The sequence below is a fragment of the Trachurus japonicus genome, chromosome 3 (genome assembly GCF_045865225.1).
Source record: "Trachurus japonicus isolate A0001 chromosome 3, Traja_1.0".
Taxonomy (NCBI): Eukaryota; Metazoa; Chordata; class Actinopteri; order Carangiformes; family Carangidae; genus Trachurus; species Trachurus japonicus.
This window is the reverse complement of record NC_140909.1, coordinates 8,521,202-8,665,380: the sequence shown is the minus strand read 5'-3', so window position 1 is coordinate 8,665,380 and position 144,179 is coordinate 8,521,202. Positions and strand designations below refer to the sequence as shown.

Sequence of the window (144,179 nt, the reverse complement as noted above, 5' to 3'; positions counted from 1 at the left end):
TCCTCCCGGCTGTGTAGGTGGATAAATCAGCCCGTCATCACAGGTGCACGTGTCAGGCGGCCAAGTGTTGTGATTTACTTAACGAGGATCCCGACCGACCTGCCGTTACAGATGGTTATGGAAATTGAGAACATAATTAATCTGCGTGGCTCCCTCACCTTTGTTTAGTTGGCTTTTAATTTTTCTAATTGATTTTAAGTAGCTTTTGCAACTCAGCAGCAGCCGAGCGTTAGCCGAAATTAGTTTGGTCAATTCCTCTGGTCTGGGCCGATCGATTATACAACAAGGTTATATTCCACAGACTGTACTGATCAATTGATCATGATGGTTTTCCAATTGTCAGAGGCCACAGTTTGTAAGATCCTCCTTTATTACCTTAGAGACTGATGGTGTGACCTTTGCTGGCCTTGAAGAAACCATCAGGAATAAAGATTTTTACACCATAGATAGACACACACTCACACACAGAGAGAGCAAGGATTATTTAATAGGCCTAAATAAAAGTTTTATCATTTTCATAGCTCAGAAAATCTTGTTTTAAAAAGAATGAGACTGTAAATTGACATCGATAGCCGTTTTTATCGAGATCCTCTGAGAGACAGAACGAATTTGATGTGGCTGAGGGATGATGAGTGAATGATGGGCCGTGATACTGACAGTGTAATTGGTCCCAGGCGCGCCATTAAAGCAGCATACATTGAAGAATATCCCTGACACCTCATTAAAAGAGAACTGCAATATTTGTGTTTCATATTCAAAAAAAAAAAAAGTCAAATTAAATTCTCCTGAGCTTTTTTTTTATTTTATTGTATATTATATTTGATAAATGGCACTTCAGGGGACAAGCTCATCATAGAAAAATAAAAAAAATAACCTGCAGGATTTCTGTTCGGCGCTTGATGATGAGGCCCCGCCTCTTCTTTGATTGGAGTCTGAGTGGTTCAGATGAAGGGCAGGAGGTGAATTGATCTGAGCGGTGTCCTGTTCATATGCAGCATGCTGGTCATTCGATGGAAGCGGCATGGAGAGTCCGTCAGGAGAGACGCATGAGACTGAATGACATTACTCCTGAGAAGGGGGGGAGGGGAGAGATGGAGGGAAAGAGGGAAAGAGGGAGAACAGATCTGTTGCTCAGCCGTGTGTTGACCTTCAGGAAACCTTCAACACACAATAATAACCTGACTGTCGAGTAAATGCAATTTTAATGTCTTCTTATTGTCTTATTTTTAATGCTTTTAATTAACCCACGACTCAGAGAAGCACTTTGAATTGCCTTGTTTTCACTGTCTTTTAAATGCAATTTTAACCTCATCTCAGTGACTAATCCTTTAATGTACATCTGTGTATTTAAAATAAATGCCTCAGATAAGCACTTTGAATTTACCGTGTGGTCGTAATGGCGCTTTAGAAATAAACTCGTCTCGCCTCCTTATGCTCCATCAATGCTGTGTGCGTGTGCAGTGCTTTCCTCTCATCTCTGGTTCACTCAGGCACTTATCGTTTTCAATTAGCCGTGACCCTGAGACAGTGAGATACGCAACATCCTCAGACCTCAAACAACAACCCTGTCTCCCAACAAGTGATTTATGCACTCAAACACTAAGCTGGAAAAGAAAAGTTTTGAAAAATGAATATGTTTTTATCAATATGATGAAGAAATGTGAGAAGTAACATTATTAAATAAGGATTATATTGAAAGCTTTTTGTTTACATAAAGCAGAAGTAAGCGATCCGGTCGTTTTGGCTAATGCTGCGTTCCAGGCAGGCTTTTGAAACCGCAAATTACAGCTTCAAGTCACGACTTACGACTTTGTAGCGTTCCAGGCAACCCACTCGTGTTTTTCCGACCTGTTTTACCTGTGAAAGTCACTATAACAGCCACTCGTAACTTCCGACCCGTGAACTCGTACCAGATCGAACTGGTACGACTTCACAGGTCGGAAAAACACGAGTTACGGGCTGCCCTGAACGCACCATAACGTCTTGTCAGCCGATGAAGTTAGCAGCCCCCGCCCTCGTCATGGATCTATTGGTCTTCGTCCCTACGTCACACAGCCCTTCATGCCGTTCTCTCTCCTCATTGGATAAAAATTGTAGGATACGAGAAAAGTTTTCTCCTCGGCTCAGAGCAGAGCAGAGTGACTGACAGACCCGTGTTTCGGTCCAAACACTCTATGTAAGTGATTGCTGTGGGAAGATATAACTATTTAAGACTTATATTAACACAAAATATCGCTTACTTCTGCTTTAACTCTTAAATGACTTTAACATAAACACAATAGGGTGTGTGTCTCAAGTATGTTAGTTACTGTCAGCCATAGTCTGATCCTAACCTAAACCCTGACCCCTTCGTCATTCTCTTTCAAGACCTACACATACTGAAATTCAAAGAAAACATAAATGCAATTAAAATTTGGGTTGTAGTAGTAAGTTGTAACATCCTTCATTGTTCTTACAACTAACCCAGACCCTTGTAGCCATGAACCTTACAGCTAAAAACTAAAACATTAGCACCGACAACCTGCATGAAAGATATTTACATAGACACAAAATAAATGTGATTTAAAGGGACTATGAGGAGTTTCGGAAAGGGAAGTGTTTTCACACTACATTTCCCACGAGCCTCTGCGCACACGGTGAAATTCTTGGACCGGCACAAGACGGACAAAAGCGAAAACATTTGCCAAGAATGTTTTCATTAATCAAGAATGAAAGAAGGAGGTTCGAAGACATACAGATACCGTCGTAGTCCCGACCATAAACGCTGCCAACTAGCGATCCGGCGGCGTTATTCCCATCATGACCCGCCGGGCAGCGTCCGGGAAACCGAAACCAGGAAATGCTGGGCGAGTCGACCACTAAATAATAATATCAAAATAACTATAAAGACAAAACGATATATTAATCGAAAATGGACCCATTAACAAGTGTGGGTAACATTTATCTACATTAATATGAGACTCTTATAACCAAAAGCAAACTCCTCGGGGTCTCTAGTTTGATGAGTTTAAGTACAAAGCAGGCACATCACAAGCAGGCAAATCACACAAATAAATGAATAATCAAAACAAATTAAAAAACACTTTCATGCCTCAAAATTTGTTTTTTCCTTCTAAAATTGTCTGTGTCTGCCACAGAGTGCTACTTCCTCACATATGGAAATAAGACTAAACTGAGCATATACAGAGTGAATCAGATGATTCATAACTTGTTCCTGATCTGAGAAATTGGAAGTGTTACAACTGACCCGTGTTACAACCATCACCGGTCTCCCCTACACACACAGATCTCAGATCAGGCATTAGACAAGTGCAAAACAGCAAACTCTGGAGATGCAAAAAGCTAATCAAGCTGATTATTGATAAGAATGTGCACGAGTAGGAGCAGCAACACGTAGCCAACTAGACAGAATGAAGGATTTTTAAATTTGCACAACTTAAGCTAATGATAATTAGAAACCTGTAAAGACACAAAGTCATGGGGTGTCCTATAGCTCACTCAGTGGAGGGCCCTTTGCTGCTGCATGTCTTTCCCTCTCTCTCTCCCCATTTCCTGTCTCTCTCCAGCTGTCATATCAAAATAAAGGCATAAAAAAGCCCAAGAATATAGGCTACTTAAAAAAAGAAAAGAAAAACACAGACTGCACACTCTTCCAGCTCAGTGACTTCATCCACATGCTGCTGTAGATACATGTTTCAGTAAAAACAAAGCAGCAGCAGTTTCTCATCTCATGCTCTGTCGACAGCAGACAACCCATGTAACACTGCATGATGTCGTTTTCAAGCACATTGACTCTGACTTTCAGACAGAGCCAGTTGTTTCTCTGTGTGTGTGTCAAGGCTAAACTAACTGTCTATATGAGCCTGTAGCTTTGAGTTCACTGAACAGACATGTGACACGTATCGATCTTCTTATCCTGGTTTCAGCAAAAATGTGAATAAACATCTCTTAAAATGTCAAACTGCTCTTTTTACAGTAATGAATGAATCTAAGTTTTTTTCAGACTGGCTAAACATTATCTAACAACATGTTTCAATTGTTTTCCCACAACTAAAACTCAATTTGTGCTTTTTTTTTTTAAGACACGTTGTTAACAAAGGGAAAGAAACAGCCTGGAAAAAAGCATGAGAAAGTGCATTTTGCTGCTCACTTGCTTTAAATCAGAAGCGATCCGGTCGTTTTGTCAGCCGATGGAGTTAGCAGTCCCCGCCCTCGTCCCTACGTCACCACATTCACGCGCATCCCTTGGCTGCACACACAGAGAGGACCGCCCCTTTATGCCGTTCTCTCTCCTCATTGGATAAAGGTTGTAGGATACAAGGAAAGTTTTCTCCTCAGCTCAGAGCAGAGCAGAGTGACTGACAGACCCGTGTTTCGGACCAAACACTCTATATAAGTGATTGCTGTCGGAAGATATAACTATTTAAGACTTATATTAACACAAATATTCCGCTTACTTCTGCTTTAAGTTTCATAGCATTTATGTTTTGTTTTGTTTATTAATTCAGGACACAAACTGTGACAAACATTGTTCCCGAACATCAACCTGGCAGCTTCTCCTTTCCCTGCGAGCAAAACAAATAATTAGAGTATAAAGAGAATTTCTAAGAGACTATGTGGTGAATGATCTTATTTGTCACCTTGATGCAGGTGTTCGAGGAACAATGAAGATGAGAGGCGACAGTGAAGCTCATAAAAAAAACACACACACGCAGAGTCATATTCAAATCAATGCTCATCTACACTGTGGAGAATTAGTGACTAATTGAGGCCTTGTATGTCTGCTCATACATACTGAGCAGCGACAGACCAGGATGTGTCTCCAGCTGCTGAATCTGCTCTGACATTTAAGTGTCTCTATTCAGAGCCAGACTGAAAAAAAAAGAAAAAAACCAGAAGAGGAAAAAGAAGAAGAAGAAGAAGACACCCTCGTTCAGTGTTATTGCCAAGTGCTTGACAGGCATTATCTCTCCAGAAACTACACGAGGCATCTCAGCTATTGAAATGCAAATTGAAAGAAGAAAAAAAGAAAGAGAAAAACACTACACGGGCGGCAAACATCAGCATATTTCTCATATTAAAGCAGGGGAGGCTGCAGGACTGTGTGATGCTGCTGGTATCCAACTGTGCTCAGCCCTGAGGAACAGTGATGTGATCTGAATTAGTGGACAACAAACCCGCCCCGACGGTGCATATAACACATGAGACCACTGACATGCAACAGTGCAGTGAAGCCGCAGTCTCTTTTCTTTCCTCCTCCTAATTGCATATAATGTCAAGGTGAGTGAGGGATGGAGAAACAAGAAGCAGCAGAAGTAAAAACAAAACAAAAAACATGGTGGTGAGGTTAAAGAAAAAACCTAAAACACAATCCTGCTGAGATGAATCTATCTTTTCTACACCTGCAAAAAAATACTCATTATGCTAAATGGAAACACAACAATTATCGCCGCATTTTGCCGTTTGCATTACTCGCAAACGACTTTAATCAGTCAACATTTTTTTTGGTGGAAAAAACACAACCGCTTCAGGCATTTCCGTGTGACGCAGGACTTGCTGCTCTTTGTTGCAGAAGCACACACACACATACGCATACACACACACACACAATTATGTGCACAGAGAATTAACAAGTGGAATCGGCCGGTGAAGCTTTGAATTCCCATTTTCCTTCCTTTCCATCTCCATATGAACAGTGCTGCCAATATTATGCACGATGAATTATTCAAGATATGTGTGTGTATGTAAATGATAGGAGATAGTTATGATAATTGAATAAAGGTGGAGGACCTCCAGTGTGATTGTAACTGATGTGAGGGAAGGGACAATTGCTTTTCCTCACACAACTCAACATATTCATACGCTCATTATTGAAATTCACTCCCCTCCTGCCTTTTTTTTTGAATGCACATATCACTCCCCCCCCTTGAAACACAAGCAAACACACATACCCAGACATCCTGTATGCTTAATTGCATTTGTGCATAAATGTTTGTATATACCATCATTCAATTACTCACACTAGCTGACTTTGGCTCAGCAGAGGAGCTGAGAAGGTTTTTCCTGAGTGAGGAGATGAAATTGTGCAAGTGGGTGTCTTGTTACTGTGACACTCATGTTGACCTCAGTGTCCCCCCCCACAGCGAGAGACGCAGGAGGGAACTGTCTCCCAGTGCAGCGATGACTGAAGACAAGTGAAGACAAAATAAATGTATATAAGATATGTGTAAATTACAGAACTACACTGCAAAAACTCAACATCTTTCCAAATGTCTCATTTCTAGTCAAAACTAATCTCTTTCCACTTAAAATAACACTCATCAACTAAAAATTAACTTGTTTTTAGATAATTTTCACTTGTTTCAAGCAAATTTTTTACTTGAAATGAGCAGAAAAATCTGCCAGTGAAAGCAAGGTTTTTGTGCTTGTAATAAGGAAGAAAAACTTGCTCCACTATCAGATTTTTCTACTTATTTCAAGTGAAAATACTGTATGCTTGAAAGAAGTAAAAAGTGTCTAAAAACAAGCTACATGTAATGAGTCGTATTTTAAGTATAATGAGATTTGTTTTGACTAGAAATTACAATTTTGACTAAAAATAAGACAAATATTCTTGGTAAGATATTTGAGTTTTTGCAGTGTACTCTAGGATCTTCACCTTTATGAGCGATTTTATGCTTTTTAACCACTATGAATACTATGAATGTGCATGATGTTTCCAGTGGAACAGCTTCCTCTTTTACTTGTTTGAAGAAGCTATAAATAAAAAATACATTCATTTTTTTCCCATAGAAAATGTTGCGTGACTCACACATGTATGACTTCGATCAGTGACAAATTGTCCTGGTTGAATATTCAGTGAGAGCAGGAGTGAAAAACGGTTTAAAAACAGACAAACCATTGAGGTTAACATCCAAATATCCAGTAAATGATCTAGAAATTAGCTCATGTGAGTCAATAATGTCAGAGAAAAGCTAAATATGATGATGTTGAGTTCTTCGAAAGTCTGTAACTCAAGTCAGTCGACTTCAAGTTTAAGTCTCAGTCGACTGCACCAATTTGCTCCAGCTCTGATTGATTTCTTTTCCATGGAAACAGTGGCCATGGCTCAGGGGTATTGTGTTGTTGTTTATTGGGTAAATGTGTGTAAACTGGTGCTGGAAACATCTTGTATATTTCAGTTTGAGCAGCCATAAAAAAAAACAAAAAACATGGAGTATTGAGTTTCAATGTAAACATCATAAAGCTTCAATAAAAAGCTGGAACAAGCTGTACAGAACCTAAACATTATGATAGTGTGTCAAATGGTGCAGAATAACACGATTTTAACAACCTGAGGGGAGGGAAACAGGTGGAGAGCGTTCAATAAACATTAAGAAATCTAACACATTTTACACAATAAAACGACATAAGACAGATTTGACGGATGTGTCGCAGCCGACACACGTCAAGACAAAAGAGTTAATGACACAGAAAAGCAGCCGACAGTATACGGAGAAGGTGTTGGTGGGGAAGAAGTTGCGCCGATGATTGGTGAGATAAAATGTGTTGGTGTATGTGAGATCTGGTGAGTGCTTATATGGGACAAATACTGAATGTAAATGAGTGTGTGTGAGGAGGAAGTGACGCCGTGAAATGTCCGAGCAGAGAAAAAAGAGAAAAAGGGAAAAAGAAAGAGCAAAAAATATATATATCATTCAGTGCTTTTTTTTCTTTGTTTCTATGAACTCCCTCTTAATGTTTATTTATGATATGTTCACCGCTTCATGTTGTTCTATGTGCTGTGTGTTTTCTCTCATCCTGGCTCTCCATGGGTTCATCTCAGCGTCTTATCTTAAAAATAATTGGTAACCCTTTAATTTACAGGCTATAATGTCAAGAAATAGCCAAGAAATAACAATTAATTGCATGATAATGTCAAGAAACAGCCAATTTCATAGTAATGTCCATAAAGGCAAAATATTACACATGCTTTAAATGTTTTATATTGTGTTATTTCTATGCTATTTCTAGACATTATGACGCAATTAATTGTTATTTCTTGGCTATTTCTTGACATTATCACATAATTAATGGCCTGTAAATTAAAGGGTTAATGTTCTTACTCTTGCTTTTATAGCCTATTTGCTTTTTATATTGGCAGTTACATTGACTGACTCTATTTATTTCATTGTCTATTCATGTTGCCTACTAATAGGGTCTTTTTTGTTACGTGTTTCAATGAAGTAACTCCTAATAAACCGTGTGCGGGACTTTCCTCTATGTTTTCTTTGTTTCTATTGTATAAAACACACGTGATGAATCCACAGGAAAACACACAGAAAATGTTAAATCTTCTCACGATGCCACTCCACCACGAGAAGTGTCGGCTGAAACCAATGTTACCCTCTTTGTTCCAAATCACATTAACACCAAATCGATAACAACGCAGGGTCATTCCCGGTGTCGCTCTGAAGAAGTGTCTGCAGGTTACAGGTAGAGGAGGAGGAGGAGAGGCTGGGGGAGGGGTGGAGGATGCAGAGTCAAGCAGCTTCTCAGGGGAGTGTTGACAAATCCCCCAGATATTGATTGGATGTAGGAGCTTCTGGACACATTCGTCCGAACTGATCACCTCAAAGCCTGAGTGAAACGCAGCAAAGTGCCGGCGGAAGAGGAAACTGGAGGGATATTAAATGTCATGACAAAGACGTATGTACTGGGAAGAGAAAGCGTGTGTCTCTCCAACGGCCTTATTGCTACCGCGGGTTTATACTGTACACAGCAACGCACTGCACACTGGATGACTGATTGCACTGTGAGGGTTTATGGTTATGGCAATTGGATCGTGTGTGTGTGTGTGTGTGTGTGTATGTATGTGTGTGTGTGTGTGCTGTCCGTCTCTTCAGTGAGATACAGGTCTGTTTGTATTGACATAGTAAAAAAAAACAGCACCCTCGTCAGCAAGACTCAGCAAGACGGTCAATCACCACCCTGATGACCTGGATGCTCCGGTCCTCCCAGGTTCAATACACTCTACACTATACACACACAAGCACACACACTAGGTATGTGTCTAGACTCTGTGGAGAGATGATCCTATTGCACTGCACCAAACTGCCAAATCAAGATGAGATAATGTGTGTGAAGTTTATAAAGACTCGTACTGGTTGTTGTGGCCTCTGCTCAATATAAAATAAAGACATTTTCTTGAATGTTTGTGTTAAGAACAGGTTTAATCAGCAAACTTGGCGTGCTCAACTCAAGGTATGAACAGGTGAATCGGGTGCCAGTCCAAAAAAATTCAAAGTCAAAAAAAGGGTTGTGACAGCACTCACTTTAAGTTGAACACTTTTTAATTCATAAAAACTGCTCGGCAGCGAGAAACGGACGCGTTTCGGCAATCAGCCGTCCTCAGCGTTACCAGGTCAGTGGGTGTGTCCACTATTTAACTCAAAGCCAGCTGATTCCAATTTCCATTCACATACATACACAAAACATTTATAAGCTACATACTGTAATTAAAACAGTCAAAAAATGTCAGAAAATATTATAGAAAATATTACACAGAACAATGAGGAACATTATCATGTAAATAACATTAACGAAATTACAATCAAGCACTACATTCATGAAAATCGACAAGTTGTAAATGTGACAACAACACTTGTCCCTACTGTTTGATCCCAATGGACCTATATCCTCGACAGTAAAATAAAGAACACACATGGGTCTATATGATAACCCCGTAGATAAAGGTCAGTGACAAACAAATGTGGTACGACCACTGCCCGAGAAGAAAAGGTTTAAACCCCTACACACTCCATTACTCCAAGTGTAAAACTAGTTTGTCATGTCTTGGCTCCTTTAAAGCAGCTATAATTGATGTTTTTTTCCTGATGAAATGTCGCCTTTAAAACAACAATGTGAAAATAATTCTGCAGCTTCTTCCAAGTTTTGACACTTATTTGTAAGTACATGTGTTTTTTAAGTATTTCATACACCTTGAAAAAAAGAAAAAGTGTATTTTAAAGGGTAGATGTGCAGATTTGGGTGGACTCCTGCTGCATTGACTGTGTTTGACCATTGGGTGGCACTGCTTTTCTTTCCTCTGCATTCAGGGAATTTTGGTGTTTCCACATTTTCTGTGCTGTGCTGTGCTCCCTCTCCCTGTGTGTGAATGTGTATATGTATGTGTACGTGTGTGTGTGTGTGTGTGTGTGTGTGTGTGTGTGTGTGTGTTTCGTCATCCATACATTACCAAGCATGCAGACCAATAGCGTGGTGCCTATAGGCTGAGACAACAAAGGAAAAGCCATCGTAAAGATCCTCTGTAATGGCTGCAACGATCGGACAAAGGCCAGTCAGGTGCAATGATTCATAATCAGATGGAGCCTGAAGAAAGAAAAAAAAAAAAAAAAACGAAAATAGACCAAAATGCTTTAAAAAAAAAATAAAAAAAATGCATGAAAAATGCTTGCAAAGCATTGAGCCTATAAATCAATAATAATATGTGTTATTCTTGTACTTGCTGCCCTCTTAATATCATTATGTGCTGTGATTCAGTTAGTGTTACACTCTTTATACTAATAGATCCCTCTGGTGAGCTCGCAGGTATTTTATGGTCACCTATCGATCGTGCAATTAGCGGCGCAGCGGGGTCCACCCACTTCATGTCCAGTCGAGAGTAATGGTTATTGAGTGAACTGTCAATGGTAAAGAAGGACATTGACCACATTGAGGAACATGGCAGTGGTGGTGGTGGTGGTGGTGGTGGTGATGGTGAACGAGGGAGGAGGAGGGGGGAGTTTGGGGGGGAGTAGAGTAGCCGCAGCCTTCTTGACCTTCACCTTGCCTCCACACCAGCCGTTTTATGATAAAGACGGATCAGCAGCTACGGTGACCTCCACCTGTGACCACCACCACCACCACCACCGCCGCCACCGCATCCCTCTGCCTCAACCTGACCCTTTATCGCATGGAGCTCGGAAATGGGACTCCTGCATGTGTTTCAGCGCAGAAGTAGTAGGTCCGTCCATTAGGCCGACAATCCTTCATCCTGAGGGTGATGATGCAATTTGAGAGCAATGCAATCATTTCACATGATCTAATCTTGGAGTACAACCACGGGATTAAAGTGGACCCTCAGGCCAGTTCTCATTTTTATACGTTCCTGTTGTCGATAAAAACGAGCTCGGTAGCTTCATATTGGTGTGTTTCTGCTCCGAAAGCTTCGATCAAACACCTCTTGTACATGAAGGAGCTGAACCTTGACCAAGGAGGATTAAAAGAAGCGTGAGTTCTCAGACTGTTCCTTGTCTCTAATGTAGATATTTGATAAATAAACACAGGATTGTGTTAAATGTTAATGGAGAATATGTCTACTGTTTCCTTAACTGCCTCAAATCTACCGACCAAATTAAACTGTGACATAAATTTAAAGCAAAATCTATATTTAACAAATCTAATAAATGTGTCTGTGTTTAAAACTGGGGTAAAATATCTGTATGTTGCATTCAGGTTTCACAGGATTTAGTAAAGCAGATGAACCGGTGGAAACGAACTCTCCAGGGACTCTTGAGAGGCGGGCAGGGCAGGACCGTAATGGAGGTCAGATTTGACAGGATTATAGTGACCGCAGATGTTTCGGGGGGAAGAGGAAAATGAGAGCAGGGGACACAACGGACCACATATTAAGCCAAAGGGGAGAGGCAATAAGTAACCACCGGCTCTTATGGTTATTAATTTAATCTCACTACTGTGCATGAACCAAACCTTCAAGAACAAACACACAAAAAAACAAAAAAACTTGCAGAAGGCAGTACAATAATGACATATTATATGGAGCATTTAATGGTGATACTTAGGAATTACATTTTAATGTTCGAGTAATAAACTAATTTCAAGGTTCAGAGGTTTACATATTAGTTTTCTGGACATGGACTTTTAAACTTTCCCATAAGTGATGAATAAACTTCTCTTCTCGCGATTTTAACAACTTAAACTCCTAAAACTAATCATCTTACTGAGTATAAGTTGCATCAAATGAAAGTTAAGTAATCACACGTACCTCTATTTGGCTTTTTTCAGCCTTTTATGGGTCTGTGTTTTGTTTTTCCTGGTCTTAATTGTAGCTCTAAATAAGAAGAGGGAGGGATCAATAGTTAATAATACGCAGGGTTTATATCGCTCCCCGTCTCTCTGAGTCTTGGCACCTTTGGCCACAATAAAAACAAAGCTAAACGACATGTCAAATCCATCTCCACCAACATAACCAGCCCCATCCAGGCACTTCCTTTCCCCAACTGCCCAGGGGACAGCTGGGCAAACACTGACCCATATCTGCCTCGTTCCCCACGACCCTTTAAGCCGACCTCACCCCCACCAGCCACCCATTTAGGACCCCACACTCCCTCCCCTCCCTCCCTCCCCTCCCTCCCTTGGCTCCCTCCCTTGGCCCCTCGGTTCAAGCGGCCCACCTCACCAGCCAGGCAACGGGACCTGATGCCCACCCAGGGCTGCGGTCCCTCGGCGGGGGCGACGTGTGAGACTCAGGAATTCAAAACACTTAAGAGCTCGAGCAAATACAGGAGGTCGATCCACACAAGCAGCGGGGTCAGCGTCTTTACAGAGGAGCAGCTCACCAAGACACCGCTGCCAGCTAGCTTTCTTTCTTTCTTTCTTTCTTTCTTTCTTTCTTTCTTTCTTTCTTTCTTTCTTTCTTTCTTTCTTTCTTTCTTTCTTTCTTTCTTATGCAGGTTTCATCTCTCTCAATGTATAATGACTTACTGATCTATCTATCTATCTATCTATCTATCTATCTATCTATCTATCTATCTATCTATCTATCTATCTATCTATCTATCTATCTATCTATCTATCTATCTATCTATCTATCTATCTATCTATCTATCTATCTATCGATCTATCTATCGATCTATCTATATTAGTAGTAGTAATAGCAGTATTTAACAATCCCTCCTGTGGTTTTCACTATATAAATTCCTTGTAGGTGTCATGACAACTTTCTTTTTTCTTTCTTTCTTTCTTTCTTATGCAGGTGGCATCTCTCTCAATATATAATGACTTCTCTATCTATCTATCTATCTATCTATCTATCTATATATCTATCTATATATCTATCTATCTAGTAGTAGTAATAGCAGTATTTAACAACATACACAAATTCCTTGTAGGTGTCATGACAACTCTTTCTTTCTTTCTTTTTCTTTTTTCTTTCTTTCCTTCTTTCTTGGCTGTTACTGGCACGGTGAGCGATGGGTGAGGCTAAACTGAACCATGGTTTCTCTGTCTCTCTGTTCTCCTTTTCCATCCCTTTCTCTCATTCTCAGTTTCAAACATACACACGCACACACACACACGCACACACACACACACACACACACACACACACACACACACACACACACACTAACCCACGTCTGATTTATTCCCCCATGAGTGCACTCCTTAGCCCCGACAAGGCTCTGGGAGCCGGGCTTACATAATCTGCAGAGTACAATTTTATGTACATAATAAATTAAACTCTCATCCTTACAAAAAAAAGCTGTTTGAGCATTTTGTAAAGTACTTCTTGTACATACATGTACTGTAAGTAATGTAAGTACCGATAGCAAATCAGCTAAATGTGGCTGAAAAACAACTTTCAGCCGGCTGCATGGGTGCAAACCAGACGTAGGATTAAACCTCACAGTGCTCTGGATGTATTTGTGTCAACTTTGCTGAATGTAAATGTTATTATAATGGCCTGAATTCCTCACACAATCACCATGTTCAATTTTAACATTCAAGGCTTGTCACCTAGCTAATGGTAATAGCAGGTAATATTTTCAGGTCACGTATTTCCATAACGGTTTCTCAGGGAGTTTCCTGGAAAGAACTGTGTAACGGTTCTCATTATGGAGAGCAGGTAGAAAATGTTCTGAGAGGCTAAACACAGCAGTCCCCACTCATTTAATGGTTATTGAATGTGGTAAGTAGATTGTAAAAGTGGATGTTGATTTTCAGAAGAGTTCAAATAGAACTGGAAACATTTTAAAGACAGAGACCCATTTAAAATTGAATTGTAGTTATACTGTATAGAGAGAAAACCACAAAGTTTAATGAAAGGGCCTTACAATCTATATAGAGCTGGGAATGTAGATTTTTATATGAACTGCGTGTGCCGTGTCCCTACCAATATTAAGGGCATAATATTCTTCATTATGACACCATAGACTCATAAAACAAAGTGGTACAGATGATTACTGTAAATGCACTTATGCTGCAATCAAGCTAACTCGCAACTAGAGAAAATAAGCTCTGAGCTGTGAAAAATGAATTGAAAGGCGTCAAACTCGGAAATTACAGGTTGGAAATCATCTCAGAGCTCCAATTTTCCAACTTGATGTCAGTGGTGGTCCTCATCGTTAATGGTAAGAATGGAAAAGTTATTTATTTGTTGATATTTTCATGCATCTTCATCTGCTTCCAAAATAAGCATATGCCACTGCATACATTTTGCCACAATATGCCAAACTTCTTTAGGACATCCATGGTTTTTTTCCTCTAGTTAACGCTATTATGTCGGAAGTCTTGGTTACTTCCGAGGTTGAATTGAACGTAGCATTACTGTAACATCACGGAGAGTTGTTGCAGTTTGACAATAGCTCAGTTAAGAAACAGAAGTTACACTAAAATCAAAACAAAAAACTTAGCCGAAGGTGATCAATTTAGAGCAGTGATTGCGAAAGTGTGGACTGTGCTCCCCCTGGTGGGCCGTGAAGGTACTACAGGTGGGGCTGCAAGCGGTAATCCTATAGTGTTCAAGTTTTGTACAGTTTGAAATGACTCACAAATGTGTAGAATCACTTAATCATATTACAGTAAACAGTAATTAGTATCAGTTACATAATGTAAATAACGTGCATTTTTATTAACCAGGCAAACAGCCAGGATAAGAGCTTAACAGTTCCCGATTTACATTTAATTTCTTACTCTTGTCACATTAAAATCTGTTATGTGTCTGCCTATATGAATAAATTATCATAGACATTTATGAACCTGTAAGTGTCAGCATGTGTCGCAGCACATATAAAGTCTGCAGGTATTATGTTGGGATGGATGATTTTCAATGTGGGCTTCTGCATGCTTGAGTCTGGGGACAGCAGCTGAAACTAATTGATTTGGATGAAATTTGGTTAACTCGGCTATTTCATCATACGTTATCGGGTTGTCAATTGATTTCACCTACATCTATTGATATATTCCTCATGAACACTTCATGGTCGCTTCCACATTAGTTTCAATTGGGCTCTTTGTTTGAAACGCTGCCAGCTGCTATAGCCACAGCTGATCTGAGCCCAGATCTGTTGCACTTTGAAAAAAAAAACACAGCTCTTCATCTTGGCAGGCCCTCTTACCGGTACAAAAAAAAGAAAGATTTACTACATGTGTCGTCCTCGGCTCACCTACTATAATGCCCCCATCTTGCCAGTGTGAGCCGGGAGGGAGACTCCTGCTCCCAGCATAGCAACCGCTAGAGTCGCTCCGGTCCCCTGTGTGTGGCCACGCCCTGGGGTCTAATTAATACAACACACTGTGCATCCATATGGCTCAGTGTGATTAAACAGATAGAGAGAGACGAGGGGAGATAAAGGAGGAGAGAGAGAGGGATGAGGAGGGGGGGGGGTGCAGGGCAGGCTAGGGTCTATCCTCCATTTTTCCTTCATTGATGGATAAGAAGAGGAACACAGTGCTGCATTCACTGCCTCTCCATCCACTGCAACAACTGTACTACTGCGTTCAGGTCAAGGAAACCGAAGGGCCGACCTTGGCACAAAGCAGCGTGATTAGACCCTGAAAAATCAATACATAAAACCGTTTGAGTCAAAGAGACAATGAATACCATCTTCTTCTTCTTCTTCTTGTTCTTCTCTTTTTTTTTCTTTCATGTAATTCGCTATGAAACAACGCTTCCTCAAGGCAAGACATAAGAGCTGGAACAAAGCCATGTTTGCAGGCCATAATCCCACAGTAGCTTTCTTCCTGAGTATGGATTAGAGACAGGTGAGAGCTGCTGATATTAATGGAGGGGGACAAGCCTGAGGCAACAGGCAGGAAGAGGAAAAACCACAGAAGGAGAAAAAAACATGGAGGAAGATACAGTAATCACTGGTGATGTTCCACACAAATTATTGTAATTGTGTTGAAAATGAGTCCGTTTTATGTAGGAAGGCTGGAGGACTTGTGCCGTCCTTGGCTGTTCTAATAACAGCAGAAAACTACAACTTCAGAACAAAACTAAAACTACATGATCAGGTTTAGGTAGGCTACTAAAAGTACTTGGTTATATTTATGCACTAAAATTAGTTCATTTAGTTCACCCAAAATTCAAATTGCACTCATTATATTACTCACCCTCATGTGGACTAAGGGCTGGGAGAAGTTTCAGAGTCCTCCGTGGCTTCTCTGAGTTACAGGGGGTCTCGGCGTAGCAGTGCATGTCCATATAACGGTTGCAAATGGATACCAACTGTCTTCGTAACAAAACGACACACCAAAAAACATCCAAATACCTCCATGCTGCTCGTATGTAATGTCCGTCTTGTATTGAAGCCCCGAAATGCGAAATTGTTCTGAAAAAAATTAAATAAGTCTATATTTCAAGCTTGTTTGCAGCGGAAGCTCCTCTTCCTGGTCCGTCCAAATCGCGCATTACATACGAGGAGCATGGAGGTATTTGGATGTTTTTTGGTGTGTCTTTTTGTTACGAAGACAGTTGGTATCCATTTGCAACCGTTATATGGACATGCACTGCTAGGCCGAGACCCCCTGTAACTCAGAGAAGCCACGGAGGACTCTGAAACTTCTCCCAGCCCTTAGTCGACATGAGGGTGAGTAGATAATGAGTGCAATTTGAATTTTGGGTGAACTATCCTTTTAAAGTAGCTCGTACTTTGTTAGGTTTAGAAAGATCATGATTTCAGAGTGAACCCTCATGTTTCATGTGATAATCAAACTTTCCTGTTCTCTGGTCACCAGATCTTGCATAACTGTGCGTCTTAATATGCTGCTGAGCAAACGACCTATGGACTCGTTTTTCTCCGATATATGCTAATGAGCTCTAAACACAAACAACATTGGTGTCTTAGAGTAGGCTAGTACTGTAGCCTACATAGTGTGAGCAGTTTTCATAGAAAATGTCCTCCATAAGTAAACAGCTGTTCACTAACTGTTGACTGTGAAACCACTGTGGCCTTATTGAGCCTGTTTTCACATATTCCTTAAAAGTGCAACTCAGCAGATTGTCTGTGGGGGAATAAATAGTGATGATGAGGTTAAACTTACATAATGTGTGAACACCACAAACTAAGTTCAAGCTCCTATCTCTCTCCCCCCCTCCCTCTCTCTCCCCCCCTCCCTCTCCAGCTAAATTATCTCAGTATCTGCATGGTTGGATACAACAAGAGGTGAGAAAATGAGAAAAATATTTATTTTCCTATATGCACTTAAAAGCATCACATACACACACCATCTTTTCCACATCCGTGCACCTATACTGTCGCTTGGTGCCCCCTCCCTACACCCCCTCCTCCTCTCCCTCCATCATCCTTCGATTTTCTCTCGTTCCTCAGTTGCAGCCACCCCACATCTCCATCCCTCGCTCCCTTTGTCCCACCCTCCCTCCTTTCTTTGTCCTGCTCCACACACCACTGCCATCGTGTGCACAGGGGATCTCTGCCACTCCCCCTCCCCCATGTTCTCTCCTCCGCCCGCCCCCCCTGTTCCTTTCTTGAGGGCGCTTGGGTGCGTTGCACGTGTTAACCAGTGAGTAGTCTCTCATACACCGTGTGTGTGTGTCTATGTGTGTGTGTATGATAAATGAAGAGAAACTTGAGGGACAGGCGGGCGGTTGTGTCATAGATGATGACTGCATATCTCCACATGTGAAGCCCTACACTCACTGCCACTGAAAGGCCACCCAATTTATCTCTCAGATACATATAAATGTGTTATAAGGGCAGCGATACCTTCAGCCTGCGTGGTCGGCTCCTGCAGAGCGATTCCCCCGGCACACATTGCAATCACATCAGCCCTCCTTTTTCTCTGAAACAGTCACTCCATTAATGCTTTCAGTGCCACGTCTCCTGTGGCCTCGGCATGTTAATGCCCACGTTCTCCATCAGTCACCCTCCACCACATGACACTCCATCTTTAACTGCTGCCACAGGCAACAGCACCGGGAACAGAGAGGTGGCAGAAATGATATTGTCTTTTTTCTTTCCAACAGCTCAGGCCTTCACACAAAAACAGAGTTCAGCTCAGTTATCAGCGATGGGAGGGAGGGTTTTCTTTGATTTTGTATTCTTCAGGGAGGTCGAACTCGAGCGACAGGACTTCATTTTACTTTAATTGACTATAAACTTCTGAACAAAAAGATGTCACACTCATCCACTCATCCTGAAAGATCCCACTCACAACACAGTCTCCAGTAAAGATGTCAAATTAGCCAGGTAATTAAAGCAGGTCTCGTCTCTCTTAAATGTCTTTAATTGCATTTTGTGTAGAGAATGTTCTTCGCTCCTTGATGTAAATTTCATGAACAAATTTTCAACCTTTAATCATCTAACGAAGTCGGCGCCTCTGGTCATAACCACTTCCCCAGTCAGGACTTTATTCCCCCTGACAAGAAATATTACCATTAAATATTTGACTGCTGTAGATTGAATATTTCAGTTATACAAGAGTTTTATAATGTTATAAAATGAAAACACTTCTTCACTAATTCACTGCTTTTTATCCAAGACTTACTTGTCACGGTGTCAGGTCTCCATTAACGGTGCTGGTTTCCTGTTCGAGGACCCTTCATCATGTGGATTAAAGCAGCAAACCTGCAATTAGCAGACTGCACTCTCTACCTGCTGCGACTCTCCAGGTCAAATACTTGAAATAGAAACAACATTTTTTTTAAATCAAAGATTGACAAGTTTTGCTTGGAGGTGTGATATCAAGAGAAATACCTGCAGTTTCCATCAGCAACTGTGAAACGATTCAGTGTTGTTTCATCTCATCTTCCACCACGAGATTTCACTGTTGTGGCTCAACAGGCAGCAAATGCACCACATGAACACATCCGCCTGGATATAATGAAGACATGTGAGTAATAGAACATCAAATTAAGTTATATAGTCTAAAATATACATGTAACAGTGCACAAATGACAAAAAAACCACCATTATAGCTGTAGATATTATTAAAACTTACTCATTTTCAGAGGGAGAAATCACAGAAAGGACAAAAAAAAAAATCTAATCTCCTCCTGCTGCTTGTTTTCTGTATCTCTATCAGCAGCAGATATGTTGAAAAGAAGATAATTAACCCTTTTTATAACGTGACCGTGCAACACCAACAGTTTGATTAGTTTCAGTCACAAAAACAACTTGTTTAGAGTAAGAAAGACATGGTTAAGGTTACAAAATGACTGTAGTCTTGGTTAAAATTAGCAGAGCAGGCTGTTGGTTTTAAAAAAAGAGCGGCGGTCTCTCGTCTTAAAGTCGGTGTTTTCATGCACCAGCTTTTGTTCTCTGCTTTACATTCAGCTCACACACGTGCATTGTTTCCTTTGAATATCTTATGTGTTGGTAGCAACTGACTCCTGCACAGAGAAAAGCAGACTATTAATAACAACGATAACTACACTGTTTAGAAAAGGCAAGTAGTACAGACTGCACGTACATGAATGGCACAACCATAAACCAGATACTGTGAAATGGGTTTTACATGAAATTCTTATGGATTTGAATACCAAACAGGCTTTGATCATAATATTTCTATCCTTTACCTTCAATTTGAATAAAACTTTAACTTGATATGAATATTTTTTTAATGTGATACCAGGCAGAGACAGACATACTGTGCATAACTAAGAATAATCAGCGAGAGAGAGAGAGAGAGGATGGGGATCACATTTAAAACAGAGAGAGGGGCTGACAAGACGGTTTTGATTATTTGCGACGTGAAAGGAGGGATGTCACCTGGGAAGAGTGTTACGGCTGGGAAATCTGGAAACAGTAAAAATAGAAGAGGGAAAAAACAGGAAAAAAAACAGGGGAACATCAGAGGCTAGGCTCGTATGAAAGTAGGCTGGTGTGACCTCTGGCCTCCCTCTCTCTCGGCTGCTCCCTTTGAGCCACTAAAAGGCGTGCGGTGTGAGAAGCCAGAAGACAGCTGTACCCCCCCATCCTCCCCCCTATCCCCCTCCTCCTCCTCCTCTGGGCTCTCTCTGGGAAAAACTGAGGTCCCCTTTCTCAACTCACTTTAAATGCTGTGGGGTCAGGAGGAGCCGGGGCCCAGTTGAGGTGGTCCAGCCGCGGGTTGGGTTTCACTGTTTTACACGGCCAGTCTGGACTGTTGTGTGTGTATAAGTGTGTGTGTATGTGTGTGTGCTGTCTGCGGAGAACTACTCTTAAAGAAGAAACTCGCAGTTATAGTAATAATAACACTCTCAAACCTCCACATTACACACATACACAGTTCTCATCCCACGCAAAGACACATATTTACACATCAGTGTGTGTGTGTGTGTGTGTGTAGGCCTACATGTATGTACACACGCCATCTGACTGAGTAAGGAGACGGAGAAACTGTGAAGTCTGTCAGAATAAGGTTAGAGAGATAAATAGTCCTCAAACAAATTTAACTATTTCATTTAATAGTCACAAAAATAAACATCTAAAATCATGTATATACACACACACATATACTGTATATTAAAAACACACTCTGAGGATATATATATATCTTCAGACTGTGTTTATAATGTATGTTTTTAATATACATACAGCCTGAGGAACCCTGTTTTTTTCGTCATCACGCCTACCCAAAACCAAGAAGACACGCACTTTGCTACACAACTGCTTCAAGACATTTAGAGTAGTAGAGTAGTAGTTTTAGCAGCCAAACCTTTAAACGGTAACAAAGTCCTGCACTTGCACTGACGTGTGTGAGTCAGTTCTGTGAATTAAGAAAATGCTGCACTGAGAAAGAAGTCAAACACTGAGATCTGAGAGCGCAGCCACATCTACAGAGGAGTCACAGGAAACAGGAAAGTGTTGAAAACAGGACAAAAGTCAATTCAGATTATATAAAACACCTAACAAGGGGGTGAAACTGAAAGAAATGCTGACACAAGCAACAAAACTGTGAAGGAAAAATGCAAAACTCGAAGCCCAAGAGGTCAAAGCTGAACCAGGAAATGAGTGAGAGATCAGTGTTTACATGAAAAGGCAGGGTGACACTTTAACCAGGATGCAGGTCCAGGTGTTTTGACATCGTCAGGGATGAGGTGTTCATGGGAAAATGGAAATTTCAACACGTGGATTTACAGTAACTACAGAACAAACTCTGTGAAGATCTGATTGACTGTGTGATTTAAGACAAAGATCCAGGGGAGTTCATTTAAAACCTGCATCACGCTCCATTTGTCTCCTTTACTGTATAGAGTTGTTTTTATCAATAGAAGGAGGATGAGCAAAACTACAAAAATAAACTTGAACTTGATGCCTCCCCCTAAAAAGAGAGAAAGGAAGAGAAAGATAGTGGGAGAGAGAGAGAGAGAGAGAGAAAACCGGATAGAGACGGAAAAACAGGAGGTCGATCCATATCGGAGTCTTTGTCTTGAAGTTCAATCATGCATTGGGATTCACAGTGATTAGAAGTCCGGCACCAACCTCCATCGACCAGCAGCAGCTCTGGGCCTCGTGCTCGATACTCTTTGTCTGGCCCCAAGTTAATGTGCCGAACAGTGGAAGAGGAAGGTACAGTGAGGAGAGGGAGGATGAGACGCCTGCACCTCATTGATCCGCTGCTGCATCTCAGTGGAGCACAGGAAACAAGCAAGTAAACACACATGTGAGCTGAACTCTGTGCTTCTTTATCAAGCCAGTCACACACACACACACACACACACGCACACGTACACACACCTTTGTGCATCCCACCCTTGTTAGGACGTTGCATTGACTTCCAGTCCATGTGGACGGTCTAACCCAAATCCTTAACCAGGACATCAGAAATGACATTTTGCCTCATTAGGATCTGACAAAGGGTCGGTGTTTGTGAGATCCCAAGAGGTACACACACACACACACACGCACACACACACACACAGAAATAAAGACAGTGTCTCAGTTCATTATTACTAGAGCTAGTTTATTATCACTGTTATTGTTTTTTTTTCTTCAATGTTGCACAATGAACCCTAAAACAATACAAACCACTAAAAATGGTCTATTTTGCCTTTTTTTTTTTTTTTTACACATATACATACACACATACAGTACATATACAGTATATGTGGATATGTATACAGATTTTTTTTTTATATAATTGCAACACCTTGGTCTTCTTGAGAGAGCGTAGAAACATAATAACCTTGTGGAAACATACAGCAGTGATCCCTGACAACGCTTATAGGATTTAAATCATCTCATATCGACCTGAATTTAACTGTGGGAGAAACAGAGAGAGGCAGTGACCTCAGCTGACAGACCCATAACGAGACGCACACACACGCACATATTCAACACACACACACGCACACACACACACAGATGGACAGATGTGTGATCATGGACTGACTTCACAGACTTGTGCTCCCTTCACTCCTTCTATAAATGAAACGATCTGACGCAGGTAACGCTACAAATGAGGCTTCGTTACCTGGACAATGCATATGGTTTTTGGTTTCAAGTTGACAACAGCACGTTTTGAAAACCCTGCAGTGGTTTTTGAAAAATAAAATAAAAATAAAACTGCATAGATTAAATAGAATAGTTTTTTTTTTTCCTTTTCTTTTTTTTTCTCACATGTTTTAATAAACCGTAGTCGTAGTAGGAGAAGCAATTCCACTGACAATGTGGTGGAAATGAAGCAGATGAATGAATATTCCCTTTGTTAAGAGTCTGGTGGCGTTTTCTCTGCTGAGCTTTAAGACGACGTTTCACTTAGAAACAAAAGAGAGAGAAGGTGAAAATCACTTAGGGAGAAGGTTTTGCATACAGTTTTTTCTTCTTCTACAGATTCATTCAATTTGTGCTTGAGGTTATGCCCTGTGTGGATAAAAGGACACGCTATTCTTCCAATATTATATGATCTTAAAATGGATTTGCAGCATCAATCTGCAGGAGGGGGAACAGAGGAGTGACGGTGACTGACTTCTGACTTCAATGCCTTTGTTTGTTTGTATTTCAATGTCTCGGCCATAAGCGACACGAGTCTCACATGAACATAAAACCAAGGATAGAGGTTTCTTTCATCTCTTTAACGATGCTGTGGCTCAGATGGGGGAAAAGGATGACATCATCCGTCTTGTTTGGTAACTTGTCCTGATGAGTTTCCAGTCAGCTTTCATCACTGGAGATGGTCGACAGCCAATAAAACTGGGTGAGAGCAGCCGGTCAATTATTCTCACACCCATTTATCTAATGTGTCAATAATATACTTTATATTTCAGATAAATATTAAGCTTTTGTACAGAAGCGTATTGCATTCACTTGAATAAAAAAAAAAATCAGGTTTTTCTGAGTAATTAATTTTTTGGTCTGTTTTTTGAGTAATTTTTTCTGTTTTTCATCTATTCCTCATTTTATGGTCTACTCCTTCCCTGCTACATTGAGCAACAGGCTTACAATAGAAGAATAAAGTCTAAAACATAAGAGTATCATACCCTGTGTGTAACTAATCACATGCCTTATTCGACCCGGTACGGTATAGAAAGTTGAAGACGGGGCATAATGTGCGGAGCAAGAGTCACCATAGATGGGAGTCTTGCAGGTTGGATGTTCTCGCGAGATTTCGAAGTATCTCACAGAAAAAAATTAGCACGAAAACCAGAAAAAATTACGCAAAAAAAAACAGGAAAAAGATTACCTCGAAAAACAGACCAAAAAATAAATTACTCAGAAAAACCGGATTTTTTTTTTTTATTCAAGTGAATGCAATACGCTTCCGTACTTTTGTGTCTTGATGGAAGATTTCTTTTTGGCAACGCAGCCATGTTTTCACCGAGAGGCTCGACCTGACTTTCATGTTTTGATGCTTATTTCAGGGGACGGCTGTGGAGGAAGAGGAGAAGAAGCTCTTTCCTCTATTTCAGCGGCCAAATAAAAGATGACTGAACGACTTGCGATCGTGTTGACAACATCAATACAGAACAGACATTCTCCTCAAGCAAAGATGGGTTTCGTGAGGGGGGGCGGGGGGGTAAAAGATGAAGACGACTTGTCACTTTAAAGGTAACGGAGGGCTGACAGGGACCTCACCTCGAGTCACTCACGTGGACATGACTGGTGGCAACAGGATGAGGATGAGGCGATCGTCAGGCATCAACGAGGGGCAAGACAGATTTTTTAAGATTTGTCAACGGAAAAGGTCACTCAACCTATTTTCATCAATAACACACCATCAAAACAGATTGACCGACAATGTGAGAAACGGACCATCAATAGCACCATCATATCGAGATCACAACATTATTCTGCCATTATTCGGCTAAATATCACAGTGTTACCATCACAAGTCCAATAATGATCAACTAACACTTTTCATTTCAGCTAAAATAACACGTTAGCTTTTCGTTTCTCATGCAGATCTATCGTAGGGTTTTCTCTGCCCACTACCTTTAAATACATTGGATTCAATCTGCGTCCTTGACAGAGGTATATAAAATATAATACTGATCTCAAACATTAAAGTACAATTACATTAAATCACCATTTGACAAGAGTATAAATTACTTAGAAAATCTTTAAACTCAGCATTATTTGACATGTACAGTCATCAGGGTCTCAGAGCAGAACCACAATGGAGATAAATGCATCGGAAATTTGATCAATTCACAATCATATCGGATGGTCATTTGGTGCCACAATGATCAATACCACATAATGTTAAAGGATATTTCAAGAGGAGGCCAGTGTCATCAGTCTTTGGACTTTTAAGGAAACCAGAGTCCTGAACGTCTCAGGTTTCCTAAACATCCTCCGTTGTTACAGCATCGTACTTTTTTTTTGTCCAGGACAGACATCGTACAGTGTGTTAATGCATACTGAGTTACTAAGATAGCTAAAACTGCACGGACAGATGTGCAGTTTTAAAGTTTAGACACTGGCACATCCCTACAGTAGCGTTGAACTGGAATAGGTCTGAGTGAAATGAAAATTGGAACAAATCTCACAATTATCATCATTTATGTAACATCTCAAGCAGAAAATGACATTTTTTACCTGAGAGATGACATAATATAGTGTTCTGATTAAGTTTCTGTCTATAAATAGTTTCAGATTTTACTGAACTGTAGTAATTCACACTGCAAACAGTAATAATCCAGTACCCAAAGTGTGATAATGAGAAGCTAGGTTGATCACTTCTGTTGTAATCCACTGAGGCCTCACATTATTCTGAGAAATCCTCCTGTTTCCAGGAGACGAGCGACGAGCGACGTTGTTAAATACTCATTATCCTGCCGGCACTCACGGCAAATCTGTCTGAACGGGGCGGAAAAAAAAGTGGGTTTTTAAGGATGAAAATCATGTGCAGTCCCTGTTGATACACATAAAAGACGAGGATCAGAGAGTCCCTGAGCACACACACTCTCCCTGTCCGAAGGTCAGTGTTTTAAAGAGGGAGCGAAAAAAAAAACTGAGAGTTTGGTGACATAGCACTTCCCAAGGCTGCAATACATTTGACGGAGCAGCCTTTTTTCTTTTTTTTTCTTTTTAATTATTATTATTATTCACTGTGTATCGGCGAAGGAGTCATCTCATCGTCAGTGAGAACAGCTTTCAGGGTTTTTTAGGGTAAAATAACACAAGTTCTTCTAATATCAAACAGCAAAATACGACAACCTGACCTATATGAAACGTCTAACCACGTAAACATGATCGCCACTGCATCACACACTCCAAGTGACTCAGGTTCAGCAGCATGGCACTAAAAAAACCTGTTGTCACATCCACAGGTGGGTGAGATGTGGACTATTTTCCTGCAGGAGATTAACCCTAAATTACACCGAGGGACAGAGGGAGGGAGGAAGGAAGGAAGGAAGTAAAGAAGAATAAAAGCACACCACTTGTTTCCCCAGGGGAGTTACTCTCACCACAGAAGTAAAAAACACTGATTAAGGCTGCAGCAGCCCCGGAAAGAGAGAGAGAGAGAGAACAAATCATACTGGTAATTAATAAATATACAAGCAGGAGACATTTAGGTCGGGCATTTGTTCTGCTATTTTGATAAGTACCATTATTGTTTTCCCAACACTTGTAACATCGTGGTATTAACACCAAAGTGTACAATTAAACACAAGAAATGGGCTCAAGGAGGAAAAAAAAAAAAAAAAAACTGCAGACAATTCAGAAAACAAAACAAAACAAAACAACAACAGCAAAAAACTTTCAAAGGCATAAAATTACAGTAAGATGATGACTAACATGGAAACTGTGTGGTTTGCATAACACATTAAAATGGCAGGTGTTTCTCTGCAGTGGGGGCACGAACAACTCTCAGAAGGAATGATCAGAAGATGGCGTGATACCGAATATTATTGAAATGCACATTTTAGAAAACCTTTGTCCAACTGAAGTCGTGCTGCATTCAAGCAATAGCTGCAGAATGGGAAAAATCTAAATCACCTCCACCTCCCAGAGACAAATTACTATGTAAATCTTATTTAATCTTGATTTCTTTTTAAAATTTAGGACATTTTTGTTTGTCTTTTAGCCGAAAATGGACGATATCATGACTGTGTGAGAAATCTCATCCGCACAATTAATTACAACTAAGCTGCTGCTGCCGTCACTGGTGTTTCCCATTCAGCTGCTGCTCATGAATGCAGCTTAATTAAGATAATGAGTTTATAAGAGCCAGGGGGACAAAATCAATACAACAAATCATGTGGGACTGTTTTTGTTTTTGTGTTGGGAGTTGTTGCAGTTGTTGTAAGTGCCGCCCACTTTACTAAGTTCATATTATTCACAGACAAACTTTCCACAGAAGATACAGTAATTATAAAGTCAAACACCAGTGAGAAAAAATAAATTTAAAGGCTTCTGATATGAAAAAAACAAAAACAAAATAAAACCATAAAACAAATCTGATGATAACCATTCACACCCACTAGAAGCTAAGCATGAAAAATGAACCATTTTAATAGTTAGTGCACAAGATAAAGGTCCTAAAATCTTCTCCCTCCATTTGTACCTATATGTGTGTGTGTGTTTGTGTACATGTGTGTGCCTCTACGTCATTGTTCGTACTCTGTGTGTTTTCTCCATTAAGACCTGAGAGAAAGGCCAAGAACTGGGTTGAGGTAGGGTAAATATATCACAATGCCATCAGGCAGTGTGTGTGACGGCGCCGAGCAGAGAGCTGCAGAGAGGAAGCCCTGCATGCCGTCGTTTTAGACAAACGCAAACGACCCTCTAATCTCCCCCGGCCATGCAGCTCTCTGCCGGCGGCCGTCTTCATCGTCATCCAGAGCTATTACAAACATGTTGTTGTTCCTGAAGTGCTTGAACTTATATAGTCAGTGTTGACAGGAGGGAGAGAGCTGAGCAGCAATTGTGGTTTTGGAAAACAGAGAGAGATAGAGAGAGAGAAAACGATCAACAAGCTTGATCAGCAACTGTCATGTCTCCTGGGCACCAGACGTGTGAAAAGGCTACTGACTTTTGTTTTGTTTGTTTTTTTTTTAAGAAAGAAGGCAGATAATGTGACATGAAAACAGAAAATCACTAAGAGCACCGCAGCAACAAATACTCAGACAAAAAGGCTTAGAGATACACTGCTGTCAATCCAGATTAAAGAAGGAAAGGAGGGTCAATATTTTGGGAATAAGCTCATTTGTGTTTGTTTCCTATAGGATCAATAGCCACCACTGTCACTTCTGTCATTATTGAAAGAACAGTTGAACATTTTTTGGGGGGTAAAACACACAGTTCTGCTCACATACCACTCACATCTCTGTTTGTTTAATACAGTGTTCAAATGGGGTCGCCTGAAATGTTTAGTAATTGATAAAAGGGTTAGGTAGGGTTGATGAAAATATTTTTTTAACTAATTATTCTTTTTAAAATTATTATTAAAAACACCACACACAATCTTAAACAACTGCATCAATACTTTCACTTTCTTGAATATAAAGAGTTCAAATTAAATGCAGCATATACAAATATCTGAGCTGGCGCATCTTGATAGACAGCCACGATCACGTGACTGCACTTCATCGCGGGTTTGCCAGAAATTTGTGATGTCAAAATGGAGTCACGAGCCAAAAAAGGTTGGGAACCACTGGTTTAATATCTGTGAGTGTCTGTTGGTAAGTCACTGCTCCAGGAAATAGTCAGTGACAAACCTCTGTAAGAAAAAAAAAAGCTCAGTGCTGCTTTTATACTTCAGTTTTTTGTTTGGACACAATAAACACAATATAACGTGTTAATAATAAGTGAACTCCAGAGGTGCCAGCAGCTGGATTTGTTAGCTTCTCCTGTTTTTAACACTTTACACTAATCTAAGCTTTAACTAACAAACTAACTAACTAACTAACGGCTGCAGCTTCGAGTTCACCGTGGGAAAGAGAATTAAAGAAATTATTCCTCAAAATGTCAAACTGCTCCTTGAACTACGAAGCTGCAGCCGAGAGCCAATTAGCGTAGCTTAGCATGAAGACACGCTGCCTGTGTCTCTGAGCACATTTGAAGCTTTGTAATTAACAGGCTACACCTCGTACACGCTCAGCTGTAGGTAAAACTAAGGGGGCATTAAGGTTCATAATTAACAAAGAGACATTAGAGCGGTGTCAGCTAACCGCCTACATGAAAAATGTCAAACTGTTCCTTGAACTCATCACAGAAACAACAGTGGAATAATATTTTGGGATATTTTGGAACTTGTGCTCGTCTTTTTTCTTCTTTTTTTTTAACATACATGATAATATGTATGAAAACATTCATTCAGTCAATAAAATATCTGCACACGCGCTCACACACACACACTCAGCTAATTTCAAACACATACAGTGTCTCTGTATTATATTAATTACGTCCAATTGAACATTTTTTTTACGTGTCACATCTCAGTCAGTAAAGATCTTTAACAGCGCAGTGTATCTCTAACGAACGGTCTTTTCATTCAACTGAAGGAACTACGTAAAAAAAAAGGGAAAAAAAAAAGATATTATGATCTTTTAAAAAAATATGGAACAACATAATTCATACATATTAAAAATACTAAAATACTGTAGTTCATACAACAGTGTTATCAGTCTGTCAACTTGCATGAGGTACTGACATTGAATCTACAGACACCACGTCCATCAACAGAAGGAGGTGAGGGGTTTCACAGGGAGGGAGGGGGGGTGGGGGGGATTTTCATTATGCAATAAACAGACAAACAACAACAACAATAACAGCGACAACATCAACATTGTTATCTTGAGGTAGAACATTAACTTCAGCATTTGGAAGTGCTTCATGTTGGATACTCCGTTTTTAAATTTTTTTTACGTGTGTTTTTTTTTTGTATTTTTTTCCGTTTTGTTTTGTTTTTTTCCTTTCGCTTCGACGAGCAGGAGACGAGAGAAGATTCTTGACATCTGAGGTAGTGCGGCACCTGATCTTGTAACTTTAAAACCAATCAGTTCCTCCGCGTGTAAAGTAATTGTGAGCACAGGGGCGGTCGGGTCGGGTCGGGTCGGGAGGGGGGCTTGGGGTTGGGGGTTGGGTTGGGTTGGGGGGGAAGGTTAAAGTCCCTAAAAAGCTTCCCCGCAACACATTCATTCCGGCTGAGGTAGGTTTTTGTTGAATCGTAAGGTTCACACAGCCAAGTCTAGTGCCTGTATGAAGGCTGAGAACTCACACCAAAAATAAAAAAAGATTTAAAAAAAAAAAAAAAAAAAAGTTGATATCACTGAAACAAAGTCCTGAGACAGAATTTATATCGAATCATCCCTGGAAGAAGGCCGAGGTCTTCTGTTGAGCAAAGAGGAGGTGTTGGGATCATTGGTGGGTTGAGAGCAGGCAGCAGAAGTCTTTGACATCCACAGAAAAGTAGAGATAAGACCAATAACTTATAACCACTTTGACATATAGATGATAAAAGATATATGCATTTATATATATATAGAATATATAAACTTAAAAATAAAGTCATCGTTGTATAGCGAGGACATTCTGGGGCCTCTGTGCTGTGCTGCCCAACACCAGAAAAATAATAAATGACGAGGGCTGTCAGCTTTGTTTGTTTGAAATTTACAGATTTGAGATGAGAAATAATTAAATATCCAAATTAATTAAAGTTTTAGTCAGTTTGAATGTTACAGTATCAGCAGCAGAACAAACTGCTGCCCTTTAGTAAACGTGGAGGACATCGATCGATATTTCAGGATCCTCACTAGGGGCTTGTAAAAAAGGCCAATTTATGTTCACATTACTGTGAAGGAAAAGGTTTTATGTTTTATTTATTTATTTATTTATATATATATATATTTTAAAGTGACAGCCCTCTAAACGACAAAACTGTAAAATAAAGAACGTTTAACTGGCCTGGCTAGAAATACAGCCATCCATCAGCAGAGAGCTCTCCAGACCCCAGGCCAAGAGCACAGTCCTGATCCTCCAGAACCTCTTAACTTACCGATAAAAGAAATCATCTTTGCACAAAAAGGAAAAAAAAAAAAAAACTACTTTGAAAGGAAACACTTGTCAACCTGAGTGAGAGAAGAGTCTAAGTGGACGCTGTGTGGACAGCGCCGTGTGATAAGCCTTCATACATGATTAGCCTTGGTCGTGGTGACCTGCTGCTGCTGCTGCTGCTGCAGGAGGCTGCTGGAACCGAGTCTCTGATTCCCGCTCCACCGCAAACTCGTCCAGCGGTATCGTCGACAGCTGGGTGTCGTTCAGCGCGAAGGAGTCGGACTGGAAACAGACAAAAACAAACAACGGCAATGAAACAGAGAGTGACTTTAATGAACTGTAGCCTCATCCTCACATCAGGCCACCAGGATCCTTCACTTCTTTCCTCAGGCAAAGAAAGAGTTCAATGTATTTTAATGCTTTGTTTATGTTTCCTTGTGTATTTTTAAAGCAACACTGTAGCTGAGATGACCACTTTACTGTCTGTAAATGTCTTTCTCTCTGTTTATTTTCTTATATTGCTTTAATTTCCTTTCTACTGTTTTGCCTACTCATTTGAATAACAGTTGATAAACTAAATTAAAGAGGAACTATGCAAGTCCAGTCGCTTTCCTGCTGTTTTGCTAACCCTCCTCTCGGCCATGTGCATTTGTTTTCAATGAAGCCGACGAGAAATCAATCCATGGAGCGGTGGATGACGTTATTTATCATAAACTATGTTACAACGTACTGTATATTTGTGTAGTCTTATCTGTCATAAACAAGAGATTACGGGTTTGTGTAGCGGTGCTGCAGGGACGAGAGCTGGGACACCGGGTCGGAGGCTCTGATCTTACAAGGTTGTTTTTCAGCCAAGAGACACTAGGTAGAAGGCAGAGAGCCTCCATTCTCCCTGTAACAAGTTACAAATCAGCTATTTAACCATCACAATTACTCCAAAGCTGCTTAATTAAGGTAAAAATGTAGCATAGTTAAGGTAAAAATCCTGCATAATTCCTCTTTAATATTGAGCTTCAGGGCAAGTTCTTCTGTATTCATCACATTTTCAACAGTGTCTGGATTAAAATGGATTTCCCCTTCTGTCTTGACCCCGGTCCTCTCGTCTCATCTCCTCTCCTTTAACCACCAGGACTCACCATGCACGTATCCTGTGTTTTGGGCTGAGTGAAAAGTCTCTCGAGCTCGTTGCTGTCGACCATTTTATTCCCCGCTGCGCTGCCATTGACCTCCATCTCTCTCCTGGCGGCCCCGTTCAGCCCCGCGGCCCCCTGCGAAGAAGATGAGGATTCGAGCACTGCACTGTGCCCTGCCTGGGGGGTGGCCTGAACCGTCTTACAGATCATTAACCTGGGGATTACACCAGAACACACACACACACACACACACACACACTGTCAGCTGCCTGCACACTTTATGGAGCGACACTGAACTGTTATTGTTAAGTTGTTTCCATCGGTTCCACTTGTTGCTGAAAAGCGATAAGTGCGTTGTGTTTGCACTGACCTGCCGCGGTAGCTGAAGACGAGGAAGAGCACGCAGAAGATGATGCAGGTGACTCCGATGTGAATGCCGATGATGATGCCCGTGGTGGATGTTTTGCTCTGCTCGTCTTTGACACAGTCACACGGGGTGTCGAGTACTAAGAGAAGACACAGCAGCAGCAGAAACAGATCAGGGTCAAAAGCTGCGTTTGCAGAGTTTGAATAAACCTGAGTGGTTGGATGGTGGATGGTGAAGTGGGCTGTAAGTGTGAGGCGTGACCACTCAGCTATAAATATAAGATGACACTTATGACTCAGAGAGAGACACACGTTCAACTTTGATGCACTGACTGGACTGATGTGATGGCGTGTAAGAATTACCAGACTTCGCCACGGCCTCTCGAAGTGAAACGAATCGCACGGTGGCGTTGCCGTCTCCGTGTTTGTTGTACGCAAGAAGCTTTATTTCATAAACCAGTGCAGGATCTGTGGAGGGAAAAAAAAATACAGACAGAGATTTTTTAGATAATGAACAAAGCACAGATGTTCAAAAGAAAAAAATAGAAGATAGTAAAAAAAAAATTATTATGCACTGTGGGAGATGAGATATTAACTCCGGGAGGGAAATTATTTTCCTTATTGAAATTAAGTGTCAGAAGCCGCTGGTTTCCTGATGTAGGAGTTTTTTTAATCGTTTATTAATATTCAGCTCACGTCTAAGGAGGGATTGTGAAATGCTTGTACATGAGCCCAGATTACAGTATAAAACATGGTTCCTTTAATGAGATTGCAACGGTGATTAACGTAAAAAAAAAAGGAGGTTTTATCTGTTTTTTTCTGAAACCGTGAAGCGAAAAACACAATGTTGTTGTACTGAAACTAGGGCAACGAGCCCCAGATATAACAGACCTGCACTTGAATATACGAACCAGCTGCAGCTACGTCATGCGTCAAGATGAAAGTGACAATATGTCGGCGTCACAAGGTCCCAGATTACAGAGTATAAAATTAGATTACAGCGGTGAGAGGGAGGTAAAAGACGGTTTCATTCTCACCCAGCTGAGCGATGTTGTACTGGGTGACGTTGCGAGGGAAGGTGATGGGACCCGTGAAGAGCGGCGTGTGGGCTCGTCTGTAAAACAGCCTGAAGCCCTGATGCTGGCCCAGCTTAGAGGACGGCTCCCACGTCGCCTGCACAACGCTGCTGTTCACCACCTTGGTGTAGAGGGAGGGAGGCGCAGGCACTGCAACACAACACAACACAACACAGGCTGTCAATCAAAGTGGCACAACAACATGACAGCAGTGGCACTTAACAGCTTTTTTTTTAAACAGCCTACGATGTTTCACAACCATAACGCCTGATATAAAGGAGCCCCACCGGTAAATGTGCATGATTTCAAAATAAAATACTACTGATATCTTCTATCAGGTGCATCTCAATAAATTAGAATATCATAGGAAAGTTTATTCATGTCATTAAGTCAATTCAAAAAGATGATATAAATCCACTACAAACAGAATGAAACATGTCATGTCTTTATTCATTTAATTTCTTTTAATTGCAATGATTATGGCTGACATTTAATGAAGACCTAAAATTCAGTATCTCAAACTGTTTGAATGTTACAAAAGAAGGCAAAAAAGATAACTCGCAACACTGTCTTCTCCCGAAATAGAAAATATATGTATTCAAGGGCTACATATTAAAAGAGACAATGTTTCGAGCGACTGGCTCTTCGTCAGGCCAATGATTAGTATAGTCAGATAAGTTCTATATTGGTATAGTATATATTACAAAAGACAAATTAAAAAACAAATATGGAAATATTGGCCATCTTGGTCCATCTATATGCACTCAATACTTGGTTGGGGTTTGTTTACTTGAACTACTGGAAATGGACTTTTACATGATATTGTAATGTAATTGTGTTTGTGTTGGTCAGGGATGTGGTTTGTGAGTGAGTGAGTGAGTGAGTGAGTGCTCACCCTCCCCGTGGGTGCTCTCTGTGACATTCTGCGATGGTTTGCTGGCCCCGTGGGAGGTGTAGGCCTTCACGTAGAAGGTGTAACTGGTGGAGGGCTCCAGGTCCCTGATGATCTGCTGCAGCGTCACCTTACTGACGGCCTCCTCGTACTCCATCTCCACCGGGTCTGGAGCAGGAGGACGGAGGAGGAAGAAGAGGAGGAGGAGGAGGAGAAAGAGAAAGAGGAGGTCAGGGTTGAACAGAGACAGAAATGGAAAAAAAAAAACGAACGGCAGAAAAACAGGAAAAGAAAACAGGGATGGGGGAGGCGCGGGCATTAAAGTGACGGCAAATAAGATCAAGAGAGGAAACAATAGATACAATCTGTTTGTGTCATCCTTTTATGGTTATTGCCCATTTGAGTGGTGTTATCGGAGCAGCTCTGTTAGGTAATAGCTAATCCAGTTTGGCCCTGGGAGCCTGAATGATGACGGTTGGCTGAATTGCAGGGGTGGAGTGAGGACAGCCGGGGTAAAAGAGGGACTTCCAGAGGATGTTAAAGCATTTTATTGCTCTAAATCCAGAGACATTCAGCCATAACCACTTTCTACCTTCAGCCCTTCATCAACTGGGCCATGCAATCTTGGATGGGTAATTACAGCAGATCCTATTGGTTGGCCCCCGGGGCCCTTAATTATCCGTCCGATGGAACCAGTGTGGAGAACAGCAGCTGTCGTTATGAGACTCTCACCACACATGGACTCACACGTTCACACCCGTACACTTACCCAAAGTGTAAAAGAACACACACACACACACACATACACACACACACACATGAGAGTGAAGCAGGACTCACACATGTATATCTGCAGTTTGGCAGTGACAGTCGTCAGGAAACGTGATGCTGACGCCACTTGTCATCTGCATGTATGAATCCCCCCCGCTCAGCTCTTTTTGTCAAACGGGCCCCTCGCTGACACATTTCAGTGTCGTCCACCCTCATCACCTCAGTATCACGGCTTATTCACACTTTAAAAACACAGGATTTAAACATTTATCTGCAGCTACTGTATAACTACTTCTACTACTCTCTGTAGAAGCTTCTCTTTAGCTTTCCTCATTTCACCCAACGTGAAGTTTGACTAATTAATGAGATTACAACGGTGATTAACTTTAAAAAAGGAGGGGTTTATCTGTCTTTTTATGAAACCTAAAGCAAAAAAATGCAATGTTGTTGTACTAAAACCAGGGCAACGAGTCCTAGATATAACAGACCTGCACTTGGATTAATGAACCAGCTGCAGCTCCTTCATGTGTCAAGATGAAAGTGCGAACATGTCGGCGTCACAAGGTCCCAGATTACAGAGTAAAATTAGATTACAACGGTGATTAACCTAAAAATAAATAAATAAAGGGAGGAACAGACGGATCCAGTCTCACCAAGCTGAGTTTGACTTTAATCTAATGTGACAAAGCTTTTTTATTATTACTATTTATTCCCAAACCTGGTGTTATTGCGATTTACTTTCATGTCATCTTTATTATCATGTGTTTTTGTCTGGATGGTCAGTGCAGCCTCACCTGAGGTCTTGCGGATGTGCAGCACGTAGCTGATGATGTCCTCGGTGTTGAGCTCGGGCTCGGTCCAGGACACCTGGATGGTGGAGGGGGACAGCGCCTCGGCCTGCAGGTGGGTGGGCACGCCGGGCAGCCCGTCGGCCTGGAGCACCGTGAGGCGAGCACTGGCCTGCGTGGAGCCGGCGCTGTTCTCCGCAATGCACTGGTAGATGGCCTCGTCGTCCTGGCTGATGTCGTAGATGGTCAATGTGCTGTGAGAGAGGGAACAGGAAGGAGAGAAAAAGAACAAGAAATGCAAAAGTTTAGATTTGATTGAGTGTGAGAAACTTTAAAAACAAAGAAGTTTTCAATCTACACTTGGATCTAAATCACAGAAGACAAACACATTGGAGAATATTAAATATGGAGCAGGAATATTTAAATTCTCTCTGCTGCCGTCTAAACCTGTTTGATCTTTCTTTAGTATGAGTGTTAAAGAGTCGCTGCTGCAGTTTATATCAAATAGTCTCCAGACTCATGAGAATTTGGCAACAAATGAAAGGACAAACAAACAAAAAAATCAACTCTTATCAGACTCCTCCAGAAATGTGACTGGAGATTAGTTGAAATATTAAAAGTGGACTGTTGAGAAAACAAAATGTGCAAAGTGCAGGATTAGTTTATTCTGATGATGGAGTTTTGTTAAAATCAGGAAAAAACAACATTGTGCTTCTTGTTGCAGGAGTCACGAGTCTCCGCTGATGGAGCATCAGGTTTAATTGACGCTCTAAAAGCATCAACATCTTTTTTTCCCCTCTCATTTCCATACTGACTTTATGTGTGAAACCTTCAGATACAGTGAAGCAAAACAAAACAAACAAACTGTGTTTTTGTACAATAACTATTATGAAACCCAGATATAACAGATCTGCCCTTGAATAAATGAACCAGTAGCTACTTCAAGTGACAATATGTCGGCATCACAGGGCACTGAGTTCAACTGTGTGTGTGACAAAGGCACACGAACGAACTCCTCACTCACTCCTATCTCACTAACTCCTCCTCCTCCTCCTCCTCCTCCAGCAGCAGCAGCTCTGTCGCATCGTGTGGAGGATCCTCACTCATGCAAAGCACACACTTTCAAAACGGATTCATCTTCTACTCGAACTCCCGTTGGACGAGATAAATCTGTTTCAGTGTTTCAAAAATGTAATTTGCCTGTATCAGTAAAACATTTCATCTATGCACACACACATATATACGTGTCGTACCCACATACCTGTATGTGCACACACACACACAACCTCCCACACATGGTAAATCATTTTTCCCGGTGCCTTCACTCTATATTCTCTCTGTTCCAATCATCGCTCCTCTCTATCGTACCTCCGCCACTCTGCTCTTTGTCCCCATCCTTTCTATCTCGGCTTCTTCGTCTTCCCTCCCACCTGGCCTGTCTCCTGCTATAGAAGAAATATAAGGGTGCGTGCACGCGCGTGTGTGTGTGTGTGCACGTTGAGTAGGTGTTATTAGATGAGAATACATAATCCACTGTTCTGCGTTTGTCCTACGGCAAAAAGGAAAAATAAAACATTTAACATACTATGGAAATGAGGCCCTGTGGCGCTAAACAATTCTTCATGCCATTTTCATACCAAGGCCATTTCTGCTGTATTTAAGGTGTAATGTGCGCTGAGGAAAACTGACAGCCCACAAAACAACAAACACCTTCGGGAATAAAGTAGAGCTTCAGTTGTACTTTGGTCCATTTTCTCTCCGTTTAAAAGCGGCGCAGCCTTCGGTCGTGGCATTTTGAGAGATTAGAGGCGTTTTTTCTTTTTCCCACATAAAGGGAAAGAAGCCGTTGAAACAGTAGGGGCGAATGCCACAGGGGTTCAACATATCCCACAGCACCACGCTAATCTGTCATTTGCAGTTTGTATGAACCTGTTGAGCAGATTGTCATCTGTCTTTGATGGACAGGTCGGTTCTGCAGTGTATTAAATCAGGATTTATTAAGAAATGCCAGGACGGTCCCGTGAGGAAAAGCATGCAATTTATTGAAAGAACAACATGTCAACCTTTTGTGCGGCGCATACGGTTTGTCATTGGACGCCTTCTGGACCCGTGAAATGGGACATGAGGAGGAGAGTGGCATTTCAGCTGACGACGGAGCGGCCGACCTCGGAGCGGCCTGGGCGAGGTTTGTAAGGACGGATTTGTAAGGACAGGGGGAGCGCTCTTCTGGGTCAGCGGGCGCCGTGGAGGAGTAAATCATTTCATTTCCTTTTCAAAATTGATGTGCTGGGATACAATTACTGTATGTCTCTAAAACTGGGTCAGAGGAGGCGGAGAGGTGGAAGAGTCATTATTCTGTCCACGGCGACCAGGTGGATTCAATCTGGATAATTATCAGGTCAAAGAGGCCCCTCTCTGTGTTTCACCCTCTCTGAGTCAATCTCACCTCTGACCCCCGAGGTGGCAGCAGTCGCCAGCGCTCAGCTCGCTACTCAACCATCAAGTTTCTGACAGCCTTTCATATCGGCGATGGATGGGGTGTTTGCGGACAGACAGCCTGACCAGACGCAGCACCGGGGGCCACGAGGGGAGGAGGAGGAGGGGAGGGGGGTTAGGGGGGGCATGATGCCACTCCGGGCTTGGACGGGCCTGCAGGGAGAGCTGGGGGGAAATTCCACAAGACGCTGCTTGTTCCTGGAGGCACAGCAGCTTCCAACAACCACATGTAGGCACATTCACACACATACACATGCATGAGCACACACACACACACACACACAACATGTACAGTACATAAAACCAAGCTGCATACACATGAACCAGCGCTGCCGACGTGCAGCTTATGAAATTCCACACCTGCTGTCAAAACTTCCTCTCCAACTTTATGATGAAAGCATATTAGTGGCTTCCACTTTTTAGAGAGTGAAAGTGCTTAATGTGCCAAATGTATTTTTGTATCTTCTCATCAATTAGTGAAGTATTTATGTGCTGTATTTTGCCAAAGATTTTGAGACAACTTTTTAGTGACTAAATTTAAAGCCGCAGTCTGTCACGATGATACGTGTCGTTTAGGAAACAGAGGAGCAGAGTGTCAAGAGTTTGAAGTGGGCGTTAACTCCTCTGTGCTCGACTGCTGCAGCTGGAAATGCGAACCACATTCCTCCCTGTACCTGGACATTTCTCAGGAAAAGACCTGAGATGTTGAGACGAGTCAAGTTGAAGCTGAATTTGCACAGGGAAATCCTCTGAAATGTTTTTCTTATCCAATGAAAAAATTTAAGTGCGATCATAACAACCTTCTTATTTCTATACAGGTCAAAGATGAATAAGCAAAAATCTCAGGCAGGAAGATTACAAAATGACAAGCTGTCTGAGGAACCTCCCTTTTAGTCTTTTTTTAAAGACTTTTTTCGATTAGAAAGCTCGGCCTAGATCGATGTGCATTAATATGCAACAGCAGACGAGAGCAGAGATTCATGCAACGTGTGAGGGAACAAGAACAGTATCAAGTCTGAAAGAGAGAGGAAGTCTCTGCAGGGAGGTAGACGGGGGCTGAGTTTTGGACTGTTTGCTTGTCTAACACGAGCTCCAAAGCCGAGCTGTCCTGCGCTGACAGGTTGACACCATCATTTACTCATCAGTTCAAGGTCATTTCACAGATTGATGGATAAGGCCGTGGGCCAGGGGAGTGGCTGACAGTGGGGCCTTGGGTCTGTTGTTCAGCTGCTGAGGCTGTGTTTACTCTCCGTTGTCTCTGGGCAGCCACCCACACCCCCCCATCAAAAGCCAGCACGGCTCATTCTGGATCCAGGAAAAAAAAAAGAGGAGAAAGGGGGGAAAAAAAACAAAAAAAAACACGGGGACAAAAGCGAGAACAGGAGGAAGAGGTGGGGAAGGAGGGGGTGAGGAGAAAGAGGAGGAGGAGGGGGAGGAGCGAGGAGCTGTCTGTGGCCTGAGAGGAGGGACGGGCCCAGGGATATGACTGATTACAGGCGGGGTCAGAGTTCAAGGCCAATGCCCAGGCCCCAGCTCTGTGTAGTGGGGGCAGGAAAGGGGGATGTGGGGCACAAGAGAGGGGCCGCAAACAAGAAAGGCAGGTCCTGGTGAAAGACAGCGGAGAGAAAAAAAGAAGAAAAGAAAAGAAAGGAAAGGAAAGGAAAGGAAAGGAAAAAAGAGCCTTTGAAAGGATTCAGCTACAAAATGTCCAGGTTTGTGTGGTGGTTGCCTGTTCCCTCAGATGTCGGCCATTAATTATCACACACAGAGAAACACACAGACACGCAGAAAACATGTTTGTCTTCTTAACTATGTAAACTGAACTCTTTTCATACGGATGTAAACTGAGTTTTCCGAATTAAAGAGGAACTATGCAAGTCTGGTTGCTGTTTTTTGCGCTGTTTTGCTAACCCTCCTCCCGGCCATGTGCATTTTGTTTTTAACGAAGCCGGTGAAAAAAGCAATCAACAGAGGCAGAGCTGTGGACAACGTTTTTATATAATATATATACGATGTTACGACGTGTTTATTTGTGTAGTTTTAACTGTCATAAATAAAAGATTGCAGGTTATAGAGTGAGTTTGTGTCGCGGTGCTGCAGAAACATCGATGTTGCAAGGTTGGTTTTCAGCCACGAGACGCCAGTAACAAGTCACAAGTCATGTATTTAACCATCACAACGACTCCGAAGCTTTTTAATTACGGTAAAATTGTAGCATAGCCACAGGAAAAATCCTGCATACGGTTAGTTCCTCTTTAATCAGGGAGAGTAAACTATATTTTTGACATTATCGCCGACACCGTCTGAAACAAAGCGGGGTCGACTTTCAACCTCGTGCTGATTACGCCGTGTGATGTGTGATCACAGCTTGTGTGTCTTGGATGATTACACCTCCCAGCTTTAGAGACGTAAGACTGAAGTGAGTCCTTATACATAATTAGGAGCGGCTCTCACAGAGGCTTCAAATAGCCACGATAGCATGTTTTTACAGGAGCCTGGTCAGCAGAGGCTCCTGTAATGAATGGGATAACAATAAGTCTTGCAACGTGAGTGATGTATGTGTATGTGTGTGTGTGTGTGTGTGTGTGTGTGTGTGTGTGTGTATCAGGATCTGTTGAGATGTGACAGAGAGAGAGCAAACACACGGCTTCACCCTCCAGCAGCAGAGTGTGTGTGTGTGTGCGTGTGTGTTTACAGAAGCAGCCAATCAGCTCCTCTCTCTGACATCACTGCATCTCATACAGCTTTGTCTTCCCCGCATGTGTGTGTGTGTGTGTGTGTGTGTGTGTGTGTGTGGATGTGGAGTTAAGGGGGCAACACGTTTGTGGATTTTCATGTTTGATTATGCGTGTGCACAAAATGAATGATGGCGCGCACCACGGGGCTATTTGTGCACATACGGGCTCACTTGCTTTTTGATTAATGTGTGTGCATGCGTGTGTGTGAATGAAATGTACAATCGATTCCCCTTCCTTCCCTTGTCCGATTTGCTCTTGAAGGTCAGCGTCATGAGAGATGGCTGAGCGGGGAAACCTCTGCCTGTGTGCATTTCACACAAACAACACAAATATAACCGTACAACACACACAATTAAAATCTCTCTGCTGGGCTTAGGTATCCATGTGTTATAGATAGATAGATAGATAGATAGATAGATAGATAGATAGATAGATAGATAGATAGATAGATAATCAGCAGTTTCTTTGTTTTGTTTTTTAATAATGTGTGAATGCTAGTGCTTGTGTGCTTTGAGAAATAAACGAATCTCGTTGTATGGTCACATGCAATGACAATAAAGTATTCTGTTCTATTCTATACACAATATATATAATGTACGTATATTGTTTTTGTGTGCTTTTCTGACTTGCTCTTCTATGAAATTGCATTGCACTACTATAATATATGAATTGGCTCCATCTCAGTGGGAGAGCTTGTTGCCATCTCATCACAGTGCCCGTATTCTGTCTCAATCTGCAGCTTCCCCTCTGTGCAGGCAGGAAGCGGACAGTCGGACAAAAGCGTCAACATAATAATAAATCAACAGAGTAAAGAAAAGATTTTATTGAAGGAATCTGGAAAAAACAAGTGTTCACTGTTACCTCTGTCTGCAACACCTACTAAAACAAAACTAATGTTTTTCTCACTGAATACAGGATTACATGATTCAGAGAGCTTTCCTAACCCTCGAGTCATTTACATACTGAACAGCAGCCATGAGCTGAATTTAGCCTTCTCTGATTGGTTAGAGAGGTTGAAGCAAAAACTTTTGAAGGGAATATCAGTCATATACTGTATTTCAGTCTCTTTTTTTTTTTACTATATAACTCTCTACACAGGACACCTGGTCTTTGGTAGGTCCACATTTTTCTGAAGTAGAAAAACAAAACAAGAGGAGCAGAAACGATTCGTCCAGAGATAGTTAATGGCCAGTTTTATGATAGAAAACTCAACATATATTGGATCAAAATAGTTGCTGTTTGCACTGTTTACACTGCATACAACCACATTGTGCTGCAGACAGAGTTAACACAGCGTATACGACTGCTTCACATTCACTAATCTGTGATATTACACTAAACACTGTGATAATGAATCAGACTGTAATGTCTTTTATCTCCTCGCTGGCTGCTGCTGCTGCTGCTGCTGCTGCTGCTGCTGCTGCTGCTGCTGCACGGCTCAGCGGCGGCGGCTGCGATTCTTAGGATGCACATTGAGCTGGTTCCCTCTCTAAATGGCTGACTGCATTTCCTGGTCAACTAGCTGAGTTTATGAGCTAATTAGCTAATGGTAGATCTCAAGCTGAAGCCTGCCTCCTTAACCAATCACAGAGCGGGGTTTGTGATGCATGAGATCCATATTATAGCAGGTCATACACTAATGGTGGCAAGTGGAAACGCTGCGATGCCCTGACTACCCACTCTATCTTTCTTTCCTTCTCTCTCTCTGTCTCTCTCTCCTCAGTCCTTCTTCCCGCCGACTCATCATTTCTCTTTTGACCACCCTGCCATTTTTCTCCTTTTTCTTTCCCACTGTCTGCCCTCTCATTTGTTTCCTCCCTCTCTTCTTTCCTCCTTTGTTAGTCCCTCGCTCCATCTCTCCGTCTAATATAGACTGGTAGTGGCAAGTGGGAGTGGAGCCGTGCATGTGAGCGATGGAGGTGTCTACTCCCTTCACTCACTGCAACAAGAGTGCAAGTATTGATTTTTTTGGCTGCATATTTAATATATTCACTTCATATATTTCTCTTTTATGAATAGTAACACCATGCAGAGATGGTTGCCTGCCAGGGTCAGCTCGTAAAAGTTTCCATGTGTACAGAAAAATTACTCACATTACACATTTGCAGGATGAATAGAGAATGGGAGTTTTACAATCAACAAGCTGAACTATATATATTATATTTTATCCTCCACAAGCCGTGCATTGAAACTGCAGCAGAGCACAAAAGACCTGACCATGATGTGATATTAGTCATTACTCTGGACATAATGAAGTATTGTTGAGATTTTATACACAGCCATTCATCACCTTTTCAATGAACGCGTGTCAGAAACATAAGAAAAAGGTTGTAAAGTCAGAACAGAAGCAGGTTTTTACATGTGATGTGTTGCTGAAAAGCTGTTTCTGCAGAGCCACATACTGTACAGCTCTGAACCTCTCCAGCAACATGCAGCCTTTACATGTGTGTGAGGTGCTGAGGCTGAAACTATCTGAGCTGATTCCATACAGTCTCTCTCCTCCTCCTCCTCCTCCTCCTCCTCCTCCTCGTGACATTCCTGGGGACCGCCATGGGAAAGCATCCAGCGCTCAGTCAAAATGCAGCTCACACACATACACACATGAACACACAAAAGCACAAATAAAGCTGAAGCTCATGTCTTGGCACTGACAGGCATGAATTTTCAGCAGCTGCAGCTTGAGCAGGAATGGAAAAACGCACAGAAAAAAAAAAAAAAATTGAACATTTGATGATGCCAACGATCAGGTCAAAGAAGAAGAAGTGATTAATACTGACGAGCTGTTTCAGACCTCGTGACGCTACGGCGAATGTGGCGTTAATGACAGAGTGAATTATGATACGTTCTGCATAACCCAGACGGAAATTCAATAATAAAACCACTTTCTGATAAGTCTGGTTTATGGTTATGGTTATTTTTTTATGGTTTATATAACATATGCCACTTAAATGTTACATTACATCCATAAATTGAGCTTTAAATGTTACTATGTCTTATGGTAAAATCTTAAAATTTTTATTGTGAGTTATAAAGTGCACATTTGTGTTAATTTCACTCATATTATAACGGTTAAGTTACACAGTATCTGATGGTAAAGCTGCAGCTGTGTACATCTGCATCACCAGGGGAACGAGACAGATGAGGGTTGTTTATGTTCATGAGTGTGTGACTGAAAATCTGTAAATATTATCTATATATTGATGCTTTCAGAATGAGTATCTATGTGCATCAATTCATCAGTGTCAATCGTGTCTTGTTTATATAACTTGTTTTTTTAAGCAATAGAGGAATAATTTTACTGATTCTGGTTTGTTTCCACCAGATCCCAAAGTAATTACAAAGCAATAAAAAAAGTAATTGATCGGAGTTTGTTCACAAGGCAACAACCACACAACAGTCTGTTGTTCATCTATCACCATTAACATGGCAGGAAATCTGTTGTTGTTTTCAGTGTTATTAAATAGATTCAACTTCATTCATAATTAAACTTGCTTTATAGATAATAACAATAAGAGCTTGGGTTTATTTGATAATTAAGCAGCAATAAACGTTGGTAATCTCTTATTTTGTGGTTTTCACAGTTGATCAGAGGATCAACCTGATGGATTTCTTCAACAGCTGAGGCTGTTCCACAACCTGGCAACCCCCCAAAAGCTGTTTTATCAACATGTTATGGATGAGTGATGATTCAATAACTTCAAAAATACAAGACGATGCTCAGCAGAGAGAAAAAGCAAATCTCTCTTTTTGCCAAACAACACAACATGTCTGACAGTGTTGACAAAAACTTGACCATATTATATATTCCTCACTTTCACTTTAAAAAGACCCTTAAACAGTGGTTGAAAACAACTTTGTCGTTTCTACTTTGTGTATGGTCTTTTAACTAACTAACTTAATATTTTGTAAGATTTCTACATGTTTTATCTAATTGTGTAATGTCTGTATGTTTTTTCTATGATACCTGCCTTAGGACAACGGATGAAATTTAGCAACTGTGCTAACTCCGGCATATTTATATTGATGCTTTTCACTGATATGTTGATTAATGTGCATTGTCCTAATCAAATAAATAAATAAATAAATAAACTATGTGGACTCTTTTGCGTGTATTATTTATTTTCAGTTGTTGTTTTTATTCGTTACCTGTTGTTGTTCCTGAGTTTGACGTGCCCCCCGGGCTCCAGGATCTGTCCGTTCTTCAGCCAGGTGAGCTGAGGCTCGGGCTCGCCCTGCGCCTGGCAGGTGAACATGGCGGTGGTGCCAAAGGGGCGAGCGACGGACTGCGGAGGTTGAACAAACTCTGCCGGAGCTAAAAGAAAGAAAGAAAGAAAGGAAACAGACGAAAAAGAGTCAGACGACCTTGTTCCCTCGATTCAAAAAGACGGTGGCAGAGAAATGAGCAGCAGAGTCACAAAACAGTAAAGTAAACAACCACAAAGTGACGTTGATCAAAGATAGAAAGAAAAAAGCAATCGAGGGAGGAAAAATATGAGAGCCAATAGGGTATCCAGGTCATTCTGCTATTTATTTTACAGATACAAAATAAACACTGTTGTTAATCTATAATTCAGGGTCAATTAGTCGTATTGTAGGAGACATCTGATTAATGCAGATTCTCGGAGCAAGAGAGAGAAGAAATGTAAGAGAGGAGTGGTAGATAATGTGAGTCCTGCTAAACAACAACAACAACACATTTATATGATAATAAAGTGATGCAGTTCATAGCTTCATCATATCTCATCTCATCACCGTGGTGCAGGTTTGAAACTGTGGTCAATTAGTGGTAATAACTTATTCATTGGTTCTTGCAGTGTAATTACAGTCACATCCGCCGGAGTTTGATTTCTGGGTTGGTGCTTTTATTTGAGCTGACAGAGCTGAGAGGTATTGTATCATCTCCTCCTCTGCATTCATTATTGTCCCCGTAGTTATCAGTGATTTGATAACCTGAATTATTTATGCACATATTAACTCAAAAAAAAAAAATTGTTATGGTAATTATAATATCTCAGAGTCATCACTGGAGGCTGAAACCTGCAGCTCATCACAGAGCCTGTACCGTCCTGTTTCATTTTTTACTCATTATTACCTGGTGCGACTGAGCAACTGGAGTCAAACGGGTAAATTACACCTTTTACCACACAAGCTGGTCAGAAAACAACAACAACATCCAATCATCCTCTTGAGTGGAGAAAATCAGCAATGTGGTGATTCATTCATAAATAGCAACTCTTGTTCATTAAGGCCTAAAATAAAACTTGAGAGTTTCTTTGTATCATGTCTTTATGTATAATAAAAAACAACAGATGCATGTAAACGTGGCTCTAGATGGAAAGCTTTTATGTATCATGTATTTATATATAATAAATCACAACAGACGCTTGCCTGTGTAATGTACAGTAGATGTGTCATTAATTTGAACATAAAAACCAAAACACATGGACATGGAGGGAGATTTTGAAGCCAGTGGTGGTGGAGCAGGGAAATGAGGGTCAACAAGTAGTCGATCAAAAATCGATTCTGCAAAGTGAGTTTAAAGTAAACATGTTTTTAGCATTAGCTTCAGGCTAGCTGGACAGACCAGTATCCGTCAATGCATGTCACACTCTGATTGAGTTGCAGCAACAGCAGCAGCACCACCACCACTATTTTTGATTGACAACTGAAGATTTATTTCTCTCAGGTCTGTCAGCTTCCATCACAGTGTAAAAGAGCCTCAAGTCCCTGTCTCAGTATTTCCTTTCTTCCCTGTCATGGAGAAAAACATGAAGCAGACAATTTCTGGCCCATTTTTTTACACAATGGAGAGCGGGGGGAAAAAAACAAAGAGGGAAGAAAGAAATTCTATTTTGAAACGTTAAAAATGAACTGACAATATCAAAACAATGTGGGAAAGTTTGGATGTTACGTCACAGACGTCTATGTATTGTGTTACACACAAAGGGGGGGATCTGACTACGCACAGACGTAACTCAGAGGCGAAAAATCTTGTGTTGGTCAGTTCACTCGCTTTGACTCTTTGCATAATGTTACTTTCATAGAAAAGTACATACAGTAATTAAAATTATTTGTAATTTTAAAGGGATCGTTCAGCATTTTGGCAAATTGGCCCATTGTCATAATCCCTATAGTCATAGCAGTAGGTTCGTTACCTTTATTCGTCGGTGCAAGCTGTTTTTAGAACGGCAGAGCCGCAGCTGCTCAGAGCTACGCTACGGAGGCTAATGGGATTTCTTGGTTTCCCTCATCAGACTCATCAAATACACAATCCAACAACTCCAAAACGCTCTGGTGGACAAGTTGTGACCTGCACATTCACCACGCTATGAGATAATAACACAACGTTACCAGACAGAGTTGTTTTAGAGGCAAATGCAGAGACTGCTTGCAGATAAACTGAAACTGAGATGTGGCTTATGGAAAATGACTCCAAAATTTACTTTGGTTCACTTCTCCCATTGGAGTTAATAGACTCGCTTGCGTCTTTGCATGAGTGAGCATTTACATTTATTTTTGCATTGTGCGACTGACTCTAAATAAATGTCATTGTCCTTGCTGATCGTGTCATTAATAATAGTTTTGCAGCTCTGTGGTTCAGAAGAATACTAAATTTGACTACGCAGTCTAGACTTTTCTTCTTATTCTTCTCTTTTGTTGTCCTCCTAAAAGACAAAATGTTGTTTGTCTGACCATTTCTCCACGTAAGCATTTCCATCCTGAAGCTGTGGGACCCTTAGGCAGCTGAAAGGAGGCTGCTGACAGCTCGTGACGGCCCCTTTCATTTATCTCTCGCTCTTCCTCGGCTTTATTCCCTCTTTCTCCCAGCGTGTTCTTTGAGCGTCGTCTCAAAGGTGAAGGTCGCAGGGAGCTCTGGAAGGTATTGATTTGTACCCGTAAGGGTGTGTGGGTTAGATCATCAGCACCATCCATCCATCTTACTCTTGTTTTTTTTTCACCCTTCTGTTCGCCTCACACTCTTTGACTCCTCCTCCTCTGCTCTTTGTTTCTCGTGTCTCTCTTGTCTTTACCCCAAAGGAGGGAGATGAACCTAATTGATTTTACAACATGAGAGTGTTTGCGTGTCGCATGATGGATTCATAAGCGCTCTTGTCGGCAATAATTTGGATTTCATTCAGAGTTCCTGTCCACTTGACTTTCCTGACTTGAAAGCAATTGACACACACTCTCATATTCACAGAGGTGTCGACTGGTTTATTTACACAAGACTAACAGACCAGCGCTTCAAGGACAAGAGGTAAAATTAACTTTTTCTCTTTTTTCTGCTGATAATAAAACTAACCTGTGGAAATTAACAGTACACCTTTAGTTTCCACCGATCGATTAAAGAAAAAATAACAAAACACCGACATTGACACATAATTAACATCCATGGCTTTTGTTCCTGCTACAGGGTAGAGCCTTGTCTCGGAGTTGACAGGCAGATAAAATGAAATATTGATCAGGATCGATACTGCAATGGGGCTGAAGCAAAGTGTGGTCCCATCTGATCAATATGTGAATGAAGCAAATGCTGGATGTTTCCAGCTTGGTGACAATTAATGCACACGGCCACACACACACACACACACACACACATGCACACCTGGCAACATCATCCTCCTGCTGGTCTGAACCATCCATCTCCCTGAGCTACAGGAGACCACACCAGCCTGGATGTTGCAGCCCATTAACTATGCATTTCATTTACACAAAAGGACCGCACGTTAGCGTGTTTACTTCCTGTTGTTTTTACCAAACCTATCGAAATATTCTTCACTGTATATTAGAGATTCACTGGTGTTTTTTTAGGTTGTTAGTCTCACGTCACGCAAGAGTCAAGTTGATGTTGATATGTAATCTGAAGCTCCCGTTTTGTTTTATCAACTCAGAGACACAACGTTTTCGTAGCAGTAAGAGTAATATGGCTGGTGTTTATTCGGACGATAAAGATATAATGACGCGTCAACTTGACTCTCACGCGAGACTTTGCTAAGTTTACAAACATGTCGGCTTTCTTGAAGTAAAGAAACCTCTCTGTGAATGCTACACTACGGGGGCTAATGGGATTTCTTGGTTTCCCCTCATCAAACTCATCAAATACACAATCCAACAACTCCAAAACGCTCTGGTGGACAAGTTGTGACCTGCACATTCACCACACTATGAGATAATAACAGAATGGTACAAGACAGAGTTGTTTTAGAGGTAAATTCATGCAAAACCGCTGATGCGCGTTCCCGTCGGGGACAGTTTTTCGGCAAGCAGTCTCTGCATTTACCTCGAAAACAACTCGTCTGGTAGCGTTGTGTTATTATCTCATAGCGTGGTGAATCTGCAGGTCACAACTTGTCCACCAGAGCGTTTTGGAGTTGTTGGATTGTGTATTTGATGAGTTTGATGGGGGAAACAAAGAAATCCCATGAGCATCCGTAGTGTAGCTCTGAGCAGCTCGTGGCTCTGCTCCACCGTTCTAAAAATAGCTTGCACTGACAATTAAAGGTAACAAACCTACTGCTATGACTATAGGGATTATGGCAATGGGCCAATTTGCCAAAATGTTTAACAATCCCTATAAACCAAAAACATTAGGAAGCTTTATCCTCAGGTTGAATTTCCCAGGAATTGTCTTTTAAATGCTACTTTGCTTTGTTTTGACAGTGAACGTCTCACAACAGTGAAACAAGTGGTTGGTTGCAGGGAGGACATGTTGTTTATTGTCACCGTGCCACCGGGCCGTCAACATCTAACACAGAGTTTGTCAGGTTCGTTCTTAGGTGTTGTGCTTATATAGAAATAAAAAGAACTTTAAAGGGCTTAACGACCGCACCAAATTATGCAAATGTGCTTCAAAAAGACTGTTGGCTCGTTACGTTTTATTGATGATATTTTATTTGCATATTCTCGTCCTGTGAGACAAAACTCAAATGTGTTGTAAAGATCAAAACCTGCAATTTATCGCCTATTTTGGTGGCAGAAAGAGGGATTTTTTTGTTTGTTTGTTTGTGTGTGAGTCATCAGGGACGACTCATAACGAACGCACCAAAGAGGCAGATAAAAATACCCTACTGTGGAAAATGAATTTTCAAGCTATTGGGAAACATTTAAGACATTTAATTATCTGTGGGCATGAAAAAAGAGGAGATGTTGAGGTGAGGATGTTGTTCGCAGTGATTTACACAAAAGACAATGTGGCGTAGGAAACACTTGTTCCACAGACGTGAGGAAAACTGTTCACGCATCTCATCCTCCGATCGATCTCTGGGATGCGTTTATAGAAAAGCTCGGATTTGTGTTTCAAAACAGGAAGCGGTAACCATGATTTAAAGCTCTCCACGCCGTCTCCTCGCCGACTCTTTTGAGCCCAGTTTCTGATAACAAGTGTCTCTGCGGACAAACTGTGTCTCCAAACTAACGGCCTCTGTGTCTTTGTTCATCCTGTCTCTAAAGAGCAATATTCCCTCCATGTCTTCACTCAGACTTGTCAGACTTTGCTGCTTCTTAATGTCATGTTGCTGATTTGTTTTGGTCCATGATGGTATTGGTCCATATTTAAAGCTTGAAGGATAATGGAATTTAATTTGATCATTAATATTTAAACCTCCACCTTACTTATTCCCCCCTTTTTATTTACTTATGTAGAATCGTATTATTATTTCATTGTGTATTTAAGTTCCTTTCTTTCTTTAGTAATTTATTTGTGTTGTTGTTTTGTTATGATGTCTTGGTTGTAGTTTGATGTAAATGTAAATGTACTTTATTTATACAGCCCTTTACAACAATCCTTTTCGGTGTACCAAAGTGCTTTACAGCAGGAAATAAAAATGAAGAATAAATAAAAACAAATAAAAACAGTGAAAGCAATACAAATTCAGCAAAATCAAATAAGTTAAAATAAGGTAAAATTAGATATAAGTGTCATCACGCTACTGGGTATTAAAATAAATAGGTTTTTAGCCTAGATTTGAAGACATGGTTCTGCATGGTTTGGGGCGTTTTGAGTCCCAGTGGTTAATATGTATGTGTTATTAAAATGTCTGGAAATAAAATATTAAATAAAGAAATTGTTGGGAAAAACAAACCTCCACCTGATTGTCATTGTTGAGGATTTTCACTGTGACTCTGTGATTGGTTAGTTAGACTAGTTGTTGGTTACCTCTCCTTATTTGTGTGGAGATAACTGACTATAATATTAAAGACGGATGCAGCCTACATGATATATCACACATACAGTACGTAGATTTATTAAAGAGCGGTTTTCAGATTGAGCTCTTCCTCTGCAGCTGAAACAAAAATGTGTGAGAGTCAGGCTAAGACCCGCCGCTCGACCACCTGTCACTCAAAGCAGCTGTACCTTCAATTATCCAGAATTTAAAGCCTTAATAAAGCTGAAACGAGTGAGTTAGATAAAAATGACTCCCCATCCAGTCGTCATGAAGGAAGAAATTAACCATAAAAGACAATACCCTTTTCTTTTCTTACCCATTTAATCACTTCACATGAATTTCTTGCTATAAATTTAGATATTGTAATTTGGGGACTGGAAACGTGCATTTTTTGGCACTTCCACACTTCAGCTGCTGCTTGGTATCAACCTGATTCTCAGCAAAAAACAAACATCTTCACTGCTGCTCGTCAGGTATGAAAATCAATCCACGACGGTGCAGCGGCGTATTTTGGTTCACATTTGGATTAAAATCATGCGAAACCTTCTGACAAGATTTGCAGCATCAGAATAATTTCCCGTCCTCCCACACGGAGTAAACAAGATATTCAGATGCAGAGACACTGGTGCGACTATACAGGCAGAGCCGCCCGCCCACAGCTGGTTTCCTGCGTTCCAGCAAACGTAAAACTCAAAGCGTCGGCTGGTGGGACGTTGGTGAAGTTATCGCACTGTGCACTGAAGTCCACCCACAGAACTGACAAGCTTTACCTTATCACCTGACCACAGCTGTATATAATGTGCTGTGAGTTGAGTTCTTCCTCCACCAACTCCTACCCGATCTTTGGAATAAAAAAAGAAAAAAAAGGCTTTTTCATCCAGAACTCACCTTGGACCACCAGTCGTCCCTGAGCCGTCCTACGAACGCGAGTCCCTGGTTTGTTCGCAGCGCACACATAGACCCCTGAGTGCTGCACACCAACATCTGAGATCATCAGATTCCCCGTGCCGAGTACCTGGATTCCCTCCACGCCGATGGGACGGCCATCTAACCATCGGAAAAAAAAGAGAAAGACAAAGAGAAAGAGATGTTGAGAGGGATAAAGGGAGATTATTTCTATAATAAAACCACAAAATGTGACCAACTGTGCACATGCAGAGCATGTGTTCATGTAAGACGGGGTGAACGAGGGTGCGTGCACTACTGTAAAGATCAAAGTGGGGCTTAAATTGCCAGCAAGAAAGACTAATTAAATATATTGCACATTTACAGCTGACAGAGGCAGGCAGCGCTATTTCTGGCTCTCTCGGGGGTCAAGGATGCAGCCTGAGCCTTCACAGCGAAGTGCGTGCGTGTGTGTGAGAACTGTAATGTCTTGTGATGAAGCTGCCAGAACAACAGGCACATAGGTATAGGGAAGAGAGGGAGGTCACTGGGTTCGTGATTGTTTGCTGTGCCAAGCGCCACACACACACGGGCTGTAATTAGTTGTCTTTACACAACAGCTTGTGATGTTGTTAACAGAAAGAATTATATCGTTTTTCTCCAAGGTTTTACAGTGAATTGATGTTTTTACAGTACGTAGAGCTGCTCTAATGGACGGTCAGTTATTAAAGGTGTTTCACATTTGACACTTTGAACCTTTTCTGGCCTTTCTCTGATGACGAAGCCTTGGAAAGCTCGACGTTCACTTTTAAACAGTTGCACAGGAGATGTTCCTGCTGCCGCTGAGGGATGAGGAAGTCTAACTGCAACTTCTAATCTCCTATCAAGTTACACAATCCATGGCTGCCTCCACTCTGCTCTGGCTGTACTTACATGATAAGCTCACACTTTCTCTCCTTGCTCCCTATCTGGAGCCTCAACCCCTCCGACAATGACTTCAGTCTGTCTCTGATATTAGCTGTGGGGCCGAGGGGGCATTTTAATCCCATCTCTGACTTCCATCTGCAGCCTGCCAGCCTGCACCGTCCAGGTTTGATGTGTTAAAAGGGCCGGGCGGGGGGGCGGGGAAATGGGCACCATGCTGGACACATGCAGAGGCTGCAGCTCCAGCCAGAGATACAAACCATATGGTCACTAGTCAGCAGGGTATTTTTAGGTGGGCTCCGTGCAAATGGGCTCTTTGCACTCAAATATTTCTATGAATAGCAATGAATGAATAAGTCATAACTGAGAAATGTAAAAAAAAAAAAAAAAAAAAAAAAATCGACATAACAGTAAAATGGACAATAAAATCTGATGGATACATTAAAACAAGAATAAAATGGTGCTATAAAATCAGTGTAATAAGAATTTTAAAGGGACAGTTCAACATTTTTGGCAAATTGGTCCATTGCCATAATCCCTATAGTCATAGCAGTAGGTTCGTTACCTTTAATTGCTGGTGCAAGCTATTTTTAGAACGGCGGAGCAGAGCCATGAGCTGCTCAGAGCTACGCTACGGAGGCTCATGGGATTTCTTGGTTTCCCTCATCAAACTCATCAAATACACAATCCAACGACTCCAAAACGCTCTGGTGGACAAGTTGTGACCTGCACATTCACCACGCTATGAGATAATAACACAACGTTACCAGACAGAGTTGTTTTAGAGGCAAATACAGAGACTGCTTGCAAAAACTGTCCCTGAAGGCAACGCGCATCAGTGGTTTTGCATGAATTTACCGTCTCGTAACGTTCTGTTATTACTGTATCTCATAGCGTGGTCAATGTCCGGGTCACAACTTGTCCACCAGAGCGTTTTGGAGTTGTTGGATTGTGTATTTGATGAGTCTGATGAGGGAAACCAAGAAATCCCATCAGTCTAAAAATAGCTTGCACCGACAAATAAAGGTAACGAACCTACTGCTATGACTATAGGGATCATGGCAGTGGGCCAATTTGCCAAAATGTTGAACTATCCCTTTAAGATTCCCCTCAGTCACTGCACTTGGAAAAAAAAAAAGATTATTATCTTTAAAGACCCTAATGCCTCTCACAGCTTTCTGGAGCAAAATCCACAAAGCAGCCATTAGATCCATCACAATTAATCAGGAGAATCTCACAGTCAGTTAAAACTTCACTTGAGGCCTGTGCACTGGAGCCTGACTGAATCCCTGCAGCTTCATTTAGACACGACGTAATCTCATGGTGATGGAGAGGACAGTATTTGTAATTCATCATGACAAATTATTGAGAAAAAAAAACAAATCACTCACTAACAAAATGCTTACCAAAGTGGTTTCTGCTGCGCGTCTGTCATTATGATGTCGTCGTCTTATTGCTCTTTCTGCATTTTCTCCATTATCACAAACACACTCAGTGGACTGAGAAGTGACAGTCCACTGAGCTTCTGTCTAAACAAAAGCTGCCCTGTTCTTTTCTTTCTTTACTTTTCACTACTATATTTCTTTCTCTCTCTGTTGCCGCCCCCCCTTCTCTGTCAGTTTCTCTCCGTCAGGCACTAATTAACTTAGTGTCAGAAAAGAAAGAGAACACGCTCGCAAGCTGCGGAGCCGTGCAATGAATAGCAGCAAACAAACTCTTGCATTAAGGAGTGACTGATGTGAAACTATCAGATTCATTATGCAGCTTATCCCAGCCTCCCCTGCTGTAATCTAATACATACAAATCCCATCGTGTTAGCATTTCATTCTAGCGATATTGTGTAAGGCAATACCCTCAATCTGATTACGCCTCCAAACTGTTTGGGAGGGAGGGAAGGGAAGGGAAGGGAGGGGGCAATTTACATTTGGGAACAGCAAATCAGATTGGATAATAGGTAAAGAAAACAGATAGCAGATTGAAAAATTGGTCACGACAGACTTTGAGTGATAGTCAAGAAAAAACGCACATGACGGGGAAGGGAGAAACTAATCGCATCTGCCTCAGCACCTCGCAGCAATTACTCTCCAGGCTCTGCAGCGCTCGGGAGGGAGGTTCAACTTCATGAGGAGATGAAGCATGCATTTATCAACACAGAGTCGAACATAATGTTTAGCCCTCAGGCCTAATGTTGAATCCCATTGCCGTGTTATGTGTACACACACACACAAACACACGTAACAGACGCTCTGCTGTATCATGTGTATTCTGTGCACACATACGTTACACAACAATGCGGCCCAGATCAAAGATGTGATGCAACGGATCGAGGAAGGACACAGAGCACGTAAACGGCCCTATGAGGAACTCTCTGCTGGTCTCCTTGAAACATGCAGGAAATGAAAAAAGGAAGAAAAGAAAACAAACGGACGTAGTACAAGCGACTCCTGGACATTTTCTCACCTAGTCTGCTCCAGGACACGATGGGCCGAGGGTATCCGGTCGCAACGCACTCCAAGATGGCCGTCTGGTGAACGGTGAGCGTGAGGTTTTCCGGACCGACCAGGATCATGGGCTCTTTGTAAACAGATGACTGGGAGCCTGGAGAAGAAAAAGAGACAGAGAGAGAGAGAGAAAGAAAGAGGGGAGCATAAGATGGGAATGAGCGTGATGGATGGCATCCTTTAATTGGATTTCCCTCGAGTGCATTAGCTCAATATGCGGTATCTCTTAGATCAGGCACAGGAACAAAAAGGTTTGGAAATACGCTGGGCAGATAAACAGAGGAGGAGGCAGCGGTCGTACTCCAGCTGTGATGGAGGGAACAAAAGATCTGCACATGACTCAGATTTATAAATTAATTTACACCCAGTGAAGGTGTGCATGCTTGTAAAAGAAAAAAAAAAACATGGTGTGAAAACCGTTTAAATATTACAAACCTGACACAGTGAGGAGCGCTTCGGTGCTGTGTTTCACTCCCGCGCTGTTGTGGGCCACACAGCAGAACTTCCCGCTGTCCTCCTCTCGCACCCCTGTGATCTGCAGGACACCTGTGGGCAGCAGCGTGTACCTACAGATAGACGGATAAAAACAAGACGTCAGATACGAGGTAAGACACAAACCTGGTAAACGATGTATAAACAGGATTCCCAAGTCTTTTCTTGAAATCATTATCCAGGACATTTTCAGCTGCTACAGTACGAGACACTACACTCATACATCCTCCGTCCCATTCATGCTTTGGAGAAGTGCTCTTTTCGATAGTTGTACCTTATTTTGCACATAATTGTTTCTATGTTTATTTCTTCTCTCACCCTTAAAAGTCTGATTTAAAGGGATAGTTCAACATTTAGGCAAATTCACCTATTGCCATAATCCATGTAGTCATAGCAGTAGGTTCATTACCTTTAATTATCAGTGCATGTTGTTTTGAAATTGAGGGCAGAGACGCGAGCCGCTTAGTGAAGACAACGGAGGTGAACGGTACTTTCGCTTTTCCCTCATCAAACTCATGAAATACACAATCCAACAACTCCAAAACGCTCTGGTGGACAAGTTGTGACCTGCACATTCACCACGCTAAGATAATCAAGTATTATTACGAGACAGAGTTGTTTTCGAGGCAAATGCAGCCGGAACTACATTCCCGACACGGCTGCTGGGCGGAGTGATATCAAAAGTAGTTCTGAGTATTTGCTTCATGTGTCCTAATAACATAATTATTAGGGCTGTCAAACGATACATTTTTCTAATCGCGATTAATCGCATTTTTTCCATAGTTAACTCGCGATTAATCTCTATTAAAAATATTATATATGGCGCTTTGGACTTTCAACCCTCCAAAGTGTTATAATCTCTAGACAAACAACTTTTAGACCAGACCTAGTAGGCCTACCTAATCATAACACATGATGCATGAAACTCACACAGAATTGAAACGAATTGCATCCAGTGGAAATTGCCCTTTACTTTGCTACGCCTCTGCCTGGCCATGTGCATTTGTTGACAACAAAGCCGTCAAAAAATCAATGGATGGAGCTGTGGATATATGTTAGACTGTGTATATTTGTGTAGCAACCAACTTGAAGGTGCCTTACCGCCACCTACTGGACTGGAGGTCCCACACTCCAGTCCTCCAGTCCAGCAGACAGAGGACAAAATGGGCCGCGATTAACCGCGATTAAAAAATTTAATCGCGTTAATTTTTTAAATTAATCTAATCGCGATTAACGCGTTAACTCTGACAGCCCTAATAATTATATGTTATTTTTTCATAGCATGGTGAATGTGCAGGTCACAACTTGTCCACCAGAGCGTTTTGGAGTTGTTGGATTGTGTATTTGATGGATCTGCTATGACTATATGGATTATGGCAATAGGCAAATTTTCCCAAACGTTGAACTATCCCTTTAAAGATGTGCAGTCTACGGCTTTAACTTATCTATGAAATAATATCTAGTCTCTAGTTTTCTCGCTAAAAAAGTCAAATGGAGCTCTGGTAACTGAGCTTTTCCAGGACATTTGACTTGTTTTTCCTCTGATCTTCCAGGTGTTTTCCATGACTGAAAAATTAGTCAACCATTTTCCAGGTTTTCCAGGACGTGTGGGAACCCCGATGAAGCGCTGTCATGCCTCATGATGAGAGATCAGCCCGGTCACAAACCTCTCGTCCTTGGTGTCCACTGGACGGCTGTCTTTCTCCCAGCTGATGACGGGCTCTGGCAGGCCGTGGATCTGGCACTGGAACCGGGCCACGCTGGACTCCTCCACGTGCACCGACTCCGGCTGGACGTGGAAATCTGCCATGGCTGTTGGCGAGAGGCAGAGAGAGACAGAGAGAGACAGAGAGAGACAGAGAGAGAGGAAGAGAGGAGGGTGTTACTGTAGCTGCAGAGCCTGGTTTGTGTCTTACAGGGAAAGAACAACTTCTGTGATGTTTACATTTCTGGAAACATCATCTAAACATTAACGTCAGCAGGTGTAACGAGGTAAAACGGCTCCACAGAAACAACGCTGCCGTGTGCTGCGATGTGCCGAGTTGTGAACATACAGTAGTATACTCATTAACTCATATTGTGTAGAAATCTCAAGACAACAGATAATGATCCACAGGGTGTGAATACTGACTGACGACTGCATAAAGTGCACTTAAAGTACTGTAATAACAATAACAATAATATCAATCAAATCACAACGAGACGACAGAAGTGGCTTCAATGAGCTGCACACACACAACCCACACTGATTGTTAACTGTTGTGCTTTTTTTTTTTCTTACTGCTGCGAACAGAGTGTGAATTATACAATGACAATTGGAGGGGTCAACATTTTCTCTAAGGTGTAAAGGGAACTTAATATAGCGCAGGCGCGTGCTTGAGTTAACAGAAGTCTTACAGCATCCTTACAGTATCTTGCTTGTTCAATGAAATGCCTACAGTCTGTAGATGATGATAAACCACATTTTACAGTTTGTGCAGCATATAATGTACCACACAAACAACTTTTGCAGTCACCAACAAAATATTCTAGATCTAAACTCCCAGCAAGTCAGACCCACACACACAAACACCCTAGCAAACCTCAATTTTTGCTCAAACACAGATCCACACAATGCTGAACCAGAACCAAACACACTACCTATAGCAAAAACGATGGCAGGTGTGTTACCATACATGCTCTAATTTAGACAGATTCACATCCTGTACTGGTCCCAATATTGGAATAAATGGACAAGACAGGACTCTATAAGCTCAAAAGACAGAGCTAGGGTGACTCTTATCTCTACCATTCATTAAGAAATGAGAAACATATTTATTTATTTTTTTTATGTGCAGCTACAATAGTGGGTGTCTGAAATTTTACCACAAGCATCTTCCTGGCATGACTATGGAAATGAATACAGTATATTGTAGTATTTATGATTACTAATAAGAAAGATAAATGTTTCAGCCCCCCCTATATCTGTTATTTGTACCTCTTTTAGGGGGGTTGAAGTCGTAATTGGTCATAAAACCTCCCTGTAATTCGCACTACGGCTGCGAAGTTTCCAGAGACGTCAGTGACTTTTTCTCTCTTTCACTACATTTAATTGAGCAACAGGCTTTAATGTCAAGTGCAGCAGCAGCAGCAGCAGCAGCAGCAGTCGACAGCGGCGGACACCGTGACACAGGGACCAAACCTCCGGGGAGATGAAGGTCGTAACATTTTAAGAGTTTAGTCACTTTGGTCACAAGAGACGACGGGGAAGTTTAGAGTAAATTTCAAAACTGTATCGTCCACATTTATACTACAAACAAACAAACAACCAACCAACCGGTGTGACCCAGTCGTAGCTTCACTTTCAATGGGAATATCTGATTAAAGCATTGTTTATTCAGTAACACCCCGACAAATGCCACCATGGGTCATCTAGCTGTGCCACGCAAACAGTTCAAAGGGTGTATTCCTGTTCAGAGAGGACACACACACACAAACACACAAACACACACACACAAACACATAGCTGAAGCCGCAGTCATCAGTTGCTGAAGGTGATCTCGTCGTCGTCATATGTATGTAAAGTACAGGGCAGGCATATAGATTTTTCTTGCCATATGTTAACATTTAGTATGTAGGTCAGGCGCATTTAAAAAAAATTCATGTCAACAACGACAAGGACGACAGAGACACACACACACACACACACACACACACATAAACACACACACATTGGCATATAGCAAAAAAAAGCCAGTATCAATATCCCCAACAGAGAGCCTCATTCAGCTGCACCTCACATATCCACTCCCCGCAGAACAAAGGCGGCGTCGAAGGTGGAGCCAGCGACAAACTCAATTAGAGAGAGGCCCTCTGCTTCCGCGGTTCTCCCACCTTCTTCAACACAAGTGCGCTCATTTAAATGTCAACCGTAATTAACTTGGACGAAGGGGACTTATCTGAACACAGTTAGCATAACAAGAGGGACGGACTCTTTATTATTTCATCCCCTCTTCTCCTGCTCTTCTTCCAACCTGTAGCCTGCATGAATTCATCTCTTTACAGGATGAGTGAGTAGTTACTTAGTCCTCTGCCTGGTTATTGTCTGTTTGTCCTTCCACTCATGTCTTCTTCTTCCTTCTTTGTGTGTTTTACGTGTATCATTGGTCCTGAGATACATCTTTACCTGTATTTTACACAGTGGATAATGTGTTTTTTTTAAACTTATTTATCGACTTCTCCTCTGTTCCTGTTGTGAATCATCCACTTTGACGCGTCGTTCATGGTTATTTCATACTAGTGCAAAGAGACGTTTCAATATCTGCACTGAAATGAGAGACTAAACTGCAAACATTGTGTTTTAATGGACCAGAGATTGAGAGTGAAGAGTGAGCGAGATACTTCATATAGAGTGGCGGTACTTTAGAGCGGTCGCTGCGGCTGCATCACTTGGTCCGACGCTGTGATTATTCCATTTCAAGGTTTAATGAGAAATGTGTCATTCTCCGACACGACTTGACCTTAGATCTCTGAATGGATGTATGGAGCTCTGATGAAAATTTAAACATGCTAATTTAGTATTCCTCCAGTAGCGGCTTCACCCTCCATGAGCGACGAGCACGTTCACCGTTCTTCATTGTTTTGTCTCGAGTGCAGAAAATCTGACTGTTACTCAGCCTGACAGATTTTTTCTTCTTGTTCTTCTTGGGCTTTTTTTTTTTTTATTTCCCCATTTTGCGTCTCTTACAGCAGGGCCACACTTAAACAGCTGCGCATGTTACTGAGGTAATTCGGCTTAAGTGCCTGTGTCAAGGGCCCTGCTGCAATTTTTTCCACCTGGGACTCACAACCCTTCAGCCATAAAATGTTTCAGGTCAACTTCAGCGTAGACGCCACAGAGGCCATCGGTAATATTTTATCCCCGAGCCACTGTAATAGCTGATATACAGCTTTTTACATGCCCTTATCATAATACTTGTTTCCTTTTACCAGTGCACTGCAAAGATTTAAAACATTCCTCGCTTTTATTCAATTCACCAAAGTAGTAAAACACTGGAACTTGTTAGAAACTTGCCAGAAATATCAAATTATTATATCTGATGACAGAGTATTGGTCCGTAACAACTCTTTTTATGGGCTCACAGTTTTTCTTTTCCTGGACAGTGTTGACAAAAGCAATCAGCAGCAGTTTCTGCTGTAGCTCAGAGCTGCAACAGGGCAGAGGCTGTGCAGAGTGCAGCAGCCCTGACCGAATGTCCCGGAGGCTCCGCCGCTGCCACCACTGCTGCTGCTGCTGCTGCTGCTGCTGATGCAGATACAGAGAGAGGTTTAGGTGAAGTGGAACAGCTTGAAATCCTTCCCAACACACCGGAGCTCAGAGTCAGAGTGACTAATGTGACCTAAAGAAGCTCAGGGTGTCGGAGTCGAGTCTCAAATTCACAAAGAAACACACATGTAGGTGCAACGTGTGAGGAATAAAAGAACGAGAGGGACGGTGCCTGTAGGAGATTTTTTTTTTTTTTTTTTTTGTGCATCTCTGCCAAGTAGCCATGGTGTCCACTGATCTGTTTTGTGTGTGTGTGTGTGTGTGTGTCCGCCGACACCACCCCTCTAACGGGCCCCACCCTTGGCCCTCATGCATAAAACATGAGTTTCTCTGAGAAGAGGCCCACACCCCTGCACGACTATCGACATACTCGCTCAATCAGACACAATTGGAGAAAAATAAATTATAATAATCCCAGCAAGGTTACATATCACACATGCAGATACAAACATGGGAGATGGAAGGGGAAAAAACAAAACAATGTACCCATTTGTGCTGCTGGATGTAAAAGAAAGCAGCATCTGCACAGCGCCGGTGCCTTCTATTGTTGGAGAGGTTGCAGAGTCAATCTGAAGTGATAGAGTTCAGCTGCAGCATATACATATAAACAAAGTGGAAGAGCTGCTTCGACAAAAAACACACGACTGTATCGATCGACCAGCACACACACACACACAAACACATGGACGCACACACACAGACAGATGAGGCTCTGAGACGCTCTCACTCATCCTAGCTCCCAGCTGCAGCAGACCTGTTACTCCATTGTTTTTCACTCATGCTTTGCAAGGTGTTGACAGACACTTGCACATGATTAAAGACTGTCCACTAGCAGCAGGACGCTGCCGGCTTAAATGGAGCAGGCCTAATTACTGCAATAAGGGAAAGAAAGGGTTGGGGTGCATGCTAAAAAGGAAATCCATACACAAGTGCACAGGGAGGAGACGGCTCCTCGCAAACATATGTGTGACGGTTCCTCCGTGACAACCACAAAAGAAGAATGAGCGAGGGACTAATATGAATGAAGGTCATAGACAGGAAATGTGAAGCGTGGTGATTTAGACGGGGTAGCCGCGCTGTAAATCAGCTCTTGTCAAAACTCTTGCTTGTCTAATAATAATAGCCAACAAGTGAGTGGCACTGCCCCCGCTGCTGCTGCTGCTGCTGCTGCTGCTGCTGCTGCTGCTGCTGCTGCTGCTGCTGCTGCTGCTGCTGCTGCTGCTGCTGCTGCGGCTGCTGCTGCTGCTGCGGCTGCTGCTGCTGCTGCTGCGGCTGCTGCTGCTGCTGCTGCTGCGGCTGCTGCTGCTGCGTTCCCACTTCCCTCACTCACAATCTGCAACTCAACACTTCCACACGGAGTCAGAATCAGACGGAGATTAAATTATTATTATATGCAAAAGGTCGTCTTAAAGGTCAGAATCTCACATCCTTCCCTCTCCTTCCTGGAGTCTCACAAAGACACACACAAAGGATGAAATATGAATGCAAGTGCACATGTACTAATACTGATTATTGGATTTGAGGGCTCATGACAAGCTCAAAGGGCAGTCAATATTGATGAATTTCCTCTTTCTTAAACTCAACACTGCTGCTGCTGCTGCTGCTGCTGCGACTGCTCGACAGAAAATTTAAGCCAGTGTTTTTTTTTCTTTTCTTCTCTTTCATGTAGGAAACTGTAAGAAATGTAAATTAAATGGCGAGTTTATCTCAATGACCCCCTCGCTGAATTATTTTTTTGCCTAATGGCTCCGGAGTAATGATCCATTTCTTTATTGCTCAGTTAAACACGGACACACACACAAACTCAACAGAGAATAATTAACAAGGTGATTAAAATCCCCAAACTGTGCCGTTTTATGCGACGGCTCCCACTGCAGCGACCGAATCAGTCAATCTGATGAGACATTAGCATGTTTTTTTTTTCTTTTTTTAAAAAATTCGTACAGTCCTGTGGTCATGTGAACATTTTTTTTTTTTCTTCTCCTCCCCCCCCCCTCTGTGTTGGGGAAGATTCATTGATATGACAGAGGTAATGATGCCCACACAGGGACAAACCTGCAGCTACGGTGTGTAAAGCTTCAGTGAACCCCCCACCACCCAATGTTATAATGTCATCACCCTCCCTTACCTCCAGGCCCTGCCCCCCCCCCCCCCCCAAACTCTCCACCCTACACTTGTCTCCTCATTGCCCCCTCCTCTCCTCCTCCTCTCCTCCTCCCTCCTCCTCCTCCCTCCTGCCTCCTTGAGTCCCTCTCAAGCCAGTGACATCATTAAGCACATGTTGCTCAAGTGCGGGTGGGTGATGACGGCTGCCCCCCCCCCCTCGTTGCCCAACCCCCACCGTGGTAAACCAGTAAAATAGAGATGAGGCACATAAATAATGGAGATGGTGTACAGTGCTATTCCAGCGTGGAGAGCCCACACTTCAACAGCCTTTAAATAGGCATCCCTGAAATAGCAGGCACAGTGCTGGGACCCTAGAGATGGCATTTTAATGCAGATGTGATATTTTATTGGCTGCCTGCCCCACCAGCCCCCCCTCCCCCTCCCCAATCCCTCCACATACCCCACACCTCCCTCCCTCTCCCTCTTCCTCTCCCTCTCCCTCTTCCAGCGCCCGAGCCTGGGCACTCCTGTGATCAATCTGCTGGTCTGTGGTGCGTGATGCTTATCAGCTACGAAATGAAGGGCTGCTGCTGCTGCACGCGCTAAACTCCGTCTTCCTTTCGACACGCATTCGTTTGGCACATCAACACCTTTGTGTGTCACAACCTGCAACCAGCAAACAGCATCAGCTGTAGCCAGACATCTGCCGCTCGGCCTCGGTTAATTAAAATCTATCCAACCTGTTATGTGATTCATGCAGCAACAGAGACCTCAGACCCGTGTTTTCATGGTGATTGTCTGGCAGGTGAGCTGCAGATATCCTGTCTTATCTTGTACCGTTCTCTTGGATCTGTCACATGATCAGTTTTGCTTCTTTGCCAACAGATGCACGTGGTGGTCCAGTCAGTGTAAACAATGCCTTCACACGTCATGGGCAATGACTGTTTATTCTAATGCAAATATGAAAGGAATTATTATTATTATACCGTTTGTTGGTGCAAGCTTGAATAAAACTGAATAGACATGATACAGAAGCTATGAGTGTAAAGCCATTCAGTGGCTCTGTGTGATGCAAACTCCAGCCGAGGGTCGAGGGAAACCATTGTTGGTGTCGGACCAATGATTGTGCCATGGTCAGATGAACATTGAATTATAAAACATTGATTGTCTGGCAGGTGAGCTGCAGATATCCCGTCTTTTCTTGTACTTTTCTCTTGGATCATTCTGTCACATTATCAGTTTTGCTTCTTTGCTAACAGATACATGTGTTGGCCCAGTGTAAACAATGCCTTTACAAGTCATGGACAATGAGAGTTGGGTGTGTTTATCTACCAAACTACACTAAAATTAAACTGATTGCTGTTGAGATATTTCACAAACAAGCACCAAAATCACAGGGATTCATCCTCAGAGAACATTAATTCATCTTAATCCATTAAATACCTGTTGAGACGTTACAGTCTGGACCAACCACTGCAGCTATAGCGAAACTAAACCATCACCTCTGCTGTGTTGTTTCTCCAAATGCATCAAGAAGAGATGGACCACATGACAGGAGTCTCAGTCAGAGGTCAGAATAACTTAAACTACATCCTGTCCAGTTCAATTACCAACCCATTTTTTTTATGTTAATGATCGTACTGCCTTTCTTTCACCTGTCTCTGTGATTTGATTTGACTTTTGCATTAATGAATTTCCCCTTTTTGCATTACAAAAGCATTTTGACCAGAATTGAATTACCTCCTCTGCTCGAGCTCCAGCCTTGTTTGCATTAGGCTTTCCGCTGGTGTGATTGTCCTTAAGTCTGTTGGTGCTGATCAATACTGTGGTGTTCGTGTGTGCACTAAGTTAAACATAGTAAGATTGATGGCTGCTATTAAGGCTCCACAGTAGCTATAGGAGGTGGAGGGCGCAGCAAACGCCACAACAGTTAGCAGTGACAAAAGTGCTTAACTTTTCTTCTTCGATTAACCAGAGGAATTAACCGAAGACACGCTGAGTGACCACAAACACAGAATCCCTTGTACGTTATAATGTAATCCGACATTACAGTTCTATAATTAGTTCTACCTTTGTAACGATGCAAGGACGAGTGAACAAACTCAAACTGCTGATGATGACGGTGCAAGTATGTGACCGTTGAGCCCTGAGTGTTTGTAAAACCTTGACCTTGTGCTAATTTGTGGGGATGTAATTTAAAAGGTGGGGGAGGACATCTTTTTCTGGAACATTTTTTACTGTATTGCTTGAAATCCTCTTCACAGCTCGATTGCAACTGGTTAATTAAATGCTTTTTCACAAAAATGAAAAATGTCAAGTCACCTGTGGAACGGACAATCCTGTAAAAACACCATCCAATCATTTTGAACTCCACGAACGAATTCATTGGATCTTCATGCGTCTATCAAACTGCCATCTACCCCTCCCTCCCTCCTCCCTCTGCACGTATACCCCTCTTTGTGCACTAATCCCACGCCCATGCTCAGAGTCTTCAATGATTTACGATATGGAAAAAGACGACGCCGGAGCCAGAGGTTATGCTCGCTCACTAAATTCGACGAGACATTTGCAGCAACGTTGCGTTAACGTTCCTGTGCTATGGAGGCGTAGAGTGAGGAAAGGAGCTTGGACTTTTGAATTGTGTATTTTTTTTTTTTTTTAAACGCAGCCTGCTTGAACTGTTTTTCCAGGATCTGCTACTCTACCTTTAACATGACACTGTCCAGGCTTAGACCTGAGATGATTCATCAATAAAGAAGTCGGTCGACTGAGCAAAAATGACTAAAACGCACTTGTTCCAGCTTTAAAATGCTGATAATCATCTAAAAACTCTTTTTTTCCCCCGAGATTCACAGCAGAGAAAATAACTTATGGATTAAATGACTATGAAACTAATCATTAGTCACAGCCTTAGTACAATCAAATCATCATGAGGGTTTTTGAATATGTTCCTCCTCCAAACAGTACTGTAAATGTAGTAAAAGTGTTTTTTTTCTGTCTTGTTTCATCACATTACAACAATAAACTCTCACAACACCTCATCATGTTATTCCTGCTGATGGAGATAAACACTATAATCCTGCCAGTCAAAGAAGAATCACAACAGAGTGTGAAGTACAAATGAGCGGTAAAGTGATATAACTAAGAGAATAAAAAGACAGTATGATGGGAGAGGCACATTTACTGTCTGGTACGTAGTTTTTTTCTTTTCCTCCGCCCCCTCTAACCTCTGCACCCCAGGGACAAAGCCTGGTGCCTCTGTCACACCTCCACCTCCATACCACACCCCATCGTCCGGCCTCTGCTCCTCCTACTCCACAACCCCCCCGAGCCCCCACCCTAAGCCCCCCGAGCCCCCTGCAGCCCCCTGCTCTCCTGGCCTGCCTCAAATCTCGGCACTAAGCCTCCAACACTCACTTCAACACGCAGACCCTAATTAAAGAGAGACCCATTAAAGGACAACAGATGCTGAAAATTAAGGGATTATTTAAATGATTCCCAGTCATGGCTGGGGTGAGATTAGGGACAAGCGAGAGAGAAAAGAGAGAGTGAGAAAGCGGGAAGGGGGGGGGGGTGTGCAGGACAAGAGAGAAAAAGGGCGGTTAAAATAACGAACCAGTGCCATGAAAAGTGGCATCTGATTTAAAATCGACCGCTGGCGTGTCGGATTTGTTGTAACTGTTTCCGTTTGTGTGTGTGTGTTTTTTCTTAATTAAAAAAAATTAACAAGTGTTTAAAAAAATTTTGTTTGTGCAATGCGAAGCCTCAGCAGCAACAAAGGAGGGATTTGATGCGCGAGAACAAAACAAAAAAAGAGCCGGAGCCTTTTTGTATCATTTAAGGACTAACTGGGCGTAAAACTGCATACTCATTAAACAACTTCAAACAATCTCTCATGATAATCAGAGAGACGGCTCAAACGGCCTCAAAGACTTCACTCAGACTTTACTCTCACTGATGTGTGTGTGTATGTGTGTGTGTGTGTGTGTGTGTTTTCCACGCCGGCGTCCATCAAATAATCTGGTTTCACTCCACAACACCGATGTCTTTCTCCTCGACATGCAAGTGAAGTAGTGAACCCACGCTGTTTTATTTTCTGTGTTTGTTGGTTTTGTTTTGTTGTGTTTTTTTTCCACGTCCCATCTCAGCTACATCTAACGTCTCATGGGTTTCATCCTGTGCAGCCTCGCGGACACACCCACAGGCCACCTCGACACTGACACACACACACACACACACACACACATGCATGCTCTCCATCCTCATCATCTCAGACCTGCCAGGCTGCTGGAGGGAGAGGTCAGAGGACAGGTATGAGTGAGTCAGTTTGTTTATATCGTCTTGATATTCAGCGTCGGCCACCGCCTGAAAGTAACTTATTACGGTTTAAGAAAACAATATCTATCTCTCTCTCTCTCTCTATGTCTTCTTGAATCAATATGCAGCAGCAGCCTACAGTTTTCTATTTCTGTTTCCTGGTCCTGGACACCTGGGAAGAAACTCTTGCTTCTGCTCGAGGTTTAAAAAAAGAAAAAAAAGAGAAAAGGAAAAATAAAGAAAGAAAGGCATGAACAAGAGAGAAAGCGAGAGACAAAGAGGTACTCTCCTATAACTGGAGCCTCCACTCTAAAGAATTAAATCTCCTCTTAACTTGCCCCCTCCTTTGTTTGTCCCTCTGCCAAATTACCACCTTATTAAGGACAGTGCATGTTGAGCTATACTAACTACGACTCTGCCTTCTATAAAAGCTGAATAATAACACTGGAGCTTTTGTAATTTAACTTCTGTACTTGGTCTTTTGTCTGCTGCCTGAGACTCATGGGAGCTGTAGTTGTTGGACACTTACAAAAACTATAAGTGTCTTATCTGAGCTTAAGCGCTTCTGTCCTGTGCTGTAGGAGAAATAATTTAGCTCAGAAACCTGTCAGAAAAAAAGCTGTTCGGCTCTTCACAGAAAGCGGTGAAAGAAATCTCTAATGACAAAAAAGTAGAAGAGAAGAGAAGCGAACTTAAAGTGGGTCAGGATTTGGTCTCTCTAAAGGCGGCTGATTTCCCACCTTTTTCTCCTTTAACGTCTTAACGTAGGTGAGAGTAATGAAATTCTTTTCCTCCTGAGCATTGCACAGAGCTATAAGCTTTCCTCGAGGCTCCGTGCTTAAATTTATTTAGTCAAAGACGAGGAAATTCGCCTAATTTGCTCTCACGTGAACCCTTAACACATTCACACAGCATCACCAGGACCAGACAAGACCAGACAGGCGGACGAGAGGGGTAATTTACATCACCTCCAAGATCACCGCTCTTTCTCTTCTCAAAAACCGTCGTTCTCTTTGCATTTATTGTCAAGAGTAATGCACCTCTTCTTCCTTCTTCTTCACACCTGATTGCAGCTGAGAAGAGGCCGTTGCCTTCACAATGCCATTCTCCACTTTGCCCAGGGGCCACATATCTAATTAATATCACCAATACCTCTGCATGCAACTGCCTACTAGGAGAATTAAAATGAGATGCCTGTGCCATCATCCTGCCAGAATATACGAGCTCATATCCACACGGTGAATTATGTGCTGTCTTCTCATTCAGCTCATTCACTGCCTTCACTGTACAGAGCGAGAAGAGAGAGAGAGAAAAAAAACCTACACCTGCTTTGTCCTTGTCTTGTTTTGTGTCTCGGCGTCGGACAGTGTGAAATATTTTCAAACGTTCAGAGAGACATCTGCGGTAAAATAACATTTATATTCAAATGGAAATGCCATTAAATTCCTCTTTGGCTTGTCCACGCCTCCTGTTTTGTGAAGTCAGAAATAAGCGAGGGCCCTGCAAGACAGCAGCGGCTCTGAATAACAACCTGGACGGACATTTGGCATCACAATTCTCCTCAGTCTAACGCTCATTACTTCCCCCTCATTAGAGGACAACTGTTGAGCTGGGAGGCCACTTTGAGGAGGAGGCCGGGATACATCTCTCTCTCTCTCTCTGGAGAAGTCTCTCCTTTGTGCTGCTGCGTCTTGATCACACATCGCTGCCGTAAAGTCCGGGAGAATTTCAGAGATTAATATACCGTACAAAATGTGTGTGCATGTGTGAGAGTGTAGCATGCAGTGTAAAGTGTGTATTTGACAGTGACTTTGAGGAAGACTGGGGAAGGGGGGGCGGGCTGGTCTGAACCTGGGCTCAGACGGATGACCCCACATCTGGCACTCCCACGGGACATGTGAAAGGCGCAGGGCGGGACCGGCCCATTCGCTCCACTGCGTCTCACAGCACCCTGAAAAACTGGGCTCCCCCCAAATGGCTGCGTAAATCTCCCCCGTTCGTCACTCCATCACACACACACACACACACACATAGAGAGAGAGAGAGAGAGAGAGAGAGAGAAGCCCCCTGGTTGTAGCAAGTGGGAGGTCCACTCTGCCTCAGCTGTGTGGTTCCCATTGGGCATTCATCTGTGTCTCAGTGTCCCTGCTGATTTCCAAATCCTCACATCACGGCCTCCAAAAAAATGCAATCCTGTCAAAAATTCACATAAACAAATCCATCACTCCAGGAGAGTGACAACTGCGTGTATGAAACCTCAAGCTGTCCGTTTAATGCAAATCTCAAGACGAGGGGCTTTTGCTGTACAGCTCTGTTTTTATTTATTTTTTTCTCAAAATGATTGATGGAACAAAACTGGAATTGATTTCCCTTCGGTCTTGCAATAAAATATGGACTTTGAGTGAGATTTGTGGCAGCTGCAGAAAAGGAAGAACACATATTGTTTTTTACACGAGTATCAAAATAAGAGCAGAGTCTCGTATAACTTTGGAAAGCATCAATTTTTGTAGCATCGGCCTGATATACACTTAATAGAGAAGCTGGGTATGACAAAGCAAGTAAATACATGTGTTATATATGTGTCTATGTGCTAATATCATATCGAATTAATTCAAATATTACATGCATTTTACCCCCACTGGATTATCCAAAATAACTCGTCTGCCAGCGTCTTCACACTGAGCCACATATGGAGCTTATTTCCAAACGTACACATGCACGTCGTCCCTAAATCTTCATCTTGGCAGCGTTTGTGGTGTCGGTGAACGTAGACAGCAATCTCACAGTGAATGGCACACATGTCTGCTCATCCATATTACGCAGGCCAAACCTCATTTCAGACCCGCTTTCTCCTCTGCCTCTCGTCTTTCTTCACCCCTCCTCCTCCTCCTCCTCCTCCTCCTCACCTCCTTTCCTCCTCTGTCTTTCTTTTACATTCACAGCCAACAGTCTTTAATAAGAATGGACAGGCAATTACAGTGTTTAAAATGAAAACCTTTCCAGTAATTTGAAAGAACTGGCTATAGGATTAATAAGAATGAGTAATATTCCTCACTGTGCTGCTGTACCTGCCGCCGTATTTACCTGAGCAGAGATAAGTGGTTATCTGCGAACGTGCAGAAATAGACAAACAAGAATCCATATGTTTCAAATATACAGCGAAGGAGAAAGACTGTGGTCATAAAGCAGCGTGGAGGGCACAGAGGGTTACACATTAAAAAGCTTAAGTTAGAGTCTGTGTGTGTGTGTCTGTGTGTGTGTGTCTGTGTGTGTGTGTGTGTGTGTGTGTGCGTGTGTGTGTGTGCAGGGTGCTGCAGGAATCAGGCTCATTCATTTCTCAGAAATTATCCTCGTTACTTGGATACGAGCCCTGGGACACGATGTCACTTTTACTTTCCGCTTAAAACACGTGGGCACACGGTTATTCATGCGTGATGGCTTAGATACGGCAAAGGTGGACAGACATGCATGCACATAGTGACATGCACAAGAATGACTGTCTCTCTCTCTCTCTCTCTCTCTCTCTCATGCACACACACACGCACGCACACACACACACACACACACACACACACCCTCCCCTGCTCCATCAGCTCAACTGACAGCAGTAATGAGTTTCTTCTCTGCGTAAACCAACTGGCACCCACTCAAGGGAATTTCTCAGGCTGAATTGCGGCCATTAATCACAATCCTGGGCAACACAGTGCCATCACGTGTGTGGCAAACAGAGATGCGTTGATGGGGGGGCGGGGGTGAGGGGTGGGGGGGGCAACGGGTCTACAACATAGCACAGGAGGAGCTATAGCAATTATATGAAAGACTCTGGGAATTCGATAAAAATCGGTCAATCACCTCGTCTCCGTCTTATTGAGCTCAAATCTGGACTTTGGCCCCCCGCCAAACGCTGAGCAACTAAACAGAAGATGGAGATATGAAGAAGTAAAAAAAAAAAAGGCCAGATGTTCTGCTGCTCTGTAAACATGGGCTGAGTTCCTCCTGTAACATCAATCATTACCAACAAGATGAAGATGAGGAGGGGAGATACTTGGCCTCAGCCCACCACTGCGTTTAGGATGTGTTTAGGAAACTATAGTGGCAGAATTCACAGACTCACAGACGTGTAAACAGACAAACTTAATAATAATAATAATAATAATAATAACACAGTGAGAGGGTGCAGTGAGTCGTTCCCACAGGGCAGCAGCAGCTCTGGTGACAGCCGCCCTCCTCCCATTTAGCATTTAGCAGCAACGACAAAGAGAGCAGCAGCAGCAGCTAATGTAATGTATGGGAAATTTGCCTCTGCTTGGTTTTGTGACGTCGAGACATTGTCACCGCCACATGCTCTCGACCAGACCGGAGGGGGAAACTCAAAAAAAAAAGAAAAATCTGCCTCCCATTCTTTTCTTTTCTTTTCTTTACACTCGTCTCGTCTCCCTCCCTCCTTTTCAGGCTGCCAGCTGACTGCAGTCGCCAAGGATATTGCTGCCCCCACCACCACCACCACCACCAGCACCATCACCACTCTCCCTCCCTCCTTCCCTCCCTCCAAACTGGCTAATCCTGATGAATTCATGCTAATATGGAGTCACTAACCCCCCCCAGCTCCCTTTTGTATGCACATGTGCGATTCCTGCGCCACGCCCACCCCACCACCGCCACCGCCGTTCACCGAGTCTCGTTCACACCGATTCATGAGGAAAAAAAAACATAACCACAGAGGAGGAAGAGGAGCAGAGACAAGAGAGAAAGAGAGAGAGAGAGAGAGAGAGAGGAGAGGCAGGAGCAGGCCCTGTCATAACCACTTAGTGTTACAAGACAGTGGGTGAGAAATGAAAGCCCTTTGTCTCTGCCTCTACCTATAGCGTGTGTGCAAACAAAGACTGTGCAGATAAGTGTGTTGGTAGCGACACTATATCTATTCTATCAGATAATGAAATTCCCATTTTCTGGATGTGAGTAAACAAAGAGCTGCTCCGGATTTACATAAATTGAAAGAAACAGCTTTTCCGTGGAAAAAAAATGAAAATGTGAAGGGTTGGGCTCACGGACAATAGAATAAAATATAGAATTTACCTTAATAATAATAATAAATAAATGAAGTTCCTGTCAATTATTCAGGATTATCCATTAATACCACGCTGTGCTTTAGAGTATAGCTCAAAGCATGTGTTTTTGTTTACTTCATCAGATATATTTCTGTTTCTTCTATTGGTCATTTGCATGAACCACTTCAGGGCTGCACAATGTTGATTAAATCCAGTGATTATTTTCTTTGTTAATCTTTTAGTTTATAAAAAAAAAAAATTCAAATTGCTTGATTTGTTGGACTGTTTTGCTGAAGAAAGCAGCAAATCTTCACACTGGAAGCAGGAACTGTGCAGTTTAATGGAAAAACGACTACGGTAATCAATTAATTATCAAAGCAGTTCTCCATTAATTTTCTGTGAAATTACTATTTAATTAATGACCCCCCATATCCTATGCGCTTGATTCTAACATTTAAAAGAGCTAAGAATGACACATCACTGTGTTTTCCCTGTAAATTATTGTTTTTTTTAACCTCTACACGCTGTAATGTGTTGTTTTCTAACCGAGCATCAACACCTGGGATGTTTTCTGAGCAGCCACTCACTCACTCACTCACTCACACATCAGTGTGTTTGTACTCTGCTATTAGATATGATGTAAAACAATGTCCTCAAATCACAGAGGTTGACAAAGAACACACAGGCAGCCGGTGGTGCTGGCTGTCTTGACTGGCATGCTCTCATCTTGTCTATTCCCTGCAGTGGATGGGAGGAGCACTACAATAAGCTGTCAGACATAAGCACATATCACAGGCTCTCCCAGCCGGCTAACCCTCTAAAACTGTCTTCCCACTCACAAATAATTCCTATGCTGGCAAATGAAGAGGGGCCACCAGCATCATGTTTCATCTTTTCACACCGAGGCGCTGGAATAGTCCACCTTACGACTTACTAACGCATGACACGAAATCACTTCTATAAAGAGGGGGGAAAGAAGCTGAGATACATTCATAAAATGTTATTTAAGACTCCAGTTGAAGGGATGACACAAATGCTTTATATGATTATAAAATAAACACATCTCGGCATCGTGAGCAGCTACTGAGAAAAGGCCAATTGAAACATCGCACATGATGGCACCTAAAATTGCTAACACATCACTTGAGTGAGGGAATTGAATTTAATTCAACTCTGCTCAGTCACATGTCTACAGTGGCATGAAAAGGTTTGGGCACCTCTGGTCAGAATTTATGTTCATGTGAACAGTAAAGCAAGTGGAAGATAAATGATCTCCAAAAGGCATAAAGTTAAACATGAAATACTAATCTGCAATATTTTAAGCGATTTTAGTGTATTATTTTTTGTTTTCCACATGTTCAGAGTGAAAAAGGGAAACAAAGCAGCAGCCTGCAGAAGAATGGGAAATCCAGGAGACTTGAGCTCTCAGATAACTTTCACCAAGGTATCAGACAAGATATTTACTATTTACACACTGTGATTGTTTCCAAAGGGGTGGCTCCTAACTATGCAGGTTGACCAAACCTTTGCTGCGGGCCCTTTTCCTTTTTGTCATTTTTAAAATGTATAATATGGAATGTGGGACCCTAGTGGCCAAAAATGGACACACTGCTATAAAAACTGCTGTAAATTCATCATACATCAATATTCTTTTCTGCTTTTTTGCATACATCTCATAAGCCACTTCAGCTCTGCTCAAAACTACCAAACATTCAATAATTTTCAGAATTTTAACCCTTTTAATGCCAGTTTTAAGTCTTCAAAATCGCCTGTAAGAGTAACTGAAAAGAGATTTCAATAATTTGTCAAAAAATAAACTTTCTTGCAGAAACCCATACCTTTAGCTGTAACACAGCTACAATGATCAGCAAATCAAAAAAGAAAAATGCAAAAAAATGTCCAAAAAAAGGACCCAGGGACCCCTGAGGGTTAGAATGTACTTTACTTTATGCATTTTGGAGATCATTTCAACTTGCTTAGCTGTTCACATTAGCAGAAATTTTGACCAGGGGTGTCCAAACTTTTGCATGATGCCACTGTATATGTTGAAGGAAGTGTAGTTGCATTAGCTGCAGCAGGTCCAGGTATGTACAGTCACTGACCACGAGCCTGCATGAGCCTGCGCCGGCACCACATGTCCATGTCGGCGCATTTATTTGATGTTAGGGGGGGGACGAGGTAATGTGCGTGTTACAGTGATGAATTACGAGGCTGGGGGTCAGGGGGACCGGGTTTTCCGGCGTGTTGTAACGTAGCGGCAGAGAGACGTGCTTCTTCAAGCTAAGCCGGCCCGCCACTGTTGCTTTGCATCCTGCTGCCTATCAAAAGCTGCCCTTGAAACAAAGCTGCCGGGGTCAGGGGGTCGCGGCGCAGCACAGGAATGGAATGTTCCTTCCTGGTTCAAGGTCCAGCCTCCAGAGCCGGAGGGGCCCAGAGATCATTTGAGACCACCGGCACATGCTCCATCTATTTCACTCACCCCCCCTCCCCTCTGCCTCCCCAACAACTCTCCCCTGCTTTCATCTGCCCCCTTCCTGCTTTAGTGACGGCAGCACGTTTTTTTTTTTTTTTGCTCTCTGCTGCAACTGCAGGGGAATGAATGCTGCTGAGTCACCTACACCTCTGCATGAAGATTAAATTAACTCTGCTGTCAAAGAAAACTCTCAACATGTGCTGCGAATAAAGTGATTAAAGGTAGAGCTATATGTCACATTTTGTGTTGCTTTCAAAACCAGCGCTCATGGAAATTCAGGCTACTATTTCTACTGTGTCAGTAAAGTTGAAGTTTTGACTTATTGCTTGTTTGACTTGAAATATCGGATAATTGTGGGAAGAAAGAAAAACAAGCCCAAAAACATGTCTACAAATGTCTTGTTTTGACAGTCAAGGGCACAGACTCTAAAGATAATCATTTTACCAGGGCATATGCTGAAGAGCTGCTTCATTTCACTGCAGATTGCTAAACAAGTTGTTTCTTTTCTAACTGTAATACACTGGTTATAGGCTAACGATAAGCTGCTCTCAGTGACAGATCTTCACTGAGAGTGAACTGCAAATAAAGTGATTAAAGGTAGAGCTATACGTATGTCACATCGTGGTGCTTTCAAAACCAGCGCTCAAGTGTCAGTAAAGCGTTTTTTCTTGATTCAGTGGCTGTTTGAATTGTGAAATAACAGATAATTGTTCCCATTAGTCTAAAAACATGTCTATAAATGTCTTGTTGTAACAGCCAAAAGGTAATCAGTTTACCATGGCATAAGAAAGAGGGGGTGCAGCTGAAGAGCTGCTTCATTTCACTGCAGATTGCTAAACAACATCTAGTTGTTTCTTTTCTAACTGTAAAACACTGGTTATATGCTAACAGTAAACCACTCTCAGTGACATATTTTCACAGAGTGAACTGCAAATAAAGTGATTAAAGGTAGAGCTATGTCACATCGTGGTTTTTCTGGATCCATTGCCTGTTTGACTTGTGAAATATCGGATAATTGTTCACATTAGTCTAAAAACATGTCTATAAATGTCTTGTTTTTACAGCCAAAGGCACAAAATCTAAAGATAATCAGTTTACCGAGGCATAAGAAAGAGGGGGTGGAGCTGAGAAGCTGTTTCATTTCTCTGCAAATTGCTAAACAACATCTAGTTATACGCTGACGATAAACCGTTCTCAGTGACAGATCTTCACCTGTTAATTTATAATTTACAGGACTGAACGTGATAATATTTGCTATAATAAATGTTAATAAAAGCCACATAAACTGCAGAGTTTGCATTATCATATTCCCAATGGTGATACATGGCAGCAAAACTACAGACATTGCAAACAGGTTGTCAGGCGGAAACTGGGCACCCCAGAAATCTTTCATCCTATGCCAGCTACAACCTCCTCTAATTGGTTCCTGTGGAATTCATTTTATCCCCGGTGACCAACTCCACACACACTCTGCAGCCTGACAGCCTTTTAACCTCAAACACTTCTGGAGCTCCGTCCCTATACATGACAAATATGGAGGAAAAGAGAGTAAATATCCGAACAAGTTCATGTTTCTACAGTAAATCTCTCTTTTAAGAGTAACAGTTCAATCATTTCCTCCCACAATATCCTGTGGTATCGTATACTCGCCCGCCTTCATTATTTTCCTGCACACACAAACACCAGTTAGGATCCACCTGCAGGGAAAAATAAGACTCGACCTCCACTTTGTTGTGTGCAGTCACTGTATTAATGGCTTTAATGCATTATCTAATCATTATAAAGCCCAAGTCCAAAATCAATCAGTCATCCAACTCCTGCATTGTGATAAATGTCTGAAAACCAAAAGCAGCAGTAACAAAGGTAAAGACCCGACTTTTCACTCTATGTTAAGCCTTTTGTGGGAAAACAAAACAAAAAAAATGTGACAGAGACAAATACGTGTCCTTTGCGAGTGAGTGAAAATGCGCTTATTTGGCTCTTGTTTGTCGAGGTTGCTGCGTTGCTTGTTTGGGGAAAGGGCAAGGTCGGAGCCGTGGTGCCGCGGCAGGTTTGGGCCACCTTATTTCACAGCCAAAGCCAAGGTCACTGCCACTGCCCCAGGGCCATCAGACAGGGGGATGGGTCCCCACTGGGGAATGAGCAGGAGGCTGAGCGTTGGAGGAGGGGGAAAAGTAATGGGAGGAGAATAAAAAAAAGAAGGGGAGGGGTATTCTGCCCTAGTGCACACAAAAAGGTCACCGTTTCCCAGATAAACGCCCCCCCCTCCCTCTCTCTCTCTCTCCATCGTCCAGCCCCTCATGACCTCTAACCCCTGTATTTCTAAGTCAGAGCTGGAACAGAGGGAGAAGAAGGGGAGGGAGGAAGGGGAAACACACCCACCCGGAGTCAGCGGTGACAAAAGGGGGCCTCCGCTCGCCGAGTCGGTCAGGAGAACAAACGCTCAGGCCACCGTCACAAAGCAGAGCCACCAGAGGCTGCACATCTCCACAGCCTCTGCCTGTTTCCCAGCCACTCCACTGGCCCTGCATTTCACCGACTAACAATAGGTGCTGCTCGGCCGCGAGAGGTACCCCAACGCACACAAACACAAACACACAAACGCACACACACACATGGGTTATAGAGAGGGGAGAGAGGTGGCTGAGGCCCAGAGGAGAGAGAGAGCTGCTGCCTTCCCATCACTGACTGGCCTTTGTCTCCCACTCCTCTGCTTATTGGCCACCACAGAAAGATTTCCTGATCCCTGCTTAAACAAAGTGGAAAACCGGACTGGGGGGCCCTGTGTGTTTATGTGTGTCTGCGTCTGTGTGTGTGTGTGTGTGAACTCACAACAGAGGGGCGATAATCTTAGATAACACTTTTATGTTCAATATTATCCTTACTACTTATATCTAACATCTAAATATCCACCACAGGCTCCACCTCCTGTTTGTGTTTGAACATTTTCACACATGCGAATCAAAATGTCTGCCCAAAGGGAGAAGACAGGAAGAGGGAGTTTTGGTGTTTTTATAGGTGGATGGTGCAGACCCTGTAAAGGCTTTTAACTGCACAATCTGACCATAAAGGCTCTGTTAAGTGTAGCGAAGCGTGGTGACGGGGCAGTAGCGAGACCTACCCACGCCCCTGGTGAAGCCTGGAATAGCAGGAACACCAACGTACACACACTAAGCACACAAACCCACATATTTGTCATGGTTTGTCCTCAGGAGAACCCGCTATTGATACAAATCTGATCCCTTGTTTCCAAACCTTGATCTGAAAGAAATATTTGTTTTGATACTTCGTGTGTGGACCAAACAAAGGGACCAGCAGAGGTGAATATGATGAAAAGACACACATGCAGCCGTGAAAAAAACACAGTCAGAGATTCGGCGGTGTAGACAAAACCCTTGGAGAGCAGATCATGCTGGATTTGTCAAGATCAAAACAGGTCAATGCCAGATTGTTGTGTATAGATTGCAAAGCCAGACTCTGGCATTTGGAGGACTGGTCCGCCTCGTCCAACCTTTGGTCCAGCCTCTGCTCTCTGCTTTCACCTTTCACCTCTATTACTTAGGAATTCCCCCCGTGAGCCTTAAAAGCAGGCAGAAGGAATTTCAGGCCCCTTTTTCATTTGTTTGTTTGAGAGTAGCTGGGGTGGCCCAGAGACATCCGCACACCAACACAGACTTCATTAACAGAGTCCCATTTTGTTTTTGCACACCAGCACAGACACACACACACACACAGTCCCTGAGCTACCTTCACTTTAACTAAAAAATACGACTCCGGGGCCATCTGAGTATAATGCTCCCCCAAAGTTAACACTCCCTTGTGTGACAGAGAAATAAAAAGATGTTGTCTGAATGGGTATTATCTGGATGATCAGCTACAGTGTACACAGCTGAGGAGAGCAGCTGCTTGAGAAGCTGGCACAGTGGAAGGAGACGATGTCTTGTGATAACAGGGTCAAAAATGGCTCATGCATCAAGTTGGTATATCTTGTCACAATGATAATATCTGTTATAAATAAATCTGTTGAATATTACAGTAAGGGCAAAACTAAATCAGCCAATTAAAAATGAAAACAGGCCAAGATGTTGATGAGGTTACTTTGTACTTAACCTTGTATTTTAATGACTTTCCATTATTTCTTTGACTGTGTAGGATGTTAACACATCTCCGGTACAAATTGTCTTTCCAGTCATTCATGTCAGTGATGAGTCATTTTCTATCTGCACACTTTTAAAAAGAGATGTACATACTATAATTATGAAGAGAAACAAGAGTTGAACAACCAAAGTAGTTTAACTTTTGCTGCATTGCACTTTTGAAGAAGGAAACATCAAGTCAGTCTTAATTTAGTTGTTTCCCGTGGGGTTCCTCAGGGTTCAATTCTGGGTCCCTTTCCATTAATCTACCACTATATTCTCTAGCAATTTCCAGCTGACAAGCTGCAAATAAATGTCTCAAGGGCAGTGCATGTTGTATTGAACACAACTCTCGACAGTTTCTGATGATGAAATCTATTTTATTTTGTTGCGTTTACAACATGAAGTTACTAAATCTAAATTTAGATACAACCTATCCCCATTTTAACAGCTTGTAATCTGACTTGTATCCAGTTTGGGCTTTTGTTTGACAAAAGATGTAAAAGCCATGAATTATTTCACAACTATTACAATCACAGACTGATGTATATTTCTATATAAAGCACTACTGTAGCACCACAAAGCTCATTTAAGCTTTCACCCATCTGTTAACTATTGTTTCCTTCAGTCCCACAAACATACATGTGTTGTTATATCACTATAGGAAAGACATAAATAGGATTAGAACCATGTCAAACATGGAGACACTGCTCCTGGAGGATTAAGCAAAGTTCAATATTCCTCTCACCCTGCTCGTCAGTATATACCTTCCCATGTTTACTGGCTCGATTTCCCCAAGTGATGTTGTTTACACAGGCATTTATTTTTAGAGCGTAAGGGTAACTGTTCTGCTCCACACAGCAGCTCATCCCTCACATCATGAAGCAGCTCCCCTCTAAGAGGAACATTGTTGCAGCTCTCCATGCATGTCTGTGCTCTGCTCATAGCTCAAGTCCTGTCAGTGTGGTTCAAGATTTGCGCACAATAGCGACCATTGTGTTCTTGATTTTGTTACATTAGCCTTTCATTCTTGACACGTGGGGAAAACTCCACAAAGCAAGTTCGGCTCCATGCTCCCATTGTTTCCAAGCACACAGCATTAGATACACGGTATAACATATGGATAGTAATTAATGTATGGAATAATGAATTTTATTGTAATTAATAACAAGTGACTTTAGACTGGCTGGAAATCTCACTGAAGTCGAATTTCACGCTGCGTCTCCCACCACCATATGAGGACATACGAGAGTAAACTAAGAGAACAACCCCTAGTACTGGATCCCTTGGTGATGTTCGACTGCTTCAAGGTCAATGATGTGCCATCTTCAGAAATAATAGAGATTCACCCTGCCCCCTTATCCACAAGAGAGTTGAACAAGCTCAAGCATTTGTCAATGCAAATATCCAGAGTTGTCATTAGGGGACAGTCTGTAGTGCTGTTTATTCAGCTCCCTGACAGAAACACAACAGAGGACAAACAGCATCGTTATAGACATGAGAGAGAGAGAAGGAGAGAGAAAGAGAATAGAGGAGGGAGGGAGGGGGGGCAGTTGTTTACCCTTGCCTTTGCTCATATGTAACCGCACAGTATGAGAAAAGGGAACTATGTCTGAACCAATTCTGAAAAGCACAGAGTCGCTGTTCTGTTCGGACTCGAGTAATGAAACCTCCTCATTGTCGCCGACTCTAAATCAGCTCAAATCGAGCATGGATAATCAGGCAATGAGATCTGGGTCTGCAGGTGTACAGTAATAAACCAGCGTCTAGTGTAATTACACAGCAGAGGTCAGAGCTCTCATCCCTTCAGCCCACCTCATCAATACCAGGAGGGAAAAAAAAGGGAATAGAAAAAGAGCCGCCTTTCTTTCTTTCTTTCTTTCTTTCTCTCGCTCTCGCTCTCTGACGCACTGGCAGACAGATGGAGGGGCGCTGACCACACAGTGGGGGAAACACTGTGGTTTAACATCAGCCCACATACCTGCCCAGAGGAAGTCAAACAAGGCCCAGGTCTGTATGCACCGACTACGACGATGTGATGAATGTCAATAAGAGCAGAGATATCAGGGAGAGCAGTACAGCGACGATGATGACTAACTGATATTTGCTCTGTGGCGTTCAACGAGTCCTTCCTCTGTTTGTTAAACACTGATGTTCAACATGCATTTCATTTTTTTTTTTCACATTAACAAATTTAATAAGACAACTCGTTTTTTTAAATGTCAGAACAGGCTTGTATGGCATTTAGCACGTTAATCTATACGACAGAGAGATGACTTGCTTTGTGACAAGTGAGCACAGAGGAGCAAGGGTGGGAGTGGGAGTGGGAGTGGGAGTGGGTGGTGGTGGTGGTGTTGGTGGTGGATAGAGGGCGGGGTTTGGCTCGCAGACAAAGGGAGCTACAAGGAGATGCAGGGATGGAGCTTCAGCATTCACCCAGGCAGGAGGCCGTGAAAGGGGTGGGGGGGGGGGGCAGGGAGGTCGGAGGGTGATGGAGAGCCCACCGTCAACCCTCCAAACACACACACACACACACACACACACACACACATGAGCTGCCCATAAATCACTCTCACTAACCAGCAGTGTCTGAGGCTGAGCGACGTCCACGCATGCTGCTGCAGCCTCTAAATAAAAAAAAGTAGCACGTTTGCAACTTCTTTCACGTCTTTTCTGCCTCGTCAGCCCATGGTCGACGACGACGTCACACGTATTTTGCATTTACAGCCGCGAAGGAAGAGGAGTTAAATTCACGCAAATGAGAGGCACGGGGGTATAAAGTGAGACACTTTTACAGGCATCCTCTGTCTTCTCCTATTTCATCCTTTACGGCCCCCTGGGTTCTTCTTTTTCATTAAAGTCTCATTCAGAAGCCTACCATTGTAATGGCAGCACAATTTACCATGACGATTTGAGAATTGAACAAGGTGGAAATTATCATCCGGCAGCCAAGGGCTCTCCATCAACACTGAAGCAGTCTATCAAGTAAATAACACATGCAATGATCAGTTATTGTGCCTCCATTTATTGCATTTGTGTGTGTGTGTTTGTGTTTTCACCCTGGCTCATGTTTGCACTGAGTTTGCCTTTTCTCAGCACACTTCATATTGTGTTTGCAAATCTTTTCTTAGAGTCCCTGAGGTCAATTACAGTCTCCACATGTGAATAGGACTGAGAAAAAAATAAATTATTTCCCTAAAAAAAAAGAAGCTTCAACTCTTTCCAATTAAATCCAGACAAACAGACAAAAGCAAGTCATTTCAATTGATCCTAAAAGCTATTTTGTAACGGGGGGCTTTTGTGGTGTGTTGCCTGGTGACGCGGGGTTTGCCGTGGGGGGAGGGGCAGCAGGAGCCCTGGCCAGGCCCACTGTACCAGGCTTGTCATTCATCCAAATGATGAAAAGCTTCCTGAACCTAAGCTAATGAGGAGGTCCTAGAAAAACCGAGGAAAGAGAGAGAGAGAGAAACCGACCATCAAAGAGATAACATTTTCGAGGAAAAAAGTGTTTCCTGGACCGACTGCCGCTTTAGAGGGGCAACGGGGAGTCCGTCCGACACCAGCCCCCGACAGTGAGCTCACACAAATGGTTGTCAAGCAAATAAAAAGTGAAATTTATGGAGGGAGGTAGTGTGGAGGGTAAGATGGAGGCTTTATCCACTGGGAGGGCTATAAAGAGGCTTCAGTAATCACACCACCCATTGCATCACAGTGGTACAAGTCAGAGCTCTGTTGTAAGAGGGTCTATAACACAGCAAATTACCCCAAATACACAAAGAGAGCAGCAACATTAACAAACACTTGGAACAGAAAAAAGAAACAAACACTAGTCGCTGGCCTCTGTAAGGAGTTCATTTACTAGTCTGGGGCCATTTCTCTTAAAAAAAAACAAAAAAACAAAATGAAAACTAAATAATTTATGTCCCGTGTTGAAGTCTGGAGGGTCAGCGGACGATGAAATGCAGCGGTAATCGTGAAAATCCCTCTGGGGTATACAGCGGTTAACATCATCTATTAAGCCCCTCTCAAGGCGGCCGAACAGCAACAACGCAGGTAAGAAGAAAGCCATTATAGCTGCTTGTTGTGAACAGGGAACGTACAAGATGTCAACAAGTCAACCACCACGACTAATGGCGCAACGAGAGCGCCATTAATTTGACTTCTAAAAGCTTTGAGGCGTTTCTTCTTCTCAAAACGCTGAAAAATCAATGAAAAATCAATGAAAACTGAAAACGTGGGCCAAAAAAAAAAACCCCACAGTGAAATACCAACGCTGCTGTTTTTTTTTTCTCTTTGGGAAAATCCTCCAGAATACAGAAGGCATTAGTGGTGATATCACACAGAGAGATGTTTTCATCATCTCAGTCCCTTTGAAGAGACTCTGGAGGATTATTTTCAGAGTGGTGACGTCTCGCCTTCTTGCCGACTCCATTAAGGAGTTATTGCAGCGCTTTCACTCATTCAACGCCTCGCCAAAAAGACTGCTTAACGCGCCGCAGAAAGGTCAGAGGTCAGGGGTCAGGATGTGACTTTGGGTAATCCTTTGGTCCCCCTCCTAATCAATACAAGTCAATAGGAAGCGCTGGAAAAGGATCTGCAGGAGAGCGAAGACGCCCAGACTAAACAGAGTGAATGATTTTGAACCTGAGGAACCAGTCGCAGCCCAAGGTCAGGTTCATTCACAGAGATGGAGAAGTCCACATTCAGGTTTGCACAGATGAGATTGCTGTACACTTGCATAATAATTTGTTTTTCATGCTCATATAATGTTAAACCCTTGAGTTAGAACATTTACATTGGATGTGTATTATATAATACAATGATACACTTTCAATTCAATTGCTACAGTTTCATTTCAATCACCGATTCTCACTCTGATTAAGAAGTTTTCATCACAGATGTAAAGAAAAACCCTCAGCTCAACGGTATTAAACCATAAAGCTTTATCTAATTTACTGTAGATCAGGAAAATTGCACCATTTAGCTCCCGGTTCATGTGGATTTTCATTTTCCCGATGCTCTGTTACCACTTGTGAAATTCAAAGTGAAGAAGGGGGGACCATACTGATGCAGAATTTGGAAAAACAAGTCGTGCAAAAAACTGCATGTGAAATCTGACCTTTGAAAAGAAAAGCCCCTTCAGCGAGCCCTTAAAAAAAAAAGGTTGCATGTGTTTGACAGCGCCAGCTACTGAGACGAAGTGACTTTTCCCTTTTGGCCGGTGAGACGTCCATGCTAACCTCCCCACCCCACTGAGTGGAAAAGCTGTATTGGCCACAACAGCACAGCAGTGGGCTGTCTACACACAGGCTGGGAATCAACAGGCTTCTGCGAGCCTTTGTCCATCTCTGTGTTACAGAATATACATAACAGAGCGTTCAAGAAGTCTTAACTCAGCACGGCGAGGAACAGTACAGTATCAGTGAAGTCGCTGCTGAAACGTCTCAGCGTGTTTCGCAGGAGAATGAGAACATCCTCCACGGCCTTTGATTTAAAGTAAGTTATGTGAGAAAAGAGAAGAAGAGGAGGACGCAGAGTCAGACTGTCGCTCTGTGATATGATGAAATGTTGTAAATGAACCATGGCAACAATGCTGGGAACTTAATGTTGATCTAAAAAGGACTTCAAATAGGAGATTTAGTGCTTGAGCCAGAGAAAATGTATCTTGATGACTCTTACAGGGAGTGGGCTGCTGGGTAGCTTCAAGCTTATTGCACACTTACAAAGCAGCTCGGAGACTCCCAGCATGAACACTTGTTAATGCTAAACTCAAAGGCTTGAATCTCTAAGCAGCGCTGTAGATGAGCATCAGAAAGTTCATTACACTCAAAGAATGATATTAAAATATTCAAATCAATCCACACAGCCAGGGATATTAAGTGCATTTACATGCACGGCGGCAGCGGCAGCAGCAACAGCAGCGGCAGCACGATGACTGGGACTGGCCTGAAATGTGATTACTTAAGGCGATATTTCAATTACAGTGTTTACATTCAAAGAGAACACAGAGCACAACTTAATCAAACCTAAGTAAGTGGCTGTGGTTGTAGTTTGGGCTCGTGTCATAAATGCTTTGTTCAATATCTACACAACACAATCAGGACCCAGACAAATTATTACGCTGGCGGCACCTGAAGATAACATCTAAGAAGAACAACAATTAAAATCAGCACGTGGCCAGTCATCTCAGTCGTTGATTAACAAGTATAATTAAAGGAATAGTTCACCAAAAAATGAACCCTCATGCTGATGAATACTCCAAAGTAGTTTGTTATTCCTCAAAGTGCATCTGGAGACCCGGGAGGGCTCGTCATAGTCCAACGAAATCCTTATATGAGAGTCAATAGCGCCCGACACAAAAACGTCCATAAAACTACACAAAAACCTTGTAATCTTCCTCCACACTGCTCGTCTGCTGCAATCCAAGTGTCCTGAAGGGATAGTCCAGAGTTTACTCGAAACAACGTCATTTAGGACATTTTTACAGCCTAAACAGTCCTGTATTGAATTTGACGAGCAGTATGGAGGAATATTACAAAGTTTTTGTGTTGTTTTATGAACCTTTTTGTGTCGGGCGCTTTTGACTCTTATAAAGTTTTCATTGGACTACGAACCGGCCTCCTGGGTCTCCAGATGCACTTTGAGGAATAAAAAACTACTCCGGAGTATTCATCAGCATGAGGGTGAGTCAATAATGACTGAATTCCATTTTTTAGTGAACTTTTCCTTTAATTATACTTGTTAATCACCGACTGAGATGATTGGCTATGGTGCTGATTTTAATCGTTGTTCTTCTTAGATGTTATCTTCAGGTGCCGCCAGCGTAATAATTTGTCTGGGGTCCTACATTTCTTTTTTTGGTGAACTATTCCTTTAAGAAAAAAAAGTAAATGTTTAAGGGACTTACTGGCTGCCTGAATCCGGGCCTTGCGGCTGACCACCAGCCCAAATGAATTCTGGGCCACGCACTCGTAGTCGCCCTCGTCGGACGAGCCGTCGGACTTGGTCTTCTGGAAGTGGCTGACGAGCAGCGAGCCGTTGACGAAGGTGTTGTGGTGCCGGTCCTGAGCCAACACCAGGCCGTTGTGCCTCCACTGGGTCGTAATTGGGGGGATGCCGTTCACCTGGCAGTGAAGCATGAGGGGCTGCTCCTGCACCGCGATGATGTCGCTGGGCTCCAGGGTGAAGGAGAGCTCTGCTTCACACATTACACCTGTAGAGACACACACACAGACATAATGGTTTATTATATAAGAAGAGTATACAGTCCCTCTCGACCTTGTGCAACAAAGCAGCAGTTTATATACATTTACACATTTATCCACTCTTGTTGCTGAATTCATCTCATTTCTCACCATCCGACACATCGTTTTGTTCAAACTGTTTTCTTTTTTTTATTAAACCAGTGTCTTTACTTGTGGTGAACTGTGAGAACAGGAGCAAGGAAGGCGGCCTTCGGGTTGGTTATCAGATAGCATGACATCTGGGTGAATGTGCTGCTTTTCACCACTTTTTCAGCAACATCTTTCAGCGCTCAGCAGCACCGTAAACACACCACACACCTGTGACCTGCACAGAAACATCACAGCTAACCGCCTCAGTCGTCTCACACCGAGGATCAGTGACACGAGAGCCAACCTCACACAATGAAACCATTTCACCGGTCTGCACGGCGGCTAGAAGCTCACGGCTTCTTCATCTCTATCTCACCGGCAGCGACCAGTTTTAAGCTCATGACAACAGTGCAGCTATAACCACTTGTTAATATAGTACAAAAGCATTATTAATTCAGATTAAAACAGTGGATAATTGTCGTGTGAAGTCCAGAGCAGACTGTGACTGACTGAAGCCCCTCTAGCTTAAACCCCTGGACAGACCGTGGGAAACCCTGTGTCAGATCTGTGGCCCTGGGGCGATGATAATTTTTTATCTCACCCACTATAAATCAAAATGCTAATTCACCTGCTATTTTCTGAACAAACATGTGAAACAATGGAGGATTCAGTTGCATTAAGTCCTGACCACTGAGCGAACCTTTATTTTGAAAAATCATATCGGACAACTCTGTTTTCATGTTGCTTGTTCATTTCTAAAAAACAAACCTGATAGAAAATAAGACTAAAAATAGAATTAGAAGAGAATAATTATGCAAATAGAATAAGAGGAGAATAATTATGAAATGAAAGAGATCGACTAAATAATTTAAAATGTTTGGCCTTCAGTGAAGAAAGCCCTGAGGGTTCACAGAGGAATAATCAAGCACAAGGTTAAGAACTCCTGTTGTTTTCTCCTTCATTTCAACATGTGTGTCATTTTTCATGTTAATTCTCATTTCTGTGTTTCACTTTCCTAGGTGTGGGAACCCTTTCAGATCACCTTTAGGTCTAGGTTGAAGTTTTGACTATTCAGAGTTTTGTTCAAGGCTCCGAGGTTGAGAGCAGCAACATATGCAGAAACCATATTGTATGTTTGTGTTATAGAACAGTAACGAGTAAAATGTTTTCCAATATCAATCTGTTGCTCAGTGCAAAGGTTAAAACAGCCGTGATCTCACAACAACTATAACCTGCAGTCCAATTCATTCCCAACATTTCATTCAATACATTTCATTCACACTGATATTGTCGGACTGGTTACTGAAGCTCTGTTTGTTTCCGTTTCTATGCCTACTAATTACAATCCAAGGCTGTGAGGGAAACGTATAACAGTAACACTTCTCATATCAGTCCTGACACCTAAACAAATAGGAATAACGCTTCCAATGTCATGTCACTGAAAGCTGCTGCTCACCAGGCCTTTACACCTCATGAATAAAAAGCCTTGACTTAGCCACCTCCAGGCTACAGTCACAAGGGAATTTATAGGCTATAGATTGAATGCATCCGGGGTGTGTGCATGTGTTCTTCTTGTACTGCAAACACACATACACACACGTATAGCCTTGTGTGTGTGTGTATGTTTGAACTATAGTGGCAGCAACTTTGCCTCTGCGTTCGTTGTGATCTTTCGCTCTTCTTCACCCACCACCATCATCACTACAGATGGAGAGATGCACCGGTTTGTTGCTTTGCACCTGAAGATGGGAGTGAGCAGATCTGATTTTTCTCTATTTGTGCTTTCAGAGGGTAAAGAGGAAAAGAGGAAGAGTGCAAGAGGGGAAGAGGGGCGGCGTGGATGATAAATAGAGGATGTAAACAGCCTGACCTGCAGTGGTGGTGCTACTATAAAGAAAAGAGAGAAAAAAAGGAGCTCTAGTGGACTTCGGCTTGGTATCATGTTTCAGTCGCTCAGTGATGGACTTAAAAAACTACCAGTCTCTGCCCCAGGCCCTGGAATCTGGTGGGAGAGGTGGAGGGGAGGGGAGGGGAGGGGAGGGGAAGGGCAATAGAGAGGGGAGGGGAGGGGAGGGGAAGGGCAATAGAGAGGGGAGAGGGAGGGGAACAGGGGAGGGGGCAAAGCGCAAGGGTCAAAACAGAGAACCTCCGGCTTCATCCCCCAAATTCCAGCCGAGCGATACTTCCCCTTAGGTGCAAACGAGGAATTCACTGACACACTCGTTCATGTGGAGACGAATATGAAGAACGTTTCCTCTTCCTCTGTGTCGTCTCTTTATGTGCCCCCCCACCCCACACCCCACACCCCTACCCCTACCATCCCAACACACACACACACCTCCTTTTTTTCACACAGCATACAGCATGGTAAGTAAAATGGCCATGGGACCAGAGAGACATCAGTGCTACCACTTGTGAAAAACAAGGGGGTGGCGGTGGAGAAATATTTAACCCTTAGCTGGCAGCAGGGAGGCAGGCAGGCAGGCGGTGATCCCTCTGCACCGAGCTGCTGCTGCTGCTGCTGCTGCTCCGACATGATGCTGCTGCTGCTGCCCACCGAGCCCTCGCTGTTTCCTTTTGGTCCGACAAAGATCACGTTTTCACACAACAGAAGAAAGAAGACAGAAAGAAAAAAAAGCATGCAAAGCGCCTGCAGCCTCACATCCACTCAGTCACACTTCATGTTTGATCAACACATCGGATAATGCTCAAAGTGAAGCAATGCAATTTCTAGCTGCATAGAAAATGCTTCTGGACAAAAAAAGCGAGGATGTAGTATAAAGCGACATGAAAGTGTTTTAACATTCAAGCTTCCTTTGTGGAGATTGACTGAACCATATTGGAGGCTTTTTTTATTTTCAGCTGTCAAATCTCATTAGTCAGTGTTATCAAGCCTTGCAGCAAGCCGGATAATGATGGTTCAGCGCTGACTGCGTTACAATGTCATTGATTTGGACTTGATTAAACAGCTTTATTGATGTTGTATATACTTCCTTTTGACTTCAATTAATCAGTTTCTTCAATTAGCTGGAACAGTGCGAAACTTCTTGGGCTGTGGCTTTTGGCTAATGCATAAAAATACATTGATAAATAAATAAAATGCTGCCAAAGTGGCTTGCTAATGCAATTCAGAGCTCCGGGTGGTTCGGAGGTTACAAACAAGGGTGTGAGAAAGGTCAGAGGAAATCATATTGTACACAACGGCGAAGCTTAAGACAGATCCAGTGAGGCAAAAACGAGATATACAGAGGACAAAGGACACAGGATTTTTTGCACTTAGGTTGGTTTAAGGTTATCTTGTGAAGGCTGAGCACCTCAGAGCAGAGGAAGAGAGGGAGAGAGAGAGCGCTGCACAGCTGGAGAAACTGCCCGTCCACACACACACGTGTTCACAGACATGAATCTATACAGGCTGTGGTGGATTTTCACGGTCAGATAAGGAGACAGACAGACACACACACGTCCCTAATGCTCTCTCTGTGCAAAAGGAGAAGAGACACTGGCCATGTAGGATTACAGGGTTGAGACCAGAGACAAGTGTTGGCTAAATGTGGCTCAGGCTCTGGCTTTACTATTCACTGTTAAGTGTGGCAGGCTGGCTGGCTGGCACAAAGGTTTACTGCTGCAACAGTAAAGAGAGGATCACACACACCAGCTATTGACAGACAGATGTAGTTAGCAGACACAGGCTACACTGACAGGACTAAGTGAGCTTAGGACACACACACATACACACCACAGGCTTCTTGCAGGCAGCAGAGTGAGGATATAATGGTTTACTGACTGACTGCTGCACATCATACCAAATTATAGCCCCTATGAAAATAATGCTGTATTATACTGTTCAGATTTAGTGCTGCCCAGGGCTGCAGCAAAACGATTATTTTTTTTTTTCATTGCCGACTATTTTCTCCATCGAGCTGTTTGCTCTGTAAAAACCTGAGAAAACTGTGGAAAAATATCCACTTAAGGACGCTAAAGGTGTTGCTGTCAAATATCTCGTATTGTCTGACTAAATATTCAATTTTCTGTAAGTGAATTCTTGGAAACAGTAAATGTTTGGTGTATTTTGCCTTTGACTTTAAAGGGATAGTTCAACATTTTGGCAAATTGGCCCATTGCCATAATCCCTATGGTTCTAGCAGTAGGTTTGTTACCTTTAATTGTCGATGCAAGCTATTTTTAGAACGGCGGAGCAGAGCCGCTCAGAGCTACGCTACGGAGGCTAATGGGGTTTCTTGGTTTCCTTCATCAAACTCATCAAATACACAATCCAACAACTCCAAAATGCTCTCGTGGACAAGTTGTGACCTGCACATTCACTACGCTATGAGATAATAACACAACGTTACGAGACAGAGTTGTTTTCGACAAATTCATGCAAAACCGTTGATGCGCGTTCCTGTCAGGGGCAGTTTTTCAGCAAGCAGTCTCTGCATTTACCTCTAAAACAACTCTGTCTTGTAACATTCTGTTATTATCTCATAGCGTGAGATATGATGATGAGGGAAACCAAGAAATCCCATGAGCCTCCGTAGCGTAGCTCTGAGCAGCTCACGGCTCTGCTCCGCCGTTCTAAAAATAGCCTGCACAGACAATTAAAGGTAACGAACCTACTGCTATGACTATAGGGATTATGACAATGGGCCAATTTGCCAAAATGTTGACCTTTAACGATAAATGAATCAACAGCACACAAACGAACATCATATCAGTTGGTTGTGTTTGATTTGTTTTGCACACTGCACAAAGACTAGGTTCATCCTGGCCAATGTAGCTATATAGATGGACGGCTGAAGCAGAATTTCCATATCTGAAGAAACTGATGCACGCTGCCACCTGTCTGCATGAGTGGCGGGCTGTTAAACAGGCACAGACCCACTATACGTGTCTCTATACGTGTCGAGTACTGCGCTTTAAAAGAGTTACTCTACATATAGATGGAGTGCACAGATGAAGGACTCCATCCATCTGCAGCATTATGGCTCTCTGAATCTTCAGAAGCAGCAGCATTGATACCTCATATACTCCAGTTTGCTGCTATTCACCTGTTTCAATAACAGCAGCGTGGTATAATGTTTGGCATGAAAGTAGTGGAGGCTCCTGTAGTAAAACGCAGCAGTGAAATGCTGAGAAACGTCCATATGTTGTCATGATAGTAGATGTAGGGAACCAGCTGTTGCACACTTCACCTCTGCAGCACAGTTGTCCCTCATAATATAATTCACCCATGGTATCTTTCTATAGCAGTCCTAATCCTAATCCTGCTCATGATAAATCCACATACATCCTGGTGGCTTTAGATTAAAAATAAATGAGTTTACAGCAGCGTTAATAAGCAGGAACACAAACAGAAATGCAGTTAAGCCCCGGTGTTTATTCTTATGCTGCAACTTAACTCCTATATTCCTTTTTAATGAAGCTGGAGGGGCACAAGTGAAACCTGGTGAATCCATTCGAAAAGCCTTTGATAAACCCAAGATTTTCTTCTTCTGATGATGATGATGACATCTTCTGGAAAGATCAGTTGTATTTTTTACCTCAGAGTTTCAGCTCTTCAATCCGTTAGAGATCTATAACACAGATATTCGTCTTAGCGCTTCTGTCGCTCATATTAACTCTGCTTAAAATGCCATTAAAAAAGTGCCTTTATCTAAACTGAATCTAATCTCGGAGGCAGACGAGCACTTGAAAGAGCTCAGGCAGCTTTAATGTGACGGGTATATTGGAATTACATCCATCACAGAGCTGTGTTTTCTGAAGTTTTTGTTCCCAGCCCTCTGACTGGACATGTTATGAACCACTGTGTACTGGCCTTTATGATTCCAGTGGGGGCCTTTGTGGGACCCTGTGTGGTACGCTTTGCAAATACTCAATACTTTCCCTGGCCTTTGAATTAAGGGGGCCTCACATAGAGAGAGAGAAACTGTCTATCATAATGAACAATGGGCCGAGAGAGGAAAATTTGAAAGGGAGGAGAGGGACAGTCTTGACATTTAATCTGTACAAATATTCTCCCCAGCAGGCAACAACTACAGTCTTTTAATCCATCCTCAGAGCAATAACCACTGTCACTTCAACCCAGTGTGCTGCTGCTCCGACCGACCAGACAGGAACTCCATCACCTTTAAAAGTCTCCGTCTTATGCAATTTAACTCCATCCATTTATGAAAGCATGACACCTCTTTAAAAAAAAATACTTTGAAGAGTTTAATCACACAACTGGATTTATAGACTGAGATAAAAACAACAATAACAACAACAGTGGATCCAAGTCAGCAGCCTGTAAACCTACAAAAACAACACAATAAGTTGCATGAGTTTGGTCCTAATTCAGATATCAGCATCAAATTAGTCACATTAAGTGCATTTGATCGCCTACAACAGGAGATAAGTTGCTGTATAATATTGGCCCCCCAGGACACCTGATTAAAACCCAGTGTTGATGAGAGCTGGGAAACCAGAGAAGTGTGGTGTTTTTCCCACGAGCTCCAACCAGTGCAGAGCAATAAAATGTGACTTTTCCCAAAGCAGCATTTGATCATCCTCCTCCTCCAGTGGATCAGTCTGCACCTCCTTCAAACCCTCTTTCTTCCCATATACACTGATGAAAACAACTCAGAAACTCTGCTCAACACACCGACTGCACGTGGCTACCGTGTATTGTTCCGGTGCTGCTGCCGCTGCTGCTACTGCTGCTGCCTGGAGATGTGGGAGCTCAGAGAGCCATCTGGACTCGAACATGTTGTGCATATGAAGTGAGGGGCAGCCTGAACCAGGACCACCACCACCACCACCACGACCACGAGCCTGCTGGATGATTTTGAAGATGTAGTACCACAAAGATTTATGCACAATAACGCACACATACACAAAATCTAACTTTAACCCCCCCTCAGTATCCACATGCACCTCGGTGTCCTGCAGGTATAAATGCCGCAGTGCACAACGAGGCTCCAGCAGCAGCAGCGAGCCGGCGACTCACTGACATTTACTGCCCGGCGCAGAGGGGCCAAGTTCAGGGTTAAAACTAACTGGACAGCAACGCGCCCATCGCGGCTTGCAGCGTGCACCGAGCTCCGGGGAGCAGCAGACTGACAGCGGCTGTCCACTACCCTGAAGCATCCACACACACAGAGAGAGACACACACACACCACCACCACACAGACACAGACACACACCGGTGACAAAAATAAATAATAAATACTTACCGATTAAAGCATTGAGGAGTATTCCCAAAAAGCACGGAACAAGGCGGCGGCGCCTTGTGGATGCCATTTAAACACTTCTAGAAAATATTCCAGCACTTTGCAGAAAACAATGTGAGGTGAAGAGATGCAAAAAAAACACCCAAAACAAAAAAAACCCACATATATGTGTGTATATATATAGTATACACACACCACACCACACAGTGAGAGATTATATCCAGCTCCGGCCACTACATGTTCCGACCTACAGCGCTGCACTTTGGGGGCTCGCTGGGGTCGAACAAGCTTTCGCCATTTTAACCATCTATCAGGAGTCTGTCAGCATCCAGCTCTGCCTCTCTCCTCCTCACTCACTCTGTTGTATCCTCCCAAAGACAGCCCTCCTCCCTCTCTCCCTCTCTCTCTCTCTCCCTCTCCCTCTCTCTCTAACACACATACACACACTCACGCACACACGTACATATACACACACGCTGAATCTGCTCTCGGAACAAAAGAGCCGACTGCTTTTGCACCCAACGCATGGGAAACCTGCAAAAACTGCATGTTTTTCTTTTTTTTTGCAACAAACACAACAGCTGCTACTACTATTACTACTACTACTACTACACTACTACAGCTAATAGCTACTCCTACACAAGTAATTACAACATCACCAATAACAATATTCATAATTAAAATAAATAAATAAAAGCAGATGTCAGGGTTTATTATGTAATAATTACAAGCAGCCTGATGTTTGGACTTGATGATCATGTTCCTATAACAATATGAACAGACTGAGACACAGTGTGAACAGTTTGTGGGGAAACTCCAGCACATCTTCCCTCTGTCATCGGTTCAGCAGCTGCACACCAAATATTTGATGAGACAAGTGATGACAACAAAACAACCTCTAGCTATAAATCAATTTATCTAACATATCACAGTCTGGCAAAGTCATTTTTAAAACAATATTAAAGTAAAATGACATTAGAATAATAAATATTATGTAATTTCCGGGTGGTGGATGTGTTTTATTTAAAGCTGGTGGTTCAGTGGCAGTGAACCTGATATGATAAATAAACAAGGACCTCCAACACTCAATTACAACAAAGCAGCGGTGGTTGTTGCGTGCTCCAGCGCCCCCCGGTGGATCGATCACGTCCGTTCATGCTCCTCAACAACAACATTAAAAAAACAACTGTGTGGCTACTGCAGTGGTCAATGTCCAGACTAATAAACAAAGCAATGCAGCTCATAATAAACTAATCTATAAGAATAAATGATTTTTCTGTCTTTCATCAGGTTAGATTTACAGAATTAATAAACTAATTCAATTAGTTGGTCTGTTAATGATTTTTTTTTCTTCTCTCTTTTCATGATTGATTTGAGCGTTATTTTGATGAATGACTGATCTATTACTTCAGGCTGTAACATATCAGAAATGACCATGTGGTGACATCTTTAAATGTTTTGCTCTGTGTGAACATTACAAAGATCCTCATTTTAACACAGAAAAACAAAACAAACAAAGAATAATGATCTTTATAATTGATCCTCTATCTTTCTCTTTCTCTATTTCTGCCTGAAAATGGCTACAACGATTAATAATACATCACAACAGTTACCAGTTATTTTTCTTCTGCTGCTGAACTGCAGCTATAATCCAATAACCAACTAATTACTTCTGCGCTAATTACAATTAATTACATTTCTCAACATGCTGACTGTGAACAGTTCATGTGAGAGGCGGCACAAACTGTATGTGGATAAAATGTGTGATGGAAACACGAGAGGGAGAAATATGAGAACAATAAAAACCAGCAGTGTGGGATGATGCAGTGTACAGTGGTGCTGTAATTTAAACCTACAGGGGTCAATGTAAGTGAACACGTGGCTGGATTACTGAACATGTCAGCTGGGCTCAGGCCCCCGGGAGCCCTGAACCTTTAGGCCCCCTGGTCCCTGCCCAACCTTCTGTATGAAGTGACTGTTAAATGTCAAACAAACAACAAAGATATGTGGGAAAAAAGCTCAATTTTGCATTAATTGAAACGCTCCTTTACAACAAAGCTGTGTTTGTTTCCTTGTCCTCTATCTCCCCCCAGTGGAGGAAACATGTGCTACATCTCCCCTGTCACACATCCACTACTCGTTACGCAGCGTCCTGCAGGGAAATTAAGATGAAGTTAAGTAAATTAGCATCAGACTAAAGGCACATTATCATGGAGGGGCTCTTTCTTTACATTTGCCCCCCTCTTCCTAACAACACACACACACAAATAAAACACACCTGCTGCTTCTATTCATATAGATTTTAAACGAGTTACCTGTGCAGCCACTTTATTTCACTCTATTGATCGTGGTGCTGTTCTACAGTTACAGCTCTGGTTAATCACATTTTTCTAAGAGTTAATACAGTTAGTTGACTTTGTTTGGTTTATGTGGGCAGGAAGATGTCTACTCAAATACTCAACACACACACACACACACACAAACAAAGCAGCTCTCATGGGGGCCTTTGTCATGTTCAATATGTCTCTGGGCCGTTAGTACCTTCACCGAAGAGTTGAACCATCTAGTTTTTCACAATGATTTTAATTGAATAATCAAAAACAAACGAACAAGAAAAGGAAAGTCCGAGGTGCAAATTCTAAAATTTTGTATTGTTAAAGGAATAGTTCAACATATTGGCAAATTGGCCCATTGCCATAATCCCTATACTTTTAGGAGGCAAATCCAGAGACTGCTTGCTGAAAATCTGCGGTTTTGCATGAATTTGCCTCTAAAACAACTCCGTCTCGTTACGTTCTGTTATTATCTCATTGTGTGGTGAATGTGCACGTCACAACTTGTCCACCAGAGTGTTTTGGAGTTGTTGGATTGTGTATTTGATGGATTTGATGAGATGAGAAATCCCATGAGCCTCCGTAAGCGTAGCTCTGAGCAGCTCGCGGCTCTGCTCCGCCGTTCTAAAAATAGCTTGCACCGACAATTAAAGGTAACAAACCTACTGCTATGACTATAGGGATTATAGCAATGGGCCAATTTGCCAAAATGTTGAACTATCCCTTTAATTTTTGCCTATATTCTTTTGTACCAGTGACAGTCAGGACAGGAGACGTTGTATGTGCATGTATCCACTATTTGCAAAGTTTTTTGTGAATTGATTGATTGTGATTATCCTGTTTGTTTTTTGTTTTGTTTTGTTTTTCTCTGTGCCTGTGACTGGCAGCTTTGGGGATTAATGAAGTTGTTTGAAGTTGAAGTTCAGGTGTTTTTGGACGCATGAATGTGCTACTATGATTTTAAAGATCAGCGGTCACTGTGATTTTACAAACGTGTTTTGGTCACAACTCACTAATTCATTCATGTACTGATTATCTTATGATACATCCAGTGATGATCGACGTGACCATAAATGTTGAAACTTGGCAGCCAAACAATCATGAGGCTGTAATCCTGGTTTCTGATGTGGGGGCTGTTTGTCTACTGAGCCTCCACAGTGGATATAAAGTTAAAGGGATACGCCAACATTTTTTTTTCGTGTCTTGCCTCACTCCCGAGTCCATGACAAGCAGATAGACACCATCCTTTCGACTGTGCGTGCAGTAACGAGGGAGAGCCCGTATCACCCGTAATTAGCTTAGCTCAAACGCTGGAAGTGTATAGGTAGTGTTAGCCTGCCTCCACCTAAAGTCATCAGAGAAACTCTTCAGCAACTCTGAACGGAAACCAGCGGGCCGATCTTCGTCTCAGAGCTGACAAAACTCTCCGGTAAGGCATCTTGAGTGGTCAAATGCCGGTAACGGGATAAGATTGGTCAAAACGGAGGGTTCAAGCAAAGCGGTTTACATTGAGGGTAGGATAGCTTCCTATTTTAAAGTAAAAGCACAAATTCTGTCGTCATGGTTTTCTGTATGTAAAGGGCAACGGGTGTTTTATTTTGAAAGTAACCAGAAGTGCGTTGGTCACAACGGCTAGCTTGAGTAGCGCCGAATTCGTCCGAACAAAATTGTAAACAGCTGGTATTTAGACAAATTAACGACACACTGCTGATCTAAACAGCTACTTCCTCGCCTAAAAATGTTTGAAATGTTAATAAAGTGATATATTTACAGAGTTCAGAGCTAAAATGCTGACTGCTGATTTCAGCTCGGGTAGGAGGCAGGCTAACACTACCCATACACTTCCAGCGTTTGAGCTAAGCTAATTACGGGCGATACGGCTCTATCTCCCTTGTTACTGCACGCACAGTCGAAAGGATGGTGTCTATCTGCTTGTCATGGACTCGGGAGTGAGACACGAAAAAAAATGTTGGCGTATCCCTTTAAAGTTAATTTAAAACTGGCATCACCTCAACCAGCACTGGTCCTTTAGATTTAACATTTAACGATCTAATAATGGCCTATATAATAGTTTACCACTCACAGGAGCATTATTTCTGCTTAAAGACAACTGTATGTTCACTTTAATCATTCCTTCCACCTAAGTACGACTTGTAATGTGTTTATATATTTACTTACAGTAAGTAAAGAAGGTGAGTACACCCCTGACACTGAGGCCAGACAACAACAGAGTGTTTTTATCTTTTATTTTATTTTATTTTTATTATGGCTTATTATTCGGGGAGTTTGGGATTTGTGGCCAGAGCCCCCATTAAATCATGGAGCGCTTCAATATCAGCTGAAGACAGCAGGTGCTACTTTGGTTGGGGACAGCGTACACCAATTAAGGCCACCGTCGGCACTGGTTTAATCTGCTGAGTGAGGTATTTGAAACCAGAAAAGGCCAGCCACCCCATTAACCCCTGCCTCTGCTAATTGGTACAGTGTGGTTTATGAGTTGTCTCGATCCCAAAGCTGCTCTGAGTAGAGATTATGTCGATGATGATGATGATGATGATGATAATGGTCATTTCTTTAAAAAGGATCCTGTGTGATGTTGTTTTGTTGTTTTGTAAGTGTTTTTAGAGATGCAGTGATGTTGATGTAGACACAATACAATGAACAATAATATAGCTACAATATGGGATCACAACTCAGTCATCTGGTCACTTTGAGGCTCCGGTCTGTGTTGTGGTCGAACTGGTCGGTCGAATACTCTTAAGGCCCCGTGCGTATGTACCCTGCATCATTAACACAGGCCTGAACTGACGTCTGTAATAATGACTAATGAATCAATCACTCTGGGCCATTAATGATCAGTTATGAGCCAGTAATAAGTGCTTTCTTACACCAAATTGTGTAAAAGGAGCTCATTAAGTTTTTACGTTTTTTTTTTTAAGTCATTAAAAAACACTCATGGGGTTCTCAGATCATAGAGAAAAGTAATTAATAAGGGATGATAGTCATTCAGTCATTCATTCTGCAGTTATTATTCTTATGAATTAATCTGAACAAGCCTCCAACAAACATATATACGGTACCTATGTCATTTGTACTAATACGGTAAGTGTGTTTTTACAATAGTCAATCAAGCCTGCAGTAAATAGTTAATGAGTGGCTTGCTGGTCTTTTCAGGTTGTTCAAATGGTTCATTTAAGGGTCGATGGACTAATGCATGTGTGACAACTTAATTTACACTCTACCCCAAATTTTAATGGTCCCATTTTGTTTTTCTCTTTTGTTTGTTTGGCTCATTTTACTGCAGGACAATAAAGACTGAAGTGAGGTCAAGTGACAGCTGGAGGAGAACAAACAGACTCCACAGTTTTTCATTATTGATTTATAACTGATTTATAAAGCTTTATATAAACATATAAATAATTAAAGGGATAGTTTAACTTTTTGGCAAATTGGCCAATTGCCATAATCCCTATAGTGTTAGGAGTAGGTTCGTTACCTTTAATTGTCGGCGAGCTGCTCAGAGCTACGCTACGGAGGCTAATGGGATTTCTTGGTTTCCCTCATCAAACTCATCAAATACACAATCCAACAACACTCTGGTGTACAAGTTGTGACGTGCACATTCACTACGCTACGAGATAATAATGGAAAGTTATGAGACAGATTTGTTTTCAAGGCAAATGCAGAGACTGCTGAGACTCTTTTCACGTCATGCTGGTTGTGGTATTGTATTGTCCTTTGTTTATTTATTTATTTATTTATTTATTTATTCACCATGGCTAGGTGCAACTGCAAACTGAATTGCCCATTGGGATCAATAAAGTTTTCTCTATCTCTATCTCTATCTCTATCTGCTTGCTGAAAAACTGCCCCTGAAAGGAACGTGCATCAGTTTCGGTTTTGCATTAATTTGCCTCTAAAACAACTCTGTCTGGTAACGTTCTGTTATTATCTCATAGCGTGGGGAATGTGCAGGTCACAACTTGTCCACGAGAGCGTTTTGGAGTTGTTGGATTGTGTATTTGATGAGTTTGATGAGGGAAACCAAGAAATCCCATTACCCTCCGTAGCGTAGCTCTGAGCAGCTCGCGGCTCTGCTCCACCGTTGTAAAAATAGCTTGCACCGACGGATCATGGCAATGGGCCAATTTGCCAAAATGTTGAACTATCCCTTTAAAGTATATTTCACTTCCTTGCCACAGTAAGTGATCAAACATGAACTCCTCTGTCTGTCCTCCTCACTACTACATGTGTGCAGCAGCAGTCCTGTAAACGGCCACCAGGGGGCGTCACTCTGTTTCAGACCCCAGTCACACTGAGGTTTTTCTCATCACAGGTGACCTGCTTTTCTCTCCAGCTGACATCACGTCAACAGAGTTTAGTGGTTACTTAACGGCTTATACCTCAGTACTCTGACTGTTACATAGGTGAGAAACCCCCCTCCCCTCCCCTCCCCTCCTCCCTCACACAAACACACACTCACACATATTTTGCCGACTAAAAAAAGAAGAAACCCATGCCACTCCCCTTTATGTGTGGCTGCCCTTCTCTGGTGGAGCCAGGGAGCCCAGCAGGGCACAGTTTAACCAGGAGATCGGTTATAATGTAAATATGATCCATCTACCATCTATTATTGATCGGGATCGAACTCGTTGATTTTTTTTTTCTCAGTGTGATCAGCAGCTGATGAGTTCACGGTGTTGGTTCATCGACCCCGACGGGATCACATCTCCCTCCTCCTCCTCCTCCTCCTCCTCCTCCCCGCTGCTCCTGTGAGAAGGTGAAGCCGCTATAATAACCACACCGCGGTCCGCTATGAGGCGAATAACAGGAAAGGCGAAGGATGAAACTTTGATCGAGCTGCAGAGCGCCACGGACCCACACACAGCAGGTAATTAAAAAAAACAAACACGTTTTAATTAGCTTTTGCCAGCATGTGGTGGTCGCGGTGGTAGTGTAGCTACATAGGAGGCTTTGGTATAGGAGGAGCGGTTGTTGCCTACTGCATGTAGGAAAATATGACTTGGCGTGTGAGTAATCCTCATTTCCCACCACTGGACTGATGATTTCATCCGCTTATATTCAACTTTTTGAAGAAAACATCCTCATGTTAAATATTAAAGCCTCTAGAAAACAAATAAATACATTAAAGTAAACCTCCCAATCCAGCAAAGAAACTAAATCCTTATTTCTACATGTCTACATTTTTTTTCTTTTTTTACACCCAGTGTTAGTGTTTGTCAGTTTGATTCAGTTACTCAGTTTAGTCCAAAGCCAAATTAAATGTGCTTTTCCTAAAGTTAGTTATGTGTAGTTAACTTTGTGCCAGTTTGGCAGCTGTTTTTACCACTGAGACTGTGCACAGTGACGTCATGAAGTGGGTGAAGGATTTTGGGTAAATTAGGGTCATCTCCCACTCCCAGCTCAGGACTCAGAGCAGGATAAACCCAGCATTAGAAAAAAAAAAAAAAAGGATTTTCCTGCACAACAGGAGCGTTTATAAGTTAGCACCGATCCCATGACGTGTGTGTGACCGTTGGAGGTGTCCCTTAAGACTTGTGGGGTCAGCGAGGTCACACTGGACAAACTGAGGTGCTTTTTTTAAAAAAAAAAAAAGATCTGGGTCAATTCAAGTCACAGTCACCCAGACAGCGACAAAACAATTTTTTTTTTATCTAGCTCAGTGTTTAATTCCCTTATCTGAGACAGTCCCTGGCTCTTCACTAAACAACAAACTATGAGACCGTTTGTTCACAAGGCTCCGTCCTGTGGTCTGGACAGTCTGGACCGTTGTTATTCTCTCTGACATTATTAGCATGATAGAATTAAAGTGGTATTTGCTGTGTCCATGCACGGTGAATCTCCAAGGACACACTTCTTTACAGTTCCCCCGTCCACAGGGCGCCTCGTATCAGAGCAGAGGGGCGGTGGTCTTTTAAATTAAAGTTAATCTGATATGTAGCTCCATATCAAAGCAGAGGTTATTATCATGAGGCCGGTTTCAAAAAGAGCAGATCTGGACTGAGATGCGACAATTCCCATCAGGAACAAGAAGTGACAAAGAAAACAAACAAACATCCAAGAGGCAGAAATCTCGAGCATCATCAGGTTGTGGTGGGTTTCTTACATCACACACAGCAGCTGCCAGTCAGAGGAAAGTGAAGAAGCTGCACAGAATTTATACATTCAAGCTACAGACAACAGGACAGTTCAGTCTTTGTCACAGACAAATAGGACAACAGTGAGGTTTAAATATTATCAGGTTGTGTTGTTCTTAATATTCAAACTGTCATTCATCTAAATGACACTTAAATTGAGTGTGTGAAAAAGAAGGAACAGGCCACTTCCTGCGGTCAAGGACTAATTGCTTTGCCTTAATGGCAGCTTCACTTACAAGTTCCTATTAACAATGCATGAAATCAAAAACTTTTTAATTTACCCCTAGTTTAGTGTAATGCACTGTAATGGTGCTCATTTGATGTTGTGTACCTGTTCAACAATCAATCACTCTGTCAAGGACTTAAAATCCTCATTTAAACCGGTTTTATTGACTTTTGAAACTCTAATATGCAGCGGTAAATTTAATCTCATTTTCACAACTTCAGTATCTGAAGGACAGAAATCTGAAGATGTCCAGGAAATCGTGTCATGTCCTTTAGATTAGAAGACAAATGAGTTAAATTCCAGCAGAAATCTGCAGGTTAAGCAAATACACACACATGAAAGTAGAGGCGGTCTCAAAGAAACAGTGAGTACAGTAAATGGCGCGTGTATTGACTGACCTTATCTATTGAGCTCTGCTGGTCTGAACACATGATGAAATGCAAAAGGAAAAGTCTGGTGCTCTTGTGATAAGAGCTGAGCCGCTTTTTAACATGATACGGAGGAATTCCTGTCCTGAAGAGAAACAGAAACATATATATAAAAGTCCACAGTCCACATGCCCATTTTAACTTAGCTTATCAAGCTATTTATTCATTAAGATACATTATTCATTAACAATATGTAGCTATGACACTGTTACGGATGTAACTAGACACGGATGTGAATACTGTTTGTACGTAGAGATCATTTCAGGTTTTTATTATAGTGATCCTCAAAAGCTTTAATGAGCTAATTATAGTAGTTTCAAGTTGTAGTTTTCAATCAATCAACATTCATTAAGGCATTCAGTAATTCAAACTTAATTCATAAATGTTATATAGATCGAAAGAAAAAGATCTTGCACATGTAAAATATATATTACACACCTCTGGTTACCTGCACCTGTAGATGTCTATTCAATGAGACTTTCTAAAATCACTCAAAATAGACCAAATAAAGAAGCATACATGTACGTTTACAACTTCTTTCTCATTCACCTCGCCTAAGATAGTTGAATGTGCAAGTTATTTTTAAGGTCTATTGATATTTTAACGTAATAAAAATGTGTCATTTTAACAGGTAAATTAAATAACAAACAACAAACCGTGAACCAGCGCTGCTGATATCACTGCACCATCATAGGACATGAAATATTAATATGATTTATTCTGCGGCATTCATGTCGAATCCAAGTCTGCGTTGAGTGAACATAATGAAATCTCGACTCTCTTTTCAATTTGCAGTCGTACACTCTTTATGTTGTTAATGAGTGAGCTGTTAATAGAGACACGTGTCTGTTTATCTCGGGCTGAGCTGTGGGTTAATAGACTCTTCTCCTTCTGCAAAAGCTTTGTTTGGGGCAGTTATCAGGGCTGCAGACCCTCGGCTGCAGAGAGGAAGCAGAGAGAGAGAGAGAGAGAGGGGAAGAGGACGTCTGTCTTCACCTTGTGTTTGAACTGTGGTCCTCCGCTCACAGCTGGTCAAACACTGACTCATAGAAAAAGCCGCTGGAAACTGGAAACACACCAGATGTGCTATGAAATTGAATTTAATTTGGTTGGTGGTGATTTACACCTAAAACATTTTATCATATCTTTAACTGGGCTCTCTCTTCTTATTCTGGCATCTTTCTGGAACAGTTGAGCAATATTTATCAGACCGACTCTTGCTTTAGTTGCTTTTCCTGGAAATTACTCATATTTTAAGGAATTTGCTCCCATTTAAGGTGATATGACTCTGTGCGCCTGCAGCCAAGTCGATGCAGTGATCTTTCAGTCTGATGAGGTGAAACAGAGCCAACAAGTTGCTATGGAAACAGGCCTAGTAATTGCATTACCCCCCCTTTTGATGGAGGCATGATACTGAATAAGATGTGGAAATCAACCTAGTAGATCTCCTCGGAGCAAACACAGAGGATAGACAGACGCACTCGAACTGTGAAGACAAGTTTGAGACTTTGGTTTTTATGTCTCCGGGACAGAAACAGCTCCGACTGCAGCGACGACCTTCACTTCAACTTAAAGATGAACTGATTAGATTCAAGTGCATGCAGAGCTAAAGGTCATTTCAGGGTTTCTACGCAAGTTTGGAAAAGTGTAGAATTAGATTTTATACAAAATGGAAACTATTGTACGGAAATATATTTCTTATCTGGGTTTGGTCTTATCTCAAGTTATTTGGGTTAATTATTTTGTATGCACCATTGTACCTATAGCTACAATCTCCTGGAAATTATTTGGTGACATAATGGCATACAAATTCAGAATAATGAAAACAAATGATTAACTCAATGATTTATTTACATGATACACATCTATTTACTCATATGTCACAAATTATTTGAATTTTTTTTACCGAAAAGTCTGGAAAAAGTATGGAATTTTGAAATGTGTAGGAACCCTGTCATTGTGACCTAATTCAAGGGATAGTTCAACATTTTGGCAAATTGACCCATTGCCATAATCCCTATAGTCATAGCAGTAGGTTTGTTACCTTTAATTGTCGGTGCAAGCTATTTTTAGAACGGCGGAGCAGAGCCGTGAGCTCCTCAGAGCTACGCTACGGAGGCTAATGGGATTTAAAGGTAATGAACCTACTGCTATGACTATAGGGATTATAGCAATGGGTCAATTTGCCAAAATGTTGAACTATCCCTTTAAACTAACTCTAGAAATCGTACTATGTAACACAGTTTTTTAAATGAAGTGATGACATCGAAACGGTCAAAGTTCAACTTCACTGTCACAATAATGTTGTGCAAAAACCTCTGGACACACAAACACGAGACAGAGGTTTTGCTTTGGCCCGTTTCCTGCCCTTGGGGTGCATGGACATGAAACAGTGACACAGAGGAAAAGCAAGCCCGCTCTAGTGTAGTAGGTCATTGAATTATGTTTTATGTATGAGCTGTGTATGAAAAACTGAGCCAGTAATGGCACCGTACAGTATCTCCTAACCTGATTACATGAAGGCAGCAGCAACAAATACACTTTTATCCGTTTGTCATCTCGCATGAATCATATCAGATCCATCAGAAGATGCAAGGAAGCTGCTCTCTGAGTCCCGCCTCTGTTCCCTGGAAACACTTTACCACTAACAAGCATCCCCAGCAAACGCACAGTGTCTTATGAGGACAATGCAACACAACACAATGCAATGCAATGCAATGCAATGCAGCCTCTAGCCTGTGCGTGACCTTATGTGTTCTTTTGCCTTTATAACACTACTCAAGTTTTCCGGGGATTGTCAGGAAATGTCCCGTCTGGGCCTTTAGTATCCTGATGATAAGGCAGGAAATGATACAACAATGACAATACAACCCGTAACCCAAAAACAGCAGCTTCGTCAGAGGAACTGAGGAAATTTCTTGTTAGTCTATAATGGGTTTCTATCTTTACATCATCTTAACGTCCATTTAGCAGCTGCTCCGGAGCTGTGAGTTACACAAATTATTATTTAAGTTGAGTTCAGACAAACACAGTGTTGTTGATGCCCTTAAGGCACGAAACAGCCACACTACCATGACAACTGGGCGAACACCACTGGTAGATGAAGATCATGTGACTCGTCTGAAAGCCCCACGAGGACGCCTGTTAAGAAGACCCTGAGGAAAAATTGTGTTTTTTTTATGTTTTCAAGTCTTCACAAATATGATTCCACAGTTTCCAGGATTGTATAAATTCATATTTGACTGGACCAAGTGTGTAAGTTTACTGACTCGACAGGAAATTTGCCGACAGAGATACTGTAGAGAGGATGTCTTGTCTTAGATGACTTACTGTAGACCCAGTTTGTGCTCAGGATGTTGTGGTTTGGTTTTGCTGTAGCTTGATGCACACCACCACGCCTTCTAGATAATCGTGACTTGTTTCACTCAAGAGTTCTGGTATTAAATTTCAAATCCAAGCACTTTATAGTTTAATTTGTGATGTTTTTGCTCCACATCTACCAAATGCAAACAAATACTGAAGACAGGCCCTCAGGTTTTCTGCTACTAAACTGTGGTTAACACTGCGATTCATTTCATTTAGACCACAGTGCTAACATCCATCACATCTACACATAAAGCAGATAGGGCCTTTTGTCTTTTAACATCGGAGGGAAGTTTCCTATAGAGGGAAGTTGTCGAGCTGTCAATCTGTGCCTTGTGTTGTGTCACTTCCCCTGAGAAAAGGTGACTGCTGACATAATCAGTCTGTGATTAATGGGTCTGAAGAGTTAAGCAAGAAGAGGAAAGAGATGTTAGCTCTGGTGAAAGTGAGTGTGAGTGCAGTGGAAGTGTATTTATCCTTTTTTTTTAATTCTGCTTGAGTCACAATGAAAAACAATTTATCGTTTCACTGGATCTCATGTGTCCTAATGCAGCAGTGCTTCTTTTTTATTAACCTTTTCCTTTCTAAGTAGTCGAGGATCATGCGTGTTTACCTCTCCTAACCTATAGTTTATTACTAATCCCCTCCTAACCTTTGTCTCTCTGTCCCTTAAAGATGGTCCTGCAGTGCTGACCGCATTCAGGATTAACCTGCACTCAGGTACGGGCAGATCAGAGGCTTACTGTGACGCCTGGCTGTCCGTGCTCTCATCACGTCTCTCAATAATAGCCTCAATGTTTCTTCTTGTCTTTGTTTTGGCTGTTAAATATCCGCTGCTTTGGAGTTCGTCTGCTGATCACACACCCAGACGCCTGCCTGCCTGCGTCCGTCCGTCCGTCTGTCTGTCTGATCTTTCACCCAGCCTCTATCTCGGCTTCTTGTTGTATCTGCAGAGCCAGGCTCGTGGCGGTTAAGTGTGTTGTGTGTGTCCTGTGTCCATGTCTGCAGCGTCCAATCAGCACTGATGCATGCGCTCATATACTGCAGTGAGAGAGGCATGTGCACGCGGTATTGTTTCAGTTAAGGCTGTGGGGAATTAGACCATGTAACATCTGAGGAGACTGTGATCTCTCTCTGCTTGATATCTATGAGTTTTAGATGATTTTCACATCTGTGTGATGGAGCTTCCTGACCTAGAAGGTAATCAATCGTCTGTATTTGTCAAAAACCTTCAGTTTACCATGAAGGTGAGAAGCTATTCAACCATTAAAATGTGTCTGTCTCATGCTCTCCCAGTTTGAGTCACATATGCTCAAGTAAAAATAGCAGCAAGGAGACACATTTAACCGGTTGGATCTTAAAATGTCTAGTGCTATATCTGCCACATGCATGAGTAAAAACACAAGTAGATTAAAATTGAACCTGTGCAAGAACTTGAGGTAATTACATCCCACTTTCAGCCTTTCAGGTGTCAGACACACAAGTTCATGATAACTTCTGGATAGAGAAGAGCGTGCCGTACTGTATTGTATTATATTGTGCGCTTGTGTGGGTAAGTGGGTGTGTGGGTGGCTGACACATCCTCTCACATCCTCTTGTCAGATGAATACGAGTCACTGGATGTCGGTTCAGATTGAGAAAAGCAGGTTCTCCACTTGTTTTGATGACTCACTCTCAGGGATTTCAGTGAAGAGAGAGGGCTGCTCTCCTGATGACGGTTACTCACACCGACAACTGAAACTGCTGAGCGCTAAATATGCATCATCTAAATATGATCCAGAGGTGGAGAAATTCAAGTCGGATCTTCTCCGCTGTGAGGAAAGGAAAGGTCTTCTTTCAAAGTTGTGGTGAACTAGGATTGGATGCTGGGCTTCAGTGAATGGTTGTTTGGGGCTGAGAGAGAACGTACAGCTGCTGTTCGTTGCTCTGCACGATCAGCACATGCCTCTGGGGGTCAATACACTGGCACCAGTGGCCTCCTATTCTGATACACTAGTGTAGCGTTGCTCCTCTTTTCTTTGTTGTCCAGGTCTGATTCTGACCAGCGCTCATGGGCCTTCAGGAGCAGCTGTTGTGGATCTGTCGTCTTTGAAGCGTGGACAGATATTTCTCAATGGGCCCGACCTGTGAGTGTTGTAACTTGAGGGTTTGCTGCTGGATATCGTCCAACGGGTTACTAACCTTCAAGGGATAGTTCAACATTTTGGCAAATTGGCCCATTGCCATTTTTGGTGCAAGCTATTTTTAGAACGGCGGAGCAGAGCCGTGAGCTGCTTAGCGCTACGCTACGGAGGCTAATGGGATTTCTTGGTTTCCCTCATCAAACTCATCAAATACACAATCCAACAACTCCAAAACGCTCTGGTGTTTTTTTTTTTTATATAACACTTGTTAAAATGTTTTTTGTGTTCATCTTTTTTGTCATTGTTGTGTGAGCTACTGGACTAACTTGAATTTCCCTGCTAGGGATGAATAAAGTATTCTCTATTCTCTATTCTATCTAAGTTGTGACCTGCACATTCACCACGCTATGAGATAATAACAGAACGTTACCAGACAGAGTTGTTTTCTAGGTAAATTCATGCAAAACCGCTGATACGCGTTGCCTTCAGGGGCAGTTTTTCTGCAAGCAGTTTCTGTATTTGCCTCTAAAACAACTCTGACTCGTAACGTTCTGTTATTATCTCATAGCATGGTGAATGTGCAGGTCACAACTTGTCCACCAGAGTGTTTTGGAGTTGTTAGGTTGTGTATTTGATGAGGGAAACCAAGAAATCCCATTAGCCTCCGTAGCGTAGCTCTCAGCAGCTCGCGGCTCTGCTCTGCCGTTCTAAAAATAGCTTGCACCGACAATTACAGGTAACGAACCTACTGCTATGACTCTAGGGATTATGGCAATGGGCCAATTTGCCAAAAATGTTGAACTATCCCTTTAAGAGGCAATTTGATGAGAAGTCAGATAATATGCATGAAGTGCTTTTCCATTGTTTTGCTGAGTGGGATATCTGCAGGAGGTGAACTTGGCTCGGTTTAGCAGAGACTGTGAGTGAGCCAGCATTGTCTCCTCTGGTTTAAAGAACATGATGCTTATTTTATGAAGGAAGCATTTTCAGGCCTGTTTCTACTTCCTTTGTTATGGATACGCCAGATATCTCTGAGCCAACTGAAGCAATACACATGCAGCTGTTGTTTTTGAGCGCCGACTTGTTATTGGCACGGTCTCTGCACCTTGTGTTGGTCCAGTTTGCCACAGAGAAGGCGGCCTTGGGGCCTACGACCAAGACTGAGTCCTGATTTCAAGGGGAACGCCATTGATCTTACTAATGGAGATGAGCTGACTGGTCAAGGAGAGTAATACCGATCTTGTCAAAGCGTTTTTTCTGCAGTTTTGGAGGGAGTTTTACAAAATCTTGAAAAGACTAGGTCAAATTTTTCAATATCTGGGAAGCCTAAGGTAAAATCCTGAGTTTAACAGCAGCGTTGCATGACAAAAACACCAAACACATAAATTAAAGACAAAGGCTTTGCTGTTCTTTCAGAGAGAAAGTTAAAAGATCTTCCATCTGTGATTCTCAATAGTTGCATATAGTTACAAACAAATACTTTAATTTGAGGCAGGTCTTTATCTGTTATTCCTCCCATTTGAAATATTTAGAAGGTCAAAGCTTCATTTTCAATCGCTCCTGTTGTCTGTGCTAAGTTTTTTTTCTTCTGTGTTAATGCAGCCACCAGCCAGTCCGTCAGTCAGGGACATTCCAGATTACAGGGTTGGCCTCGATGTTGCGTTCCAGCCAAAAATAACCCAAAGTGAATTCACAATGAAAGTTATTTCAGTGTTGGTCTTACAATCTTGGGCAGTGGAGTTTGACAGATTTGGGTGTTTGGGCATTATGGGAAGCGCAGGATCTGACCTCACCTGACCTCTACCAGGGAGGAGTGATAAGAAAACACTGAAGTCCAAACTCTGTTCTGCAGAACGGCTATGTTTGGAGATGCATGCAGTTCATATATTTTAAAGGGATAGTTCAACATTTTGGAAAATTCACCTATTGCCATAATCCTTATAGTCACAACAGTAGATTCATTACCTTTAATTATCAGTGCATGTTGTTTTGAGATCCACGGGGCAGAGACGTGAGCTGCTCAGCGAACACAATGGAGGTGAATAGTACAGGTCCCCTGTCCCTCAAAACTCCCTCATCAAACTCATCAAATAGACAATCCAACAACTCCAAAACGCTCTCGTGGACAAGTTGTGACCTGCACATTCACCACGCTATAAGATAATCGTGTAATATTACGAGATGGAGTTGTTTTAGAGGCAAATGCAGCCAGAACTACATTCTGCAGGGCGGAGTGATTTCAAAAACGCAAGTAGTTCTGAGTATTTGCTTCATGTGTCATAACTTTACATAAATTATACATGATTATTTCAAGGTAATGAATCTACTGCTATGACTATAGGGATTATGGCAATAGGTGAATTTGCCAAAATGTTGAACTATCCCTTTAAGCTCATTTAGTAAAAAGGCACTATATGACTGTTATGTGTCCTTGGTTAACCCTCACAGGGGGGACGTCCTCACTACCTGATTGATGCTGCTGGTTTGTTCTTTTACGTCAGTGGTCAGGGGTCAAAGGGTCAGAGTTAAGTTTCCTTATTCATGACATTTGCCCTAGTAAGTCGTCCATCTTATTCTCAAGATTTTATGAGTTGGAAGCCCTATAAAAAGAGGAAGAAGAGGAAACCACTCTCTAAATCCTACAGTACAACATCAGATCATAAAAAAGCAAAGAGAAAGAAGAACTGCACATCTCACTCGTATTATTCACAGAGTCGTAGAGCTTATGGATTTCTGTCGCTGCTACATCAGGGACCGTTTGGCCACTCGGAGCACCGGTCCTCTCTTAGGTGGTAGTTAAAAATGTCACTTTGATTTAGAGCCCATGCACTGCAGCTTATTGGCTTCTTCCTTCAACGATCTGGGTTTCTGCTGGTGGATGTGTTCACAGGAGAATATCTCAGCTACTGTAAATAGACAGCTGCCGAAGTGTAACTGGGTTGCATGGGTGAAAACTGTGTTAGAAAAACATATCCTGAGCTTTTCTTTTGAAATTAGTGGTAATTCGGGTAATGTTGTGTGTCCTATAAACTATACGGTGACTATGGTGATTTGGCATCGATGCAAAACTGTGAACGGTTATTTTTAGTTAATGAACGTTAACACCTATTTGTGGTGTCCTCTCTGTGTTAAGTTTGAGTCCACTGCTTATTTATATACTCAGCTTTTCTGACCCATTTCCATGTGTTTGTCTCTCCGCTGTAGTAAAACGTTACTCACTGCAGGCCCATGGCTTCTGTTTGCTCAAGCCAGACTCTGATATGGCTGTCTATGCACGACCGAGGAAGTGAGACAAAAAAAAAAGGAGCAAGTTAAAAAAAAAAAAAAGCTTCCCATGAATGCATTGGAAAAATCACACACCCCCCTCCCTCCTTTGCCCCATTATATAGCTCACAGATTCCTATGGTCGAGTTCATTTGCATTCCAGCCCAGTGAGTCCACAGTGAGTCGCTCCGTCATTGGCTCACGCTGCTGTCCGTCAAATCATCGCCGTCTAATCAGGGGTCGGGTTGAAGCTGAGGGAGGCTGGGAGATCTTGGTCTTCTTTGTGTGCTAAGTGTGTGTGTCATCTTAGAGGGGGGCTAATATTGCAGCAGCCTCCCCCACCTTCTCCTCCCTTCTCCCTCCCACACTGATGCACGTTCCAGCCTCCCCCATACAGGAAGTGAAACGTTCCCACCATTCAGGAGGCAATAACAGGGGGAGCAGAGCTACATGAGCACATTCCCTCAGCCAGAGTGTGCAGAGAAAGAGAGAAAGAGAGAGAGAGAGAGAGAGAGGATTGCTGAGGAATGTAGTGTGTCATTGGATTGAGAGAGTGTGTTTGTGTGTGTCTCATTTTACCAATATGCTAAGAGTCAGTACTTGCTCATGTTGCCAAGAGACCACAGGATTTTTATTGGGTCCTTATTTAATTGAGCTCGCCTCGTCTGAGATGCTCCAGCAGACAGTTTCCTTAAAGGGACAGTAGTGTGGTTTGGAGTGAACCTTATTATAAATATTATTATTATTATTATTATTATCCTGCACATCACATAAACAGTGAAGCTAAATTACTGGATGTCAGTGGGAGACAGGTGGAGGAAAACACCTGTCATGTCTATTTTTCAGGCTAGCTTTAGCATTTTTTCCAACAATTTGTGTAATTTAACCGTGCCAATATATTATTTAATGTGACCTGTCATCGGTGTCTGGGTCAGTCTCTTTGCTTGAGGCCGGATGACACTGATCCTACAGCTACTGAGCAGCTGTGCTGACACCCAAACTGTCCTAATATATAAAGGAAAAAATGTGTTCATACCACTTTAATGTAAAATGAAAAAACTGAACTATTCCTTTATGACCATAAGCTATTAGATCTTTTTAAATCATATTGCACTATAGTTTTAATCAACACGATGACTTAACAACAAGAGCAGTTTTTGGTTTTGCACTTTAAACTCATTTACTCTTCTACACGGATTTCATCTTTAAATCCCCACTGTTCCTCATCTGAACATGTGATTATTGTTCTTTTGCAGATGAAAACAGTGGAAATGGCGTCAATTCACTGCCTGACAGAGGAGCACTGCCTGGGCATAAAGAGGTAAGATATCAGCATTTACATGCACCAATAAAATAAACATGTTATATAGCGGGTAACTTAGCGTGAACGGTTGAAACAGGAGGAACCTGCCTGGTTCTCTTTGAAGATAAATACACGAACACATACAGATCATCTTGTTTGTTTTATTGGTTGGTTACATTGGTTAATAATTAATTGGTTGCTGGTTTCATATTTAGTGTATTCACATACTGTAAGAGCTGTATGGAGGAGATGCATCTTTATTCATAAGAATATTGTTTAATCACCTTTATATTTGATCTTTTATTTAATTCCAAAATCATCTTTAATAATTCACAAGATTTTCAGTAGTAGTCAGATTTGGGTTCGTAATGTTTCTGCAGTATGTTTTCTTTTCTTTTAATACCCACTGGACGGTTAAGTCAGTGTTTATGGTTGTGTGATTTTGTTGGCCTTACTCACTGATCTTTTGTTGACACATCCTTCTCACTGCTGAGTCACAAAACCTCTGCGTCTCACCGAGAGAGTTCCCCTCATTCTTCTGAGAGTGGGAGAGAAATAAAATGCTGTCAGTCCGCTGGGTTTTCAGTGATACAGTGCGATGGTTTATCCATCTGGATTCATTAATTCAGAATAGCATTGATTGTATTATGTCTCTGTGATGTATGAATTCAGGATTCGCTGCAGGACTGGGGCAGATTCCCTTCAGTGCTAATCCATCTCACTAAGTCGGAGCGTGATTAAATAACTGTAACAAGCAGAGCTCACGTCTCTGATACAGAAGCTCAGTTACTGCACTGTCTGGGAGCTGGGTGGGGTTCAGAAACTGGAAACTCAATGTTGGCACTCAGTGTTGTCATTAAACTTAAACATCAGGGCCGGATATAGCCTACTGTAAATGGCAGGCAAACACTCTTCAGAGTCAAAAACTGGAAGCAGCTGTTCTCTGGCTGCTCATGTGTTATTTTCTACAAACAATGACTCTGGAAATCAGATTTTTTTCACATTCAAGGGAAGCATTGATTGGCCTTTCTGTGCTCTGTGCTCTCTCCAGGTTCTGCAGCTTCCTCTTACAGTCCAAAAGCCATGCATGTATAGGTTGATAAGCATCTCTAAAATACTTCCTGTAGGTGTTAATGCGAGTGTGTGAAGTTGTTTGTCTCTGTGTGTGTCGACCCTGTAACTGACTGGCGACGTCTCCATGTTGAACCATGATGAGTGGTGTAGCCAAATGGGGGGGATGGATTTTAAGAAAACATTGTATTCAGTTTATTTTGGCAAGAATCATGAAGATAAAAATAAAAAGACTGAACTCTGTCTAAAATAAAATATGTGGCCATATAAAGCACTACAACACAGAAAACAGTCAGAATCACATCTTTTAAACTGTGTGGACGAGTAAATTAATCCTGCCACAGTTACATAACATGACAAGAATAGACTGAGGGTTGAAGTAACAAGATCATCACATACTGTTAAATATTGATGTACAGATCCACATTATTGCATACTGTAGGTGACCCTTTCTCTACCCAAAACCCCCCAAAAAAGAAATAATGGCGGCTGATTACTTGCAGTGTCCAAATAAGTTTCCAAAGATAACCAAGATTTATTTCTTCCACTTTCTGTTGTTGAAAAAAAACACCCATTCTATTTCCAATATAAATCAATAAACACGGCACGGTAAGGTAAAAAAAAAAACAGTGTTTCTGATCAGCAACACCTGAAATTCCTTCCTCTCAAAAAGCTCAGCAAAATAAAACAAAAATAAACGTAAATGCAAAAATGGCTATTACATTCCCTTCTGTTTTTAGCAGTAGAGATGATAACTCATGTGTTAAACACAAAAAAGTGTAAGTTTTATACATAACGACCTTAGATGTCGGCTGTGACACTAAAAGACCTTCAGTTCGCACATTAATGAGGTCAAAATAAAATGGAAAAGTGAAAGGGTTTCTGAGTTAAGGCAATAACTGAACTTCCTCCACCATCAATTATTTCTGTGTAATGACAAGCTGCAGTTTCCAGATTTTCTGTGCATTCTTGTGGGGTTTTTTTTGGCCTCTTTCTAAACTCTGGAAATACTCTCAGTACTCTGCATTGGCATGTGACTCTCTAAACAGTGTGTCTCTCTCTGAATCTGTGTCAGTGTTACAGTCCGAGGCCCGTTAGCTTTGTCTTCATCATGATCCTGTTTCATTTCTCAGTATCTGTTGAACAATATCTCCTATTCCTGTTTTGCATTTTGCTTCCCATTCTGTTCCAGAGCCTAAAAATTGTCACCTGATGCCTGTTGTTTTTCCTTTCAGACCGACAAGCTACAACCAAACAAAGACACCGTGTTCTTCAGGGACGGGGCGCGAAGAGTGGACTTTGTGTTGTCTTATGTAGACGACAAAGATGGAGAAAAGAAACAGGTGAGCGTAGACGAAAGGTCACATGATGGTTTGACTGACCACTCAGCATTTTTACAGCACGGCAGCCGTTATTGCACCACTTATATCTAGAACAGGAAAACGTGGGACTACAAAGAGGAAGCGAGACTCGGATGAGACGTCATCCATGGATATAGGACATTTGTGATTTGATGCAATAGTTAAAACATTTGTATTATTTAAATCTTTACTCTTTTCATTTTGTGAAAGCTAGATCAGTTGTTAACTGGCAGACAAATGTAGTTACAGAAGGAGGATACATGAATACTAATATGATGTGAAGTGCTGTAAAATGATGTGATTGTCAGTCACATGACTGGAGGAGGAGGAAGGAGGAGTTGCACTTTGCACAAGTCTCAGCCAGTTATGTCACTTCTTTCTGCACCCGTTCAGTCTCTCGCTGTCACAGTCACATGATGCTTCACACAGTCGTTATTGTGCATCTGGGAGCCATATTTTCATTTATACTGTTAAAGTGGCTTTGATCAAAACCGTGTGACAGTTTGAAGTGTTGAACCCAGACAGGAGTTGAAAGAATCCGCAGCTCCACTCTGCCTCGGCACATTGTTTAACTATCTGTCTGCATCACAACGTCATTCATTTTCATTCATCCTCTGTGCATCATGTTTAAGTCGTGACAGGCTGCTGTTCCTAAAAAAAAGCTCTGAAAACCGACTGTACACTGTTACTCATGAAACCACAAACAAAAGAAGGCCGTGTCTGAAATCACTCCTTTGCTATTTCCTGCACAACAGAGACCGCTCTGTTTCAAGTCAGCAGGAGACTGAGATTTCAGAGATGCGATAACGTGATGGAAGTCGGCTCTGAAATTCATTACAGAGACTCTAACAGACTGTCGGACTGGACCACAATGTGATTTACATGATCATTTACTAACGGTTTTGCATGAATTTACCTCAGAAACAACTTTGTCTTGTAACATTACTTTATTATCTCATAGCGTGGTGAATGTGTAGGTCACAACTTGTCCACCAGAGCGTTGTGGAGTTGTTGGATTGTGTATTTGATGAGTTTGATGAGGGAAACCAAGAAATCCCATTAGCCTCCGTAGCGTAGCTCTGAGCAGCTCGCGGCTCTGCTCCACCGCTTTACAAATAGCTTGCACCGACAAATAAAAGTAACAAACCTACTGCTATGAGTATAGGGATTATGGCAATGGGCCAGTTTGCCAAAATGTTGAACTATCCCTTTAAAATATAAAGAGAACAATGAATGTTAATGTGAATATTAGATGCAAATGGTTACAGCTGTTGTAACTATTTGTTGTTGTCTTATAATTGAACACAGACTGTTTCATCATTGTCTGATGTTTAAATATTTATATTTATGTTCAGCGGTTGTGCAGTGGTGCAGTGATGGTGTTGGTGAACCAGTAACCAGTACTCAGGGTTTCTCTCTAGCAGTCTTCAGGTTTACTGTCATAAACATTAGAGGTTTGTCAACTTCTATTCAGCTGTCAGGAAAAGTCAATCAGCTGCAAACCCACTTCCCCCACTTTCTTACCTCCTTTTAGACCAGTCATTGTGGTCCGTTATTGTGTATTATATCATATTAACATAAAGAATGAACCACAGAATAGATGATCTAAAAAGAGACAAGGAATCTGAGACGGGGGTTTTATGAAGTTTCTGTAACGAGGATAAGAAAGTGTAGACTACACACTCGGACTGTGTAAGCATGCGTGGCTCTAATGGCTGTGGTTTGTGTGTTTTTTGTTCCCAGGAAAGGAGGAGGGAATTTGAAGCCAACCTTGAGAAAGCCGGACTGGAGCTGGAGACAGAGGACAAATCGGTAAGAAGCTCATCCACAGAGCACCAGCGCCACCTAGTGGACAAATGGCCGAGGCACATTTTATTCTAGAGGAAAACTCTTAAAGGGATGGCTCATTATTAGACACACTAAGCCGCCATCCTTTATCATTTAAAGGCAATTGTAACAAATAGTCTACTAACTAACTAACTAACTAACTAACTAACTAACTAATCTACTTGTAATCAGGACTCCAAAGACCAGAAGACGTATTTCTTGAAGATCCACGCGCCGTGGGACGTGCTGGCCACCCACGCCGATGTCTTAAAGATCAAAAGCCCCTTCAAGGAGAGCGACATCCCCCACGGGCGGGAGGTCCCACTGGAGTGGCTCTCGCATCCTTTCCGTCTGCCGGACAAGGTGATGCACCCACAACCGGACTACTTCACCCACCCCTTCGACAAGACCAAGACTGACTTCTTCCTCGTCACTGACAAGGACACGTTCTTCCCCCCATCCACCAGAAACAGGATAGTGAGTATTTGCTCTCTCCAATCACAACAACACACCTATTACACAGTATTCCCAGTTCATATTGGATCTTATAGCTCTGGATTTAAATTAAGAGAACACTTCAAGGTTTTTCTTAAATAAGCATCTCTACATGTATGGCAACCGTTCCAATCCACTGTCTATTGGTTTTCAACAGAAGCACATCTCATTTTACTAAATGAGGCACTGATTAGGTGATCACCTGAACCAAATCATATTAAATAAATAAATAAATAAATATAATAAAATAAAAAGAAGAAAAAAAACACTGCTGTAATTTAAAAAAAAAAGGGTTATTTCTCGAATGTTGATTTCTGAACTCTTCCTAAATTAAACAATAAGTGTTGTGTTGTTTAAAAATGAACAAGAACTTGTTTTCCTTTGCATTAACACTGCATCTTTTTTGTTGTTTTTATTTTCTGCAAACAAATGCTCTAAATGACAATATTTTTATTTCCAATTTGGGAGAAATCTTGTCAGTAGTTTATAGAATAAAACAAAAGTGCTCAATTTACCCACACTATGAATAGTAAAACCAGAGAAACTGATCATTTTGAAGTGGTCTCTTAATTTTTTTCCAGAGCTGTACATTGAAAAATGTAAATGCAATGCCTCTGCTTTACTGTAGATCTGAGACTTAGAGATAAGATATACAGTGAAGACCTTGAGGCCTGTTGTCATGCCATTTATCTGCTGCCATCATCTCAATGCGGCACAATGAACATGACTCATACTGTACAAGTCTGTATGAGTCATATACATTGTATTGCATATCCTGCATAGCCACCAAACATAAAAACCTATAAAGCACGTCTGGATCTGCATGTTCCACTTCCTGCAACTTTACCTTCAAACAATCAACAACCTGGTCGACTCTCTACTAATGAGTCATGTTGCACTGCATGAGGCAGGCGATTTATTTCTGATGCTCCCCCCAAAAAAAGCACAAGTTCAGGACCTAATGAATGTCTTTTCAAAATAAAACTGCACACAGGTAATAATCATCATGTTGTGTAATCAAAAGTGTTGCATTCATATTGTTGTTTTGTCTGCAAGTGAATGAACTCTCCCACTCATGTTAACAGTTTTTATTTGTTGTTTTTTTATAACAGTGTTAGAAAACGCTTGTGCAACCATGAGGCAAAAACATGCATTTAGCTAAAAAGTTCAAATGAATCCAAATCCCCTTAATCTCTGGGTTAAATCCCTCTCCTTGTTGTTAGGTGTTCTACATCCTGGCTCGTTGTCCGTACTACAAAGAGGGTCGGAAAGACAAAGACAAGACGGGAATCAAGCGATTACTGAGCAACGGGACGTACACGGCCGCCTTCCCACTTCATGATGTAAGACCAAGAGATACACGACCGACAATAGAAACAGATTCAGTCGGGAAAACATCAACTTTTTTTATTTCTTTCTATTACGTTTTAGAGGGTGTGTGCTGATACTATTTTTATCTGTAATTCCTCACAGATCATGATTTATGATATAACACTCATTAAGCATAAGAAGCACCTATATTACATATACATTTATATTATAGTATATTATATTTGTTTTATGATTGAACATACTGTAGGGATAGGAGCAGCTCTGGAGAATGACTGTTGTTTTAGTGTTTATTTTTCTTTTTAAATAGAAGCTCTAAAAATACTAAGAAGGTCAAATGGAAAGGTTTTGTGAAAAACACTTGTGCGCTTTCATGCTGTGAGCTTTTTTTCCCCCTGTAATTTCCAAACATATTTTGCTCCACATCACATGTTCCACTTGTTTGTTTGTTTTGATTTTCCATCCAGTGTCGTTACTGGAAGAAGGCGAAAAATGCCGAGTGTGAGAGTGAGCGCTTCAACTTGTACAGCCACTGGGCCAGGTTCCTCTGCTTTTACAAAGAGCAGCCGCTGAACCTCATCAGGTAATCGAACACAGCACAGCACCTGAATGCAGTCAGCTTTTTATTTCCTCTCGTAAAATCTGCAGCTTTACTTCTGATTAGAAACAATGTTAACGTGACTCTTTGGCTGCAGGAAGTACTATGGAGAGAAGATTGGGATCTACTTTGCCTGGCTGGGCTTCTACACAGAGATGCTGTTCTTTGCAGCCGTCATGGGCCTTATATGTTTCACCTATGGGGTGCTCAGCTATGATGACAACATATCAAGGTTAGTACCACCAGAGGGCGTCAGTGAGCCGATACCTGCAGGCCCAAAAGTATGTAGACATTCAGGCATCACACTGAACTGTGCATGGTGACTTCTACACCAAACTGGGGAGTCTACTTTTTTCTGAACTGGCTTTGTACACAGGTGGGGCGCTGTCATGTTGAAATCACAAAAGGGTCAAAGTTTCAGAAGTACAATATTATCTAAAATCTCTACTACAGCTCAGATTGATGATTGATTACAATTCATCATCCTTTTTTGTGTAAATACTGTTGTGTTTTACCTTTGACTATATACATTTTGAATAAACTCCTGAAAAAAAAAGTTCAGAAACGTTATTTCAGTCAAACATTTCTTCCCTTTAATAAAACCAATTGGCGTTGCATTTCTATCATTTGAAAGCTTGATTAGTCACCTTTACAATGAGGTACAGAACTGTGCATGAATTTGTGAAATGCAACACAAGTTGTACCTCATTGTAAAGGTGACTAATCAAGCTTTCCAATTATATAAAATACAACACCAATGGGTATTATTAAAGGGGAGAAATGATGAACTGAAATAACGTTTCCAATTTTTTTTTTTTTGAGGAGTTTATTATATTAATCTTTAATTTAATTTGTTTTTATTCTCTTTTTTAGCAAAGAAATATGTGACCCAACCATTGGAGGCAGCATTGTGATGTGTCCACTCTGTGATAAAAAATGTACTTTCTGGAAACTCAACTCGACGTGTCTCTCATCCTGGGTAAAAACATTTCACTTGACGTTACTTTATCAATGATTGTGAAGCCAGGAGAACCAATTATGTTCATGCAACCGTGGATCAACCGCATTTAATCCTTCAGATACAGTCAGCAGTTTCCTCCTGAGAAGGCAGTATGTCGGCCTTTTTATGCCCAGCATGTCACTTCCTCTTCTTCTCCAAGGATCTCATCCTTTCCCATTTTCTCCCTCGCAGCAATCCCATCTGTTTGACAACGAGGGGACGGTGTTCTTTGCCATATTTATGGGGATTTGGGGTAAGTGTCAGTCTGTGCTGCTCGTTGTACTCCCTCCCTCCCTCCTCCCGTAGCAGATTTTCACAGTTTAGTCCTTTTCACACCGAAGCTCCAACCTTAACCCGTGGTGCTTCAGTCCAGAACAACTTGCCAGCCCAATTATGTTGTTATGTTCAGGCTGCCCTGCACAAAGCGCGCCTGTAACCCGGCGCCATGCGCAGCAGCAGTCGGCCAAGAAGTGAAGGCAGTCGGGGAACAGCTGAAACACATTACACTTCAAAAAGCCACAACCTTGATTAAAGCCATAAAAATCTTTCCCAAAACATACAAACACAAACACACTCACACAAAGACTTTGACGTTGCATTTGACATCTCTTTGTTTCATTTCCTTCAACACAGTCACGCTGTTTCTGGAGTTCTGGAAGCGGCGTCAGGCCCGGCTCGAGTACGAGTGGGACCTGGTGGACTTCGAAGAGGAGCAGCAACAGCTTCAGATCCGCCCGGAGTTTGAAATCAGATGCACTAACAGGAGGCTCAACAAGATCACTCAGGTGATTTGGAGCCTGATTTCAATCGTGATAATAAATGTGTGTCATTTTCAAAAACAATATTTATAAAACAATAAAATAATCTTTTTTAGGAAATGGAGCCGTATCTCCCCCTCACGAGCAAGTGTGCTCGCTTCTGCCTTTCTGCAGCCACGGTTATATTCTGGGTAAGTGCAAGTTCACAACAGTTCACTGTGTGCACTGTTTAGACCAGTGTGTCTCAACCAGCGGTACGCGGACCCCCAGAGGTACTTTGTGTATTTGCAATGGTACTTAAAACTTAAAAAATATTATTTTATTGCATGACCTATACAGACATTTGTCATTTTACTAAAATAGTGACCAAAGCCATCACAACAGCCTAAACTAAAGAAGCTATGCTAAGACATTTTCCCAATCCCCTGTGTTTTAATGGGAAATTGGTCGTATTTTAAAGAGGAACTATGCAGGATTTTTACCTTAACTCTGCTACATTTTTACCTAAATTAAACAGTTTAGGAGTAATTGTGATGGTTTATTAAATGACATACTATAAATTGTTCCACCTAGTGTCTCTTTGCTGAAAACCAACTTTGTAAGATAGCCTCCGACCCGGTGTCCCAGCTCTCGTCTCTGCAGCACCGCGACACAAACGTGCCCTGAAACCCCCTGTAATCTCTTGTTTCATGACAGATAAGACTACACAAATATACACGTCGTAACATGGTAGATGATATATAACGCCCTGTACCGCTCTATTGATTGATTTCTCACTGGCTTTGTTGTAAACAAATGCACATGGCCGGGAGAAGGGTTAACAAAACAGTGGAAAAGCGACCAGACTTGCAACGTTCCTCTTTAATATAAAAAGCCTAGATTTAGATTTTTTTGATTCACTTCACTCTTGTTTGTCTTTTTAATTTTACTGCATTTCGCCGTTACGTTACCTCCACTGATTTAGACAACTTCCCTGTCTTTTCCTATAGTGTCAATGAGCTTCCTCTGTGTGCGCTCTCTGCAGATTTCCCTGATCGTGGCCTGTATCATCGGGGTCATAGCGTACAGGTTGGCCGTGCACGCCGCCTTCGCAAGTATCATCAAAGACCCGTTGCATCAGATCCAGTGGGTGGGCCGGTTCATCACCCCGCAGCTGGCGACGTCTGTCACCGCTTCCTGCATCAACTTCGTCATCATCATGATCCTCAACTTCTTCTATGAGCGAGTGGCCATCTGGATCACCGATATGGGTAAAGGACGGAGGGGCTCGGACTCCCTGGGGTCTTCATGTTGTCTCCATCCCATTGTCGCTTTTCTTCTTTTAACATTTGCAAATCCACTTTTGCTCCACAGAAATCCCAAAGACGCACCTGGAGTATGAGAACAGGTTGACCATGAAGATGTTTATGTTCCAGTTCGTCAACTACTACTCCTCCTGTTTCTACGTGGCCTTCTTCAAAGGCAAATTCGTGGGTTTCCCTGGCGACTACACATACATGTTCGGAAAACTGAGGAACGAGGAGGTGATTTTATTTATTTATATATTTTTTTCTACAAGCGCATCATCTTGAAATGAAATAAAAATGAGTTGCAAAAAGTTTGGGCACCTCTGGTCAAAATTTCTGTTAATCTGTTAATGTGGCAATATCTAATGAAATATGCGCTAATTTGCAAATCTGAACAATCTGAATAATGGACAAAGCCCCTTTCAAAATTCTTGTTTTATTTTGTTGACATATTAAGAGTCAGAAGTTTTTTCTGAGGGGATTTTGGATATCTCTTTTTATCACTCTGTAAATGAGAAAATAATGTCACCAGCCCTAAAAAAAATCAAATTTTGCCATGTTTTTAGGAATAAGAAGTTGTATAAATCAGGCTTTGAATGACATATCAACAATCCCCTCTGTAAAAACCTTCAGAATATAGACAGGAATAAAACTGGAAGGTTTGGTCTCTGTAGGTGCTGCTGAAGTGGAGATTTCAGGATCAGAGTCTGAGGACAAAACTAATTTTGAGAAAACTTGTACTGTAAAATTCCATAGATTGTTAATGTAAATTGTACTTTTACGATTTGTTGTGGATACGGAGGAGATGACCATTTTGGGAGCCTACATAATTGTTCAGGAGAGAGAGAGCTTTACAATGATAGCTGACATGACATGGGTCAGACAACAGGCACAGCACAGTATGTCACAGTAGCTGTTAACTTTTGGTGAATTTAGGAGAAATCTACTGACGATAGCAGGAAAAATGAAGTAAATTAAAAACCTTAATGTGGATTTTCTACCATTTCTTTTGACTTTTCTGAAAGAATACATGTTAAGAAAGAAAAATAGCCCAAAATCTCAGAATTTATCAGTGCAGTGTCTCGCCTTAACTGTTCACATTAACATCTAATCTTTGACCACTGCCCAAACTTTTGCATGATGCCACTGTATATGAAACTAAAAGTCCGTCGCTGTCCTAGTGCGACCCTGGCGGTTGTCTGATCGAGCTGACCACGCAGCTGGTGATCGTCATGGCTGGGAAACAGGTGTGGGGAAACATCCAGGAAGCTCTGCTGCCGTGAGTCACATGATCACATCCTTGAAACTTCCACCTTTATTGCCTCATTGTAGCTACTGTTTCCTTATTCCTTTTATTGACACGTGCTGCTTCTCCCCGACAGGTTGATGCGTAACTGGTGGAGCAGCAGGAAGGCGCGGCACAACCCAGAAAACCACTACAGCCGCTGGGAGCAGGACCACGTGCTGCTGAACTTCAGTCAGCTCGGCTTGTTCTATGAATACCTGGAGATGGGTGAGATACATCGCAGACGGCTTCTTCATCTTCTTCTTCTTTTCCAGTTTCTGGCTTTTCATCTTCCTCATTCTCATTCTCTCTCTCTGTGTTTTCGTTTCAGTGATCCAGTTTGGCTTCATCACGCTGTTCGTGGCCTCGTTCCCCTTGGCGCCGCTCCTGGCTCTGTGCAACAACATCCTGGAGATCAGGGTGGACGCCTGGAAGTTCACCACCCAGTTCAGACGACCGGTGGCGTCCAAGGCCCGAAACATCGGAGCGTGGCAGGAGATCCTCAACGCAGTGGCCATTTTATCCGTCGTTACCAATGTGAGTTTTGTCCAAAAAAGTTAAATTACGTTGACAGTGAGTGAGTTTTGTTTTTTAAAGGAGAATTACGGTCATTTTCTATAAGGAACGCTCTACAGCTCTAGGTCCGCGAGTGCAACCATAGGAAAAGACCAGAGAAAAATATGTGCAGCCCGGACCTAGCTCTCCTCCTGCTAGCTGCGCTACACTGCAGTGAAACAGCAAAGTAATAATACATTTAATAATAATAATAATAATAATAATAATAATAATAATAATAATAATACATTTTATTTATAAGCGCTTTTACGAATGCTCACAGACACTTTACAGTTTAAAAAATCATAAAATATAGCAATTCAAATTGTAATTCTTTTTTTTAATGTATATTTTTGGCTTTTTTGCCTTTATTTGATAGTGCATAGTGAGATAGACAGGAAAGGGGGAGGCAGAGAGAGGGGGAATGACATGCAGGAAAGGTCTGCCCAACGCGGGATTCGAACCAGCGCATCAGACGCCTGCGTTGAGGACTATAGCCTCTACATGGGGCGGCCGCTTTAACCACTGCGCCATGCACCGCCCCAATTCAAATTGTAATTCAGTTAAAAACAGCAGAGACAGTATAAAACCCAGAAAACAGTATAAAACACAAAAATTATATATTAAAAGCTAATTTAAAAAAGTGTGTTTTGAGTATAGTCTTGAATGTTGGGAGGTGTGTGCAGGTGCGGATGAGTTCCAGAGGGAAGGGGCAGCGATGGAAAAGGCTCTGTCTCCCCAGGTTCGGGGGCATAACTTTAAAACCGTGACTTTGGCCTTTATTATGCTCAAAATATCACCACACGTGCTTTGCAACACTGACTGTGCATAAACTCGTTGACTGTCGAGCGCATGCCCAGTCTGCATCGGTGTAGAAAGTGAACTCTTGTTTTAACTTCTTTTTCTTTTTCGGTTGCTGTTGTAGCACTTGAGATTACAAATAAAATGTATTATTATTATTATTATTATTATTAAGAGATGGACATGAACATTTTGAATTTGATGGTCGTGCGTGTTTATTCAAACCAGAATATACAGATGAGAAGCAGTCTTCATTGATATGGAAACAGTCCCGAGCTCGACAGCCGACTAGTAAGGTCTACCAACGAACTAGGAGCTACGTGACAAAAACAGACATGTAGCACTGCTCTCTCATATTAACGGAGTTTATGCACAGTCAGTGTTGTGTGGTAAGGAACTGGTGGCAGTGATATTTTGAGCATAATAGAGGCCAAAGTCGCGGTTTTAAAGTTCTGCCCCCATTACTTTGCTGTTTAATTGCAGTGTAGCGCAGCTAGCAGGAGGAGAGCTAGGTCCGGGCTGCACATATTTTTCTCGGGTCTTTTCCTATGGTTGCACTCGGGGACCTAGAGCTGTAGAGAGTTCCTTAGAAAATTACCGGAATTCTCCTTTAAGTCTGTATTCATTTCTTCATCTCCACATACAGTGAATATTTGGCACCACTTTTTTGACGGTTTTGACCTAAATGTTGAATTAAACACGAAATTAAGCATCAAAATTTTTCTTTAGAGTTTCTACACTTCATCGACACCCTTTTGTGTTTACTCTCATTCCAGGCTTTCATCATGGCCTTTACCTCCGACATGATTCCCCGGATGGTCTACCTGTACGCCTACGGAAACAACAGCATGAAGGGCTACATCAGCAACAGCTTGTCTATATACAACATCTCACAAATACCCACACGCAACATGCCAGAGGAATACAACCCCAACAACACCATCACCGACAGCTGCAGGTATCCGACAGTATCAACAGCCACAAAGGGTTTAACCACGTGAATGAATATGTTTTAATATGACTTAATACATCATTTATTTTTGACTTCCCTGTCCCTGTCGTGCACAGATACCGTGACTACCGTTACCCTCCAGGCCACGACAGGAAGTACACTCACACTATGCAGTTCTGGCACATCCTGGCAGCCAAAATGGCCTTCATTATCATCATGGAAGTAAGACAACACACTTTCTTTCAATCGTACACTCACTCATAGTGCTCAGAATAAATTAATGAAATTGTTTTAACTTTATTCAAAAAGGAAAGAAAGATAGAAAGAAAGAAGGAAGCGCTGTTTGGATCACTGTCTTAGGCAGGTGTTCTTCAGTGAGGCACAGTGATGGGAATAACGCTACTTTTTTCAGTAACGCGTAATCAAAAACGTTACTGTTTCCCCCGTTACAACGCCGTTACTGACAATAAGATGCACCATTACTGTTACTTGACTCAAGAAGTAGGCTACCATCAGAAAATAACACACTTGTTTAAGGAGAGGAGATTATTAACTAAAAAGGACACATTAGGTCGACGGTATGTGAACGGGAACAGATGACTCGCTCTCCGTCACCGAAACGCTCAGTGGAATCTCCGATTAAATACACCGAGCCGCCAGCGTCGTACGTATATATCTCACTTGTTAGAGCACGCCTGCTGCAGCGACACTGGGTTTGATTCCATCCGACAGTCCCTTTGCTGCATGTCAATCCCCCCTCTCGCACTTTCTCTCACTGTCGCTGCCTGTGAGCATTTTATTAAAAAAGTAATGCAATAGTTACTTTTCCTGGTCATAAATTACTTTTGTAATTTTTGGGGGAAAGTAGCTAGTAACTATAACTAATTACTTTTTACAAGTAACGTGCCCAACACTGGTGAGGCAGGTGAATCTTTACAAAACAAGAGACTCCAGTGACGTCTTGCTGTGAAAAAAAAGATGCAGACGTCCAAGAGAAAATGGCGGCTGAGGCACTCTGTCGTCGGTTGAAATAAATATAATAAATTTATTGAGAGCAAAGAGCAAAACAGACCTACACATGTTGACCTTCATCAGGGTCTGACATACTGCCTATCAGTCTCAACCGTAGACCTATTTTTCCAACCTGTGGAGGGCGCTGTAAGGCCCAAAAAGTGACATAACATAATGTATATTAACTTTAAAGGGACAACAAGGAGTTTTGGAAAAGCGAAGCGTTTTCACACTACATTTATGAGCCTCCGCGCACCGTGAAATTCTTTGACCGGCGCAAAACAGACTCATGTTTTCATTCATCAAGAATTAAAGTCAGAGGTTGGAAGACGATCAGATACCGTCGTAGTCCCGACCATAAACGGCGATTAGGCGGCGTTATTCTCATGACTCGCCACGAAACCGAAAGTAAAGAAACACTGGTCGGCTCGACCAGCATTTCCACTACCACTAATAATAACAAAATAACGATAGAGACAAAACGATATATTTATCGAAAATGGGCCCATTAACAAGTGTGGGTAGCGGAGATTCATCCATATTAATGTGAGACTTTTTTATTGTCGCGGAATTTTTCGTTCTGCCGATGGAGAAACTCCTCGTTGTCCCTTTAAAAAAAGGAAATCGAAAAAGATCCATCATATCCAACAATTTCCATCAATGTCCATATGTATCCTCCTGATTTAACTTTATATAATGTGCCTATCCCTCCTCCCCTCCCTGCAGCACGTGGTCTTTGTTGTAAAGTTCTTCGTGGCGTGGATGATCCCAGACGTCCCGTCAGATGTGAAGGCACGGATCAAGCGAGAGCGCTACCTGATCCAGGAGTACCTGCACGACTACGAGGTGGAGAAGCTCAAACTCCAGCTGAGCGCTAGTTTCATCACGGAGCCACAATCGGACGTGTCCCTGATGTCGGACAAGCATGAAGTGCTGTCTGAGTGCCTGTAGCCCCTGCTCCACCCCCCCTCCAACAAACCAAACCAAAAAAAAAATATATCAACATGTCTGGGACTTTGATATCCTGCTGAAAACACCCATATGCAAGGGCTTCTGTCTTCGGGATAACAATGCTATTATCCTTCCTTTTTTAAATTGACTGTAAAGATATGTTTGTGTTATCTGCATCGAGGCATCAGAAACAGTGTGTGGGGGGGCGGAAATCAAACTCATACATACATTTCACTTTGCTTATATACTTTAAAGCAGCTTCTTGAGTGGACGAAAGCTTTTCTGTGCCATAAAAAAAAAAAAATCTTGGGTAAAATGTGAATGGATAGAAGAAAACAGAAAAGAGTGGAAACTGCAGTTATCGTTCCCCAAGCAAACACTCCATATGTCACGACCGAACGACTTTGTATGAGCTGGCAGGGTTAAAATGTGGCATTGAATTGATCACTTTAGACGTAATTACCCTTTAAAGAGCTGGATGTGACGTTAATCTAATGTGCTGCATGTGATTCTTCTACTGAGAATACGGGATGATGAAGGACTGAACTGTTCAGACTGTAAAGTATGTGTAAGTTGTGAAATAGTTTGACTGATAATTGTGGTCAGAAGTTCATATCGTTTAACCATGAATGTAGAAAAAAGAAAAAACACTCGAAATGTGCAAATACATCAAGATATGAAACTAATTTATGGGTAAGAAAATTAATAATAGGCAGTGCTTATTCCTCTGACCGTTTCTTTTTTAATTTGGTAGCTACAGTACGTAATGTTTAGTTCCACTGACCTATAGCTGGGCTATAAGACTGTCAGGTTTGTTATCTGCGTGTGTTATGTTTAGGGAAACCTCTTAAAAACTGTGCATTTGAAAACAAAGTACCTCCATTATACTGCAGTGATTGAGAAGGAGGGGAGCAGGGGGGCTGCAACAGTATTGTGGTTCGACAGAAGCTGCAGGCTCATCGTGTCTCATCTTCCAAAATGTTATTTCCAACTTGCTCCGGGACCAATTATGAGACGTCGGCCTAGAGAACAGATCACATGAAGGAGAAGTCGGAGGATCTCTGAGCAGATCTTCTGTTTTTAATACAATCATCAAGTCTGCGTGGATGAGTGCAGGTTGATCATTCGCCGGCTTAACACGGGGATAACAAATGGCCTATATAGTATCTGTTCTCAGATATTCGTGTGTCTGCATTCGCTGCTGTAGGCACAAACAAACTGTAACCTTGATTTTTTTTTTAAGAGATACACAGAAGTTCTCGTACCCGTGCTACAAGACATGTGAGTAAGGATTTCAGTGAAAAACGAAATACTTAATGACTTTTACTGTAGTACCCCGCTCACACTCTCTAGCTGGATACTAAGTGTTGCTGTAGATATAAAGATTGTGTTATCTATTTAAATGGGTTGTAGAGCCATTAATTTATTGATCTGTTCTGTTTCTGCTCTGTAGCCTGAAGCGTTTGTGTTTAGAGTTACTTCATAATACTTCTTTTTTTTTATCACTTTACTGGCAACACCTAATTTCTCATCCTATGCTATTCACCACCTCATTTAAAGACCACCAAACAAGTGTTAGTTCAGAAAGTTCAAATGTCAATTTTATGCTTTATATTACGACTTTGTAAAGGGACCAGACAAATAAAATCTTCCAAACATTGTGGGAGACATGAGGTTTCTTCATAGTACACGGCTGATTTATCAGATACTGTATGGCTTTATTATTATGCTTAAGCTTAACATGCATGTGGGTTTTTATCGAGACGTCTTTGTGGTTTGTACTGTGACTGAAGCAGTTGTGATTCCAGCGAACAGCAATTCCCATTCGACAGTCGGGTCAGAGTAAAACTGACTTAACTCCAGTCTCAGGATTTAACATCTCCCAGTGTTTGTTGAGCATCACTTGCTGACAGTGTGCAAGGGTGTGTGTGTGTGCATGATCCTGCAAGATGCATAACGTGTTTCCCAGCAAACAAATGCCTTAAATGTCTGTGTTTACTTGTTTTTGTATGATTTTGTAATGACAAGTTTCCTATCTGAATTCTAAACCTGTTTCATATCATTGGTTTTTTGCAAAGTAGCTGTTTTGTCCGGTTCAATGTGCAAGAATTGCTGTTACGTAATGTATGTTACATTCTAAGCTCATTGTAGCGCAATGTACAGAAAATAATAAATAATATTCACAATAAATGAAGAAAAAACTAGTTTGACTTTGAGTTTCATTTGCGCAAAACCAGAAATAAAACAAGACAAACCTGGACGTGTCACCAACTAAAGGTTGCCTCCTGACAAGTTTCAAGACATTGAAGAAATTCCAACAGACTAATATGATGTTTTTCTACAGAAATAGTTCAATAAACTTACTGATAACTCTTAAGACTGAGGAGGGATAACTGTATAATGGGTCAGCTGTAACATTTACTGTAGGTAAGAATCACCTTTAGAAAGGCAGCACCTGTGGCACAGACGGAAAATTCTCAATTAATGTAAAAGTATTTTTTTTTACCTCAGTTATTGTTTTATATTTATATGTTAGTGACATCACTGTCTAAACTCTTCCAGTTTATGCCGTGTTTATTGTGAGTCTACATAGATATTTCCCACGCTATTTTTAAGCTGTTTGCTTTAAGTTAAGCCACTTAACAAGAGTCTGGATTAGTCATACCAGCAATACAAACACACACACCTCCTGTATGTCCAAATGACAGCACCTGCTATACCACTTAATAGCAGACATGTGACAAGTAAGTTTGACTTGATTTGATTCAAGTTAGTACATGTTAGAAAGTGACAATATACTGGTAAATGTTATTCTTGCCAGAACTTTTGCAATCTCAGAAAACCCACCAGAGGGCACAAAATAACAATATCAACAACATGCACTCCTGTCTACAGCGGTTACAAGTTGAGGACAGAGTCAATCCTGCTTTACTTCTTTCAATGTGGAAAGTATTACAGTCCAAAACTCCATCATAACAATACAATCAGCTAAAACACAAATATTCTTCATATACAGTACATATGCCACCAGACAAGCAACACAAGGCCGGTTCCTGCTTCCCAAACCAAACACCAACTTTTTGAAGCATACAGTTGAATACAGCTCAATGAAAGCATGAATCCCCTTACCACTCCAATAACCAAACCCATAGATTAATATTTAAAAAACAAATAAAAAAAAACATCTTGGAATTTCATACCTGTAAGATAACATATACACATGCACACACGGGGTCTTATGTACTGTAGGCTTAGCTACCGTATGTATGTTTTCTTAGTTGTCACTTTTTGATTTGTTTTGCCTCTTTATTTTATAACCACTGTGGATTGGAGTGTCTCATATATGTTATATTTGACTTTATAGGATGACGATTTATACCTATTATAAAGATTTAATGTAGGTTTTTGTTCACCTGTCTTATTCGTGCCATGATTGTAAATGTATGTTTAAATGTGCGGTTTTTAAATGTGGACTAGAAGTGCTAGATCACAGCTAATGGGGATCCTCACAAATAAACAAACAAAATATGTATCAGACTGTAAACAACAGCTTTTTCAGGAAACTATTACACTACAGGAGTCTCACAAACTCCTGTAGCGAATATGATACAACTGGCCTAAGTGACATGGTCTAGAAAAATACACATAAACACAAAGAAAAGTGACAAGAGAACAATTTAGTGCCAAATTTCAATCAATCATCTCACAAAAGTCAGTCAATAAATAAGACAACAAACTTATGGTTTCTGTTTGTTGCACCGAGTTGCGGTTCCATGACTGAACACCAGGTGGCGACCAACACCAACAAATGACGAGAAAGGTGAAACTCGCTCCTCTCCCTCCTTTTTCTTCAATTCACACACCCAGGATCTGTCTCAGACTTATGAACATTACTATTATCACTATACGCAGCCTGGTATTATTAGTATTAGTAGTAATATTAATAGGGTATTATATAGATCCTACTACATGCATTAGTATAATGTTATGATGTGGTTTATTAAACGTGGGCAGGTATCAGAGGCCGTGGCGTCTAAATATTAACAAAAAACGTTTCCTCTAAAAATACTGTGATTGTCGGAGGGGGATTTAAAAAAAAAAAATCATTAAAAAAAATCGGGGAGACGCTTAAATTATTGATGGATCCCCACGTTAAGCAGGAGTCTGTCGGGGTGGGGAGGAGGAGGAGGGGGAGGAGGGGGGTGGGATTCACTCCTGCTCATTTGGTTTCCATAGCACCGCCCTCGTGAGAGCTGCAGCTTTCATACATGGGCTTACAGTGCATGTTTTCCACGCATAAAAACGAATAAATGAAATAAAACAATCGAAATATGGCTGTAATATGAATTATTATTTTCAAATAGGCGACATATTGATCTATTAAAACACCCTCCTTCATTCCTCTCTCTCTCTTTTTTCTTAAATCCAGTTTTGTTTTATGAAATCATCAATAGAAAACATTTGAGTCTTGTTTCTATCAGCCTGTTGTTATATTCGGACTCTGGCCCTTCGGTTTGAGCAGCAGCTGGCCAGATGTTGCTGCTGCTGCTGCTGTCGCTGACCTCGGTGCTGAAACACGACGTCAGATGAACCTGCGCGCTCCACAGGAGGCACGAGACGAGCACGCACGCACTCACTCCCCTCTTTGATTTATTGAAGCGACTTCAAACAAAAACACCCACTCGTGCTTTTTTTTCCCCAAACTTTGAGCTTTCTTTCTTTTTAAAATTCATTTTTCTATTCATTTATTCTCTCTCTCCCTCTCCCCCCCACTTTGCTCTCTCTTCTCCCTTTCTCTCTCCCTCTCTTTTTTCCCTCTCCTCTCTCTGCATGGTCTCGGACACTGATCCATATCGGTCGACGCCGCTGTGCTGTGACTGATCAGATTCAGTTCCACTCGTGTTTCTGTTTCCGTCGTGATGGCACTCGGCGCAGCTCGTCGCGCACTGCTCCAGGCGGGGGATGAGTTGTTGTTGTTGTTGGTGTCGGTGGTGAAGGTGCTTGGATGAAGGCGCACAGCTCGTTTGATTTCCCCCACGACGACAGAGTGTGTGTGTGTGTGTAGCGTGTAGCGTGTGTGTTTGTTTCCTCAGTGTCGTCGTTGTGACAATTAAAGGACAGGCTCGTCGCGCGTAATTGGGACCGGCGTCACGTTTTGTTACAGTAGTATAGCTATAGCCTAGAAGTTAGTGGTGGTTTGGTTTGGTTTGGTTTGTTGTTTTCTTTCTTTCCTCGTACGCCGCTGCAGTCGGCCATCCCGCGCCGTAACATGACGACCAAGCAGTGAGAAAGAAATATTATAATACAGAAGACAAACAGGCCTACACACACACTCACACACACACAGAGAGGGAGAGACTGGATATGGAGTCGGTGAAGACGAGAGCGGTGGCGGGGGTGAAGGAATTTGCGGGGAAGACCCTGGGTCAAATGCACAGGTAAGGACTGGCTGGTTTTGTTTTTTGTTTGTTTGATTGTTTTGTTTTTTTCCTTCTCCCACCTTGATTTGTGCGTGCTCTTACAGTTTGATTATTTACATGATGTATTTGAAGTAGACACACACACACACACACACAGACGGAGCCGCAGTGATGCGCTGGTCTGTCTGCAGGTCATCCCTAAAACTGTTTGACAACTCGCAGGGATCTCATCTCATGGTCACGCCTCTGGAAGTGAGAACAAAATTATGCAATCAAGTGTGCGCGCGCTTGTGTGTGTAAGTGTGTGTGTGCGCGCGTGCATGTGTGTGTCGTGATAGCAGAGGTTTGGATGAACCTGGATGCCACTGGATGAAAACGTGCACGCCGTCAGTCCGTCCTGATGATGAATCTCATTAACAGATTGTGTGGATTCATTCATAATTTATGATGTATTTCTTCATATTATCTTTAAAGGCCAGTGACGCACACACACACACACACACACACAGGATCATAAATAAACCTGTGTGTCATATTCATTTTAAACCATCATCATGACTTTATTCTTCTTCTTATTCTTCCTTTTCGCTGGATGTGACGTGGATCCGTTTGTTTTCTGCTGCTTCCAGCTCAATGAATTTCATGTTACACTTCCTGCTATATTTAGACGAGTCCCTTGTGAATTCACCGTTGGGGGCATTTCCTTTGTTATTCCTCTAAATCTGCAGGAGACACACAGTCAAATCTATTTCTTTCTCTTTTTTTGTTTTGGTTGCTTTTGCATTTTCTTTGGTTTTCACAAAAAAGAGAAAAACGCATTTTCCCGATGCACCAGGCCTTTGATTTCTCTTCCTGCCCTGCACCTTTTTTAAACATCTTATTTCATTACCATTCATATTATTTTGGGCCTTTTTTCAGTTTTTCGTTCGTTTGCATTAACTGGAATTGAAATGCTTGTTTTTTTTCCATGCTGAATTTGATGCGTGCAAATATGACTTTGTGGAGGTGAATTAAAAAAAAAAAAAAAACAGTGAGGGGAGTGAGGGGAGTGAGGGATGCCCACAGACTGTGTCTGGAGGCTGGAGCTGCTGCTTGGTCCCGTGAATGCTAATTAGTGTGAAAAGCGAGCGGGCTGCTGCTGCAATGCGGTACAGTCAGGGACACGCTGCCTCTTCCCAGCTCCACAGGCCATATCTGCCTCTGTGTTGATGTCTTATTATTATTATCATGTTTTTTTTACTATATGCTGCTTAAATAGATGAACATGTTTGGTTTGGATTCGTCGTTGCAGCTTCTCAGAGGCAGATGAGGCCTCACTGTACCACATGCAGCTCTGAGCTGTTTTATTATGGTGATGCTGCAAAAATTACATCCTGCACTTTGGTGATGGGAAAGATAAACAAACCACAAACCACCAAAGATCCAAAGTTTCCATCTACAGTTTATCCAGAGCTTCATACAGAGTGGAAATAAAAATGGGCCCTCTGAGATTTGCTTCTTCTTTTTTTTCCATCACAGGTGGATTTAATTGTGTGTTTGTAGTTTTTACGCCTCCTATAACTTCTTGTGCTGATGTGTTAGTTAGACTGAGCGCACGGTGTTGTCGGTGCTGGCTGTTGCAGGGTGATAGAGAGGAAACAGAAAACCGGGGAGGTGATCGAGCTGACGGAGGATGGGCGGCCCCGGGAGGCCGCGGAGAAGAAGCCCCCGCTGTGCGACTGCAAGTGCTTCGGTCTGCCGCGCCGCTACATCATCGCCATCATGAGCGGACTCGGCTTCTGCATCTCCTTCGGCATCCGCTGTAACTTGGGCGTGGCCATAGTGGGCATGGTCAACAACAGCACCATCCACCAGAACGGCAAGATCATCATCAAAGAGGTGTGGCGTCGGCATGCATGCGAGAAGCCCCCCATGACGTAAAAACCACGCAGGCTGCTGCATGCCTCACGAGCCAAGACACCCCCCACCAACCCACCCACTCACTCACCCACCCAATCTGATTTTATTAGGGAAAGACCGTGAGGAAGGGGAGAGTGAATTTCTGCACAGGCCCACTGCTATCAGGAAATTAGCCCCTGTTTCCAATAACCACGATTAATGGGTTTTTTCTCAATTTAAATTTAAATTTGGATTTCTTTTAATTATTATTACTCAAATACATAAGAGAAATAGGTTTTATATAAAGCCAGCTTTCCTTGATAGTAGGCTAGGCTATATATTCTTTATTATGGGCCTGTAGTGCAGATATAAATAGATTTAAACCAAAACGAGTCACTGTGTCACAGGTTTTAAAGGCTAAATAATGTATAAACGTGAGTAACGCACCCACTCACTCCTTGAGAGCACGTGCTTGCACAAAAGAGCACATGTGTGTGTAGCTACAAGGTTAAAATGCACACACACTCACACACACGCCTTTTAGAAGATGTTTCAATAATAGAATATATAGATCACATTTGCATATATACAGCCTGTTTAAGCGTTTAAGACAAGTAAACAAATAATACACATATAGGCTACTACATGATCAGCTATTGATCCGATCTGAGTGAACCGTTGCAGGCCTCTCATGATAACCAGGCCTCTTTACATCAGTCCTAATGTTTCTTTTCTGGATTAACACTATAGAAATAAATGCATGGTCACATATATTAATGGTTCTGGTTCAATCATTTTCTTTCTAACGCTGCTGCTGATTTCCATGTTTATTTTTATTTTTTTCTACCAGAAAGCCAAGTTCAACTGGGATCCGGAGACGGTGGGACTGATTCACGGATCTTTCTTCTGGGGCTACATCGTGACACAAATCCCGGGAGGATACATATCCTCCAGGCTGGCAGCGAACAGGTAGGCGGCACGTTAATACCACACACACACACACACATACACACTGACACACACTGATCCAGCCCTCCATTGTGGCAGATAATCTGTGGTATTTTATAATTTCTTTCATTTTTCTTTTATTGTTTTGGCCTATTGAACGAAATTACTGAACAGTAACGACTCTCACTGTAGGTTGTGTTTTCTTTCTTTCTTATTATTTGAAAATAGATTGAAACGAAAACGACCACATGGGAAATTAAATAGCCTAAATCTGGTTGGTTGGCCTATACTGAAATAAAATCACGGTAAAACAAAGCAAAGGAAGGATATCTTGCTAAAATATACATCTATGTAAGAATGCACAGTTTATAGGTTGAGCGTGGAGCTGCATGCAGACAGCAGACTGACTGACTGACTGACTGCCGGGCTGCAGCCTCGCAGCTCCCGGTCGCTGTCGCGGCCTCCTGCCACCTGTTAATGAGCTCCCCCGGGGCTTTAATCCGTCTCCTCTCTCAGGGCATCGAGACCAGAGCCCTGTCCTGTCGCCAGAGGCTTTTGTTCACACGAGCACTGCCAATGCACAGTCATTATAATCACGTTATAGAGCCCGTGTTCCAGACACTATGGGCTATAGCGCTGTATAATATTAACGCACAATGATGACGCACATTTCAGGGATTGGGAGTCGAGTGATGGATGTTGATAATACTGTATTCTCCTTGTTTGTTGGATGATCGTGTCTCATGGTGACACATCATCTATGGCTCAAGCAAATAAATAAAAAAAATGCTTCTGCGCCACACTAGAGGCCTCATTGTTATAAATAAAGGTTTTAAAATTCCTTCAAATATTAGCTTATACCCAATAATTGGTGCAGGCAGTTCAGATCGCATAGTTTACAATAGGATTCGCTTATAATTGAAAAATAATTAAAAGAATAATATGGAAAAGAAAGAAAAAAGCGCATTATTTCTTTTATTTTATCCCTCCCATGCAGCTCTGCTTCTGCATCTCGCCCTGTTGATTGACACAGGGATGCAATCAAATCAATTGGTCTCGTGCCCAAACCTGGTCTCAACCGGATTAGGGTTTGCCCCCCGCGTGCAGATGAGAGGGGCGGGAGGGGACGTGACAGTAATGAGAAATAGCTGGGTGTTTATGGATGGCCTCGGTGTCACTCCCTCAGCGGCTTCCGTACATGAAGAAATATAAATACTTAATAGACACAGACACACACACAAAATAAAATAATGATTGATTGAATGAATTGAATTGAAGATTGAACAGCTGCAGAAAATGAGACAGATAATTAACAAATAAATAAAGCAGCTCTAATTGGACGGATTGTGATGAGTAGACTATGAATTCTTATTTTCTTCAAATTAAATGTCAAACAAAAACTGAAATGTGCTCACTTATGAAAAAACATATTTCTTGAAGGGTAACCCACGTGAAAATGGTTGCTAGGCGACACATAGGAGAGGGTGGGGGGCTATGCGCTCTGCTCTGATGCTGTGAAAAGTATTATACACTAGAGTTTTTTTTTAACACATGTGGCACGTTTCTTTTTTCTCCAAATAATATAATATAATATGGATGGATGGATTCATGTGTTTCATTGGAGCAAGTAGCTGCAAGAACCACAGTGTATAGAAATACGCTGTCATTGCATTCACGCAGACTGGCCTGGGCTATTGCTAAGTCATCATTTGATTGTAAAAAATCAATTTATAGACAAATGCTAAATGTACAGGGCTAATCTAAACTCCTTGATACAGACCTAATTCTTGGCATCATAATCTATATTAATCCACCTTCCATCTTTTGATTCAATAAAAATGAATCTGCAGTGTAACTGGGAATACAGCTGTGAGATAAATGTATATGAATTAAAATATTTCTTCCTCTAAAGTTGTCATAAAATGAGAGTGCTGAGGTTTAAGTACCGTGTACTATACTTGAATAAACATACTCTCTGTCTCAGTGCAGAGTGAAATCACAAAACCTCGAGGCCAATGCATTTTCCTATTGGCAGCCTATACTGTACGTCCTCTACTGCGATATTTCACTGCTCTGTTGCTATAAGGTTGTGTATAAATAGTACTACAGTATATTAAAAACGCTCTCTACCATTTTCAGGGTGTTCGGTGCAGCCATCGTCCTGACCTCCATTTTCAACATGTTCATTCCCTCGGCTGCACGGGTCCATTATGGGTGTGTCATCTTTGTCAGGATATTACAAGGGCTGGTGGAGGTAAGAGACTAGATGAAGTAAACACAAAACAGCACTCAACACAACCTCGCCATTAACACAACACAAGACACACATGTACATGTATCTGCTGTGGGGTTTTTTTTTTATTCTCATGGCTATGAATAACTGGAGATTTACTGTGATACTCTATACAAAAAGGGACTTCCTGCAAATTTTAGTCCAATAGAAAAGACTGTGCTGGAGTAACGTGCACCGGATATTCAGCCAGACGAAATATGAGATGAGCCGTATTGATCCAGTCGACTATAGCGGAGTGTTTGTGGGATAGTCCTGGTCTTTTTTTCTTTCTTTTTTTTTTTTACAGTCCTCCTGGATACATAATAGTAAAGTGCTTGTATACAGATTGATGAAAAGAAACATGCTGATATGCAAAAGCACATCAATGCTCTGGCTGTGTAGTGCAACATGACACCCTGCTGAATAATGAATCTCGACATGTTGAATGAAATTTGTATTTCAGTGAAGAAAACACAGCTGATATTACTGTTCCTAGCTTTGTAAATATAACAGATGATGACATTTCTCAATGGCATTATTCAAAATATCATGTTTTTGTCTGACTGAGGCCTTTCTTTCTTTCTTTCTTTCTTATTTCAATGTTTTCATTGACAAATGGCGTCAAAAGACACAGAAGTCTTCCATCAATAACGTGGCCGAGCATCCAATAACACGCTGCAGGGAAAATGATAGTTCATAAGAGCTAATCTTAAAACCTAATATTAAGATCCAATATTACAGGTTTTAAAGAGTGGTGGAACTGCACTGTTCCCATGAAGCCCATGCAGATTGGGTTTTTTACATCAGCACAGTTTGTTCAAATTAGTGACTGATGAACATTTAATAGCTGCGGGGCGGCTCTGCTCCATGAGCGGCTCTCGAGGTCCTCTTTGTTCAGTTTTCTCATGTTAATCACAAGGGTGACACAGTGTTAATTTTCATTGGTTATTAGACATATTTTGAGAGTATTATTTACTGGGCCAATACTGTGTTGGGTACAGCCAATAATTTGTTCATTGCACAAACCTATGCGTTTATATTAAGAGAGATACTGTACGTAAACGTCACATGAGCGTTGTCCACTCTCAGTGCATATTTCCAAAACAAGTTGACAAAGGAAAAGACTGAGCTCTATAATTTACCCTTTCCAGTCTTTTTCTAACTCCAGCTGTGTGGTTTTCTCAGGGAGTGACCTACCCGGCCTGTCACGGCATCTGGAGTAAGTGGGCTCCTCCGCTGGAGAGGAGTCGCCTGGCCACCTTATCCTTCTGTGGTAAATAATACTTTCTTTGTTTGGCCTGCATAAAGTTGGGTTTAAAAAAATTGATGTGATGCATGTTACCATTGTTGGTTAAGAAGAATCTGAACTCCCTCGTCTCGCTGTCTGTCAGGCTCTTACGCTGGTGCTGTGATAGCGATGCCTCTGGCTGGGATCCTGGTCCAGTATTCAGGCTGGTCCTCAGTGTTTTATGTCTATGGTAAGAGACTGATTGGTGGGGCTTGTGTGCGATATGTGTGTGTGTGTGTGTGTGTGTGTGTGTGTGTGTGTGTGTGTGTGTGTGTATTAATGAGCAGTGGAAAAGGAAATTAGGTATAAATCTATTGAAAGAAGATAAAAAAGAATATACATGTGTTTATTTGGAAAGTTTTTAAGCTTGTTTGAAACCTTAATAGTTTGACAGAGAGGATCCAGTGAAAGTCAAACGGATTTATCCAGGCAGACTGTGTATTGATTTCCTCCCCCCAATGTTTTGGTGTGTCAATAAATAATCCCAGATCTTTCTCTCTGGACTGAATACAGTTAGCTTTCCTGTCTGGGTTTATTCTCTCAGGCATTTTAGAAAGATCACACTACCAAACACTGTGTGTGTATTGTGTGTGGGTGTGTGCGTACTGCGTATGAGTATTATTGATGAGGTCAAAATTGGCTTTATAATTATCTTGTTTTCTGACATGCAACCCCGTCTGTGATGTGCAGGATGCTTTGGCATCTTCTGGTACATGTTCTGGATCCTTGTGTCTTACGAGAGCCCCGCTGAACATCCCACCATCACTGACGAGGAGCGCTGCTACATTGAGGAGAGCATTGGAGAGAGCGCCAAGCTAATGGGTCCGTCTGAGGTGAGGGTACTACGTAGAAGTAACAACACAATAATAACAACAAGTGACACCTCCATCCAGCCATTTTTCATCTTTTCTCCGTGACAAAACAGGTGATTTAAAGTCTAATCCTTTGTGATGATCTCTTTCCAGAAATTCAAGACCCCCTGGAAGAAGTTCTTCACCTCCATGCCCGTCTATGCAATCATCGTGGCCAACTTCTGCAGGAGCTGGACCTTCTACCTGCTGCTGATCAGCCAACCTGCGTATTTTGAGGAAGTGTTTGGCTTTGAGATAAGTAAGGTGAGTCAGCAAATAAATGTGTTCCCTATAACAATGTTACTGTAGGAAGATCTGCATTGGCAGAACAACTGACACATCAGATGTCAACAAGTACAACAACAGTCTTTTTTTGTCATTGATTGTCATGGATATAGTAATGAAATGCCTCACAGTTTAAACTACTGTATAATAATAGTTTTATGCACAAGAACTACTTGGGTATAACATAAACTGCTACTTCCACATGGGAATTGAACATGTGTCCTCTGTTATATTCCTGTGTATCTAGACATAAGCGCCAAACAAAAAAAGGTTATATATGGGCTGTGATAACCTGCTGCACAAATGACAAATAGGCTTGTTTGTCAAATTGGCCCATTGCCATAATCCCTATAGTCTAGCACTAGCTTTGTTACCTTTAATTGTCAGTGCAAGCTATTTTTAGAACGGCGGAGCAGAGCCATGAGCTGCTCAGAGCTACGCTACGGAGGCTCATGGGATTTCTTGGTTTCCCTCATCAAACTCATCAAATACACAATCCAACAAGTTGTGACCTGCACATTCACCACGCTATGAGATAATAACAGAACGTTTCGAGGTAAATTCATGCAAAACCGCTGATGTGTGTTCCCGTCGGGGGCAGTTTTTCGGCAAACAGTCTCTGCATTTGCCTCAAAAACAACTCTGAGTTGTGGGATGGTGTATTTGAAGAGTTTGATGAGGGACAATTAAAGGTAACGAACCTACTCCTAAAACTATAGGGATTATGGCAATGGGCCAAATTGCCAAAATGTTGAACTATCCCTTTAATATAAGGACTGTCTCTTTCTGTTCTGTATTGGTGTCTAGGATACAGTTACCTTGAGCTTCTTAAAACTTGGTTTTATCATGAATATTTAAAACATAAATGACCAAAAAATCTATTGCCAAGTTTGGGGGGAAAACCTCCCAGGCTACAGAATCAATAAAGACTGAGACGAAAATAATTTCCCACAGTTTACTCAAAATAAATTTGCTGAGCTGCAGCTTATTCAGCTGATTTGCGGTATGTGGTTGCAGGTCGGCATACTGTCCGCCCTCCCCCACTTGGTGATGACCATCATTGTGCCCATCGGCGGCCAACTGGCCGACTACCTTCGCGCCAGGAACATCGTGACGACCACCACTGTCAGGAAAATGATGAACTGTGGAGGTGAGAAGTCTGAGCTGGATGAAAAATCACTTTCCACACCTCCTCTCTGCACTGTTACAGGGTGTTATTCTCATGGTGTCAGATCCATACTGGTCTTTTTTCAGTCGCTCTTCGCTGCCAGATGGGAGCAAGAGACACTCCTGTTTGGATTTTTGCAAAAATCCATCTGTTCAATTCTTGTACACAAGTTGAGTTGCTGATTGTGACCGTGCATCGATTTTAAATCCGTCACTTACGTAATTGAGTGCAGACCATGTATCATGCTTAATTCAATTGGCACCACAAAGACCAACAGCCCTGGGCTTTGTGTGTTTCTGTGCGTTACTGTGTGTGTGTGTGTGTGTGTGTGTGTGTGTGACCTGCTGTCTCTCTCTGTTAGGATTTGGCATGGAGGCCACGTTGCTGCTGGTGGTAGGATATTCCCACAGCAAAGGGGTGGCCATATCCTTCCTGGTGCTGGCAGTGGGCTTCAGTGGATTCGCTATATCAGGTTAGTACAAGTGTAACACACTCAGAATGTAATTTCAGTACAACCTAGTATATTATATAGGGCTGTCAATCGCTTAAAAAAAATTAACTAATTAATCGCACAATTTTCTGTAATTAATCGAGATGAAAGGTACTACGAGGAGTTTTGGAAAGCAAATTGTTTTCACACTACATTTCCCATGAGCCTCCGTACGCACGGTGAAATTCTTGGACCGGCGCAAGACGGATGAAAGCGAAAACATTTGCCAAGAATGTTTTCATTAATCAAGAATGAAAGTCAGAGGTTCGAAGAAGACGATCAGATACCGTCGTAGTTCCGACCATAAACGATGCCAACTAGCGATCCGGCGGCGTTATTCCCATGACCCACTGGGCAGCGTCCAGGAAACCGAAACTAGGAAATGCTGAGCGAGTCAACCACAAAATAATATCAAAATAACTATAAAGACAAAACGATATATTTATCGAAAATGGACCCATTAACAAGTGGGTAACGTAGATTCATCCACATTAATATGAGACTCTTATAACCAAAAGCAAGCTCCTCTGGGTCTCTTTAAGCAATTAAATTAACTTCCAAACAGGCGTCATTTGGATAAACTAACCGCATATTGGGCATCTAAACGGTTAATTACTCGCATGACAAAATATTAAAACTTAATAAAAGTGATGACTAACAGCGCTACAGCTGGTACAAAGGTTATGGGTCAGCCGCCAACGGAAGTAAACAAAACAACTTTAAGTGCTTTTTTTTAAACACGTGACGTTAAATGTTTAAAATGAATCGCCAAAATTAGCGCGTGAACTTTGACAGCACTAATATTATATAAAATAATGATATGAAGTGATGACTGTTGTGTGTCTTTGTGTAGTTGTCTCACAACAAAGGGACCATTTTAGTAGTAAAAAGGGAAAGTTTAAGGGATGGTTTCAAATTTTAGGGGAAATGCACTGATGTTTTGTACAGGCTACAGCCATTGTCAACATAGCATAGCATTCACTGTAAAGACTGGACACAGAGGAAAAGAGCTGGTCTGACTCTGTTTAAAGGTTTGAAAAATGGTGTTATGGGGTGTTATGTGCTGGAATATTTTTGGGCTGGATGCTCTGACCTCTAACAACCTTGGTTTCCTCTGGATAGAGCCATGCAATGCTAAGATAAGCTGAGCTAGCCATCTCCTGGATCTTTACCTCAACAAGAACATATTTTCTAAAATGTAATTAACAATATAACTATTGATATAATTTAAAGGTTGATAGCAGACTGTAATTTCAGGGTAAACTAAGTTTGTTTTACAT

At 42.0% G+C, this 144,179-nt stretch overlaps 3 protein-coding genes across 4 annotated transcripts in view; 2 read left to right on the top strand and 1 right to left on the bottom strand.

Moving 5' to 3' along the window:
• Positions 1–30,276: 30,276 nt before the first annotated feature.
• igdcc3 (immunoglobulin superfamily, DCC subclass, member 3) lies at positions 30,277–94,181 on the bottom strand. The gene is made up of 14 exons (XM_085759238.1): positions 93,825–94,181; positions 86,186–86,491; positions 57,561–57,705; positions 55,837–55,967; positions 55,361–55,498; positions 51,980–52,138; positions 45,072–45,237; positions 35,698–35,945; positions 34,136–34,300; positions 33,202–33,390; positions 32,528–32,632; positions 32,169–32,304; positions 31,802–32,012; positions 30,277–30,947 (listed from the first exon to the last, which is right to left on the bottom strand). The coding sequence occupies exons 1-14, from the start codon at positions 93,889–93,891 to the stop codon at positions 30,807–30,809; spliced, it is 2,307 nt and encodes a 768-aa protein (XP_085615364.1). The 5' UTR covers positions 93,892–94,181; the 3' UTR covers positions 30,277–30,806.
• A 6,525-nt stretch (positions 94,182–100,706) lies between these two features.
• On the top strand, positions 100,707–130,502 carry LOC146989544 (anoctamin-5-like). Of its 2 annotated transcripts, XM_085759222.1 has the most exons (21): positions 100,707–101,045; positions 107,005–107,049; positions 112,973–113,037; positions 115,326–115,433; positions 117,195–117,263; positions 117,471–117,755; positions 118,997–119,116; positions 119,570–119,685; positions 119,798–119,932; positions 120,574–120,679; positions 120,893–120,953; positions 121,334–121,485; positions 121,575–121,649; positions 122,483–122,708; positions 122,812–122,981; positions 123,926–124,023; positions 124,127–124,257; positions 124,361–124,566; positions 126,162–126,343; positions 126,454–126,559; positions 128,075–130,502. In XM_085759222.1, exons 1-21 carry the CDS (start codon positions 100,970–100,972, stop codon positions 128,297–128,299), a joined length of 2,757 nt encoding a protein of 918 aa, XP_085615348.1. In that variant the 5' UTR covers positions 100,707–100,969; the 3' UTR covers positions 128,300–130,502. The 2 variants fall into 2 exon arrangements, with proteins under 2 accessions (XP_085615348.1, XP_085615356.1); XM_085759230.1 differs by lacking the exon at positions 107,005–107,049.
• A 2,799-nt stretch (positions 130,503–133,301) lies between these two features.
• Positions 133,302–144,179, top strand: part of slc17a6b (solute carrier family 17 member 6b) — a 13,784-nt gene continuing 2,906 nt past the window's right edge. The window contains exons 1-10 of the mRNA XM_085759210.1: positions 133,302–133,737; positions 135,342–135,597; positions 136,448–136,566; positions 138,685–138,799; positions 140,003–140,090; positions 140,209–140,295; positions 140,796–140,938; positions 141,071–141,220; positions 142,259–142,391; positions 142,771–142,881. Of these exons, the coding sequence (XP_085615336.1) occupies positions 133,664–133,737; positions 135,342–135,597; positions 136,448–136,566; positions 138,685–138,799; positions 140,003–140,090; positions 140,209–140,295; positions 140,796–140,938; positions 141,071–141,220; positions 142,259–142,391; positions 142,771–142,881 (1,276 nt within the window). The 5' untranslated portion in view covers positions 133,302–133,663. The remainder of the gene's footprint in view (positions 133,738–135,341; positions 135,598–136,447; positions 136,567–138,684; positions 138,800–140,002; positions 140,091–140,208; positions 140,296–140,795; positions 140,939–141,070; positions 141,221–142,258; positions 142,392–142,770; positions 142,882–144,179) is intronic.

What these genes read in the sequence shown, in the direction of transcription:
- igdcc3 (XM_085759238.1), bottom strand. Translation starts at nt 93,891, where the DNA reads ATGGCATCCACAAGGCGCCGCCGCCTTGTTCCGTGCTTTTTGGGAATA. An exon ending in AAACTCAGGAACAACAACAG is followed by an intron (nt 35,946 to 45,071) that starts GTAACGAATAAA and finishes CCTCTCTCACAG; the next exon opens with CACATTGACCATCTACGACA. An exon ending in AGAGGCCGTGGCGAAGTCTG is followed by an intron (nt 32,305 to 32,527) that starts GTAATTCTTACA and finishes GTCTTCTCTTAG; the next exon opens with TACTCGACACCCCGTGTGAC.
- LOC146989544 (XM_085759222.1), top strand. Translation starts at nt 100,970, where the DNA reads ATGAGGCGAATAACAGGAAAGGCGAAGGATGAAACTTTGATCGAGCTG. An exon ending in CATCTGGATCACCGATATGG is followed by an intron (nt 122,709 to 122,811) that starts GTAAAGGACGGA and finishes TTTGCTCCACAG; the next exon opens with AAATCCCAAAGACGCACCTG. An exon ending in ATCCAGGAAGCTCTGCTGCC is followed by an intron (nt 124,024 to 124,126) that starts GTGAGTCACATG and finishes TCTCCCCGACAG; the next exon opens with GTTGATGCGTAACTGGTGGA.